General features: G+C 42.7%; 9 protein-coding genes across 13 annotated transcripts in view; 2 read left to right on the forward strand and 7 right to left on the reverse strand.

Moving 5' to 3' along the window:
* slc6a7 (solute carrier family 6 member 7) overlaps positions 1 to 12761 on the reverse strand; it is a 13568-nt gene extending 807 nt beyond the window's left edge. Inside the window, exons 1-14 of the mRNA XM_080779366.1 lie at positions 12513 to 12761; positions 9179 to 9407; positions 8737 to 8868; positions 7105 to 7315; positions 5304 to 5442; positions 5044 to 5178; positions 4825 to 4928; positions 4612 to 4736; positions 4352 to 4464; positions 3455 to 3592; positions 3248 to 3347; positions 2934 to 3052; positions 1895 to 2068; positions 1 to 908 (exon numbers count right to left, since the gene is read on the reverse strand). The exon at positions 1 to 908 is cut by the window's left edge and continues 807 nt beyond it. Coding sequence (XP_080635492.1) covers positions 738 to 908; positions 1895 to 2068; positions 2934 to 3052; positions 3248 to 3347; positions 3455 to 3592; positions 4352 to 4464; positions 4612 to 4736; positions 4825 to 4928; positions 5044 to 5178; positions 5304 to 5442; positions 7105 to 7315; positions 8737 to 8868; positions 9179 to 9407; positions 12513 to 12575 — 1953 coding nt within the window. The 5' untranslated portion in view covers positions 12576 to 12761 and the 3' untranslated portion in view covers positions 1 to 737. The remainder of the gene's footprint in view (positions 909 to 1894; positions 2069 to 2933; positions 3053 to 3247; positions 3348 to 3454; positions 3593 to 4351; positions 4465 to 4611; positions 4737 to 4824; positions 4929 to 5043; positions 5179 to 5303; positions 5443 to 7104; positions 7316 to 8736; positions 8869 to 9178; positions 9408 to 12512) is intronic.
* A 3026-nt stretch (positions 12762 to 15787) lies between these two features.
* Positions 15788 to 16603, forward strand: LOC308327489 (uncharacterized protein; the record flags this gene model as incomplete). The annotated part of the gene is made up of 1 exon (XM_080781010.1): positions 15788 to 16603. The coding sequence occupies one exon, from the start codon at positions 15788 to 15790 to the stop codon at positions 16601 to 16603; it is 816 nt and encodes a 271-aa protein (XP_080637136.1).
* Positions 16604 to 20858: 4255 nt separating this feature from the next.
* Positions 20859 to 64504, reverse strand: taf1 (TAF1 RNA polymerase II, TATA box binding protein (TBP)-associated factor). 3 transcript variants are annotated; one of them, XM_080780844.1, is made up of 40 exons: positions 64238 to 64504; positions 63389 to 63506; positions 62294 to 62417; positions 61769 to 61882; positions 61020 to 61151; positions 60666 to 60904; positions 59660 to 59899; positions 58907 to 59155; positions 56527 to 56740; positions 56017 to 56124; positions 55419 to 55586; positions 54587 to 54714; positions 53102 to 53209; positions 52182 to 52355; positions 51420 to 51593; positions 50767 to 50871; positions 50458 to 50658; positions 50175 to 50316; positions 48479 to 48609; positions 48276 to 48356; positions 47799 to 47948; positions 46890 to 47009; positions 45567 to 45742; positions 44415 to 44644; positions 43270 to 43477; positions 40517 to 40688; positions 38804 to 39018; positions 37717 to 37825; positions 36708 to 36806; positions 35470 to 35647; positions 34700 to 34767; positions 34397 to 34519; positions 33904 to 33996; positions 32024 to 32108; positions 31187 to 31254; positions 29929 to 30045; positions 25567 to 25668; positions 24373 to 24601; positions 22334 to 22520; positions 20859 to 21734 (listed from the first exon to the last, which is right to left on the reverse strand). In XM_080780844.1, exons 2-40 carry the CDS (start codon positions 63503 to 63505, stop codon positions 21518 to 21520), a joined length of 5895 nt encoding a protein of 1964 aa, XP_080636970.1. In that variant the 5' UTR covers position 63506; positions 64238 to 64504; the 3' UTR covers positions 20859 to 21517. The 3 variants fall into 3 exon arrangements, with proteins under 3 accessions (XP_080636970.1, XP_080636969.1, XP_080636971.1); XM_080780843.1 differs by having other exon boundaries at positions 60666 to 60907; XM_080780845.1 differs by lacking the exon at positions 25567 to 25668 and having other exon boundaries at positions 20860 to 21734; positions 60666 to 60907.
* Positions 64505 to 66134: 1630 nt separating this feature from the next.
* On the reverse strand, positions 66135 to 73513 carry fam76b (family with sequence similarity 76 member B). Of its 3 annotated transcripts, none has more exons than XM_080780348.1 (10): positions 72978 to 73513; positions 71627 to 71691; positions 71433 to 71487; positions 70670 to 70825; positions 70354 to 70556; positions 70174 to 70224; positions 69699 to 69776; positions 69307 to 69439; positions 68434 to 68535; positions 66135 to 67280 (listed from the first exon to the last, which is right to left on the reverse strand). In XM_080780348.1, exons 1-10 carry the CDS (start codon positions 73062 to 73064, stop codon positions 67191 to 67193), a joined length of 1020 nt encoding a protein of 339 aa, XP_080636474.1. In that variant the 5' UTR covers positions 73065 to 73513; the 3' UTR covers positions 66135 to 67190. The 3 variants fall into 3 exon arrangements, with proteins under 3 accessions (XP_080636474.1, XP_080636473.1, XP_080636472.1); XM_080780347.1 differs by having other exon boundaries at positions 69307 to 69442; XM_080780346.1 differs by having other exon boundaries at positions 69307 to 69472.
* A 2975-nt stretch (positions 73514 to 76488) lies between these two features.
* LOC308327490 (cullin-2-like) lies at positions 76489 to 78699 on the reverse strand (the record flags this gene model as incomplete). Its single annotated transcript, XM_080781011.1, has 1 exon — positions 76489 to 78699. The coding sequence occupies one exon, from the start codon at positions 78697 to 78699 to the stop codon at positions 76489 to 76491; it is 2211 nt and encodes a 736-aa protein (XP_080637137.1).
* A 3473-nt stretch (positions 78700 to 82172) lies between these two features.
* On the reverse strand, positions 82173 to 93278 carry mtmr2 (myotubularin related protein 2). Its single transcript, XM_080779775.1, has 16 exons — positions 93068 to 93278; positions 90297 to 90396; positions 90159 to 90182; positions 89968 to 90031; positions 89708 to 89802; positions 89515 to 89619; positions 89061 to 89165; positions 88884 to 88967; positions 88628 to 88777; positions 88112 to 88300; positions 87336 to 87521; positions 86715 to 86921; positions 86104 to 86196; positions 85909 to 86022; positions 85504 to 85680; positions 82173 to 84625 (listed from the first exon to the last, which is right to left on the reverse strand). The coding sequence occupies exons 1-16, from the start codon at positions 93145 to 93147 to the stop codon at positions 84461 to 84463; spliced, it is 1938 nt and encodes a 645-aa protein (XP_080635901.1). The 5' UTR covers positions 93148 to 93278; the 3' UTR covers positions 82173 to 84460.
* A 697-nt stretch (positions 93279 to 93975) lies between these two features.
* On the reverse strand, positions 93976 to 97799 carry cwc15 (CWC15 spliceosome associated protein homolog). The gene is made up of 7 exons (XM_080779404.1): positions 97780 to 97799; positions 97084 to 97225; positions 95982 to 96094; positions 95577 to 95674; positions 95109 to 95219; positions 94881 to 95017; positions 93976 to 94775 (listed from the first exon to the last, which is right to left on the reverse strand). The coding sequence occupies exons 2-7, from the start codon at positions 97212 to 97214 to the stop codon at positions 94646 to 94648; spliced, it is 720 nt and encodes a 239-aa protein (XP_080635530.1). The 5' UTR covers positions 97215 to 97225; positions 97780 to 97799; the 3' UTR covers positions 93976 to 94645.
* A 1372-nt stretch (positions 97800 to 99171) lies between these two features.
* LOC308326955 (ribonucleoside-diphosphate reductase large subunit) lies at positions 99172 to 106536 on the reverse strand. The gene is made up of 19 exons (XM_080780050.1): positions 106383 to 106536; positions 105359 to 105447; positions 105090 to 105267; positions 104608 to 104708; positions 104446 to 104505; positions 104319 to 104358; positions 103983 to 104145; positions 103753 to 103894; positions 102991 to 103074; positions 102668 to 102829; positions 101910 to 101989; positions 101608 to 101809; positions 101318 to 101467; positions 100994 to 101215; positions 100798 to 100874; positions 100565 to 100700; positions 100370 to 100465; positions 100061 to 100249; positions 99172 to 99732 (listed from the first exon to the last, which is right to left on the reverse strand). The coding sequence occupies exons 1-19, from the start codon at positions 106399 to 106401 to the stop codon at positions 99544 to 99546; spliced, it is 2379 nt and encodes a 792-aa protein (XP_080636176.1). The 5' UTR covers positions 106402 to 106536; the 3' UTR covers positions 99172 to 99543.
* An 875-nt stretch (positions 106537 to 107411) lies between these two features.
* rnf121 (ring finger protein 121) lies at positions 107412 to 117200 on the forward strand. Its single transcript, XM_080779549.1, has 9 exons — positions 107412 to 107614; positions 108482 to 108519; positions 110708 to 110849; positions 111115 to 111269; positions 111877 to 111984; positions 112594 to 112714; positions 113241 to 113374; positions 115504 to 115605; positions 116572 to 117200. The coding sequence occupies exons 1-9, from the start codon at positions 107534 to 107536 to the stop codon at positions 116690 to 116692; spliced, it is 1002 nt and encodes a 333-aa protein (XP_080635675.1). The 5' UTR covers positions 107412 to 107533; the 3' UTR covers positions 116693 to 117200.
* Positions 117201 to 124126: the final 6926 nt, after the last annotated feature.

A 124126-nucleotide genomic window follows, 5' to 3' on the forward strand; every position in this document is an offset into this window, starting at 1 on the left:
ATATGAACTTGATGGACTCTTCTCAACAGAAGGACACCCTGCTTACTTACAGGGCCTGGCAGAAAGTTTAACACAAAGGCTCCATTGTGATATATGTTGCCTCGACTACATTAGAGTGGGAGCATTTAGCATTATAGACTATAGTTTTGTGTTGAAACAAACCCCTCCCCTCCCATATAGATGTGTTTTACCATAATACCTTTTGTTAATGAAAACTCCAAAATATAAAAATCATGGGGTTACCCACGTTTAAAAGTTTCTACAGGACAGATTTTCAGCAAACGACACTGTCGTGCGACTATTAAGTATTCTTTTGATTTACTCTTGCATATTTATGAATAGCCTTGAAGGTAAAAGGTGTCTTTTAAGATAAACCATGGTTAGACTTTTGCAGCCATAAAGTGTAACTGACAAAACAGTATAAGTGGAGGACTGGTCAATATTGTAGGCCAACACGGTCAGAACAATAATGGAGTCTGCTCACTTTAAAAGCCACTTTTTGCTACCTATTGCTACCAAGCCCTACTACATTCACACCGTATCTAATGATTCTGCACTAAGTTCTTCTTTTCTTACATGACAAACAAACAATTAGTTAGTATAAATAAAAATAAAAAATAATATCCTGCAGGACATACAGTCTCTGTTTGATACAAGGACACCAGATCCTAGCTGGGCCTCCCAAAAAGTAAAAGAGTTGAGTCTCTTGAAAACACAGTTCTCTTAGAGCGGTCAGGTCATGTATCAATTCCTGACTCCCATGCCATAGCGGTAAAATCCATGTCTGTGAGTGTGACTGTGAAGGGAGCCTCCACTCTCTCTTGTTCAACCCGCTGCCCCTGCTGTGCTGTGCTGTTCACGTTGTTTACCCTCCAGGAGTTTAGAGGTCGAATCGCTTTATGAAAACGCTGCAAAACAGAGAAAATCGATTAGCCGTGGGTCTATATTACAAATAGTCCTCAGAGTCTCTTTTACTGTAGGCAGTGGTGTAATGGTGGTTATTATTTTTCCGGTAATCGGTATCACGGCATTTTAATGACATCACGTGCACACACGCACATGCACTCGCGCGCACCTACATGTGTGCATGTGCACAGAACAGCTGATATCCTAAGCCTATATTGTTTATGGATTATAGTGTATGAGAGTTTTAGACACACAAACACAAAAGCAGACTTAAAATAACCGGACAAACTTCTTCACTGCACTGCCGCTGCAGTAGCGAAACTAAAAGGTTTGCTTTGGACGAATCTCTTCTTTTAATGGTGGAGGAGGCATTCTTGTTGCGTGCAGAACACCACAGAAGCAGTAAAGCCAGAGCCATGATACTGCTGTGTTGCTTACCGTGTCTGAGAATATGCGTTCAGGTAAACAGTTTAAACCTGTTGTTGTTAAAGTTATAGTTGTTAAAGTTATAGTTGTTATCCATTTGATTTGGACACGGTATTGACACGGCGTGAAAATAGGGGGCCGCGCCCACCGCCAGTAAAAATAGACCACTGGGTACTTGGTGCGTCTTAGAAAGTCTCGTGACCCGAGGTTAGGTGCGTCTTCTCTTGAATCTTGGCCCGGGGACGTGTTCTAGCGTGCACGCACGTGCACCGGCCGTCCATTCCGTACCCGCGCGTGCACGTCACAATTACTTGGTACCACGGTGTGGTACTGCCTTCTACAAGCAAGACACCACTGACTGTAGGACACTGTGTGTATACATAATAAACCATGTATAATCTATCTATCCGTTTACACACATATGTTCATATCAATACATCCATCTATCCATCCATGCACATCAACATTCAACAACACAATAGTCAAGTATGAATACGTCTACACTGAACTGAGTGCGACATGGCCCTCTGCTGATAGGGTTACACCGAGGTGATATACTGACGTCCTTCAGTGTTCCAGATTCCTTGCTGATGGCCACAGCGGCCCAGATGGGGATCTGTAGGCAGCAGGTGGCGCCCATGCACACGCCTAGTGCCTTTCCCCAGCGTGGAAACACATAAGAGCCGTAGTGGAGCGGAGTGTTGTACATCTCAATGAAGATATAGGTCAGGATGAACTGGAGTCACACGGGAAGGATTACACGGTGGAAAAGGGTTATCTCAACAGAAAAGGGTTATTCCATAACAGGTTATCTTGACGAAATAAAACAAGGTTGACAGAAGAAGACATTTAGAGGGAAGCTTGGAGGAAATTATGTCAGATTCTCCTTTTAATTATCACAGAGACTGAAATTAAATTTAAAAAGTAACATTCTGTAGTTGCTAATACATTTAAGCAGTTATTTCACAACAGAATGTAAGTGATTCTGTGGAATAATATTAGATTCCATTTTTGCTGTACAGTGGGTGCTTGTTTAAAGCTAATTGCACAACAGATAATTGATTAAACGTAGATAACATCACAAAGAGATTAACCTGCCTATAGCCCAGATTAATCACATGTAACTCAATTAAACATTTTACTGTAAATGTAAAGACTAATACTAAACTATAGACCAGATCACAATGGTTGAAACGGGTATTTTCAGGCAGAATTGGATGTTTTCACAATATAACATAAAGTGTCCAGAAAGAACATTAGTTACATATCTAGTTTTTGTCAACCTGTGGATATTTAGAAAGAACTAAATAATATATTTATAATAGTCAATAACAATATAATAAGTGCCCTGTTCTTCCAGAAACACGATTATATAATAAAGTGTTTGCTAAGGTGACGATGTCGTGATGATTCGGTCTGTTGAGGCTTTGGGAATGACATCAGAGTGAACCCGGCCACTCAGGTTTTCAATTGTCTTGCTTTTTACAAAAAGAGCCAATCAAGTTAAACACGTAAACACTTTTGCTATACACGTTCATATCTACAGTGCATGGCTTTTGTCACCCAAAGCTAAGCTAAGCTTGTGTATCTGCTCTGCTTACCAGTAGAAGGAAAGGGGTAAAGAATACCCAGCATGCTTTGAAGTAAAGAAGCACTTTGGTGCACCAGGGAGGACAGTGGCAGATCATGTCAATGATATCTTGACAGAACTGGTTGACTCCTGAATGCAAAAGAGCACAAAATCTCAAAACGTCATCATCAACAGAACAAAGATGACTGTTGAGCATTGATTACTGGCGAACAACAAAAGTTGGAAATGGGCAAAGGTGATGTCTGCAAAGAAAAAAAGAAAAGAAAAGTGTATATACTTTATCGTGCAACACGGTCGTACGACACAATATGAATGAGTAATTACCGTAAAAGAATGAGATGCCGATGCACATGAATAGGGTGATAATGATGAGGCCAAAGCTTGTTGCGAAGGAGTCAATGAGAGTGAACCAGTAAATCCCTCCCTATGAAGAGACGGGCATTGTTTAGCCAACTGTATGAGAACAACACACACTGCAGTCGTTCCCAAGCCTTCTCAGGTCGAGACGCTCGACAACACACTCAAACTTACGTCAGTGATTAGAAGGAGACCCATCAGATAGAAGCCGAAACACAGCAGACCCAGGAACAATGACTTGTGCTTCATGTTCGCCCTAAGTTGTGGGAACTCATCCAGGAACGCTGTAGTGATGCCCTCCATGTTACCAAACTGTCAGGTGGCAAAGCATAAAAAAAAACATATGTTTTCTATTAATCAAACGACACAAAATAATCTTGTTAGTCACAGAGAGAATAAAGCTCATTTATTTCTGCCAGGCCAAGGGGGGCTATTTATGGTTTTGCCCTCGTCTGTCCAGGGCTAATCTTGCAAAGTGCTGGACTGATCAGTACCAAATGTCTTGCATACTGTATGCTGCCAGCGGTCAAGTCAATAATTAGGTTTTACATACAGTATTTATTTTATATTTAACTTTCGTTTATAATAAACTTTGTTTAATAATGAAAGTCAGTGGGGGTCTGATCGGGCTAAAACCATTTGATTTTCAAGCTAACAATGCATTGATTGATTGATTGAAATATTTATTAACAGTTTGCAGAATTACAGTACATTTCAAGCACAAACTCAATACAAAGACTGTTAACTGTGAGTGGACGAACCAATTAAGCATTACACTTGTTTACAAGAGGGTCCACCATGTTCAATTCATCAAAACATTTAGAGACGCACAAATACTGAAGCACTGAGAAAACTGTTGCGCCTTTCTTCGTCCTTTTTTTTTCAAACTTGACTACGGTAGCGGTGGTCTCAAAAACATAAGACTGATGAAGGTCTGAGGACCGAAACGTTTGCTTTTTAATTGCACCATGAGCACAGAGCACCATAAGAGCATGATAAAATAAAAGGACAAATGTTTTTCTAAGTCTCAGTCTAAGGAGTTTTACTTCTTTTTCTAAATGGGGGCCTTACCAGAGTGTCAATGCCCAGCATGAACAGCATGAGGAAGAAGAGGATGGACCAGAACACAGAGCCTGGCAACAGAGCAAGGGCCTCTGGGTACGCCACAAAGGCCAACCCAGGACCTGGAGCGAGATTAAAAACATCATTAACAAATAAGAGTCAATAATATTATTATTATATACTATTATACTGTCAGCATTTATCAACAAGGATATTTCTTGAATTAACAAATTTCAACTTTATCGCTGATTGATGACCAAAGTAGCTACCTGTGTCTGCCACCTTCCCGACAGGAACACCCTTCCTCCATGCCATGTGACCTAGGATTGAGAAGATGGCAAATCCTGCGAAGAAACTGGTGCTGCAGTTCCCTATGGTGATAATCAGAGTGTCCCTGAAATAAACGGCACCAACACGATTAGGTTCTTGTCGCGACTGTTGCGCCAAATGAGAAGCCAAAGAGAGAGCACATTATTACAAACCTGATGACGTTGTTGTCAAACTTATTATAGGAAGCCATTGACAGCAGCCCTCCCACTCCAATACCCAACGAATAGAAGATCTGCGAGGCTGCGTCATTCCAAACCTGTGACGCATCATTTGTTAACCAAGTGATTAACAACAACAAAAGAACAACGTGCGCCGCACAGTCGCATACGCATAGCTTTCTCAATCTCCAACGCCACCACCGTGACAAATACCTGTGCACTAGCCAACCGTTTCCAGTCCGGCGTGAGGTAAAATGCAACACCTTGAAGAGAGCCTTCCAGCGTTGCACCTCTGATCACCAGAACGATGAGCACGAGGTACGGGAACGTGGCGGTGACATAAACCACCTGAAAAAAAGACAAGCTGTTTGACGTGTCACAAAGACACTTGTGGCTGTGCACATTTAGCTGGTATTTAGTGACTTGTGAGGACGAGGGGGATTTAGAATAGCATAATTGCGTCGCTGACTCACCTTGCCAGAGCTGCGGATGCCTTTGAGCATACACAGGAAGATGATGATCCAGGCAGCGAGGAGGCAGAGGGCTAGAGGCCACCGCACAGGGCCTGGGTCATCGAGGCCCTTGCTATGTACTACACCCAGCACACGCTCACTGGAACGAGAACACACACACACACACACACATTTGAAATGTTTATTTATGTCCACATAATGAGAAGTACAGGAATACCTTGTACAAAGGACATAAACACTGCCAGTGAAGTTTGACAGTGGGAGAGCAGCCAGTTACAACGTGCATGGACGGCAAAGCATCAAGTGTCAATGTTGCGCAGCCTAACACACACGGTCTCACACATAGTCTCACACACACACACACACACACACACACACACGCTAGGTCAAGTGTTTACAGAGGCTTGTCTCAGTGCCACACCTACCACGTATATAAGAAATAAAGCCAGAAAGCAACCATGCTAAACCCACTCAGCTAAGCTGCATTTATATTGGATCACAACTTCATTCTTCACGGTCCGTTTGTCTTGGCGTGAGGTAAAAAGGAGTGACTTTTTCTTCCAAGTCCTTGGGTGAATTGTCATAGTTCAATATGAAGACAAGCCCAATAGACCTTATAGGCACACATGTCACCATTGGCAAGGGGGGAGGGTAATCACTGGCATATGTATATGAGAGAGGACTTGTCTTTTATGTTTGAGAGACACTAGCCTCTCCTATGCCCAGCTTTCCGGGTTTGTCAGTCACATTGGCTTGTGACTGGCTGAGAAAGTACATATTGAAGATAAAAAGTGAGGGCAGAAAAGTGAAGACGGCAAAAGTCATTGGCCGGAATGACTTTGGTGATTTGGCCGAGCACGGAATGTGATTATGTATGATGATAAGTGCGCCCCTCACTTCACACGCCTATGTCACATGCCAACTCACAATGGTCATGTAATCACACACTGCTGTCGTTCTGGCTCAGAGAACATTGCCAATGGCAAAGTAATACATGTTTAGGCATTAAAAGCACTCATGGATGGAGAAATATGGTTGTGCTTATGTTTATGTCTTGAAAAGATAGTTTTCAAAACAACTCTGATCTCTGACTGATGAATAATATTACCAGCAAGCCAAATGATGTCATGATGACGTCCTCCGGTGACGTTCAGGGCGTTCGGGACTATAGGCCAGATCATCCCATATGGGGATGATCTTTATGTCACCCGCCCCCAGATCTAACTAGTTATGATATGACTTAAGTTGATCTGGCCTCGCTCGAACTCTCTCTATTCTATAGGGACGTCCGTCTTAAGTGGGCAGAATTTATTTTGGTTGAAATCAGGTGATATTCTGGGTCAGATCTGACTAGTCTTGGTTTGACTTGATTTGGCCCCCAATCGAGGCGTCACCAATTCGTCCAGGTCCCGACCGTGCTTGCTGGGATGGTGGTGGGAAGCAAAGCAAAGCAAAGTTCTTTGTTTACCCAGGGAAGTGGACTAAGCCAAGGACTTGTTTACAGCCACACCCTGCTCATAGAACATTTCATGGTAGGGGTTCAATGCCTTGCTCAAGGGCACTTCAGCGGTGGGCATTTTAACATGCAGGTCCGGGGATGCGAACTGGCGACCTTCCGGTATCAAGACCGCTCCGCTAACCGTTCGGCCACCTGCTGCCCTCTGGGAGTCTGGGAGATTGATGATCAAGAGTACAAATCCCCCTTTTACATTACAGCGCATATTCCCATGGGTCTGGCAGCTATGCCCATTTGCTCAAGCCAAGGTCATTAACATAACATGAGTGACAAGCCTTCACTTACTTCCAGAAGACCTCTGTGGGGCTGAGGCTTCTGCCAGAGGAGCTGTTGTGAGAGGTGTTGTTTCCACAGAGAGCGGCATTGGACAGAGCTTCACATGTCCACGGCAATGGGCTCTGAAACGAGCTGCCCAGGTAGTAGAACGTCCAGGCTATAATGATATTGTAGTAGAGGCACACCAGCGTGGACACACAGAGCATCCCAATGCCAATACCTGCAGCCCAAGAATCAGCCAAGAGATTAACGCCACATGGGATGCAAAGTAATACAACTTGTACAACAACAACAAAAAAAGTAACGTAAAGCATCATAGTGAATATAAAGAGGCCCGATTCAACGTATGTGAAGCATCATGCTGTACGAGAAGAGGCCTGATTCGAGTGTGGTCGTGTCCACAGGATGAAATAAAATCATCGAATGGATAGTTCAATGTGAAAGTGTGCTATTCTGATCCTAAAAGCAATCTCTACAAAGAGTAGGCCTTCATGCAGTTGAACGAGATCAGAGAAGATCATCACTTCAGAAAGGATGTTTATTAACCCATTTTGGGCGGGAACCCCATTTGGTGTTTTAAACATTATGTCATAATTTAGCTATTGAAAAAAATCAGATCTACAAGCTTGTAGGTCTGCTATTTTTTTTTATCGTGAAAATGTGCCTCAAATCTTTGAATATATATTATTAAAAAAAAGAATATTTCGACGTCAGGCCTAAATCATACAGAGAATATAATTGCAGAGGTCACACACATATGGCCGGAAAATATGAATTGTAGCCAGATGCAGTTTAAGAGTGAAGGATTCTTAATATGACTGTGAATATGAATATGATTTTTTTTTATCCAAAGTAAAACAATCCACCTTGATGCAAGAGTGAAAGGATCAAGTTAACATGGTATTGTGAAATGTGGAATGAACAATGTTATTTTCCTGGATATTGTGGATGATGTTTTTGTCTGAGATTTGATGTTCGACTGCTAGGGGCTGTGAGGACAACTTGAAAATTCATTTATGCAATTGTTTAAAGTCTACAAGCATGCCTTACATTGAAATAGCATTGCATGAACCTTCTGTGAGAACCAATTTCACTAGGGTGAGTTTTTTCATATTTGGCATTTATGGAAACCCTCGTGTACCATACCATTCACCAGATATTGAATACATCATCCAAAATATCTTATCTGACACACAATTACACACTCTGCCTCTATGGAGCGTCGCAGTCCCTCCCCCTTTCAGAACGACGAGTGGCCCAGGAAATGATTCTCCATTCATTTTCTCCATAGGCTTTTCAAAAAGTATTTATTTAAAGACGGTTACGCCGCGGACAAAGCCAACTCGGATCGTGACAAATCATGACAATGACTAGTGGCCGTTACGTTAGCTCAGAGCCTTAGATGGCTCTGCGTCAGCTGTAAAAATCCATAGATAAGCCGCACCGTTGTATAAGCCGCAGGGTTCAAATCATGGGTAAAAAGGTGCGGCTTATAGTCCGGAAATTAAGGTAAATACTTTTTGAAAAAGCCTATGGAGAAAATGAATGGAGAACCATTTCCTGGGCCACTCGTCGTTCTGAAAGGGGGCGGGACTGCGACGCTCTATACTATAATAACAACAACAACAACAGCAGCATTACCTTTGAGCAGAGGGCAGCATTTCCACACAGTGATGGGACCAGCTGCTCCATACTGGCCCAGACTGAGCTCCATAAGGAACAGTGGGACACCGGTGAAGAAGAGCATAATGAAATAGGGGATGAGAAACACGCCTGTGAACATAATATAAATAGGTCAGGCTGGAGAAAGAGATTCATGTTCAGTACATTATAAATACTAACAGTAACAGTGCCGATGGGTTCCCAGATTGATGACAGTGTCGGTGTCAAATGGGGATTTCATTCACCGTGTGACGTCGCCTCACCTGGCGTGACCAGGTGATTCAGTTCATGAAATAATTGACTTGATTGCATGCCCCGAGGCTGGGCGGAGCTTAAAGCTCGTTCTGTATGGGTGTAACGTGTCCGGCATATGAATGCTTTTGTAACTTTGGGTAATGAACCTGCTTTAAGGATTACTCACCTCCGCCATTGCGGTAACAAAGGTAGGGGAACCGCCACACGTTCCCGAGGCCCACACAGTATCCCATGCAGGACAACAGGAACTCATACTTCCCGCCCCATTGCTCCCGTTCAACCTGTGGGTTCTGGGGAGGAGGAGGGGCCGGAATCTGCGGATGATGTGATTCGACCTCTGGCGTGGGGTTGGCTGCGTTATTCGTTGGAGAATGTCCATTGAAATGTACAGAATTCTGCAAAGAAAGACAGTTTGCATTAACATTACACACAGTAAAATCAAATACTCACTGTTAATTTAACATTGAGAGAGTAAATGAATAATGAGGATTTGGCCTCGTAGCGAACACAAGACACCGTGATTCAACAGAATGGGTCCCCGGGGACCCAGGGGTGATCCTTTAGATGGGTCCCAGGGACATTTTATGAGTCCTTCTTCAACGACGTTAGAGTACAGTTAAGTACAGTATTGCATCCCAGGACCCCCGGAGGGTGACATCATGACTGCATCCTTTCTCAATTTAGTGAGTCTAAGGATGCAGCATGCAGGCTAGCCTATTTGCATCACTGAAAACATCAGCCAGGGATTACGACAGACCTTTTTTTGCCTAGGGGGAGCGTCTCTATAGACTAAAATTCTTTAGCGCCCAGCCAAAAATGAAAGGACGCATTAAACCAGCCTTATGAACAAATACAGTACTTATAATGCGGGACATTCCCGCACAACATCAACGTGTATCTGCTCGTGGGATTAATCCCCTTCTCTCCAGAGAGTGTCTGTCGCCTCTCTCCGTCTGCATGCAGCGAGCAGCGTGATTCATGTGATCGTGGAGCTCAAGCGCATGGCTTTGAAGGGTAGGCAGATCTACAAGCTCTCAACATGCCATGCTGCAATGCGTTGTAGATCAGCTTGTAGGCTTGTAGATCCGTTTCTTTAATAAAAATGAAAAAAAATGAAAGAAACAAATGTTTTCATGTTCGAATTCCGTGCCATCAAATGACATTTCGAATATTCACATCTTTTGGGTCAGCCCTAGCGTAATATTCACATCTTTTGGGTCAGCCCTAGCGTAATATTCACATCTTTTGGGTCAGCCCTAGCGTAATATTCACATCTTTTGGGTCAGCCCTAGCGTAATATTCACATCTTTTGGGTCAGCACTAGTGTAATATTCACATCTTTTGGGTCAGCCCTAGCGTAATATTCACATCTTTTGGGTCAGCACTAGTGTAATATTCACATCTTTTGGGTCAGCCCTAGCATAATATTCACATCTTTTGGGTCAGCACTAGTGTAATATTCACATCTTTTGGGTCAGCCCTAGTGTAATATTCACATATTTTGGGTCAGCACTAGTGTAATATTCACATCTTTTGGGTCAGCCCTAGCATAATATTCACATCTTTTGGGTCAGCCCTAGCGTAAATATAATTTTGAGGACCGCTAGCCCCTCCTATACCCAGCTTTCCAGGTTGTGTAAACACCAACATTGGCTTGTGAAGTTGTGATTGGCTGATCACCCCATAGCGATGATTTGATTGAAGATAAAAGTGAGGGCAGAAAGTTTAAAACGCCAAAAGTGATTGGCCGGAATGATGATTTGGCTGAGCACGGAATGTGATGTATGATGATGATAGGAGCGCCTCTCACTTCACACGAGTGTGATTTTTGAGGGGCCCTAGCTCCTCCTAACCTATATAGAGCTTTTCGTCCTGAACTCGTGTCACATAAATTTGCCATTGCAGGAGAATTTATGTCTGAACAAATTGGCTTTTTGTGGCAACAAAAACTTTAAATGTCATTGACAATGAATGGAGAATTCACGTCATATGTGGACGAGCAAATCGGCTTTACTAAACCGTTTTAATTCAGCTCGGGGCTTATATATAAATTCAGTTGTCATCTTACATGGTCATGGTGAAAAGATGTTTTTTTTAAAAACATTGTATCTAAGGGTTGCAGCGGGGGTAGTGTCTTGAGTGTACAGGGTTTGATGAATTTCCGGGCCTGTTGAGAACTCTAGTTTTCGCCAGCTGCCAGGCCCGGATGCACTAATACAATTTGGGGCGGGCCCTACTAAACTTTGAATGGACAGGCATCAGTCAAAAGACATCAGTCAAGAGACATCAAAGAGGAAGAACGGGTGGGGGAGGATCAACATATCGAATGTCAGAACAGGTCAGCTCCATATTGAGTTCTAAGGGTTTGAGGTCAGATGTAGAGTTGCTGGCCGGCTCCATATATGCAGATCTGGGTGATGATCCAGTCTTCTCCATGAATGGCTATCCAGGGTTTGATGAGGTCAGTGTCGTGATCTTTATATATGGAGACGGCCATATATGGTGGTGTGACGTGTCATGAGGCGCGAGGGACTGTCGGCCATATATGGTGGCGTGACGGAGCGACGGTTTTCATAGTAATATGGAACCTACGGTCACAACCAGTGAAGTAGTGCTAGTTAGTTCCTGCCTGCAGGGAATGCTTTTATTTAGGAACAAAAAGGGGAACCAGTTTCACAGTAGATGTAAAGTTGAATGAAGTTGAAGTTCACACTGAGGAAGTACTTGTAAAGAGGAATAAACTATATTTCATATCTGATTCCAATGGCCTATCATTGGTTTATCAACACTGTGAACATGAACATTATCTGAGATAATATAGAATTTTCAATAGGCCTACTTTAACTTCAGATATTGGCTCAGTGAACACAAATAGGTAGAAAAGAAAGCCTATTAAGACCCCAATATACTGTAATTGTGATATAGTGTGTAGCCTATATCCCCAAAATGTCCCAAATGACCAAGATCATTAATATAGACCTCGAATAGATGCTAGTAGATCTTCTCCATATGGACTGTTTGCAAACAATTTCATTATATTTTATAGGCCTGATTTTAATGGCAATGAATGATGTGCTCAGACTCAACACATCAAAGTTGACTTGTAACTAAACGTCACTTGCATTATGAATGATATCACTTGTTATTCAACTGCAGACTGACATATCCCTTCACATCCCGAGTTGCAGTTGTACTGTGTATTTTGTGTGTAAACGATATTAATATGAAATTGTGTAAATGAAACCCAGCCATGAAACAGGTAAGACTGGTTAGGCAACTCCACCGCGTTAGCCAAAATAGGCCGATGGACAATAGCCCATAGGCTATACCTTCATAGATTAATCGATTTAAAAGTTACCTACACTCAACAACTCATCTACCGTCATACGCAGCAGGAGTGGAGGCTGTGACGTTTGTAAAGTTATCCGTTGTTACTTGTTGTTGAATAGACAGCAGCAGGGAAGCTAGACAGTAGCTACAGTATAGGGATATATTCTTACCTGTTGTGTTCCATTCACTGAAATGCTTTTCCCAGGAACCGTTTTCGGATCTTCGTTCTTCATTTCCCCGTATTGATTCACTATTATTATTTGTTCCGTTAATCAGAATTCAGAAGCCTACATTTTCACGGCAAGAATACTACTGGAAATACATGTTTTAGAGTAAAAAAGTAAACAGATGTTGGCTGTCCGGTGTGTGGATCCGCTTATGATGATAAGGAAATGGACTAATGTCCTGGGAGTCTGTGGGACAGGAGCCAGCGCGCAGGTGCAAGGGCGCCTCATGACAGAGAAGATGACACTACACTACTGTACAGGGAGGGAGACGCCTCGCCTACTGTCTGCAAGAGCAATGCAATGGTACAACCACAACAACCCTCAGGCTCAGTCTCACAGATAGCGTTACTTAAAACTGTGATCCGTCATCCGGATCAAATTCTCATGAACTACTCGGGAATTTGAACCCGGGTCTCGTCTCCCGACTCCCGAGACTAGTCCCGCCGCGCGCAAGTGGAAGGCCAACCTTCTGCTGACGAAATCCCCACTTGGCCAGCCCACAACTCTGGGCGAGCCCAGAGCCATCCCAGCCAGGGATCCCAGCCCCTTGAGTAATAGTCTGGGAGCCGTGGGGGGTGAACGTGGTTTCGTCAGTAAAAGTTTTTTTCTCAACTGATTCTTGTAGCTTGGGGTCACGCGTAGGCTACACGTCTCTAGGTTTTAGTCACGACACACCTCTTCAAGAGGGTGCCCAGGAAATTGTGGGATAAAAAATATATTTTAAATACAATAGGGCCCACCATTTTCAATTCATCAAAACATTTAGAGACTTACAAATACTACATATAGTAAAAAAGAAATCATCATAGGAGGTAAAAAGGGAAAAGAAACATATACAGTGAGGGGAAACAGGGGTGGGTGGGTGGGGGGATTCAGATTTTACAGGGGCCAGTTTCTAATTGCAGCCGTCCGTAGGTGCCCTTTGAGAGCAGTTTTGAAGGAGTCAAGGATTTGCATGTCTTAATGACTGTTGGTAGGGCGTTCCACATTTTGGTGGCATAGGAGCGAAATTAATTTAATCCCTTGTTTGTGCCGAATCTGGGTTGTACATGGTTTGTTGAACTCCCTCTGGTGTTGTGGGTGTGGACTTCGTTGACATTAAGGAAGTATTTAGACAGGTACATGGGTATCTTGGTGGTGTAGCGAATCTTGTGGACCAGACCCATTGCAAGGTGCTGTACTCTGTCGTCAGCTAATCTGACATATGTGGATGACGTAACCAACTGTAACCCATTGTAGTGGTGAGAGATAAATTAATCTGGTTAAACTAATCTAATCTGGTTGCTAAATCGCTCAAGAAAGACCCATGCGGATTGCAGAATATGTCAGCACCACTGCAGTGTACAAATGGATGAATTAGCACAGGTTATCTTTTGCACCCAATGTGCCTAACGAACCTATTGATTTATGCCAGGCATAAATCAATATATCAATAGATTACATTTAATCTATTATTTTATTCTTACCCCATCATAAATAAATGAAAGACTCAATTCACAACAAATATCCTACCAAACCTATATATTACACGCCCACATTTAAATACAAGTTTAACTTAATTTATTTAGCTTCTCATCATTATCTTTGTATTATGAGTGGGAGAAATTATTGAGCGTCATATGTTCATAATAATCATTTCTCTATCAATAGCCTATCCATAAGGGACCAGAATCACGCACCTCCTCTGGTATAATTCCAAGCAGACGTAACTCAGGACCAAAAGGAATATTCAACCCTAAACATTTTTCGATTTCCTTATTAACATTTTTCCAACACATCACAAAGTCACATTTGTTCATCTGTACTGATCATACAAAATACAGAGAATACAGTACAGAAAACCATGCTGAACCTCTTTTGCCTTACATTGAGGTATGATGAGTTTCCATTTTATGCCCATGTACGGAGATCATAGTACTGCTGACGTCATAGACTAGCCTCCGAGTACAATGAAAATGGGTACTAAGGACTCTGACAACAGAAGGCGTGTGCGGGGTATGCCGAGCCCACTGTTTGCTTCTTACTATGTTTAGGCTTACTTGGGGTCAGTGAAATATAATTCATATTCCTGTCCTACACACAAAGCCACGCGCTGGAGTGGCTATAGCACTGCTCAAGAATGTCTTCAACCAGCGAATGACGAGTCGTGCCCGGAGAAAACAGCCGGTAGATCCTATATCGATCGATTCACCAATCTGTGCGCCCGGCGCCCGTCCGCCCACGCCCTCTCCTCCTCCCCTCCCTGATAGAAGGGTGCGTAGCATTAGTCCGACGTCCCAATAGTCAGACCATAGAGCCCCATACTAACCCTATGCCCTAACCCTATAACCAAACGCTTGCGGTCCCTGAGGCTACTCCATCATTTTTATATTCACTTTGTTTTTATATTTATTGTCTTATACTGGTGTATTGTATTGTGTTGTTTTCTCTGACCTGTGAAGCACTATGGTACAATGAGAATTGTTTTTAAATGCTATGCAAAATAAACTAGAAGTGCACTCTGTCGAGCTGCCAACTTGCGCTTCGCACACAAGTTGGCCATGAATGGCCTACTTGTGCGCAAGCAGAGCGCACAACGTATCTCTCACCACTACAACGGGTTCAATGGGTTACAATTGGTTATGTCATCCACATATGTCGGTGTTGTCCCCCGGAACCACATTTCTTTTACATAAACATACATAGTTACGAGCGACGCCACCAACATACGGACCCAATCCAATCGGTCGAGGGGCCACCGACCAAGCTGCCAGCCTGTGCTCTGATTGGCCGAGCAAGGCCACCCAAAAAATTGGCCGAGCGACGCCACCAAAGACAATACACAGTCCCTGATTGGCCGAGTATATGTCACTGAAAATTCACAATCCCCGATTGGCCGAAGTAGTCACGGACATACTGTGCGCTCTGCTCACGCAAGTAATAAATACCTTTGATTTGATTGGTAAACCAGCTGTACCAATTATGGAGCTATAGCGTTATGACGTTACTCTAACATCACAACGCGGTGTGAATTAATTGTATATAAACACAGCAGGCGCATAACAGAAGTTAAGATAATAAAGACCAAATAAGAAGTAAGGTAGTTGAAAAGATCATTATTGTGAAATACTTTCAACAAGAGCTACTGTCAAAAGGTGGTAAGTAATCCAACTATTACTAACTAATCACTTACTAACCAACCCAAAGTTATTTTCCCAATGGAAAACCAATCTTACAGTATGTTCCCTCAGAGCGTCATAGCTCCCCTTGACCCTTTTGGCGATTCAACCAGGGATGGCTGCCTCCCAACTGAGACACAGGACAACATTCACAGAATCCAGCAGCAGAATGGCACAAACACCCCTCAGCTGTTACACCCGCAGGTAACAGGGGGCGCCACCACTACCGCACTGGCTGGGAACTCCCCCCTCTGCACCAACCCCATGACCCTCATCACACCAGCCATACCAGCGACAGAAGGATCTGGGATACTGCCAACGTTACAAAACATAGTATCCACAGTGAATCTGGGCTGCAAGCTGGATCTGAAGACCATCGTGCAGAAAGCCAGGAACGCCGAGTACAACCCCAAGCGCTTCGCTGCCATCATCATGAGAATACGAGAGCCCAGGACCACTGCCCTCACGTTCAGCTCTGGAAAGATGGTGTGCACCGGAGCCAAGAGTGAAGAACAGTCCAAGTTAGCTGCGAGGAAGTTTGCCCGTGTCGTGCAAAAGCTGGGCTTCCCCGCCAAGTTCTTGGAATTTAAGATTCAGAACATGGTGGGCAGCTGCGACGTGAGGTTCCGCATAAGTCTGGAGAAGCTGTTTCTCACGCACAGACAGTTCAGCACCTATGAGCCAGAGATCTTCCCGGGGCTAATCTATAGAATGATAGATCCCAGGATTGTCCTGCTCATCTTTGTGTCTGGAAAGGTTGTGTTGACGGGTGCCAAGGAGAGAACGGAGATCTACAATGCCTTCGAGAACATCTACCCCATCCTTAAAGGTTTCCGGAAGACAGTAGATACCGGCTCTCCGCTACCCTCTCCATGAATGTCTCCTGCCTCTTTCGTTTTCCTTTTTTAACCCACACAGTGACCTCTATACATCGGACTGTCAGAAGCTGCTGTACAGGTATGTGGTTTTATTTCATTTGTCGATACCATGATGATAATGCAGTTGTCATGGCAGCGTTGCAGTGTGAAATTCGGTGACAGATACAGATATGGGTAGAGAGAGACACAGGTAACTGACTCATTGCGGCACAGCAATGAGTCCGGGCCAGGCAAATAGAAGTGGAGAAAGGAGAAAGATGGGAAAGTAGCAAGAGAAACAACAAACGAACTGTTACCCAGAGTAGTCTGGCATATAGGACCGGAACAATGCCAGTTTTGTTGATGCTACTCATAGTTGGAAGTTGCCAAGTATTGAAGCTCAATTAACCTTGTGACTCATAGGGCAGTGCTTCGAGTTGATGTACCGAATATCCAATAAATGTGGCCAATTTAGGGAGTGACAATGTGTCGTCACTCTATGTAAATGATGTCACTTATGTCTACCCTTTTTTGCTGGGCTCTTTATATTCCTCTGTACAAGCACTTTGACCCCATAGGTCAGGAGCCGTTTCTTGTCTGTAGTGGTCCTAGTAATATTTACAACAAAGTGGCACGCATGCACGTGTGCGCACACCTTTTTTTCCCCCCTCTAACCTTTTTTTCTCCAACCTTTTCAACCTAACCTCACGTGTCTCAGTCGCAAATGTTTCACCATTTTTCTCTTTTGTGATGAACCCCTTTTTGAGTGGTGCCCTTACTGAGCTATGTGTGTCCGTGGGTGGCTGGCTGTGTCCATCCCTGGCTGGGTCTGTCTGAGTACGAAAATTGCATTCGGTTGGTTTTCGCAACCAACTGCCAAGTGTCAATGTGCAGCCTAACACACACACACACACACACACACACACACGGTTTGCCCGAACCGGGCCGATGTGATTTTTTTTTACTTGGGGGTAATCTGTCTGTAATCTGTATCAGCTAACACACATGATCACCGCAGGGTTAAGCTATACTGTATACAGTTACATTAGGTCAATACTCTCTTTAGGTTTGTACTGCTTAACGTCAATAAATGCTAAAATGCTTAATCATCAATACAGATATTCTCTATACTGACACCATTCTTAGCCTATGTTCCCATATCCCTTTCTTCCCTCAAACACCAACCCTAACCCGAGGCTTAACCCAAACCAAACCTCTTCCAGACTAACCCTACAACGAGGGAACATAGGGCTGAGGGAACATACACTGACTCCTGCTCATATACCCCCTGCCTGAGAACAGCACAATCGCAGAGAGAACATTGACCAGCTGCGCTTACACATGCAGCAGCTGGTAAAAAAATCCACCATAGACATCCATGTTATGAGCTACTTTCTGTCAAGAAACTCCTTGCAGGTGATTATAAGTGTTGGATGTTGGAGGCGTTCGTTGGTACCACCTGCTTTGAATTTGCACACATACTGTAATGCTTACTGAAAGCGCGAGCGCTTCCAAACTTAGGAAACAGTTGGAAAAATAATCACCTGCAAGGAACTTCCTGACAGAAAGTAGCTCATAACAAGTCTACAGCAGATTGTTATGAAACAAACACTTTGCAGAGAGGATAATTCAAGCTTTTTGTACAGCTGCAATCCTGATTTGAGGCTTTTTTTAATTTAATTTTTGCGATAACAGTGCATCATTGTACCGATGACCTCTGATATTCAGGATGGAGCTGAGGAGCTCTGTAACGGTCATCAATACTTCAGATTAGCAGGGGAAGAGCTATGAACATGAAACAGAAAGTATGTTTCCATCATAAACTGGTCATCCAAAACCCATCCATAATATTAAAAAGACAGCAATACCAGTCAACCAGTTTCCAATGAGTCCATGAATATCTTAATATTGAGTCGAGCCACATAAACACGGTCAGTGGTGCACACAGACATTAAATTTACCAGTGTGAGATTACCCTTTCACTGAGTTTAAAACGGGGCTTTACAAAAAAAATTACTCAAACTAAAATCATAGAGAAAATTCCCATCTTTGTCAATGGCCAATGTTTCTTCAAAAATAGATAAAATAGCTGATCTACAAGCTACAAATCCCCTGAAAAGAAAAATACTAAATACTAAATTCAATAATACAAAAATAGAACAAATGAAGTTAAAAAACGAATGTAAAATAAAGAAAATCAGACCAGTCTGAATCGAGTGGTGCAACAGCACCCCCTATTGGTACAAATTAAGCTGTCCCTTGGAGTGGTTGCACCACTCAAAAACAACCACCTTGCTGCATAGAGCCCCTCCACTGCAGAGATCCTCACCATGGCAAGGGATTCTCTGCAGCATCAACATACATTACCTTCATCACAGATGTGTTCACCATCAGAGTGGTTGACAGACATACATACCGTACATTCATTTGGGCTTTGGGGCAGGAACGTGCAACCTAAACGTCAGCAGTGAAATATGATTCATGCAAGCTGCTCTGACCTGTGAATCACATAAGTGAGTGTGTTAAGGTTATTTCAGTCCTGGGAACGAAAATACATCGCTTGGATGCAACCTGCAGCGTATCCTCAGTGATGTGTATCCCAAGGTCATCTGGGTTTTCGGGTCTCGCGAACGTCAGAATGGGTCACCCCTCACTCGGGTGACCCAGCCGGGGTGATCAAGTCCTGACTTACGTCCCAGTAGCTATACCCTCGATCAGACCCACTAGGGGAAAGACCAGGGCCACACAATCCGTTGGATCCACTCCGGAACTACTCTGCCGGGACTGGGAGGTACAATTCTGGCATGTGGAGGGACTAGGGCTAGGCTCTGTGGGTTGACTCTTGTCCGGGCCTCACCCATAGTGACAGTCTCACCAGGAAAATGTAGTCAAAGCTACCTTGTGAAATAGGCTGTTTTCAATAGGCAGCACCCATCAGTTGGCAAAGGAAAGAAAGATGTATGCAATTTGATATCATGCTTAACAGGAATGATTTTTATGTACTGTAGTCTATAGGCTACTGTTAAACATCATTGAGTTACATTGACTACATTTATGTGGCAACATTTTCCAGTTTGTGTGCGGATGAGAGGCGGACGTTTCAACTGTAGACGAAACTCTCAAAGAACTCTTAATATGACAGATTTATTACCCGCGACACTTTCTTCAGTCGGAGGAGCCCTCAACAGAAAATGAGATCCACAAGTAATTTTTCAGGAAACTAAGTTTCCTTATTATAAAGGATAAGATGTGAATATATGTTGTCTTGTGTGTAACCCGAATGATCAGATGTAAGACTAAAGAATGTATGCTTTCGTGGGCAGGTTAGTCCCCCTCATTCAGGGACGGATTAACCCCCACGAGGGCCCCTGGGCCGGTAATGTTTTGGGGGACCGCATAGCGTGCATGAGTGCAGAATTTTCAGGGTTTTTACATTTTTTATCATCTTTTTTTTTTACCTACCGTAAATGTAACACAATCTACAGCCAATGAAGGGCCTCAAACCCAGTACCACACGGTCCAGTTTCTCCCAAGGGCCCACGACCCCACTGGATAATCTCTCCCTGCTCTCATTGCTGTAGTACAAACTTCACAGCTTATTTTTGGCATCGGCCACAGTGGTCTAGCCTCGGACGTCAGAACAGAGAATCCTTTCCAACACGAAGCATAACATCAGCAGTCAAACTAAAGGAAAAGTATCCAAAGTGATCATACAGAACATGTCATGTCATATTGGCTTTAGTATTCAACTAATTTATATACACTAGCCCTTACCCGTTGTGAGATATATCTTGTGGCCACGCATTGCCCATGGGATCGTGTGGTGATGTAAAAACAATATTTGTACTGTAAATATGACAGTTGCGTCGGTAAAATGTAGCCTAGCTGGATTCTGGGAGCGTGCAGATTTTTTTTGGCATGGAGAGATGTGTGCTAATAGTGTGGCTCGGTCGGAGATAGACCACGGATAAACGGCTGTTTTTATTCACTAATAAATTCATTAATAATCATTAATGTGTCAAATCGAAAAAAAGGGCCCCGTTAAGACCTCCATATTCATATGGTCAATGCCTGTGTGGGAGTGATTGGTGCAGCCAATGATGAGATAGCGCTCTGTCAGTGACATTCAGACAGACATTCAGAGATTCGCTGAATTATAGTATGATGATTACAGACACAACAGAGGGCTTGAGATCTTTACACTTCATCAAGTTACACGAGTTACTTTTACCTTGCAGAAATCAAAATCTCAAATATAAATCCCCTTGTGTAGTGACCACAAACATAGCTCTCGTCACAATGTCTACAAAAGCAGAACACTTTATTTAAGCTTTTTATTTAAAGCAAAGGGATAAAAAAAAGCTACACGGTTCACAGTGTAATATAATACAAATACGTCTAAGAAGAGCACACACTCTTACAGACTCATTTGAATCACTGCATCTTTAGTGATTTTCCAAATATGTACATTTTTTGACAAGTTTTGTGTGAAACAGAAATTAAAGTGATGTTTTGTATGAAATAGAAAAGAAAGTGATACTCTACACTTTTCAGCAACGTTGAGGTTAAATTCAATTTAAACAATGTTGCCTTAGTTGTAACTAAAAAGAACAACAGGGCAGAAACACCTCAATTTAAATTATATTCCATATAGTAAACTCAGCATGGAAACTCAAAATGCTGAAAAGAAATGTGACCAAACAAACAGAGCTATGATGGCCCCATGCACAACCTTTTGACGGCAATTACAGGCAAACATAGCTATACAACTGTTATTTATTCATAGTTATATCAAACCCCTGTACAACGGTCATTGTCACATTGAGTGCAATCATTTAGCTAACGAGTCTCACTGTCCACAGTTCAATGTCAGGCTGTACAATGTCTTTTGGGCTGGAGATTATTTTGACAAACTGTTCTTCAGACACTCGGGCTAATTGGAGTCCATGTCACTGTCGCCACCGATGGACCTGAATTCTTCACTCTCCTCGTCCTCGCTGAGCTGGACCTGCGACAGGACGGCCGGACCCCTCCTTGTGGCCTCCTCCTCCTCCTCTTCCTCCTCCTCCTCCTCACTGATGCCATATCCCTCTCCGTTGTCGGTCGGCTGCATCTGACTCTGACTCTCCGTCTCTTCGTAGCTCCCGTAGCTGGGAGCGGAGAAGAAAATAGAATGGTGGTGAACGGTGGCGGTCTCTGAACTATCGCCCCTTGCGACTGGCGGGGGTTGAGTTTATGACAGCCGGGTTGTCGTAGTACCTGACGTTTCTGTCTTCCATGTGCTGCTCGTGGTGGGGCCTGTCGTCTCCATCGTATGACATCATGTTGTAGTACTAACCTGACATCGTCTCCATCGTATGACATCATGTTGTAGTACTAACCTGACGTCGTCTCCATCATACGACATCATGTTGTAGTGCTAACCGGACGTCGTCTCCATCGTATGACATCATGTTGTAGTACTAACCTGACGTTGCTGTCCTCCATGTGCTGCTCGTGATGGGGCCTGTCGTCTCCATCGTATGACATCATGTTGTAGTACTAACCTGACATCGTCTCCATCGTATGACATCATGTTGTAGTACTAACCTGACGTTGCTGTCCTCCATGTGCTGCTCGTGGTGGGGCCTGTCGTCTCCATCGTTATGACATCATGTTGTAGTACTAACCTGACGTTGCTGTCCTCCATGTGCTGCTCGTGGTGGGGCCTGTCGTCTCCATCGTTATGACATCATGTTGTAGTACTAACCTGACGTTGCTGTCCTCCATGTGCTGCTCGTGGTGGGGCCTGTCGTCTCCATCGTAGGACATCATGCTCTCCTCCTGCTCCGCCTCCAGGCCCATGCAGCTCAGCTCCTGGTGAGCCCTGTGTGGAGGAGGAGGACGCACGTCCACGTCTCGGTCCGAGTCGCTGCCGCTCTCCGACAGGTGAATGGCTGCGGGGGGGGGGGGGGGGGGGGGGGGTTCAGGACGACGTTAGGAAATGAACTCACAGCATGTGTGCAACTTGGTTGTCACCAATGTGCTTTGTTCTAACCCATTCTGACCTGAAATCAGATTTTTATAAATGTCTTCTACATCCTGACAGTTTTCTGAAAAAGCTATGTTTCTATGTCAGTGGTTCTTCGGTTTTTCAAAAATAACAGACCTACAAGCTCGTAGATATGCTATTTTTCAATAGCTAAAGCATATCATGATGCCAACACCAAAAGGGGTTTCCGCCCAAAATGGGTTAAATTAAATATTCATCAGAATTAACAGTTGAACGGACCACTGACTGAAGTCTGACGTCACTTGCCGCTAGAGGGCGCTGTTCCCCTGGTTCATACCATCGACAAGGTTGATAAATGTGCTGTTCCCCTGGTTCATACCATCAACACAGAGCAATTCCATTTTCATCCATAGGGGCGCCACAAATGCGACAAATCCCCCCGAATTACTTACACACGATCACAGGGGTGACGTGACATTGTAATTGGCTAGCAAAAATAGTGGGAGGTATCTTAGATCAGAACCTGGGGGCCGTGACACGCCTGGGGGTCGCCAAATTATTTTGGGGGGGGGGGGGGTCCCCAGATTATTAAAAATAAATGAGACATGGCCCAAGCATTTCCGTGGGGTCCCCAGCCAAAAACGTTGAGAACCCCAGTCTTAAATCACCTTATATAAGAACAATGTTCCAAAAAATGAACAAATCATCAGGGCTTTTCTGCATCGTTTATGATGTTGATTCATATTTGATACAGCCCGTTTGGGGGAGAAAATGCAATTCATTCTGACGTAAAAAATCTTACAAATACACTTCCGGGGTCTGAAATCAATGTCGCTTTGTAAAACATTCCGTCACGACAACACGTTGATGGGCTTTGTTGTGTGCGACGGTCGCAGCCCAGAAATGTAGTCTTTGGATTGTTTGAACTGTTTCGAGCGTTTTAGTGTGTTACTCTTTGGGTATATTTGTACATTTCCACCTTCAGTCGATGATCCATACATTTGTTTATTACACAGCAATTCATACTGAAGTGTGGCGTGAGAATCAGTGTTTTTTATATTTGTTCAGATCCAAAAATCCAACCCCTCACCCCCACCCAAGTGTCCGTGCCTACACAATGCAACTGTAATGTGATGTGATGTAAAGAGAAGTTTGTGGCGGCGCGACTCATGTTGCTGCGGCTCGTGCACTCAGCACATCGAAATTTCGTTTTTCTGCTGTTCACAGTTGTAAAAATGACAAATAAACCTATCTATCTATCTATCTATGAGGCAATCTAAAGATCGCCCTATGGGGATTACACTATACTAAAAATCACACATGTGTGAAGTGAGGGGGTACATCATCATCATCATCATACATCATCTCATTCTGGCCAATCACAATTTGCGTGATGCCAGTGGTGTGCGCGCACCTCATGCCGTTTCCACATCAATCCCGATAGGACTAATGATTGAAACAGATTTGGTTGCGTCAGCGTCAACAGCCAATAAGGGACCACCGTTCTTGGTGATGTACCGTAACTACGGTACGTTTCAAGGAGACAAGGAGAGAGGATTTACAGAGGATTTAGACACTACCGGACACTGTACTTCAAAGTAGCTTATATAGGTACTCTATCCCATTTAGGCCCTGAAGTCGAAGTTTACAAAAATGTCTTCTGAATTGTTTTCTGAAATACCTCATGTTTCTATATCAGTGGTGCTCAATATTTCATGTCAAGGACCCCCAGAAATGATATGTAATTGGCCGCCGGGTAAGGAATAAGGACAGGGTAAGCATGCTGCTGGACTCACAGGAGAAAGGGTTGTCGCCCTCCTCTTCGCTGCCGTCGTCCTCCCCGTCAGACATGAGCAGGTCTTCGTACAGGACACTGGCCTGGGGCGGCCGGTTGGAGCCTTCGTCCTCTCCCTCCCCCTCCTCCTCCTCCTCCTCTTCCTCCTGGCCAAGCAGCCGCCGGCGGGGGGGCAGCAGCATCTCCTCCTCGTCCTCCTCGTCCTCCAGGTCTCCGTCTCCGTCCTCCGCCTGATAGGGCCAATCAGAATGGAACAAGAGACGTGACGCTTAACGACCCGAGAGGCTTTTTTTTTTTTTAAAGATGAATCGGTGGAAAAAAAGGTCAATCAATGGTTGGATTCTTTTGAGATGCACCGATATTTTTTTTGCTCAAGGAAAAAGCAGAAATGTGCAATTCTGTCCCCCATGAAATTGAGGGGAGAATAAATGCTTACATCCTATCCTATATTAAAATTGGTTTAAAAAGGGAGGACACGCCAGGACAGGCCAGAGCCATCTAATAGAAGAGTTGCGATATTGAGGGGGGGTGCAGAAAACAGCCCCCGGGTCACGTTGGTTCATGTACTCGCCCCATAGACTCCAATGCATTCCGTAAACTTCCGGTTGTCGACCCCATGCTCAATAGAAAGAAGTCTATGTAGAAGAGCCCCCGCCATTGGACTGAAGGAAGCCCCATGAAGTGAACGGAGTTTGCGTAACTCTGTCTTACTCTATGGCTCTGGGACAGGCATAGCCGGGGCAAACGGGCGGGCGTGCGGACGGACCTCTGACGTCACACTGATGTCACAACGTCATCATGCTCATGTCACCGTCACTCAGCCACAACCAATACAGCTGGTCAGATCCATCCCATAATATGGGAACCAAAGGGGGCATGCCCATATATGGGCATTAAAGGGACTGACAGATACAGAGATCTCCATATTTGGGCGTATCAGTCGAATCGGCAGTTGCGACGTTGGTGTGAGGGCCCCGCGTATAGAGGCCCGAACCTCTAGTCTAGTCAAAGAAAAACTTTGACTACTGTGCTTTTTAGCCTTTGTCCATTTTCCCCTCACGAATCTAGACTAGATCGTCCCGTGACTCGACGCGTTGCTCCGTTGGAAGATATTATATTGTTGCGTTGTGCGGTATGTTATCCGACTACAGCCAACAAAAACAAAATGTCTCTGATTATAATCTGTCCATCTTACAGGAGCTGGAGTCTTGGGCTTTCCGTCATCGTCCGTCTCCTCAAAGCCTTCGATATCTACGTCAGACTCTTCTTCACCAAGAAGCCTCCTGCCATGGCGACCCTGTAGGTCACACACACACAGATATGGCGTGTGTGTGAAAAGACTCTCCTGCCTCTTTTCCTGTATATACACGTCAGTTTAAAGGAGCATTCAGTGATTTGGGTGGTCGGTCCGCCCCCCCCCCGGTAACAAGATGTGCACATGCACGCACTACAGTGGGGGGGGGGGGGGGGACAACGACGACACACGTAACAGGCCGACAGCACGCACACCAAGGCCCGCCCCCGCTCGATCATGATTGGCGGAACTCCTTATATGGTCAGCACACTCTATAGCAGGGAGGATTTATCACGAAAAAAAAAAAAAAAAAAAGTGATATTTGAACAAAGTGAAATCACTGAATATACCTTTAAAGACTTAACTTAACTACATCCGTGCCATGTTTTATAGTGCTACTCTTGTTCCGTTATCCGTGAGGCCCTGATTTGGACAACGCGCATTCTCATATTAGTGCGTTGAAAAACAAAAGCAATGCACCAAATGAACCCCCCCCCCCCCCTCCCCAATACTATCTTAATTCACAGGTTCAAGCAATGTTCTGATGGAATGGCATATAACGCTAGGGAAAGTGAGTAATGGGAGGGGCTGAGCAAAGGAGGGGTTGTTTTTTTAAGGAGAGGTGACATCCAGGAAAGGAAAAGCCTTATTTCTCTCTCCGTACCTGCCCCCCTCCTCCTCTCTTCTCTGGAGCAACCACTAGGGGTCCTTCTAGAGAGAACAAGCCTCCGGTGTCTGTGGGCAGACTCCCTGGAGCCCCACTGTCAAACAGATCAGCAGGCTGTCCAGCACCAAGCACACAGCAACACACGCAACACACGCACACACACACACACACACACACACACACACACACACACACACACACACACACACACACACAGGACAACAGGAAGGCGGGGGGGGGGGGGGGAACACAGGTTGGGAAAGAGAAGAGAGACTACAGTGAAGAAACTACAGTTAACAGAGGAAGGTAAAGAAAGGACAAAGGTTTAGAAACGGGGATACTATACAGTCAGAGGTTCTAAAAGGGGGGGAAATCAACACTAAAGGGCTGATGTTAGCATACGATATTGATTACAGCTGGTAACCCAATTCCTCCTTTCCTTGTCGATGGCAAATATGAGACGTGTGGTGGTGGGGCTGGGGGACAAGATGACGTAGATTTTCCCTTTATGGTCAATGGCATCTAATGTTTGTGTTTTGCGGGACATTTAGTGGGGACAAAAGCTGTATATAGGAGGGGCTAGCGTAGCGCCCCTCAAAAAGTAGCACGGAGGCTTCACGCCCTCCCGGTGGGGGCTCCGTCCTCACTGGCAGGTGAGTCAGTAGGATACAACAGCAAAATGTGTGTGGGGAGGAGTCTAACCCTAAATTGGGGAGAAGGAATTGGTAAGAAAAAAAAAGGAGAAGAAAAGCACAAAAAGAAAGAAAGCTGGATACCAGCTGGACCCAACCTACTTGCTCACTTAATTGAAATTGAAAACTAAGTTTCTTCAGGGCCCATTTCAAGGTACACACAAGGCGCCATCTTGGATGTACAGCTGAAGTAGCTAGAGGTAACAACAAACACCCCTGAGGCAATCGACAACAACGGCAAGTATGATCACTTCTAAAGCGACGGGACCGCGATGGGCCGTCAAAAACATCATCTTTGGTTAGAATTGGACGGATTGATTTAGATCAAGAGTTAACCCATTCTGACCTGAGATCAGATTCATACGAGGTTTCCACGGGACACACACTGGTCTGATTAACCCATTCTGACCTGAGATCAGATTCTAAAAATGTCAGTCGTTCTTCGAATTTTTCAAAAATAGCAGACCTACAAGCTCGTATCGCGCCACTCGGTGGCGCGATATGAGCTTGTAGATCTGCTATTTTTCAATAGCTAAAGCATAACATGATGCTAACACCAAAATGGGTGCCAGGTCAGAATGGGTTAATTCACGTGTGAAGATTTTTCTTCTCATCCACTAAAATGGAGGGGGGGGGGGGGGGGGACCACTTTAGATGACGTCCCAAACCGGAAATGACATTGAATGTTGCTCAACAGGCGCTTCCCCCAGCCCGTGGAGCGGTGTGCGCTCCGTTATGATATCGTTAATGTTCCGTCCTGAGATTGATCTCCGTCCTGGGATCATTTGATAGGACGGAGACCTCCATTTAGACCAGCCGATCGGAGTGTTAGCACTGACTGGTGGCATGCATACTATGCACAGACATTACCAGCACACGTGGCGAGGGCTAGGCTGGGCGTCGACTCATTTTGGGTTTTGGACTTTTCGCTTAAAATCACAAATACGAGAAAATATTATTCCCCTAGCTCAGCTGTGTCCAAAGTGCTCTCTCTCTCTCTCTCATCACGCAAATGGTGATACACAGCATGGAGAGATCGGCACACATAAGAAGTGTGTAACTGTTAAGAAGCGTAGATAAAAAACAATGTAAAATGCTTCAGTTGTCCTGCCACAAATCAACAACAATGCAGACGCAGAAACAGCTGTCCATTTTAGCCTACTAGCATCACTGCGAGGTTGCGTCATGACTCATGTGCAGGTAAAAACCACTGCGATAATCACAAAAAAGATGGTCGTGGAATACACAGTCCCGTCTAGGGGTGGAAAACAAAATCGATCCATGGATTAATATTGACTGCCATGGACGTAGATGTCCGCCATCTCAAATCCCCAACGCTTGACTGCAATGGACACAGATCTCCGCCATCTGGAGATTTCAGTGATTACGCTAGAGCAGTGGGTTTCTCAACCTTTTTTTTTTCAAAAAGTACCACCTCAGAAAATATTTGGCTCTCCGGGTTACCACCATTATGACGTTAAAATACGTCAAACAAATACAGTAGCGTACAGTGCGTACAGTACACCTAACCTATCCCATCCTATTCACACAGGAGGGAGATTTGAACGGCACTAAGTTGCGCTGGGACCTCAACAACGCCGGCCTGGATGTCAACTAATTTCCGACTCCGAGACCGTCCACACCCACTGCAGTTTTTTTTACGTGCAGCTGCTGCCCTGCTGGTCAAAAATATTCTCCTTTAACACTTTTATAGTTCCATTTTAAGCCACCTTTGTCACGTTCAGGAAGATGTCTGGTACCACCATAGGAGGTCCTTGGTACCACTAGTGGTGCTAGTACCACAGGTTGAGAACCACTGCGCTTAAGAGTGCTCTTCGCCAACCTATGAATGATCTACGACGTCCAGAAAGGAAGAGCAAATTTTACGTTTTCCAGGAATGCCGATTCAACCTTTCTAAAATAATACTTCAGGTCAACGAGAACTTCCTTTTATGTCACTAGTAGTACCCACGACTGCAGGTAGAAGAAGAGGCCAGACTGGGAAAAATGAGGAAGGTTGACGAACAGCTTTAAGTGGGTTAAGTGGGGCGCCGCTGGCCCGATGGCCTAGCTTTAACCCATTCAGACCCGCACGACCGCACGTGTGGGAACGTCATAGCTAATCCAACCGACGGGTTGCTATAGGACGTGTACACACGCATTTTCATTGATATCAAACGAGTGATTCTTTTTTTAAATAATTTAGTTGGCCTCCAAGGCCACCATACTCCTCCATTGCTCTTCGCACTTGCGCGGTCCCGTTCACTTCCCCGTGTACCGCTGCGGAAAGAATCCCTCGTTATCTCCTAATCTAGGGAGCTCTCCGTGGTTTTGTGACCAGATGGATATACTACTAAGCTCTTCATTTCTGACCCGGCCTCTCGTTCAATGATATGAACGCGAGGGATTATCGGGCGACTTTATGGTGACGATAGTCGAGGTAAGCAAGCCCATAGGGGGAGGGCTTTACAGAGTAAAAGCGGGGCCATGTCTTCCCCGGCACACCCCCGAGCTTCTATTTTGAAAGAAATCCCGGCGCCGATTGTGTTTTAATGAAGCCTCGACTGCGAGTCGACGGTTCGAATCCAGAGCCTGGCCGACCCATGGCTTTGTGTCACTGCCCGTCTCTCTCTCTCTCTCTCTCAACTGTGTACTATCAATAACGGCAGAAAAGCTCCAAGAATATCTTATATAAGTGGCTTAAGGTGGGAATACCGGTATTAAAGCTATTAGGGTATAAGGTTGTGAAATAGACCAACGTAAGTCACGGTGTACTGTACGACGTCACACATTCCAGTGTGACAAAGCACTTTTTGTAAACTGAATTACAAATGGGTTCCTTTGACAGAAAAACGACGTTCCTCGTGGAGCTCAGAGCTGTGGGACTCGGACGGAGCGGGTTACCTGGGGCGTGTACGGTCCCGGGGTCATCGGGTCCAGACACTCCAGATCGGCGGCGTCCAGGGCGGCCTCTTTGGCCGTGGAGATGTCCTTCTCCAGCTGTGTCAGGTGCTCGTCGTACTGGGAAAAGGCAAGAAACGGGACATTTAAAAAACCCATTCTGACCTGAGATCAGATTCTGTGTCAGGTGCTCGTCGTACTGGGAAAGGGCAAGAAACGGGACATTATAAAACCCATTCTGACCTGAGATCAGATTCTAAAAAAAATTCTTCTTACATCCTTGTCAGTCGTTCTTCGATTTTATCCAAAAAATAGCTATTTTTCAATAGCTAAAGCATAACGTCATGCCAACACCAAAATGCCCAAAATGGGTTAAAGTACTATCAATGAAAGACGAATGGTGACTCGTGGACCCATTCTGGGCGGGAACCCCTTTTGGTGTTTTAAAAGCATTATGTTATACTTTAGCTATTGAAAAATAGCAGATCTACAAGCTCATAGCGTGCCACCGTTTTTAATGTTTTTTAACTCAAATCTTTGCTTCGGGGGGGGGGGGGTCCCTAGAACAACATATTTTCAGATGGAGTCGGCGGACAATTACATATAATTCTGGGGCTCCTTGACATGAAATAGTTTGAGAACAATTGATATAGAAACATACGTTTTTCTGAAAACTATCACGATTTAGAAGACATTTGTAGAATCTGGTCGAAATGGGTTAAAAGCTAAATAAAATCTCACGACTGAACCGTTGGGTTATAGGCAAAGTCCTAATCTGCGATACGTAAAGCAGCGTGAAAGGAACACACTAGAGCTGTGTTCCATAAAAATATGTAAAATAATTATTTTGGTAGCCATACAGCCAGCCAGTTGAATACATTGCAGATTGAGGCTTTTTAACATGTATTCATGAAATTATGAGAGGGTTTCCTGGGAGATTAAACATGTATTCTATCTCTAAGTCTGACCACTTATACAAACACTATTCCATCTTAACCCATTCTGGACGGGAACCCCCCTGTTGGTGTTTTAAGCATTATGATCTACTTTAGCTATGTAGCTTGTAGATCTGCTTTTTTTTTTAAACCCGTGAAAACGCTTTGTGAGCTTGTAGTTTGTAGATAGTGTGGCAGTATAGCCATGCAGCCTTCTGTGGCGACTGAGACCGTCAATCTATGGGTGACTCCAGTTTCTTCCTTTCGGCCTGACTCCGTTGGAAGATCATTTAAAATGCAACACAAGTTCGGCACGCCACACTCACCTCTTCCAAGGTGTGTTTGCACACATTGACGATATCCAGGGCTGTCTTAGTGTAAGGACTCTCTGGGCCTGAGAAGGACATCAAAGAAAGAAAGAATAAGCGGTTTATTTGATATATCATCGATCGAACCACTGAACTGTACAATTAGGCTGTGTGTAGTACACCGAAGCATTTTTTTCCGCCCAGCTGAAAACGCAAGGGAGTCTTCTGAAACACTCATTTGGGTAGTGCTTGAGGGCAGAGCGATTGTGAAGTGATGATGAGAGCAGCGTTCTACACAAGGTTTGACTTTTTATTTTGAGCGGTGCCTGTCCCCGCTCCATTACGCAGCTATGTGTGTCCCCCTCCTACCTACCCTATATGTATGCGTGTCCCTGTGTGTGTCCGAGTGCGGAACACGATAAAGGTGGTTGCACACTGGACGCGTTTTTCGAAGAAAAAAAACGACGGAAAAACACAGCAAAAAAAAGGGAAGGCTCGCGGGAACAGGGCCTCCCCCCCTGGGCATGTTCCTGGGGGTCTGGATGTTCCATAGTTGCACCGCTCAGTTCACACAAGTGTGATTTTTTTAAACTCTCAGCGACCAGATAAAAGCACCAAAAGTGCATTGAGAACAATTCCAAACATACAATGTACATGTGCTAAAGGAAAACTTCCCTGGTGGACACAGAACCCTAGGGCTTCCGCTTGGCTTTAGAGAGCAAATAAGGAGGTTGTCTTACAATAGATAAGATTACTACTTGTTCATGCTGTGCCAATAACCTGTGTCACGGATAATCACATAACACTCACTGGAAGTAGTAAGCATGGGAACAACATTAACTTAACACTACTGACCGTTGTACTTGATACTGTTGGCGTGGATGTAACCGACGTCCGTCAAGAAGACGTCGCGGTTCTGGTACTTGTGTTTGGAGATGTTCTGTTGTATCACAGCAACCACAGGGAGAGACAGACAGACAGACAGACAGACACGTATACGATTCACAGATTATTATTCAATATTTATAACTATACATCTGTACTTTTATCACATGCCCAGCCTTTATTTTCCCTGTGTGAGGGCCGAGAGAGAGAGATAAATAGGACAGATCAACTATATCAGTCTTAGGGATATTAAACTGTTATTCGGACTGGGTAGGGTAACAAAAAAAAAAACTCCCATATCTGCTGGGCGAAGTACAACAACGTGCAAACACAGCAGCAAGATCTGTGAGTTGCGGTGATAGGAGAAGGATATCAAATGGAACACAACCGCCCTAAAAGACTAATCATTGTGTATATTCCTGCAACTATACCTGCATCGAGTTATCTTGGTACATAGAAATTGATCTATTGAAGATTCTGACCTTCAAATGTACATCATTTTTGTTTTGATTGTATTGCTGTATTGTTGTATTGTTTCTTTCTGCTTGGGCAATGTAAACGTAGGTTTTCTCATGCCAATAAAGCCCTTTGAATTGAATTGAATTTAATTGATTTGAATAATGGGAAAGATCTGACCAAACACCACAAGCTAAAATGCACTGTACAAACCAAAAAAAGCACAGTTGCTGCGGACGGTGTAGTAGAACAAGACTACACCGACTGAAGAGCCACCGGAGCTAATCTGGGCACAAAGGAACCAAGACAGTGGAAAACCCACAGATAGCAACCATCGACTGCATACCAAACAGCTGCATGGCTACCTCCCTCCCTCCCCCACACTGTCGGGGACATTCCAGCAGGAACAACCATTGTGCTCCTCATCGACAGGAATGTCATGAATGTATATATTATTATTATTATTATTATTATTATTAATGTTTTTAATTTTTATCCCACGATTTTGTAACCCATTTTTCCACCCCTGTGTCAATTATCTAATGTGATCCTGGGCTCTATACACACCCTCCGCCAACCTAGTATATGGGGGACAAGGGGAGAGCAACGGACTTGAACTCATGCTTCCTTCATGCCTGAGTGTGTCTATGTGTGTCCATTAATGTATATATTAAAGTGCAGATGAAAATAATATTTTCCCCGTTGTCTTGAAATAAGGCTATGGGGTATGGGGTAAAAAATAAAAAATAAAACTGCATTGTAGAAACAATCCATCCTTGTTTCGAGGCTGGTTGTTTACATTGACATGATTGGTTTCCAAAGCAGTTTGGCTGTAGCTTTGTTGTCAGTTGTTCTCACGGGGGATCTAGTGTCCAGACACATCAGTAGGAAGCTTAGAGTATATATATATGAATAGAGAAGGCACCCAGAGGAAACCATGAGGTGAAATGGACATAGTGGTCCGGATTTGTCATTGCAGCTCGAGCCAGTGCTGGTCCGTTGACTATCATTGCGCACGTTCATGCGTTTGAGGCCATGCCACGTGAACGAATGTTTCATACGTGAACGCGCACAAACGGCACAATGATAGTCAACGGCAGCGCGTTCATGTGTTGTGGGGCAAATCCATCCCAGAATGCACTCTGTTCATACCAGGAAGGAGGAGTGAAATCGCCTCATGCGCTTTTGAGCAACTTAATGTAGGATGGGAGGAGAACTCGGGTGTCTTCCCTATTCATATATACTCTAAGGTAGGAAGATATCTCCAAACATCTGGCAACCTGATACCATCTGTTGAATAACCTCGCGTAACAACAAATGCCCAAGTGATGATCTTTAGTATATTTATATACCATGTTCTATAGGATAGGAACCACTGTGACTCTCTCTCTCACCTTGCGGAGGTTCTCCAGGTCCATGGGGTTGACGATCACCTTGTAATAATCTGGCACAAACTTCTTGTTGACCGGGTGGTGGAATGGCCATGACTAGAGAAAAGATGAGGAATGAGGGGTAACTATAACATTGTACTAAGTAAACCCATTTTGGAAGTGAACCCCTTTTGGTGTTAGCGTTATGTTATGCTTTAGCTATTGAAAAATAGCAGATCTACAAGCTCATAGCGCGCCACGAGCTTGTAGGTCTGCTATTTTTGAAAAATCGAAGAACCGCTGACATATAGAAACATAGCTTTTTCCGAAAACTGTCAGGATGTAGAAGACATTTTTAGAATCTGATCTCAGGTCAAAATCGGTTAAAGACATTTTTTCTTTATATATATACACAGACTGCAAACTAAAACAAACACGGGGTGTGAGGTTATAGGCAACTGTGACAAAACATCTAGAGACGAAGCAAAGGGAGAGAGGCTGGTTGTGTTAAACTCACATCAGGAACCACCATCATTTTCTGCGTCACAATATTGTCCAGGATGAAGGAAAAGGCCACCTGGTCGTCGTCGTCCAGCAGGGGGTTGATGGCTTTCTCCAACCTCACCAGCCTGTCTTCCTTCTGCACACAGACAGACAGACAGACAGACAGACAGACAGACAGACAGACAGACAGACAGACAGACAGACAGACAGACAGACAACATCCAGGGGGTCATATATACCGTCATAGGGGTCAACAACAACAACAGGAGAACACGGGTAATGGAGGCTGGGAGTCGTACAACAGATTCACACTCACCTCTTTTAGTTTAGCGTCACACAGGTCCAACATGGTCTGAGCCACCTGGGTTATTGGATGCTTTGCACCTGCAATGTCCCCAACAGAGAGAGAGAAACAGTTTAATATCTACTACTGACTTACTGTGCTGAGTAATAAAAACTTTCTAAAAAAAATTCTAAAATTCTAAAACGGGTAGTCCCAATACTTCATTCTGATTGGCTGGTTACCGCCACGTCACGTGACCGGTGTAAATTTCACCGATAACCCACACTCCCTTCAATCACTTTGTATCACCCTGCAGCCTTGTAGCTGAACTGGGGAAGGGCGGGGAGCGCTTGATTGCTTTACAAACACATGCTGTGCGGGGCGTCTAAGCACCGCCCCGGCTCATTATGACTGTGAATGTGTGGCTCCAGGCAGCCCCGTAAATACATCAAGCGCTATTCTCCCGTCACATAAGCTATACTTGCCGAGCAAAACAAGGAAGTGTTGTGGCTCTGGCTCGCTCGCTCTGGTGGCGCAAAAGCGTAGCTACTTTTGTGAATTTAATAGTTTTATTAGGTTAATATTGCTATATGTTTGTAACCGTTTTCCGCTGCGCGTCGGGTCTGCCTACGCCACCCAGGCAGTGTAAAATACCCAGTAACCTGAGACCTCTTCGTGGCTTACTGCTTAAGTTGATAATAGCTGTTAAAAGTAATAATCGATATGGACAGAATGTCACGTTACATTATACAATTAGAATATTCCCATTCCAAATTCCAAAAATTCAAGACAGCTCGCCTCACCGTTGTACGTGGCACTGTTTTTAACGATGAGCTCCACGTTCTCGCGGAACTCCTCCCGAGACGGGTACAGTCTCTTCCGCACGTTCTCCCTGAGCGTCTGCAGGTCCATGGGCCGAGTGATGATCTTGTAGTAGTCCTTCACGACCTTGGCATTGACTGGCGTGTGGAACGGATATGTCTGTGTGCCGGGGGGCGAGACGGAGAAGATAAGTCATGCAGAGCCTGTGTTACCCCGGGGGGGGGAGCTGTAGCACTGTGTGAAATGTGATATTTGGCAACCCTTTTTGGGGCGGAAACCCCTGTTGGTGTTTTAAGCATGATGTTGTGCTTTAGCTATTGAAACATGCACACATGGCATCAACGCATGGTGTTGTGTGCAGGCGCCCTACACTCTGTCTTTCGTTTTCTTTTCTTTTATCCCCCTGTTCCCCTCACTGTATATATACTTTTTTTCCCTTTTCGCTTCCTATATGATGAATTCCTGTTCTGTTCTTTAACTACATAGAAGTGTCTATTTGTTTGTCTCTAAATGTTTTGATGAATTGAACAATGTGGACCCTGTTGTAAACAAGTGTAAGGCTTAATTGGGTCGTCCACTCACAGTTAACAGTCTTTGTATTGAGTTTGTGCTTGAAATGTACTGTAATTCTGCAAACTGTTAATAAAGATTTCAATCAATCAAAAAAGCAGATCTACAAGCTCATATGAACTTGTAGGTCTGCTATTTTTGAAAAATCGTGAAAATGTGCGTTTAGTCTTTGAATATATAATATTCTTTCAGAGTTTCAGTTTATAACTCAAATCTTTGCTTCTGGGGGGGGGGGGGGGGGGGACAACATATTTTCAGATGAGGGCATATTACATATCATTTTTGGGGTCCTTGACATGAAATATTGAGAACCACTGATATAGAAACATGAGTTTTTTTCAGGAAAAAAAAGACATTTTAAAAATACATTTTTCACAGTCTGTGTTCAAATTTTAACCCATTCTGACCGGGAACCCATTTTGGTGTTAGCATCATGTTATGCTTTTAGCTATTGAAAAATAGCAGATCTACAAGGTCAGAGCTTGTAGGTCTGCTATTTTTTGAAAAATCGAAGAACAACTGACATTCTTTCAGAATCTGATCTCAGGTCAGAATGGGTTAATCAGACCAAGTGTGTGTCCAGTGGAAACCTCGTATGAATCTGATCTCAGGTCAGAACGGGTTAATAGTTAGCGAGTAGTAGTCTCACATTAGGGTGGTCCCGCATGTCGTTGATGATGCTCTCCAGCACCGAAGACAAGGTCACCATGGGGTCCGTGCGCCTGCGGTGGATGGACTTGTGTGGTCTCTGAACAAGAGGAACAGGAATAATGAACAAGAGTCAAACCGACCGTTTATACAAAGAAACACGGACGATGAAAGGAAACGGTCGTCCTCGATGAGGACAACAACGTGGTTAGAAGAAAAGCGTCAGAAAAGAGCTCACGTTAAACTAAGGTACAACCGTAGTGGTTCTAAAGATAGATACATTATGACTTGGACCCCTTTCATAGAGTTTGAAGAAAGTATACCTTTCACTTAAACCCATATTCCCCAGTATAATCCGATACCTCACACCAAACCTGACATTGGTGCGACCTCTGGTTCGAGGCCCTCAGTAAGTAGACAGTTGGATATAGAGCAATTTACTATCTAAACTGAATGATGGATACAATGTATGTAACCTAGATACCCATACCCTGACGGAAAATGCTGTTTATTTTATTTTATTATTCTTTTTTTTTTCTCTTCTTACTATGTTCATTAGTACTTTCAAAACTAGTTTACTAATTACTTGTACTGTCTTGTACTGTCTGTCTTTGTTTTATTTCTCTTGTTCTGACCTTGATTGGGGGGGGGGGGATATTTACGTGTCAAAAAATGTACACATATGTTTTTTTTTTCATTTATTCATCAATAAAAATCTAAATAAAGTGTTTAACCCATTCTGACCGGGAACCCATTTTGGTGTTAGCATCATGTTATGCCTTAGCTATTGAAAATAGCAGATCTACAAGCTCATAGCGCGCCACCGAGTGGCGCGCTACGAGCTTGTAGGTCTGCTATTTTTTGAAAAATCGAAGAACGACTGACATTTTTAGAATCTGATCTCAGGTCAGAATGGGTTCATCAGAACAGCGTGTGTCCCAGTGGAAACCTCGTATGAATCTGATCTCAGGTCAGAATGGGTTAAAAAATAATAAAAAGAGAGCTCTCACGTTGAGGTAGTCGCAGTGCACGGCGCTTCCGACGCGCCTCTTCTTCTTAGGCGGGAGCTGTTGTTTGGGGAACTTGAGCACTAAGGACTTCCTCCGCACCTCATCGGCACTATGGGGGGGGAGGGGATGGATTAAATGGTTAAATGGTGCATTTATATATAGCGCCTTTTATCCAAGGCACTTTACATAGATTGTTGCATTACATTCACCCATCATTCACACACACACACACACACGTTCATAATATACACCGACGGCGGCGGAAACCAATGCGAGGCACCGACCTGCACACCTGGGAGCAATTAGGGGGTTCAGAGTCTTTGCTCAAGGACACTTCGACACTAACTCTCTGGGGGGGGGGGGAGCCCAGAGGGTTCGAACTGGCAACCTTGCGGTTACCATCCGGTCTCTCTACCCCTGAGCCACCGCCGCAGCCCACTAGATTATTGCGAACGCAGTGAACACTAACTATGAGACCTAGCAGAACATTGTCTGTCTGTCGGTCTGTGTGTGTGTGTGTGTGTGTGTCACGCTGTAACACCACCTGCCCGCCACCAGAGGGAGCAGCTGTATCACACACAAACAACACACACAAAAACATAACTAAAAAAAAACTTGACTTAAAAAATGTAATTTAAAAAAAAACTTAAAAAAACACACCCATGCACACGCTAAAACATTAACTTAAAAAATTTGTAACTTAAAAATTAAATCTTAAAAAAAAAAACACTAAATTTACGAGCTGCGTTCGCTTCCCGCGTCCGCGCGTCTTACTCGTAGTCTATGTGTTCAAATTTAACTAATTCTGAACGGGAACCCATTTTGGTGTTAGCATCATGTTATGCTTTAGCTATTTAAAAATAGCAGATCTACAAGCTCATAGCGCGCTACGAGCTTGTAGGTCGGCTATTTTTGAAAAATCGAAGAACGACTGACATTTTTAGAATCTGATCTCAGGTCAGAATGGGTTAATCAGACCAGTGTGTCTCCAGTGGAAACCTCGTATCAATCTGATCTCAGGTCAGAATGGGTTTAAGCAGCTCGGCTTCGACAGAACAACCACATGGAGAGAGATCCACAACAATACCTCTCAATGAGCTGCTTGCCCAAGACGATCTTGGTGCCCTCCACCTTGATCAGCTCCTCGTTGTCATTGTGGATGATGGTGGTCTTCTCCAGCTCCTCCTCCTGCTCCTCCGTCATGGCCACGGGGTTGGAGGGAGGCGCGTTGGTCTGGTAGTACAGCGGGCAGAACTTGTTGGTCCTCATGTGTCCGATGGCGCCGCACGCGCCGCACTTTAGCTAAGGGGAGAGAGAGAGAGAGAACGGGACATGTGCTGCTCGTCATATTGGTTAACCCATTCTGACCTGAGATCAGATTCATACGAGGTTTCCACTGGACACACACTCGTCTGATTATAACCCATTCTGACCTGAGATCAGATTCTAAAAATGTCAGTCGTTCAATTTTTCAAAAATAGCAGACCTACCTAGATCTGCTATTTTTCAATAGCTAAAGCATAACATGATGCTAACACCAAAATGGGTGCCCGGTCAGAATGGGTTAATATCAATGCATTGGAAGAAGATTAGTGGCAGTGAATTCTCACACTCCCAGGTTAAAAAAAGAAGCCCCCCCCAAATGTGCAGATAACCAGCAAGCTGGTAAGAAATAAGATGTAAATGATGTAAATGATGTAAGTGATGTAAATAGGTTTTCAATGTAATGAGTCCTAGGATGCAGGGGTTGGTCTTTTAGAGATGAGTCCCAGGGACATTTTATGAGTCCCACTTCAACCACGTTGACGTTGTCATGAATATTTTGCCATTTTTTACAAATCGCAGAATTTAACTCCCATTTCATTCTATATGGTTTTACTTTTAACGTGGTTATATTCATGTAGAAAACAGAAGAAGAAGAAATTATTATTATAGCTAAAGCTATAGCATAATAAACTAGAATAAAAAAAAACAGTACAGTACTGCATCCCATTCCACACCCACATCAACACCACCATCCGATCCGCCTACTTCCACCTCAGAAACATCAACCGCCTGGCCTCCGCCCCTCCCTATCTCCCCACAGTGCCGCAATCCTGGTTCACTCTCTTGTCACTTCCCGCCTGGACTACTTCTCTTTGGTCTCACCCCACAAACTCCTCCATTAACTCAGTCACATCACCCCCTGTTTTACACCAACTCCACTGGCTCCCCATCAAATACCGTATCGACTTCAATCAAAATCCTTCTCCACACATTCAAGGCCATTCATAACCTCACCCCCCCCCCATACCTGTCTGACCGTGTCCACGTCAACATCCCCACCCGGTCTCTCAGGTCTGCCTCCTCCCTCACCCTGAAAGTCTCTCCCAGCCCGTCTCTCCACCATGTGGGCTCAAGAGCCTTCAGCCGCTCTGCCCCTCACCTCTGGAACTCCCTCCCTCCCCCCTGACATCAGAAACATGGACTCTATCACCAAATTTCAAACCCACCTGTTTAGGCAGTCCTATGACTCTGTGTGACCTCTGTGTCTTCTGCTGCAAGCTGTGCCCTAGTTTATTTTTCTTTCTTTTTCCTGCTTTTAACTGTGTTCTTGTACTGTTTTTAACCTGTACAGCGACCCTGAGTGCCCTGAAAGGCCACTTATAAATCAAATGTATTATTATTATTATTATTATCCCGTGGATGCAGAGGTCGTTGTTTTATTGCGTCCCTTAACTATGAACACCCTATTTTAATCTCCGAGGAAGCGATAAGCGAGAAGGTTAAAAGTTTAAAGTAACACATCCGTGGAGCTTACTTTGACCTTGAGGTCTGGCCTCTCCTTGACCTTCTTGGGCTTCTTCTCCGGCGGGCCCTTGAACTTGTCCTTCTCCTGGTTGCGTTTCAGCCTCCTCAGCTGCTCCTGGATGCGCCGTCGCTCCTTCCTCATCTCCTCGCGGTGCTGCTCGTCGAACAGGGCGAACTTGCGTCTGCGAAGAGAGGAAGGAAAGACGTGAAAATGTCTTCTACGTCCTGACAGTTTTCTGAAAAAGCTATGTTTCTATGTGTCAGTCGTTCTTCGATTTTTTTCAAAAATAGCAGACCTACAAGACCTACAAGCTCGTAGCGCGCCACTCGGTGGCGCGCTACGAGCTCGTAGCGAGCTCGTAGCGCGTACAAGCTCGTAGCGCGCCACTCGGTGGCGCGCTGCGAGCTTGTAGGTCTGCTATTTTTCAATAGCTAAAGCATGACATAATGCTAACACCAAAAGAGGTTCCCGCCCACAATGGGTTAAAAGTTTTTACAGAAGCATTCAAATCAGGAGATTGAATAATAATGACAGTACTATACTGACAGCTTCATCTAATAAACCCACAAGTAAAAAGTAGAATTTTAGAACCTAGTGAGTTAATCTAACCTATAGATTCTATTGTTACAAATATCTGTATGCTGTATAAACCTTAACTTAAATACCGCAGACATCTCTCTGTCTCTCTCTCTAAACTGTGGCTGTTGCTGAAAATCTTCGTAGAGATCACAGTCAAATAAATAGTTTTATAAATAATTGATTGTATAGCACGACGGCTTTGGCCGAATGGAAATAGCAATATCTTCATAATTAGTTCACCTATAAATACAAAAGTGCTTCACGAGAAACAACATGTAGCCAAGAGATAAAAAACCATAGTGCATTTCTAACCTATAGATTGTATATACCCTATTTAGACCTGAGGCCGATTCTAAAAACAATGGCTTCAAAATCTTAACAGTTTTTTTTTTTTTTAAAGCAGATCTAGAAGCTCGTAGCTGAAAAAGCTATGTTTCTATGTCAGTCGTTCTTTGATTTTTCAAAAATAGCAGACCTACAAGCTCGTAGCGCGCCACCGAGCTTGTAGATCTGCTATTTTTCAACAGCTCTGCTAAAGCATAACATAATGCTTAACCCATTTTGGGGCAAGAACCCCTTTAGGTGTTAGCATCATGTCATGCTTTAGCTATTGTAAAAATAGCAGATCTACAAGCTCGTAGCGCGCCACCGAGTGGCGCGCTACGAGCTTGTATAGGTCTGCTATTTTTGAAAAACCGAAGAACGACTGACATAGAAAAACATATATTTTTCAGAAAACCGTCAGGATGTAGAAGACATGTTTCAGAATCTGATCTCAGGTCAGAATGGGTTTTAATTAAAACACCAAGATGTTCCCGGCCCCCTGTGTCTGTCTCTCGTCTCCCCAACGGGTGCAGTACTTAGTTTTTGGTTTAGACTAGTCATTTGGTTAGACCAGTCATTAGTCCTATACAACTACAACTCTATCTCAAACCCTCACCCTAAACCTATAACCTCCCACGGGGCAGCAGCACACCTAAACCTAACCTTAACCCATGTCTAACCAATGACTAGTCTAAACCTAACCTCCCACGGGGAGGCAGCACACCTAAACCTAACCTTAACCCATGTCTAACCAATGACTAGTCTAAACCTAACCTCCTACGGGGAGGCAGCACACCTAAACCTAACCTTAACCCATGTCTAACCAATGACTAGTCTAAACCTAACCTCCCACGGGGGGGGCAGCACACCTAAACCTATAACCTTAACCCATGTCTAACCAATGACTAGTCTAAACCTAACCTCCCACGGGGAGGCAGCACACCTAAACCTAACCTTAACCCATGTCTAACCAATGACTAGTCTAAACCTAACCTCCCACGGGGGGGCAGCACACCTAAACCTAACCTTAACCCATGTCTAACCAATGACTAGTCTAAACCTAACCTCCCACGGGGGGGCAGCACACCTAAACCTAACCTTAACCCATGTCTAACCAATGACTAGTCTAAACCTAACCTCCCACGGGGAGGCAGCACACCTAAACCTAACCTTAACCCATGTCTAACCAATGACTAGTCTAAACCTAACCTCCCACGGGGAGGCAGCACACCTAAACCTATAACCTTAACCCATGTCTAACCAATGACTAGTCTAAACCTAACCTCCCACGGGGAGGCAGCACACCTAAACCTAACCTTAACCCATGTCTAACCAATGACTAGTCTAAACCTAACCTCCCACGGGGGGGCAGCGCACCTAAACCTATAACCTTAACCCATGTCTAACCAATGACTAGTCTAAACCTAACCTCCCACGGGGGGGCAGCACACCTAAACCTATAACCTTAACCCATGTCTAACCAATGACTAGTCTAAACCTAACCTCCCACGGGGAGGCAGCACACCTAAACCTAACCGTAACCCATGTCTAACCAATGACTAGTCTAAACCTAACCTCCCACGGGGGGGCAGCACACCTAAACCTATAACCTTAACCCATGTCTAACCAATGACTAGTCTAAAACTTACCTCCCACGGGGAGGCAGCACACCTAAACCTATAACCTTAACCCATGTCTAACCAATGACTAGTCTAAACCTAACCTCCTACGGGGGGGCAGCACACCTAAACCTATAACCTTAACCCATGTCTAACCAATGACTATAGTCTAAACTAAGTATGCACCGCCCTCCCCAACATCTCCAGGAACAACAACGTGAGGAACGTTGGGGGACTCACATGAAGTCGTCGTCCTTGGTGGTCCTGATGCGGAGGTAGGCGTCGATGACGGACGCCTTGCGCACCGTCTCACAGCGCACGTACTCCTTGCCGTCCTCGTCGCGGAAGGTGCGGTAGATCTTCAGCCGCCGCCCCGTGGCCGCCGAGTTCAGGCTGGTGACGGAGGAGGCGTCGTCATCCTTGTGGGAGCCCGTGGACAAGGCGCTGGCTGTAGTGTTAGTGTGTGTGTGTGTGTGTGTGGCGGATCAGAGAGAGGGGGAGAAAAAGGATAAACGGTTATATAACCCCATTCTGACCTGAGATCAGATTCATATGATGGTTTCCACTGGGACACATACTGTGTCTGATGAACCCATTCTGACCTGAGATCAGATTCTAAAAAAATGTCAGTCGAAAAAATAGCAGACCTACGAGCTCGTAGCGCGCCACTCGGTGGCGCGCTACGAGCTTGTAGGTTTCAAAATTTTCAAAAATAGCAGACCTACAAGCTCGTAGCGCGCCACTCGGTGGCGCGCTACGAGCTTGTAGGTTTGCTATTTTTGAAAAATCGTGAAAATGTAGTGCAAATCTTTGAATATATATCTTTCAACGCGAATGTTTTCAACTCGTATCTTTTGTAGAATCGTTCCCGGTCAAAATGGGTTAAAGTACTAAAAGTACTCATTGTGCAAAATGTCTACAAAATCTATTGAAAATAGCAGATCTACAAGCTCACAATGCGTCGCGTTGCGATCTTGTAGTTCGGCTATGTTTCAAATGGCCGAAATGTATAGGGGTGAATTGGTTAATGTATGTTTTGATTAATTCGATTAGTTATTAACGGTTAAGTTTAACCGACTGAACTATTAACGTCCCTAGTTGTTTGTTTCATTAACCCTTTTGGTGTTAGCATTATGTCATGCTTTAGCTATTGAAAAATAGCAGATCTACAAGCTCATAGTACGCCACCGAGTGGCGCGCTACGAGCTTGCAGGTCTGCTACTTTTGAAAAATCTAAGAACGACTGACATGGAAACATAGCTTTTTCAGAAAACTGTCAGGATGTAGAAGACATTTTTTTTAGAATCTGATCTCAGGTCAGAATGGGTTTTAATGTGGATATAAACACAGCCACAGCACTCAAAAAAACAACAACACAAACTCACAGAACCCTTTGCGCGCCTTGCGCCCCTTGTGGTCGCGGTCGCTCTCCTCGCCCATCAGCATCCTCTGCAGCTCCTTCCTCTCCTGCTCCTCGCGGTCGCGGGACATCTGGGAGATGGTCTTCTTGTTCTGCAGCATGTTCTCGATGTTCTTCCCCAGCTCCTCCAGGTCGCTGTCCTCGGCGGAGGAGCTGTCCGTGTCCGTGGAGAGCACCTCTGTGGACTCCAACACCCTGGGGGGGAAAAGGAGCGAGGTCTGTTAAGACGTGTGGAGAGCACCTCTGTGGACTCCAACACCCTGGGGGGGAAAAGGAGCGAGGTCTGTTAAGACGTGTGGAGAGCACCTCTGTGGACTCCAACACCCTGGGGGGGAAAAGGAGCGAGGTCTGTTAAGACGTGTGGAGGCGACTAACGACTAACGTTTTGACCTAGAAGGTCTTCATCAGACCTCTCCTCCTTCTAAAACAAACTACACCATAAGGATATCTCCGTCACTGGTTGGTTTCCACATTCGTATGTACCTTTATATCCAAAACCACGTTACAATGAGCGTTGCGTTCACCCACTCACACAGGGTTCAATGTTGAACCCCCCATTTAATGGCATTTCCATCTCTGGGACCCCAAATTTGTATTGTAAAATCAATGTTAACGAATCCATTTGGTTCCATTTGTACACTCTCAGAGTTACAGACCCATAAGGGTCCATTTGGCTCCAAAGTATCATTTAGCTGGGGACCCCCTGGAACTGCCTCAAGGACCCCCTGGGGGTCCCCGGTCCCCACTTTGGGAACCACTGAATTAGACGTGTTGCAGTAAGCTGTGGTAATACAGCGAGGGGGTAAAACGCTAACGAACAGAAAGGTGAATCGAATAATAATTGGAAAAGAGGGAAAACAGCTCAATTACAGTGTATTATTGCACCTATTAGCGTACATTTCTATCCATTCTCTTGCATCACAAATGTAGGCCTGTCTTGTAAGGCAGTCTGTCTTGGCAGTGCCAGTAACATTTCTTAAATTAGCCCCATGTTCTGGCCGGCCATCAAAATGCCATAGAAAGAAATTGGCCCCAAAAATTGTCCCGAGGCCAAACCTGACGAATTTGCTCTATAGCGACAAAAGAGGAAGAGAGGGGGGGTTTTTTTGGGTCTCACTTGTTCTGCAGGTCAAAGATCCTCTGGCACTCCTCCTTGTAGCGCTCCTGGTGTTCGGCCACGGAGAAGCGGGATCCTCTGGCGAACTTGCTCATGGGTCCCTCGCCCGTGCGCGCTTGCTCCGTCGACATGGTCCGCACGACGTCGATGACCTCCCAGCGGGAGAGCTTCTTAATCTGAGACGTGGCAGAGACATAGTCTTTTCAATAGCTATACCTTTTCATTAGTAATTATTTCTCTCACATATTCGTACCCCCCCCCCCCCCCCAGCTCATAGACTGTAAAAAATATGGACAAAGCGTTCCCCCGGGTCTAACATGAACGTAAAATGAAGCCTGTCAGCCCTTGAATTGTAAGTCGCCATCTTTCTAGATCCGTTTGGGCCCCAGCTGGCCCATTGGCTGGCCCAGACAACGAGGCGGGACTTCCCCCCCTTCTTCTTAGTTGGTTTTTATTTTGACTCGAGTGGGTGGGGGAAATCCCGATCATAGACTGTAACGGTAGCCACGACCCTCAGAACATATGCGACTTTATGGTCATTTTTTAAATAAATGGGACCATAATTTTCCAAAAAGAATATTATGACATTAGAAATGAGACTTTAAACTAGTGACTAGAAGCAGAAAGTATTCATGACCATGTTTATTAAGGTAATACAGTCTAGGTGAAGTTGGGCCCAAATACATGGACTTCGGTTTTTTTGGGCCCAATGACAGCGCCACAACAATATCTGTCTGACTGCCCCCCTTGCCCCAGCTATGGGACGTTATCAGCCATGTACGAACACGTTCGTACCCCCTCGTATACTCCATGATTCATAACGCAACGCAACACAACTTAAGAACGGAACATTTAGCTGAAGGTACTGAACATTTGTACCTTATGATGGCATCGCTCCACAGGCTGGGTTGCGCAACATTCGATATTATTTCCCGGTGGGACGTCATTGGAAATGTTCCCCACTATTTTAGCCGATGAGACCAAAAATCTTAAAATCATTCCGTCCAATTCTAAGCAAAGATTATGTGGTTAAGACGGCCCATCGCAGTGCAGTCACTAGTCGCGTTAGAATTAAATCATACCTCCCGTTGTGGCGATCGCCTCGGGAGTGTTTTGGCTACATTAAGCTACATCCGGGATAGCGCCTGGTCTGTCGCAAAAATGTCGCTGCTATAAATCGCTGGCCGCTATGATTTCATGGATTAAATGGCGTGTTAAAGTGGACGCAGCCACAGTGGCACAGGTTAACTACACTTATTAATTAAGTGCTTATGGTATATACTTCTACAGGGTAGCTAAATGCGATTTCTGCACACATTTCACCTCTTCTTCTGGAACGCCAAATTTGCGCAGCAGTTGCTTAGCATTTTTAAGTGACAGTCTCCTCAGGTCAGCGTCTGTCCCCGTCACCGTCTTCTTGGCTGGCTGAGGCTCTCTGTCATCCTGGGGGTAAAAAAAAACACACACAGAATGTAAAAGAATGATCAAACAGCTGCCTGTATAGAGTAGACAATACGTTAGAGCAGGGGTGGGCAGCTGTGACGATGGAGAGAGCCACTATATTTCCACACTCATATTACTGTCGTAGCAATATAATTTTATATATAATAATATAATTTTTGCTATATTTGAATTGAAATTTTAATTAGAATCCTGAAAAGTAACCTTTTCATTGATTTTCAAATGGATTTAGTTTTAGTCACGATAACTTTATGAACTAAATACAAATTGTACACAAAAACACAACACTACTAATACCAGTCGTTAAGTACTAGTCATTTAATACTAGTCATTAAGTATAATTAAAAGCAGGTCATGTTTGCATGTTTGGAATTGCAACAGCTGAGATCAATATTATATCAGTATTCTGATATATTAACCTGCGGGCGGGAACCCCTTTTGGTGTTAGCATTACGTTATGCTTTAGCTATTTAAAAATAGCAGATCTACAAGCTCGTAGCGCGCCCCCCAGAGCGGCGCGCTACGAGCTTGTAGGTCTGCTATTTATTTTTTTTTAATCGAAGAACGACTGACATAGAAACATAGCTTTTTGCAGAAAACGGTCATTTTCAAACAGACATTTTTTTAGAATCTGATCTCAGGTCAGAATTGGTTAAGTGAAGGTGGGAGCCGCATGTGGCCCAGTGGCCCGCCCCTGCGTTAAGAGGGTGGTGGGGGGGTCAAAGGGGACTAGGCTGAGAATGGAGCAGAGGTCAAGGCCTCTTCATATACCTTCTGCTGAGTGGGCTTGTTGGGCACTTTGACGTAGGAGAAGCCCTCTCCGCAGCCGGTGGGGTCGGCCACGCCGGTGACCTCCAACAGACACTTCCCCTTCATGGCGGCGATGAAGGCTCTCGTGGTGTTCCACGGCGCAGTTCGGACCTAATGGGGGGGTCAAAGGGGGCAGTGATAAAAAATCTGAGCTTTTGCGCACACATCCCCCCAAAAAACACCTCAACGTCGATTATGACAGAAACACATGCTTGGGACATACGGACAAAGAAAACTTGTGATGTATTTTATTTTTATGTTATTGCCTATTTATTTTTTTTGTTTTCATCAAATACTTGGTGTAACTTCTGTGTGGGAAGTGAACGTGATATTGTTTATTTATGTCGTTGGGGTGTCTTATAATCCGTAAAGGGATGGGTCTTAACGACAAGACACGAAGAAAAGAAAAAAATCATTCATTCATAGATCTACACACACCTCATCGTCGATCTTCATCTGGAAGTCTTCTTCGTTCTCCTCCTCTGGAGCAAAGAAGGACTTCTCACCGTATCCGGCATCCTGAGAGGGAGGAACGTAACTTAGAAATGCTGCGGCAGACACTGACACACTGAAAGACTTTCTATCATCACATACTGTATGTAAGCAGGCAAGCAGGCATGCAGACAGACTGAATAGTTCACCTTGAGCCTTTGTTCGGCCACCAGCATACTGTAGTAAGCGCAGCACTGCTCGGGAGACACCACGGCTCTGATCTCCTCTTCCGTAGGCAGCCTGAACTCAGGCTTCAGCACCCACCAGTTAGAGTCCATCCCTGGAACGGGAGCCATATTAGCATGTGCCTATATATTGATCGCTTATTACAATAGAGCGCCGAAGTCCGACGTCAATATCGGTAGAGGGCGCAAGTCATGTCATTTTTATTTGCATTGTATAATCCCCAAAGGGGGGATTTTAGATCGCCTCATATAAGAACTGTGTTTGAAAAATAAACATGTCGTCCCGGCCGTTTCACTCATATGGATATGAAGAATCAACTGACTGAGAGAAAACGGTGAATGTTACTGCTGCTGAATTAGTTACGTACATTTTCGCTAGAAACAGACGCTATCAAATATGAGTGACCGACTGTCGTAAACGACACAGAGCCACCTCCCCGACAAATTCGCAGGGACACTTTGTTTATTTTTGGACCACAATGCTTTTATACGAGATGATTTTAAGATGAGCCCATGTTATTCTCCATAGAGAAATGACCTCCGTGAACCAGGGGATGAGAGAGTGACGTCAGGACTTCGGCACTCTAGTCTTAATACCATAAGAGGTGCGACCAATATCTTGTCATCATCATTGCAGTTATTGTTAGAACAGAGAGCCTGTGTTAATGATTTCACATTTTCACTGGATTGCCTTCCCGGTAGCCATGTCAAATGGATTATGATTCATAACAGCGACAACAAGTTATGATTCATAACGCAACACAACGTAGGAATGGAACATTTAGCTGAGGGTACTGAACATTGGTACCGTTTGAACTGAAGGTACTGAACATTTGTACCTTTTGAACTGAACATTTGTACTTTTTGAACCGAAGGTACTGAACATTTGTACCTTCTGAACCATACACAATCCTTAACTTTGGTCCACACTCCTTCTGACGTCCGAACCTTTCTTTGGGAAGTGACATGATTGCGAACTTCCGATGGGCGGTCCCCAGAACTTGGAACCCTGTGCGTTGCGCCGCCAGATGTCCTGACTCTATATACCAACTATAGTTTTGGAAAGCTTAAGTGCAAAACTGGAAGGTTTTCTGACATCAGAAGGAGTATATGCACCTTTAGACTAGCTCTTACCTCCGGAGTTACATCCATAGTCTCTCTCACTGTCCTCATCTGCCAAAGTATAAGGCACACTATTGCTGAACTCAAACGGTTGTTAACAGACAGTATTGCTGCTCTGAAGACACAGCCTGATTCATTGTGACGCTGCACATGCAGTCAAATGGTGAAAAGAAGAGTCAATGCCAAGCTATGAGTTAAGCATGTTTTAAGCATTATGATCTGCTATTTTTGAAAAAAGTCGTGAAAATGTGGTGCAAATCTTTGAATATTTGAAACGTTTTTAACTCAAATCTTTGCTTCTGGGGGGGGGGGGGGGCCTGGAACAACGTATTTCCAGATGGGGGGGTCGGCGGGCCAATTACATTTTTAGGAGTCCTTGACATGAAATAGTTTGAGAATCACCGACATAGAAACATAGGGTTTTTCAGAAAACTGTCATGATTCAGAAGACATTTTGTAGAATCTGGCCTCAGGTCTAAATGGGTCATGCAGTCATAGACGTGCGAGGAGAGGGACATTCTCAGAGTCGACGCCATACCTGTGCGCTTGAAGTCGGCACATAGCTTTAAGCGTTTCCGGATGCTGCTCTCTGAATGCGAGGGAAAGGCTTTCTTTATGTCCTCCATGCGAATCCTCCGCGGCCGATCTTTGCTCTTCCAGAACAGACGGTAGATGAACACCTACAGAATAAGGACACGGCACACAGGGGGGAATGTTGGAAGGGTTAGAGTTAGCCGTGTTACCGTTTACATGAAGATGAAACCTTCTATATAATTACTGCAAACTTCATTTCTTTGACACAGTTGAGCGTGCACACGTGCCTGTAGGAAGTCTCTGATGTGGGTGTTTGCTCGTTTGGAGTTGGGCCCCGGAACCTCGAACAGAGGACATTCTTGACCGACCACAAAGATGTCCACGAGCTCTCGTATGTAGTAGCCCTGACGCGTTCGCAGGACCAGGAAGTCCGTTTCCGGCATCTTGTGCAGGTAAACGGGGGCGCGGAAAAGGTTGTTCTCAAACGCCTGGAAGAAGGCGGGTAACATTTTGTGTTATTGATATGATAATATAATCAGTGATGATTTCCATGAGGTTCACTAGTGAGTCATTGGCTTTGACTAATCAACACTGACTTGCATCAGCTGTCCAGGGTGCAGGGAGCCCAGGAAGGGAGAGGTGTGGCAGTACACCGTCTCTCCATATTTGCAGTCTGGTGCGCCAGGATCCTTCCCAGGTTTCTGAGGAAACAAACGGGTTCAGGTTCAGGTTCATTTATTTGTTTGTCCCCGTGGGGCGATTTGGTTTACAGCAAGGCATAACACAGGCAGGTAACTTGAAACACAAAAACACAGTAAAAAGGCACATAGTACACATAGAACAATAAAACAGGATGGCAGTTCAGGTATCAGTGTAACATTATAATTCATAACATTTTCAGAACAGTTCAAATAATTCATACAAGCGAGTCAGGTGACAAGTTACCTCCTCGTCCTATCGGCATTTAGAGCCTGGATAGCTACAGGCAGAAAGGAGAACTGATACCTATTGCTTTTGGCCCCTGGAACTTTTAGGCGAAGGCCAGAAGGAAGCCGCTTGAACTCAGAGCTGAGGGGATGGGAGTTGTCCGTACAACAAACAACCAATGTTTCAGAATCATAAACAACTTTATTTACAGGTAAATGTGGTGAGTTAATGTACGGGGGGGAATTTGACTTGGTGGACAGTGTAAACAGCTCTTCTTAACAAAGCTGTATCTACAAAAACGGTAAACAACTGAAAGGCTCACCCTCTTGTAGTAGTTCTTTATCTTGGTGGCCATGCCAACTTGCATGATGAGCGGGGGATACTCCTCGCTGTACTCGGCCAGGATCAGGTCTCCGTCTTTGCCAGTCAAGTCCGGAGCGGTTCGCATAAAGAACATGTCTCCTCCACCTGCCGCCTGGCGCTCCTGCTCTCTCATCTATGACAAAACACACAGGAATATACACCAACAAACATTAGTTATACTGAAGTGTGGGGGGGGGGGTAGGGCCTTCTACGTTTCGGCCCCCAACCTCTGGAATGAACTCCCCAACCATCTCAGAGTTGCTCCCTCTCTCCTCTCATTCAAAACCTCACTCAAAACCCACCTCTTCAGGATAGCTTTCAACCAGCTGAGGTCTGGTTAGGATGTCCCCCCCTTCCCTCGTTTATCCTTTTATCTTTTTAACCTTGTACTGTTTTGCTTAGTTTTTTCCTAATAAAGTCTGTTCCTAGTGTTCTTATGTAAAAGCGCTATATAAATCTGAGCTATTATTATTAATATATGACTCAAAGACGTTGTCTGTACAGTAAGGCCTGGTACTTAACCCATTTTGGGCAGGAACCCCTTTTGGTGTTAGCATTATGTCATGCTTTAGCTACTGAAAAATAGCAGTAGCGCGCCACTCTACGAGCTTGTAGGTCTGCTATAAAATATTTATTTCAGAAAACTGGAGGACTTAGAAGATTTTTTTATTTTTATTTTTTTTTTGAGGTCTGGCCTAAATGGGTTAAATAAGGCTCCAACCTTGGCCTTCTTCTTGATGTGTTTGAGCAGAGGCTGGGCAGGGTGCGGGCCGGGCTGAGCCAACGCTCCGAACGAATACTTCTTCAGGGAGGGCCGGTGGAAGAGCCGCAGCTTCATGGGGCCCATGTGGGTGGGGAAGAATGGCTGCCGGAGCTCCACGGCCGGGATGGAGTGCTGGTGGTGGTGAAGAAGGAGGAGGAGCAAAATGTGCAGTGAATCAGTCGTATATATTTCGTCGACTAAAACTGACGACATTTTTTTCACTGACGAAAGCTAAATGGAAACTAAATAAAAACTAGGCTATGACGACTAAAACTAAGGCTCGATATACTGACAATTTCGTCAACAAATAAAAACTAGACTAAAATGTTAGGAAGGGACTATAGTGGACAAGAGATCCAGTATAAGTCATTTTACAATTAGTTGCATGCTGAAAATAGCCGATCTCTTTTCAGCAAGTTTAAAAACAGTCATTACGACGGCATCAAGGCCCGCCAAAATACATTTTAGTCGACTAAATAAACTGTAGATTTAGTCGACTAAAATCTTAGTTTTTATTCAAAAGTTCTCTTTTTTTTTTTACACCAAATAATGAATAAATGAATACAAATCAAACATATGAATCCATGAAAACAAAAACAAACAGAAAAACAGCTTGACATAACTCCAACAGTACGGCCTTTTTCAAGTTATCTTATGATATTTAGTCGACTAAAACTAGACTAACACTAAGACCATTCCAGGTGACTAGAATGTGACTGAAACTAAATGAAAACTATTGAAGAGACTTTGACTAAAAACTAGACCAAAATTTGCTGCCAAAAACAACACTGGCAGTGAATGAGCGATTATTAAAGTCTTGACTTGATCGGGCGGATCCGACTGACCACATCCATGTTCTCTGTGGTTCGAAGGCTCACCTGGATGATGTTGCCGCCAAAGCTCCCTCTCAGGCCCTGTTGTTTGGGGTAATAGAACTCATCGTTGGACAGGTTCCACGGGTCCTTCACTTCAGGCTGAGACATGTTCTGGGAGTGCGAGGGGAAGAAAATCAATTTAAGTGATTTAGTCCAAATTAAATCGAAGTCTATTAGTCCATCACATGCTTATACTCAACAATCCCGAGCTATTTTCACATTTACTTCTGTCAAGAAAGAAAAGAATTAGAAGCGAAACTGTATTAAGTAACTTAAAGTAAATCAACTGTATTCGTGAACATGTATCCTTACATGAATGCATGATTTAACCCATTCTGAACGGGAACCCATTTTGGTATTAGCATCATGTCATGCTTTAGCGATTGAAAAATAGCAGATCTACAAGCTCATAGCGCGCCACCGAGTGGCGCGCTACGAGCTTGTAGGTCTGCTATTTTTTGAAAAATCGAAGAACGACTGAAATTTTTAGAATCTGATCTCAGGTCAGAATGGGTTAATCAGACCAGTGTGTGTCCAGTGGAAACCTCGTATGAATCTGATCTCAGGTCAGAATGGGTTAATAAACTGTCATGAAACTTAATCCCTGGTTTCATATAGCAGCGGTAGTAGCATTGCCCATTCCTATGCATTTTGAAGAGACATAACCAAATTCGTTTTTTCACTGAAACAATTTGTTTTGCCTCCATTAGATTTTTACAATTTACGATTTTGATTTGCATGTACAATTCAATATATACCAATATTATAGAATCATCCAAAAATTACGCCGTTAGCCACTTTGTTTATTACACGCCATTAAAGGACCACTTCACCACTTTTCAACCTATCTTCATATAATAGGTCCTCACTAATAATCATGGAAAAAATGGTTTCTAAACTGCCCACAGCCGTCCTATGAGACACAGACAGAGTAGAAAAGAATCGTGCCGTTTTGTCATGGTTATTAGTGAGGACCTATTATATGAAGATAGGTTGAAAAGTGGTCCTTTAAGCCTTTGACAACAGTTGGTACATAAACACCCCCTCACACACAAACACACACACACACACACACACACACACGCACACGCATGCATGCATGCACGAACAACACACTATTTAAGACATATTTCAGTGACCAAGTCAAACAATCCAATATGTAAGCCAAGGGATAATATCTGGCTAGGTGGTCATCGTCGAGAGAGGGAGTTTAACCACCGAGGCGAAGCCGTTTTCGGGTATTTTTGAGCGCAATGTTTAGCTGTAAATTACATTGTTGTGTCAGTGTGTGTGTTTAGTTGTTTACATGGCTGTCATGTTGGAAACGGCACTAAATCAGCAGGGGGGGGGGGGGCAGCGGGGTTTGATTAGGCAGCATGGTCTGTTATCAAGAAATAACGCACCGCTGAATTCAGCGATTGCCGCCAATCGGAATCAAGCATTCAACCCGAGCCATGATGTAATACCGTTGAGATAACCGTGTTATACCTGCTGCGGTTCATCCTTTATAACCCCGGTCTTCCCCAGCAGGATGCGGCTCTTCTTCAGCGCAGACTCCTTTTTGTTCTCCTTGGACGGGGAGTTGGACGTCCTCTCCTCCTTCTCGTCGGGGATTTCTACACGATGACAAGTCAGACATGTGTTCATTTCGTTGGCTACCTGTTTTTTGACAAACTAAACAAAAATGTTAGGGAGGGACTACTGGAGAATAGATCCAGCAGAAGTCATTTTATGCTTGGCTGTGTGTGAAATTAGCCTATCTAATAAGCGCACAACGCATTCTGGGCATTTCCTTGTATTTTGGTTATTTTCGGCATGCGGCCAAGTGTAAATCAGGCATGGCCCACATGGCCGCGCCAAAATACTTTTTTGTAAGACTAAACCAACTGTAGATTAAATTGACAAAAATTATATATATGTTAAAATGTGACTAAAACTAAAACATTTCAGATGACTAAAATATGACAAAATATAAATAGATTTTTTGACTAAGAATTATCGGACAAACTGTCAATTGCACCACGGTGGTTCAGGCCGGTGTAGGTTCAAAATCCAGACGTTAAACATAGTCTGGATTTTCGGTGGTGAGGTGACCACCGAACTACAACATGACGTCACTGAGCCGCGGTGAAGAGCAAACCACCGCCACCGCTCCAGCCCTTCTCTCTGTTTTTACTCACCACCGCTCAACGTTATTTCAGCTCCGGTGGTCAGCTCACCACCGGAGCGGTGGTCACCTCACCACCGAAAATCCAGACTATGAATAGGCCAATAGTCTCAATCTAATGAAGCACAACAAGGCATCCGTATCCGTCCGTACCCAGAATGATGTTCTCGTCGTTGGGGTCCAGAGTGAGGACGGGCGGCATGAGAAAACGATCCATCGCCTGGTCGTCCCAGATGATGTTGTCCTCCCAGCGCCCGTACACCAGCTCCTCGCTGTCGATGGGGAAGATGGAGAACCAGGGGCAGTCGTCCTCGTGCATGGCTGTGTGCAGGACGGCAACGCAATCAATCAATCAATCAATCAATCAGTGAATTAATACAGGATTAGTAGTAAGTATAGCCTTGCCGAGCCATGAGGCCCCATAGGGCAGGAGCCTATCTCCTGTTTCTGTAGCGTGAGGCAGCTTGATGTACAAGTACACCCCCTGGACATGACGCTAGTATGTCGCAGGGACTAACCCCCAATCCAACCCTTGATGCCTTGAGTGTCAAGCAGGGAGGCACTGGGTCCCATTTTTACAGTCTTTGGTATGACCCGGCCGGGGATCGAACCCCCGACCTCCCAGTCTCAGGGCGGACACTCTAACCACAAGGCCACTGAGCTGGTATACACAACTACTACACAGGATTAGTAGTACATGGAGGATTAAGAACAGACAAAGAGACAACTAAATACTACACGGTGCCATTACCTTGATGGTCATGGTTGATTTTGTCCCGCTTCGAGCCAGAGATGGAAGAGGTTTTGGGCATGGGCGGGGGTGTGGGGGGCACCAACTGAGAGTTACTTCTAGAGAGACCTGTTGGGTACAGACATGTGTCTAAAAAAAAGGTGCTCTCAGTAGAGTGCAACTCTCCGCCAGGAGGCATGCCCTACTTCCCTCCGGTCCATCCGTCTGTGTGCGACGGTGCGTCACAAAGAACCCCTTTCGGTGTTAGCATCATGTTATGCTTTAGCTATTGAAAAATAGCAGATCTACAAGCTCATAGCGCGCCACCGAGTGGCGCGCTACAAGCTTGTATAGGTCTGCTATTTTTTTGAAAAATCGAAGAACGACTGACATAGAAACATTTTCAGAAAACCGTCAGGATGTATAGAAGACATTCTTTTTTAGAACCTGATCTCAGGTCAAAATGGGATGATTCAGAATGATTTTGAATGACATGCATATATGATATAATGTGAAGACTCTCTTTCTCACCCTGCTGTACGTTGTAAGCGTTGGCGTTGCGGGTCATGCTGGAGGGTAACCACCCCGCTAGGCTGGCCCGTGCCGTCTTGGTTCCCTTGTGCTTCACCTCCTCCCCGTTCCAGATGATGTCGTCCTCCCACTGGAGCTGGGTCACCATGAGGAACAGCTCGTTCTCAAGGACCTGTTTGTCCTCCTTCTCCTCGTCGCCGCTATCCCCCTCGTCCTGAAAAGTCGATTGAAATCAATAAAAAAATGTAGGGGGGGGGGGGCTAGTGTGATGTGAAATGTGAGCTTTTAGTCATATTCCATCATATTCAAGTGCTTTTGGAGAGAAATGATCAGTCACTTTCAGTAGTAGAGCAGGGGAGCTTTGTGTGTCTGTGACTGTGCCCAGGTGATGATGGTCGTTGCTCATCAAGGAAGGCAATTATGTTTCTGCACTGTCAAAAGTAATGCTACTTCTTTTGCAATGTAGTTAAATAAAAAAATCTTAGGGGGGGATGAATTATATAAAATTAAAAAAAAATTCTTTAAAATATATATATTCTTTAATATCGTGAAAAATTGTATCGTGAACCTCATATCGTGATACGAATCGTATCGTGAGTCGAGTGAATCGTCACATGCCTATTTGTTACACACAACACCTGTATAGTAGGCATGTGGAAAATAATCGATACGTATCGATACATCGATTATGACGTGTGCGATGCGAGTGAATCGGTTCATTCACTGTGTGTCGGTAGAATTGACGGGTGAAATCTCGATGGATCGTTCGCGGAGTGCTTGTATCGGTAAAATCCGTGGTTGCACTGTTTTTTCATGGTAAATTTCACCCTATCCTGTGTTTCCGAGGCGCATTCAACGTACCATCAGAAAGGAAGAAAAAAAAAAGGTCTCTCGCGAGTCGCAGCGCAGACACAGGGCGCGTTCGGAAATAGCGCACTGAGCCCACTGTGCAATGCAAACTAATAGGAGAGTGTGCTCCGGTGTGGTATTTCCGAACGCGCCCACAGTCAGTGAACAGAAGCTACCGTACGACGGTGCAGAGGGTGCTTCCCGCAGAGGAGACACGTTGAGAACAGACAGACTCAGACTATAATAGCACCCGCGACTAACAGAAGTGAGCCCCACGCATTAAACAAGAAGCACCACCTTTACTCTTTAGCTTTATAAAATAGCTGTCCGAGTAGCTTTGTCCGTCGATCAGTTGACTTTTCACTGTAGCGCTGCGTGCTGGACTGCTGGTAATGAGCCACACTCCACAGCTGTGCTTGCTGATTATCCGACGCAAATCTGCGTCGCGATCATTATCAATTTGTAATTAAAGAAAGCTTCTGCAGTCTGCACACACGTGTACAACAACAACAACGCCACAGCAACTTTCCACTGTCCAGCTTTCCCCTGCTGTTCTCTGGGATAGAAGCCTTATTTATATTCTGCAGCAAGACGGTGTCGCACGCCTAAAATTGCAGATCCACAAGCTCACAGCGGGGCGTGGATGAGACGCGTTGTGAGCTTGTACATCTGCTATGTATTATTTATAACGTTAATAATACATGCAGGCCAGGGTCTTCAATGTTTTTCAGGTCAAGCCAAGGACCACTTAGCTGAGAGTGAGAGATCAAGTAGGGACCCCCATATAGGCAATTATATTATAAAACTGTTGCAGATTAAACTAGACATAGACTTGTTTGACAGCACTACAAGTGTGACCTGTAATTTTTGTTTTGTTTATTTGTTTCTTTTCTATTTATATGTTGGTAACATTAATTGATGAACGATAGGCTATTACATTTTAATCTCTTGAAACCTCTATACTCAAAACCTCAAATTGACCTTTGAGATATAATAATTATACTATAGCCTATGATTATTAGTAATCTAACAATTCCACAATAACCAGCAGAGAGCAGACCCTTTGTTTACTTACAGAATTCTATAAGTTGGGTTGTTTGAGATGCAGAGCTATAATACTAACCTACAGTAAAACAATAAATTGCTTTGAATTTAAATGTAATGCATTTTTACATGTTTTGGGAAATTAATAGAGCTTTAATATAAATCCTTTCTATTGTGATGAATCGCCATCAAATCGTATCGGTAGAGGGGTGAATCGCATCGTATCGCATTGATTTGAACTAAATGGTTATCGCATCGCATCGCATCGGGAAGAGGGAGAATCGTATCGCATCGTATCGCCAGGGGATTCCATGTATCTCTAATGTATCGTATCGCTGGCAGTGCATCGAGATGCGTATCGAATCGTGAGATGAGACGAGATTCACATGCCTACTGTATAGACATTATTGAAACCGATGTGTTTGTTTGTTCTAGTACTATAATCACCACTCGAGTCCAAGTCTCTCTCTCTTTGGTCCACACAAACCTCTTGAGAAGGCTTGGGCTTAGGTTGGGGGATCTCTCTCTTCTTCTCGGGGGGCTCCTCGCTCTGCTCCTCTTTCATCTTGAAGCCGTAGTTGAAGTTGACGCCGTCCTCGGGGACGCCCAGCATGTCGTACCACAGCTGGGCGGGACCGTACCGCCACTCCGCCACTTTGGGCCGAGACTCCGTCTCCTTGTCGCCGTCACCGCATGTTTGGGAGAACTTGGATTCTACCGGTGCCATCATGGTTATCTTGTGTGGGGGGAGAGAGATTGAAAAATATGTACATTCTTCCTGTTATACTGATATAGGGGTGGTTGAGTTCTGGGCACAACTGGATGAACTGGTCTGATGAAAGGCCAACTGTGTGGACCGAAATGTTGTACCATTTTCTCCCGGCGTTTTTTAACTAAACTAAACACTTTGCAATGCTGGTGTGCAGACTTTTACTCATTGTGTATCCGGCAACCAGCAACAAACTGGATGTGCAGTGCAGAACCCACTGTTCTGAACTAACAACTTCCCCCTACTTGCCACGCGACGAACTGAAAAAAGGAGGACTCAAGCGATAACAATGTTATGTTTTTGTGTGCATAAACCGTCACATAATGCCAATGAAGGTGAAAAGGAGTCGGTTTGTTCTAGTTAAGGTAATAGGAACTTTTCTCAGTGGTTATGACATTACTTTACCAGTCGGTGTTATGATGAGAACTTCTAGCGGGTGGCAGAATCTTCTAGACTTTTTTTTTTTTTTACCTCATCATCAGAGAGACACTGCTCTGGCGGCGGCGGGGGTCCGTACTCGTGTGTCCAACCGGACCTCCTTTCGGGGGGTTGTTGTTGCTGCTGCTGCTCCGTGGCGGCGGGCTCACTACTCTCCGGAGGCGGCGTTCCAGGCTGGTGCTCGCGGTGCTTCCTCTTCTTCTTCCGGCGGGCACTTCTCCACACCGACGGCATGTTCTTCCCCGGACCAAACAGTCGTAGGAATCTCAGCACCTGGTGAAATGGTTTAAAACGCAAAGTATTGATATCATGAAAGAACGAGAGCCCACGTGGAAATTCACTAAATGGGGTTCATAAAAGGGCTTCTTTTTTTCTCTCTCTCTCGATAATTATAAAAATCACACTTGTGTGAAGTGAGGGGCGCTCTTATCATCATACATCATCACATTCCGTGGTCAGCCAATCAAATCATCACAAATGGTCAAAAAGTCTTTTGACTTTTCTGCCCTCACTATTTTTTAATCGTTTATTATATTTGGGAAAAGCAGCACAAGCCAGTATAAATTACACATTTATTAAAGAGAAAAGTCTTTAGTGCATACTGCATTTACAAAGTTTATTCCCCCCCCCCCCCCTCTCTTCCCTCCCATTTCTCCACGTGACTCCATCTCCAATGTCTAGCTCTCACTTTCTTCAGATGCATTTGATGACGGTGTTCAGACGACACATAACAGGGCCATGCTCACTGATATCAGTACTTCAGAAGGAACACTTCAATATGTACTTTGCTCAGCCAATCAAATCATCGCTGTAGGGTGATCAGCCAATCAAATCATCGTGTTTGAGTTCACACAAACAGTCAAAGCTGGGAATAGGAAGTGCTAGCGCCCCTCAAAGAAGAACGTAAACTATATCATCTGTGGGCCAAGTAATGTAATCAGCCGGGCCTGCCCCCTGTACACTAAACACCGGACAGCACTGTCTAGGCGCCATGCGGCTGTGTTGACTTATGCACACAGTACGATTGAAGCCAGCTCACCCTTCCAGGCCTGAACTCCGGGAAGAGCTCAGTAACACCTGGCAACGCTTTGGCGGCGTCCTTCTGCATGATTCCAGCCAGTGGAAGGGTGAGGCACCTCGGTGAGGAACCTTCACCATCGCCCTGACCCGGACGATCAGTCTCCGACTCGGAGTCTGAGGAACTGCTGAAGTCCACCTTATCTCCCACCGAGGACGGAGCAATGATGGAAGGCAAGATGATGCCATCGCCCTCTTCCCCTGCTGTGAGGTGACAAAGACCCACACCGATGATGAAGTCGAACGAGAGCTCATTTATAAATATGAAATACATACAGAACGCTTTTTTCGTCTTGGAATTAAAGCAGCGCCTTACCACTTGCAGTGTGAGGAGGAGAGGATTCCTCTTTCTTTCCAGGTGTAGAAGAAACAATTGGAGGTGGAGGAGGTGGCATGAGTTTAGAATCAATATCCTCACAGTCTGCATCATAATCGTCGTCATCGTCATCTTGGGTAGAAAAAGAAGTTAACACAATCAATTTAATGTAGCATTACTGGGTGATTTCAGCTAGAAGAATAAGAATGGGGTTGTATGATTTAATGTTCTAACACTGAGTCATATACTAAGACACGGGAATTGAAAGAAGAAAGTGCCAGCACTCAATGAATGTCATTTTCACATGTTTTATTACCTCTGATGAGCCAATGCGTTTCGGCCAGGTTGGCCTTCCTCAGTGTTGTGACCACACAAACGCTGAGGAATGCCATCCTGGCCGAACATGCGTCCGTTGGCTCATCAGAGGTAATAAAACATGTGAAAAGGACATTCATTGAGTGCTGGCACTTCCTTCCTTCAATTCCTATAATGCTTTCACCTCTACATCAAATCACTTTGCCAAAAATAGACAACGTACAATGCATCGCAACACGATGTGTTAACTTCTGAGCTCATATATCCGAGCTTGTAGATCTGCTGTTTTCACCAAATGTTCGACTCAGAATAGGCACGCTAGGGTTCAAGTGGTTACGGTTTGTCTATTCTCTGTGCTGACTATAAGGAAGTACGCTAACAATAAATAATAGTGGATACAATTACAGACAGTCAGACACAATTTCGTTCATTACCGGTTTTCCTTGCAGGCTGCAGACTTCCCATGGCCTGGCGATACCTTGAATCATCTTCAGCGACTTCAGTGATGTCAGAATAGTCGACTGCATCTTCAGTGCTTTTCACCCAACCTGGAACATTTTAATAATATAATGAACCTCCAAAAGGCCTTTCTACTTCACTGAATGGGATCCCCCAGGGTTCTATATCTTGTCTGCACCTTTTTTGAGGGGTGCTAGTCTCTTCAATGCATGGCTTTCCGAAATTACATTTGGCCAGCCAAGTCTATGGCTGCGCCCCTCACTTCACATGTGTGATTTTTCTTTAGAGGTCCCTCCTATATTCAGCTATTAGTGTAAATTTTCGTTTTACACAAACATTAAATTGAAATGCGCCACATTTTCACGGTTTTCTAAGCTAATGGCAGACCTACAAGCTATGAGCTTGTAGATCTGCTATTTTTCAATAGCTACAGTATAACAATGCTTAAAACACCAAAAGGGGTTCCCGTTCTGAATGGGTTAAAAATGTTAATCCCTCACCATCTGTATCCGTGCCACCAGTGTCTTCGTCCTCTTCTTGCTCGTCCTCCTCAGTGGCAGTGATCTCTGTAATGAGTGAGCCCAGACCTAGGGAACCTAAACCAGCCAGGTGCTTCTTGGACTCCTGGGGTGAGTAGAGAAATCAGTCAGACTGGATGGAAAAAAAGTGACATAAACCACGACGACGCAGGAGAGGTTACAATTCTGGTCCTCCCGAGGACCAGAAGTGAATTCCCTGTTCATTTTCCTCGTAGACTTTTCAAAAAGTATTCATATAAAGACGTTTACGCCGCGGACAAAGCCAACTCGAGTTGTGACACATCATGACAGTAAACACGTTTTGGGCCGATCAAATAATTTGTAAGAAGAAAAACATGGCAGGATACAACACTTTTTGTTTTGTTTTTCTTTGCTTGTATTAAACGACGCTAAACTCACCAACATTGCAGCTCTGGGCCAAGCTTGAATTATCCTCTTTCAATCTGCCGAGCTTGTGTGTCATAAAAATCTACAGTAGAGATGTTATGAGATACTTTCTATCAATAAATGATGTCCAGGTGATTATTTTTCTAAGTGTTGGAGTTTGGAAGCGCTCGTCGTAAGTGACTGAACGGCCCTGCGTGCCATCCGAGGCAGCAGCGCGACCCCTTAATAAAAACGAGTGCTTCCAAACTCCACACAACCGGCAGAGGATTTCTTGACAGAAAGTAGCTCATAACATGTCTACGGTGGATTTAAAACAAATCTAGAGTTGCAAATTGGGGCTAGACGATGCCAGGCGTGTATACCCATGAGGTTTCTACACTAGTCTGATGTCAGCGCTGGAGTCGCTGATATCGGTTGTCTCCATTATCCATATATGGAGCTCTAGGTGAAAGCCTTCGTTACAACCATATTTACTTTTTTTAAGTGGGGTCACAAAGGGGTCTGTACTTGGCCCTATTCCCCTCTACACACAAATCAATGCCTTTGCCAAAAGTAGCCAATCTAAAAGCTAACAAGCTTACATATTCTAATTGTACAGTATCTATATGTTCACCTATTATGACATGCTCAGAACAAGGATGCTAGAGTTGATGTGATTACTATGCTTACATTGTCTAAAATGCAGTCATCCTCATCAAGCTGGCCATCTTCGTTGATGTTTCCAAAGAGGAAACCAGTTAGAGAGAATGGGCGGTCTTGGTCCTCATCGCTGTCTGAGTCGGACATGCTTTATTAACAATGTATTGGAAGATAAGAAGACAACAACAGTTATACATCTCATCTGTTGATAGCTTGTAAAATGTAGAGCATGTCATTATGGAAGGCAAAGCACATTACAAAGAATAATGTATTGTCCATTCAATGTAATATTAGGCTACAATATGCATAATCTCCTTCCCCTTCGTTGCAACTGGCTGTCTGACAGTCGATTGATATTTTGCAAATACACCAGATCAATCAATACAACATAGTATGTGCATTATTTCTATTAAATTGTCAATTAAATGAGGTACAGCCAGTGTCGAGCTTAAAGTGTTTGGAGTTTCCAAAATGATAACATGAAATGTGATTGTATTTACTTCTTGCAACAACCTTTATCTGATTTAGACATCTGTAAAGTTGTTGCAAGGGAAATCACTTTATTCATGTTTTTCTAGTCAGAAGACTGATAGATTAGTTGGTGGGCATTCACGGCTGTCTCTCTGAATTTAAGATAACTTTGATTCGGTATGCAGACATGTATTCAATTCAATTCAATTTTATTATAGTGTCAAATCACAACAAGTTGTCTCAAGACACTTTACAACCAACAAAGATCCACCCAGAGCAAGCAATATTGCGACATGTATTACGCGGTTGGAAAGCAGACTGGCTCTAATTTACGAGGTTGCAATGGTGCTAACATATTTCTGTCTACTGATACGATTTAATGTTAGTTTAGCTTCAATACAAACTTACCTTGTTCAGATTATGTTGACTTGCTCTTCAGCCAGCTTGTTTTGCTAAATGCTAACTAACGTTAGCTGGAAGTTCAAAAGCTAACATCTAAACGCATCGGATTGAGCCAGTCAGAATAGATAGCTTTCTAGCTATTCATTTCTACAATCAAATGCATATAAAATGATAAATCTTCAGTACGACTTGGAAACTAGTCGTTTTTTATTTATTGATTTTGTTTTCGTGTAAAATGCGCTTGTGTATCAAAAGGAAAACAGTGGGAAACACCAGCAGCAGCACTGCACAGCAGCACTACTACCAGCTAGCAGCAAGCTAGCGCTACGCACAGTGAGTGCAGTGTTGCCAGGTTTTGCGAGAGAAACAAGCAACCAGATATATGAAAACCAGAGTAATCTAGTAATCTCTTGGAAACAAACCGAAATTACGTGATGTGAGTTTAATGTAGATTTTTTTTAATCTCGAAGAAAATTTTACAATTGTGGAATATATATATATTTTAACCTAAACCCAAATAAGGAACGGGACTTTACAGGAAATCACACTGAGTAGAGCTATTAGTCTGGAATTTCGGCGTAAAGATTTATTTTCAATGGGCAGTTACATACAACTCTGGGGTGAGCGAAACGAGGAGTGCCAGACAGACCAATCTCTCTAACCAGGGATTTCTTTCTTTCTCCTGTGGCAGATTCATCTGGTTTCCAGGCTAGGGGAAACAAGTAAAAAGTCGCTTATAATAATCGGACATGGCAACAACTGCTAACAGTGCCGTCGTTGAAAGTACCCGGATGTCTTCACCGCATTAATGCCTATTGCCTGCGCGCCACTAGAGGGCAGCGCTCTGTGGATTCCTGTAATATCGGTACATATTCATTTGTCTTCTACAATCTACAGCAGTGGTTCCCAAACATTTTTTCATGTCAAGGACCCCAAAATTGACACTAATTAGCCTGCGTAGAAAGTAGAAATCCTTTTAAGCGGTCGTCCACTCAGAGTTAACAGTCTTGTATTGAGTTGTGCTTGAAATGTACTGTAATTCTGCAAAGTGTTAATACATATTTCAATCAATAAATCAAAAAGCGTACCCCCATTTGAAAAGGTCTCACTATATAAGTGATTTTATTTTCAATATGCATTAGGCTAAGGCTACGGACCTCCATTTAATGGCATTTCTATCTCTGAGACCCCAATTTATATTGTAAAATCAATGTTAATTTAACCATTGAGTGTACAAATGGAACCAAATACAGGTCCATTTGTACACTCTCAGAGTCACAGACACATAAGGGTCCATTTGGTTACAAACTATCATTTAGCTGGGGAGCCCCTGGAACTCCCTCAAGAACCCCACTTTGGGAACCACTGTTCGACAGTTACAACAATCACACTTTCAAAATACGCCCACCAACAATACCTGAACAGGCACAGATTTTTCCTTTTGAATTTGAAGGGTCTAATAAACGCGAACAGTTTATGATTTTTTCTTGCTAAATAGCATGGTAAATTGGTAATGTGCAGCAAGTGCAACCTAAAATGACATTAAAGTGCATTCGGTTCTCATTTTCACACAAGCTTCAGTGTTGCATCTTCAATCTTGCAAGACATTTTATAGATTTGTCTAGAATAGCCTGTTATAGCACAAGTTAGTCATTATCATTTATCACACCACAATTCAAAAGGTGTTTATGACATTTAAGACCTTGTTTTTTTCCTCAACAGCAACTAGTCTTGACTATGAGTGGATAAAGCTACCATCGGCACATTTTGAAGAGATGTGCAGGCGAGGCACCATGATTATTCCATTCTATAATTGTTTTTCCCAGCCCAAAAACTGTAAAGCGAAAATAATACAAGAAAATGTAGAGCCACCGACTGTATAGTGTGTAAAATAAACAAACACTTTGCTTAGCCAGTTTAATAATCTTAAAACATTGGGTTTGGAAAAAGTACAAAAGTGATCCTGTATGCCACAGTATGAAACCAGCTCATTAATGCAAGGTGAAAGGTGTTCCTTTAAAAAGCATTTTCTACAGATGTGTTAATTTCAACTGGCCTTACCATACACACTCACTAAAACAGATACAAGCAATAGTTTAAATACAATAGCTGACCCCAGCAATACCTTTACAAGTGATTTCTTAAAAAACTAATTAAAGGGACAGGGGAGTGGGGTCTAAAAGTATATTACAGTACATGAGACCACAATGCCAACCGGTATATGGCAGTAAATCATGCAGTATTACAATCGTTCCACTAAAGAGAAACAGCGAAGCACTACAGCTGTCACACAGTGAGAAAGAGGGCAGCCAAAGAAGTGTCTCTCTTATGGAACAGCCATACAAAAATGTCCATTGGTTGTTTTTGAATTTCACAGAGAGAACTGTACTGCGGGCCAGCAAGTCTGCAGTCACCCATCCCCACATTTGCATACGTACATGGAGCAGGGTCTCCATTAAGGAGAGCTCGTCACCGATAGCCGCGCTAGAAAAATATAAACAATTGCTATTGGAGAAAATCCTGAAACATGTAAGATTCTCTGAGTATGTTTGTGAGTAAAAAAAAAAAAGTAAGAAAGACAATTGAATAAATAAATTGCATGAGATCCATAGAAATCGAGTGGAAACATGGAGTGGGCAGAATTCTATCCACGTAACGGAAACAATGCTTTTTTGGCCCGGCAGTGTTCAAACGAGGGCTTCATCCTGCACTTCTTCTGCAGTCACATCCCATCCAGTGGCAAAGTAATAATAATAACAAAACATTTAAAAAGGGATGGTTTCTCATTGTTGGATCAATAGGTAATTTCCATGGACAGCATCGTCTCTGGATTTACCACAGACTGAGAGTTAAAAACAAATGAGAGTATTGGTGGCAATGATTGAGAAAATACAGGAGGGAGACTTTCACAGTGTTACAACAATGAAGCCACTCTGTGTTGTTACTGGCTGGCCTAGTGTTAGGGCATCAGCAGCGAACTCCCTGAGCGGTCAAACTTCTTGCCCTTTGAGAGGGCGGCCACTTGTTTCATCAACTCTCTGTTCTTAGTCTGCAGACAAAAGAGGTTAACACAAGTTAGAAATTATATCACTGTTTATGGAGACAATAAAAAGGACAGTAGATATCTCTGCTGTCGGGAGGAAACCTCATAACTACAAAATGTTCAATTTTCAGGAAATTAAAAATATATTTTTTTCAGGAAATTAAGAAAGCCTTATATTTTTTAAAACAAAGCAATACAGCCTCATCAAAGTTGGTGTTGTAACTTTATATGTTGTCAATTACTTCCATGAGAGGGGGAGAGGTGGTGGAGTTAGTTGCTTTAGCAGACATTTTGAGGGTCCAATGGAGTCCAAAGAACTTTTTACTACTTTCCATTGGTTCAATATTTTCGAAACACACAGACGTAAAGGGTGTTCAATAGCTCCGATTCATGCAAAAAAAATAATCTAAAACCTCAAAAATGGACAGCAACAATATGTATTTTGTCATGTTCTCATAAATACAATAAATGGGCTGCTACTGTTATTATAATGCATTAATTAATTTTAAATTATACAGTATATTTGCTCTTTTGGGATCTAAAGGTCCATCCTGTGGGTTGTGCAAACAAACGCAGACAATAAGTCTCGTGAAACAATTATAGGTTAAGAATTAAATGGTATAATACGGAACCTGCCATGTGTAACCTGTCTAAGATTTCGGGTTTACTGAACACCTATAATTTACAGTGGACAGAAAGAGAACACTGCAGCCAACCCGTAGTTAGAGAGTTACTTTATAATGAGGACAATAAAAATGACTTTGAAGAGAGTATCTGTAGTAGTTTTGTGACGCTCTCATTTTAAAGTATGCCAGTTTAGTCTGCAACGCATTTTGGATGCTTCAAACTGCAGGTTTAGTATTTTGATGGGACATTGTTTCCAGCTATGGTAGCAAAAACAAATCGTCATGCCACACACATTTGCCTCCCTATGAATTCTGGATGGACCCCGGTAGTTATTTTTAGACTCAAGTCACGACAATCGCTGTTGGTAGGGGTTTTGGTGACCTTAAAAAGCCTAGATGTTTAGCAAACACCTCGAAATCAAGATCACTCATAAGGATCCAGGTACTGGGTATACTCGCCTTGAGATGGGTATGGCTGTTGTATGTACAATGAGTGTGATCTAAATAACTGTTAAAGTTGATGCTTTGCTCACCTGAAACAGCTCCATGGACTCTTTGTGTGCTTTCTCCATATTGTTCATCTTTACTCTCATATTCGATTCTTGGTATTGAAAGTCTGCTTTGACATCCGTCATCTGTGAGAGAAGCACATAACCCATCATTCAATGTCACCCAGAAATGCACACGGCTTCAAATCATTTAAGATCCCTTAATCGGGTGGGTTTTTACTTTACAACAAACAGCTTACGGATCAGACCCTTCCTCACCCAGGGTCTGCTCAGCTACTTATCCAGGCCTCACTTATCTCCAGACTTGACTATTGAAACTCCCTCATTATATACACGTCTAGGACTATAGGTTGCGCTACCCCATACATTATTTGCTTTTTTTTTTACCATTTTGAAAGACATTTTAAAATAGTTCAAATAGCCGATCTGCAAGCTCACAACCTGCCGATGTAGATAACCATTTTTAAAACTAAAAATGGCCATTGGCAAATACGTAGGGAAGGATAAGGCGTGGCGCAAGATAGGGCCCCTAGTGGTCAACCGCCCACAATGTGCACGCTCTCTTATGGGTTCTCTAAATTGGCTTACAGTTGCTTCCCGCACCCAGTGCAAAACAGTGGCCTATATTGGCAACCTTAGTTATGTGACCATTTATGGTACCGTTTGTTGACCAGGGTTCATGCTTAAGCTGCGTTCAGACTTGGGTGGTTGGAGAGGCGCGATTACATACAAGTAAGTCAATGCAAAGACGATGAACGGCGCGACCTGGCGCAACAGAAACGGGACGAACCGATGCGAATATACATATTCATGTCTGAACGCACCTTTAGACTAAAGAGCGTCTGCTAAATGCCTCAACTTTAACGGAGACACATTAGGCTGAGGTTAATACTGCACCTTGCGGTCCCTTTCTAGAATGGTCAGGTCCTTTGCTTGCAGAAGTCTCTTTAGGGACATTACTTCCTCTTTCAGCTGGCTGATGAGAATGAAGTTGTCCGTTCCGCCAGAATCCATAGACTGGGTGATGGAACTACTGGTGGGTAAAAAGAAAGAAGAGTATCGCCTGATCGCCATGATCCAAACAACAAGGTAAAGCCAGGTTACTGCAGGTTTAGGCAAGTCAGATTTAACCCAATTTGTGCCCAAAACGTCTCCAGACGTCCTTAGAATTATCCCATGGTGTGCCCAAGACGTCTGTACACGTCAAAAACAAAAAACACCCTTTTTTATTTTTTTCAAAAATAATACAAGGGCACACAATGTGTGCCCTAAATTAAACCATCTCATACCTGTCCCCATTGGATGGCTTCATCTCCAGTTTTGGTTTTTTCTTTGGAGTCTCCTTCTGGATTGAAGACGATTTATGGCTGAAAATAAATTCATAGACCAAATCAATTAGCAATGTACAAAAGACAAGTACTTTACCCCTGTGCCACCTGAGCGCACTACATTTTATGTACAACATTTGACACTATGGGCTGTATTTTGCGTGTCTTAAGTACCAGGTTTTATTCCCTAACTTGAGTAAACTAAAGACCTAGAGGCGTGATCAATGCCATTTGGCTATTCTGAGTGACCAAAGAGCATTGATCACGCCTCCAGGTCTTTAGTTTACTCAAGTTAGGGAATAAGACCTGGTACTTAAGACACGCAAAATACAGCCCTATAGCTCCAGTGTTGAACCATCAAAACATGTACATTTTACAGGTTACAAAAAGGATATGAAAGGTGTGATATCGAGATACTTGGGCAAGATAGTCTCACCTCTGCTTCCACAGTCCCTGTTCCTGCTCTGGACTGAGGCTCCCACTGAGTCTGCAACAGTTGAATAAATACAAATATATTATAGAAAATCCTTCCCACTTTCTCCTCAAACTCAGTCTAATGCCTCTCTGATCCTTCAGAAGAGGGTTGTGGCTATGGTGACACAGCATGAATACATACTTGTGGTGAGCGCTACTGTGTCTTTGCTGCTGCTGGTGGTGATGATGGTGGTGCTGCTGCTGCTGCTGCTGTCTGGAGTGGTGGTCCTTCTCGTTGAGGGAGGAGGAGTTTGAGGAACCGAAACCCTTTCTTTGCTCCTTTGTCTTCTGCAGGACGCGGCGATAGGAAAGAGTGCACAGCCAGCACAGCAGCTTCCCGTCCACCTGATACGTAGTGTTCTTGTTAGTGGCTGGTAAATATAACTACCAATCTAATGGTAAGCTGCGCTTGGAGAGTTTTTCACTTTTCACCGTGTGGTGAAAACATGCAGTTTTACCTTTCTTCTGCCCTCCTCCTTGCGATCAAAGGCGCACTGCTGTTTACACTGCTCACAGGTCTGTGGAGGTCCATACTTCTTTTCTGAGTTTGTACACCGCTGACACTTTGTCCCAATAAAAGCTGCAATGATGTTACAGTACTGGCAAGGTTTGGGCTAGAAGGGAAAGACAAAAAAATATATATAAATATATTTTATAAAAGAGCAAATAAACAAGAATAGAAACAAATAGTTATTCAAAACATACAAATGCAATTTGATGCTGCAATCCATAACTTTCATGTCCTAGCCAGGTTGTGAACCATGCATTTCTATGTGATTTTTTTTCTGCGTTGAAAATAGTTCAACACTTGGAGGAGCACCACTCATTAACCTAAGGTTGAATGGTCACCACAACCATGAGAAATCCATGTTTACCGTTGTTACGCTACGCTATTTGTGCCAATAATGCAGATGACGTGACATTCAAGCACAGCAACAGTTTATCCATTTTAACGTTGCAGCCATGAATCATGCTACGAGCGAGCGCTATAGATATGATATTCAGAAGTGCTCCTCTGCTCATTAAATACGTTCTGAGGACACAGCCTCCTTTTTTTTTCAATGTTGCCCCTCAGCTCACAAATTCCACCACACTTGTGTTAGTAATATTGGAGTAATATACTCAACCATTACAGACATCACTAAAAAAAGTTATGGATTGCAGCTTAAGTCATCTTAAAAGAGCTGAAATTAATCAAAACAAGACAAGCAAATCACTCACTGTCCCAAATTGTTTGACATTCTGAGCACATTTCTTGCAGATTGTATTTGTTTTACTGCAAAGGAAAAAAATGACCAGTTACCATACGACTTTGAATAAGATACCACTGAAAAACCTTTCATTGTATCAGCAGTGAAGCATGCTGTTTATTCACCACTTGTATGACATGCGAAGAGCTTTGAGGCCTCTCTCACCTTTCTTGCTGAAACTCAGATCTGCAAAATGTGCACTTCACTATGGGATGTGCGATGCGACATTCCTGTAATACAAAAGGTAAAAGGGGTATGACATCTAATAGGAATAGCATAAAAGTACACAAGCTCTTGCATTTCATGCAACCTTTAAGATAAACTTTCCTACAACACGAATTCAAAACAATCAGGTGCCTGTAATATGTTGCCATATAATACTTTTTTTGTCAGATGTTTAAATAGATCAAGTACATAAAGAAAGTGGCATGTTGTTTTTGACATCATTCAATGTATGCTTTTCTTTGTAGGCAATCTACTGCACACATTTGATAACTGAGCAATGTCCTGATTTTTCTCAGGCCACTCTGATTTGAACTAATAACATTTGAGCCTTATGAATAGGATGAGGAATAGGAATATACTGTTCAAAACTCTTTAACTGGAATTTTACATTTAAATAAAGAGACAGTTTCAAGTTTGCCGACATTGCATTAATTATTGTTGTCACCGACTGTACCTAATCACTTTCTCATGGCAGATACCGGTTATCTAAGTAGCAGGTCATGTTACTACTACTCAGACAACGGGTAAACCAACAAAGACATTAAGATACTGTAACTCCACCATATTACAGACTGGTGGTTAAAATTATGTTTTGGTGGTGGTTTTTACGATAACAATGGGCTTGACACAAATGTACTAGTATGTATACATTAACAGTTGTAGAGGCATTGTCCATTTTTAAAGGGCAGGCATATACATACTTAATTACCACGAATCTATCCATATAACTGACTAATGATGTTAATTTTATAATATGTAGTCTTCAATTATAATAAAATAGATATACGCCGTACAACACTGGCATAATCTGTCGATAGGAAATCGACCCGCTAGACGAGCAACAAGCTCACGTTTTCTATGAAGCAAAAAAAAAGCCAAACCTTGTATTCAAAGGAATGACAAGATTTTAAACAGGACACCTTAGGGTCGCACAGTCAGATTCTGTGATTTTAGCTGGACAACAAGAGTTTTTTACGTGGTGTCGTTACACCTTTAACAAACGAACGGCCGGCCTTACAGCATTATCTAAACAAGGCTACTATTATAGCATTAGCGTTTCCAGGTTGGGAAAGAGATAAACCCTGTTATATAATCTGAAGCTCGCACGCACACACAACACAGCCTGGCGAAACACCGTCGCATCCATATACTAGTGAACAGTCTAGTTAGTACGTTAAAATAACACGGGCCACTACAATTGTGGGGGGAAAATACTATTTCATTGAGAGCTGCATCTGACAGAGGAGCTCCCCTTCCTACACACACAACCCCCAACCAAAGCAAACCAAACCTTGCACAGCTGCTGTCCCTGCGACAGTTCTTCAAAAGGGTACCGCTGGTTACACTTCGTACACGCGTACAGGGCTGATGTTGCCATTCTTCTCGTGCGCTGAACGAAACAAAAAAAAACCTCACTGAGCTAAAACACTAGTCGTCGTCGCGCTCCTCAGTTACTACAATAACTCTGGCCTAGAGAGAAGCTCAGCTCACTGCTGTTACAACAACAGCACACACTGGTGGTGGCTAAAGTTAGCTACTTAGCTAGCGCACTAGCTTTGGTTAGCTTTAGAAGCTAGCCTGGTGGAAATAGCCCAATGGAAATAATAGCGCACTGGGGTTTAGCTAGCGATGAACAATAAAAAAAACTCACAACATGTACTCTGTTGTTTCTACGCGTATATGTTGACTAACCGGGCCTGCTTGAGAGGTGATCACTCGCTGACTGTGCTCGAATAGCAGTAACTAGAGGATATTTTGATTAAAGTTCCAACTCTCTCTCTTCGTCTTCTTCCCAAGAAAGCTATTTTCCTGTTTTCCTTTTCTCTTTTTTTTGTATCGTCGACGACTTCGTCACTCTAACCGGAAGTGACCGAGTGTAGAATAAAGGGGCCATAATCAGCCTATCCCGTGAGCAGGACTACTTATTTTGAAACGCGCAGCCAATCACAGACACATTTAATTGTGGGTTTTTTTTGTTATTTCAAGATGCGGTGTGACTGACTTCTTTCCAGTAAATGTAGCAGTCCAGATGTCTGTCAAATTGGCAATGTAAGTATGGTTTTATGGATACATAAACCCATTGATAAACCTCAACGTCTTTAGTTCCAATGCAATTAAAATGACCCTTAATTCTTCTGACATTGCAACAGCAATTATGACAAGACAAGAAATTAACTTTTTAACTTTGCTATTAAAGAAGACAAACTCAAGATGCAAAATATATGAACCATCCACATTTAGATCATCTATACCTGCAATGGCCATTCAAAACGGAATACATATTTCATGGCATTTTTGGTAAATTACGTGTGTGATCCCTTGGATTCACTAAAACATGAATGCAGAACTTTGTTCTCACATTTTTCTTTGAACATGTGAGGATAAACATGATGAGATAGTGAGATACCTCTGTAGGCAGTAGGTTCAAAGCCTCAACCCATACCCACCCCCCAGCCAAGGTCTACCACTTTACATACCCCCCCCCCCCCCCCCACACACACACACACACACACATAGGCAGATGGGAAAGATGAGTGTGCCAATATTAAAGGGCCACTTCACCCCTTTTGCAACCATATTTGAATGATGTTTGGGAGAGAAGAAACACTTTCCTGGGGGTTTTTATGTGGGCAATATGTGTTTTTAGATATTTTAGTATTTCAAAGTGTCCATGGGCTCCATGATGTCATGGACACTGGGCTATAAGTTACTTCCTGGACTACATGTTGTCTCAGTATGGGTCTGGGCTCACCTAAGATTCCATGCGCGGACAGAAGAAGCTGTCTTTTGCGTCATTTCTGGGTTTTTAAACAGCTGGTATGGATGGAAAAGAAGCTCCACCCACGTGGCAGGTTGCCTCGTCGGCCAGATCCCCGGAAAAGCTTGCCCCAGCGTGGGTGGAGCTTCATTTCCATCCACCAGCTGTCTAAAAACCCGGAAATGACCCAAAAGACAGCTTCCTTTGGCCTACAATGTTATTACGAATATCAGAACGCTCGCCTCAGGCGTAAATCCGGCGGAACGGTTTCTGCCTGGTTTTCCTAAACGTAACCTCAGTAAACTATGCCTAAACGGTTAAACATAACCTTATTCCTAACCTTCACTTCACCTCAGTAAAACTATGCCTAACCCTAAACTTATTATTACTTAATTACCGTATCAGTAAAACAAATACAAGAATACAAGAACCGCCCCACCAAGCAGTCGGCGGAAAAAAACGGAGGGTTTTAAGGCGAGCTTTCCGGTTACCGTTATTACTAGTTCATTAATATTTGTTCTGTGTCTTAAGGTAACATGGATCACTATTAACATGATTTCCATCCTCTTGAGTCTTGACCTCATTCCCAGAGGAAATGCTTTGAGAAGCTAATTTCTTCTAAACCCCACTGTGATGTAGCAGCTGGTGTGTCCTGTCTGTACTGAACTGGCTGTCTACACAACCTCCCCAGAAGAACAGTAGGTGTTGGGCAGTGACAGCTAGGGACTATCCCTGAATTGACTACATGGGGGAAATTGGCATAATAATGACCAATAATGACCATTGGGGAGAGAAAAAAAGAATAGAAAAATAGCAGAGGGAGAGGCTAGACGACTAAGGGTAAGATGGTAGATGGTAAGTGTGAGAAAGGTGGTCAAGGTGTGACGGTGATTTTTTATTCCTTTATTTATTTTTAACAGCTACTGTGTTCTGACACCATTGAGGCGTAGACTCTAGACTCTTGACGTTTTTGTCCCTTTGTGTATGTTTCTCTGTCTGTCCAGGGCTAATATCACAAACTACTGTACTAACCTAGTACAAATCTTACAATATCTTGTGCGAGATGCTAGAAGGCAGTAGGAAGTACAATGCATTTCTTGTTCACATAGTGCAAATAGTTTAATTATTGGGCTGAAAACCTATATGGTTTCATATAACGCCATAGATATATACGAGTGACATCATACTGTATACTGGCCACATTAAGTCTGAAATCCATAGGAGCCACAGTGTTATTACTTATTAGACGCTGTCTTGTTCATTGATCTGCAGGTGGTTCGATCAGGTTAACGGGGGTGGATGTTATGTTGTAGTGTGTGTGACTGTGTGTGTTACGCCACACACTACATGGAGAAAGTAAATGGAATCCTCATTGACAATGAATGGAGAACTTAAATCGTGTGTCTGAGCAAATTGGTATTTTTGTCCTACACAAATATTAAATTCCTATCAACAATTAATGAAAAATGTACGTCATGTGTCCTAGCCCCTCCTATATTCAGCTATAGTGTAGATTTTTGTCCTAACACAAACATTAAATGCCATTGACAATGAATGGAGAATTTGTAGACGAGCAAATCGGCCAATTTGATTAATGGACATGGACTTCATGTTCGTTAAAAAGTGATTTCATGACAACCAGTGTAATTCATAATGCGTCTCTAAATGTTCTGATGAATTGAAAAAGGTGGACCCTGTTGTAAACAAGTGTAATGCTTTATCAGTGTGTCGTCCACAGTAACAGTCTTTGTATTGAGTTGTGCTTTCATGTGAAATGTACCCATTCTGCAAACTGTTAATAAATACTTCAATCAATCAATCAATTATGTTGTGCATGTGTATATTTCTCATATCGTTGCTGTCGGGAGGAAACCTCCTAACTCCATTTTAGACTTTTTTGTAATGCTATTGAACATCCCTTTGAAGTGAGGGCCGCTCTTATCAGTGAGTTGAGTTGCACGCATGCTTTGTTGAGATATGCGCTCATTAGCATACCTTTACTGCACCCGGACGGTCAGTATATGGACACTACTGGCTCTTGTTTTTACGCCACATAGCTGTACTCGTTTGCAGAGTTCTGGCTGCGCTCAATGTACTCGTTGTTGATGAGTCCCTCGATGCATGTTTTGATCAAGCCGATGCTTGGGTTGAAACTGGCGTTGGTCTGGTTGATGACCTCTTGGATGAGGGTGTTGTGTTGCAGAACCTTGCGGGCCTTCATGATTCTCACTATAGCGGCATCTAAATAATATTTCCGCTCCTTGTCCACAGAGCTCCTCGTCTGCTCTGTCTCTTGTGGCGTGTCTTTCTGCATCGGCATTGTTATCTTGAACTTTGTCCTTTTACTGGTGAAGTCCATGTTTAATGAAAACATGGACTCTTCCTTTATGTCCTCCTCCTGCGAGTCGTGGTTGAGTACCTTAGCGTCCAAGAGGGAACTGATGGTCTTCTGCAGCTCCTTCTCGTTCATCTGGGTGCTGCCCTGCAGTTCCTTGTAGGCCAGCGTTTGGTCGCTGTTGAAGGCCATCAGCACAACCATTTGGTGTGCGGTCACCACAGCCACGTAGGGCGTGGACAGGTGGTTCATTCTGACCTCACCTGTGCAGAGATAGTGCAACCAGGTCAACTTTCTACCTCTCGTGTGCTGACTATTATAGAACAATTCAAACATCTGTACAGTCCTCTCTAGTTCTAGAGGGATGGTGAAGGTGGAGGTGATGCGTGTTACTGGCCAGGCTCCTGCCTGTAGCACATAGATTTGGAAGCTGATGCCCAGGTCTACCGCAGTCTCTTGAGCTTTGATAAAGTTGTTGAACTTGTCGTTGAGGCCGGTGCTCATGCTCATGTCCATGTACATTATGTAGAGTTTATTTGTGAACCCATGGCCGCAGGCTTGCTTTAGTTTATTGATCATGGCTTCTTCTGAGTCCATTGACAATGACAGGCCATATATTAACCGCTTTGCTAGCATTCTGGAGTAAAACTGCTGAAACACATCCTTGTCGTCCATGTACCTGAACACTGTGAATACGCTGGTCAGTTTGTCGTCCAACTCGCTCTCCATCTTTCCCTTTGCAGACTTCTTCAGGAGATTGTCACAGTACTTGGCCAGGAGTTCAGGGGCTTTGCAGCAGATAGACTTGGGTTCCCTGTAGTTTACCACAGATGTGAAAGCTTTTTCAAGTGCCCTCATGAAATGAAGATTGCCGCCCAGAGCAGTGTTAATAAGTCGAACAAATTTACTGTGAACCTCCAGCAGAGACTCGACAAACGGTGTCGACGTGTCTTCCTGAGAGAGATTGCTAGTGGCTCGGAGGCCTGTGTCATGGATATGGACCTTCAACTCCTGGATCATATAACATACGCCACCGGACACATGCTGCAGTAGGATGTATAGGTTGGCAATGTCATTTGTCTTATCTTGTCGGATGATGTTCTGACACCCCGCAAGGAGGAACTGCTGGTGGTCAACCACCGTCCTCTGCAGGCATTCACGTTTGACTTTAGCATGGGAGCTAGGATGCAGATAGTTCTGACATAGTAACCCCTCCTCTTTCAACCATGCTAAGACCTTTTCCATATACTGTGAACAGTTGGACTCTTGCAGTAGATTGGAAGATTCCTGTCTGTAATACTCCCCTGTTTTAGCCAGGAATGCCCCCTCGAAGATTTCCTGATATAATTTCAGTGGGAACCACTTCTTATACTGTTCAACGTGAACAAAGGAGTTGATGACCCCATTTATACCCCACATTACTTTCTGGTCATTTCTTAATTCATTGAGCAACATTGGGATGAGCACAGCTTTGAGGGGCTCGATCATCCACTTCCTCCACATGTCTAACGACAGCTCTCCGATCTGTGGACACGACAAATGCAAGTCTGCGCCCCAGGTCTGTCCCATGTCGGCATGTGTTAGTTTGTGCTTGTTGAGATAGCTGTATAAACGGTCCAGGTAGTCAGCAGCCCTGCTGTAGTCTTCCCAGTATCTGTGGTACATCACTAAAACGTTCTCGTCCGATTCCAGAATGTTCTTGTGCAATTGCTTGACATGATTTTCCAGAAGCACCTTTGTCTCCGTGTATAATTCCTTGTGCTGTGGCTCTGGGTATGCAACGCACAAGTTATAAATGTCGGAGAAGACGTTGTTCCATGTAGCTCTGTCCACACAGTCGAGCATCAAAACATCCTTGATTGTCTTCTGTAGCCTGTTCCACGACTCGTCGAAATCCACCACCCGGCGGGGCTTCTTCATCGTGGTTTCTGTTTTAGACTGTACTATATTATGTTGACTTGCTCTGAAAGCTTTCTCCAGCATCACTTAGATGCACTTCAAGTATGCTAGATTTTCACAGCACACATGCTATACATGGTCTACCTCGGTGACGTCACTGAAATGTCATGTCCTGTTGTGGAGAAAATATTGGAATAAACAATCCTATGCTATATTGACATTTGCTAATTGGTGGTGATATATGGGCATATAGTATACTGATGACACCAGGGATCTCCATATATGGCATAAAAGGGACAGAAGTAGACTAGACCGACACACAGATTTACTCAAGTTAGGGAATAAGACCTGGTACTTAAGACACGCAAAATACAGCCCTAAGACATATCGGTCGGAATGGCGGTGCGTCATAGGTGCATCATAGGTGTCACAAATATGCCCAAAATGTGTTGTGAATTGCACAGGCAACATTTAGTATCTTGCATTATATATTTAGACGTTCCAGGAATCGGTGTCTCTGTGACCCGGTCTGCCTATATCCATGGTTGTGGCAGTTCACCCTGCCACTGAGACTGAAGATAACCAACAGAGTTTGAATTTGCAGAAAATGAGTTTAGTTTGACATTATTTATTGTGCATTTGTTGATTGATAATTGATTGTTGACTTCATTGAAGGGAGCAACTACTGTGGGGTATGGGAACATGCCAACAGTGGGAGGGTTTGTTTAGAGAACTCTTTAATCATATTATGTAGATAATTTATAATATTATGTGACACTAAAATATGTTATGAATTGTGATGTCTCTGGACATTGGGAATGCACTGGTATACTGGTATGATTGTGGAATCAATTGCACTGGTATGATTGTGGAATCAATCCAGGGTTGGTTTGGTCCATGGGAGGGGCCTAGCCTTTATAAGGAGCACCTGCCACTGCCCGGGCAATCGATGTAGGATTGTACAGGGTGCAGAGCAGACCTAGATAGAGCCCACCTGGCCAGTGGGCTGTATATACTTCTTTACTCACAAGACAGCAGCGACTTCAGTTCACCGTGTATTGAATTAGTCCTGGAACCTCCGTTGGTTTGGTTCCCCTCTCTCAAATTCAACCCCTTCAAAAAGAACAAATAGTTTGCCAACTTCATAGAACAAAAAGGAAGGAAACGTTTGAACAAAGCCCATGGAAGACTATACAAAAAAACATTCACCACTGAAAGGCAAACCAACAGCATTGTCCGCTAAAAAAGAATATTCACTTTCGCATCAGAGAATGACGCCCGGCAGCAGCGCCGGCACCAGGAGGTCCCATGTAGGAGAGGTGGGGAGAGGGCCCAGGGAGTCCTGCAGGTGACCTTGGCATGAGGGTTGCCCGCCTCATCGTCTCCATTGGGGCTCCTCGTCCGAGATTGTAAAATCCAGGCTAGGCCGCTCCAGAGGGTATAGCTGCACTTCATGTGAGGCAGCTGCTTCTTGTTCCTCGCCTGCAGCTCGGCGATCCTCCTCCAGTCCCCCGACGCACCATCAGGCTCGTTCTCCACCCCGTCGTACAGAGAACCCCCGTGGTGGGACGGGACGGCAGCGCTTCTCCTGCGGTAACCGGGCAGGCGGTCTTCATCACCGCTGGAGGTTCTGGCAGGTGTGGCAAATAGCTCTGTTTCCACGGGCCGTGAGGCACCATGATCATCAGATGAGGTGAGGTGAGGTTGGGATGGGAGTGGGCCTCAACTGGCAAACCCAGGGCGCTTCCCGCTCATGGTGATCCGGCGCCGTTTCACCGACGAGGATGGGCTCCTTCTGGCCGTGTGATAAGTCGGCCTGCTCTCCAGCTTGCTGGTTCTATTGGATTTTCTGGTAGTCATGGGGGTGAAGTATAGAGAGTCTCCAGTGACGCTGCTCCCTTGTCCTTGGCCATGGTCTCATCCTTCAGGACGACCTGCTGCTGTTCTTTTAGGACCCTATAACCTGCTCTTTTAGGACCCTAACCTGCCATGCAATGCCACATAGAGATAAGATGACTGATGGCCTCTGTTATGAATTGGCCTTTATCTGCTTGACCCAGTACATACATGTGTTGAACTACTATCATCTGTGTAAGCATATCCTCGATACCATGATGACCATCAACCACTTTATCAGACAGACCGACTGACCGTCTGTGCACAATGATACGAGATGTGTGTGTTTTGCATGCATGTTCTGTTCTTTTCCCATATATGTCTCATATCTTCTGGTCATCTCATGTGTCCATTTTGCCCAATGCTGTATGAATATTCTTTGTGTGTAATAAACTTCATGACTTGCCGTATGATACCGTCTGTTCTGCATGTCGTCTTGATTCTGGCTGGTGTCGTCTTGTTCTGCGCACACATGACTCAACTGAAATATCAGTCACCACCAATTGAGTTGAACTCAAAATGTTTGGTTTGTGGCATTATAAAATGCCAAAGAATTATACACACAAAATTACAAAAAAATGAAAACTGCTGCAAGGTGACAATTTCTTTAGGCAGGATGGCTAGTGTTTTCTCATTTCCAGAACAAATATGTTTATATTTAAGACCTTCTTCATGCAAGTATTATTTTCACAGAAACATACATTACATTTGCATTGTCAAAGAACTCCTCACTTTCACAAACGTCTCTATAGGGTATAACATTTTATTAATTTGCCTTTCTAATTACATTTTTGCAGTTATCTCACATTACAGTAGTAGGAAATGCTGTTGTGCATGGAATGGAAATAAGTTTCAAAGTGGCTAAAATAAATTCTGTACCGTCCGCTAATGCCTGAGATCTTGCAAAAATGATATGTAATAAAAAACAGTAATGGAATTGCAAATGTTTGCTACAAATATTTTTTTTGTATGGGAGATGACAACTTCATTGATGACATGGGTGATGCATTTTTACTAAATGTTAATTAAATCTGAAATGTGGTTAAGAGAGCAAAGTAGTGGGTGTTTCACATTCTTAAAGTTGCCTCTATGTTAAAAGGTGGAATGTTTTTAAATGTGGAAGCCAATCAAAGTAATTAAAAGTCCATAATTTCTCTCCAGCTGTCAAATGTTTTTTAATCCAAAAATAAAAGATTTGTGGAACACACTTGACAGTTTTCCACCAAAATAAAATGCAACCGTTTTGATGTAGTCGTCTCCTTGCCTGCCCTAAACAGTACATGCTTTTAGCCAATTATTACTTATTTTATTAGAAACTGAAGTCCGTTCTAGACCTCCCGTTATTGAAACAAGTTAGTGCCTGCTGATGCAGGATCGATAAAGCAGTGGTTCCCAAACTTTTTCATGTCAAGGACCCTCAAAATGACACCAATTAGCTCCGCAGATCCCCATTTGAAAGAGATATGCCGGGGACCCCCCCCCCCCCATAAGACAATATCTTTACGGTTCTAGCAGTGAGTCTCAACCAGTTTAATTTCCAGGACCCGCAGTTTGACATACATTAGTCTACAGACCCCCCCCCCCCGTTTAATGGCATTTCTATCTCTGGAACCCCCGATTTATATTGTAAAATCAATGTTAATGTAACTCTCTGAGTTACAGACCCATAAGGGTTCCAAACTATCATTTAGCTGGGGACCCCCTGGAACTCCCTCAGATACCCCTGGGGGTCCCCGGAACCCAGTTTGGGAACCACTGCTATAAAGGGTGTATAGAACGATAACCCTGCATCCAATGTGGCTATATTGAAATGATTTATATCAACATTTTGATAGATATCCAATAATTATAGATATCCACTGAATGAGACAAATCAACAAATACACGTTCAGTGCAGTTCAGAAATGCAAAACACCTTCACACCTTTATGGCTACAAAGAGATAGAGATTGATAACACATTATTATAAATAATAAAGGTCTAGAATTGAGGAATATAAATAAACTTTAAAGCAAAATCACACTTGGATAGGTGTTTGGGTTGTTACTATAGTTACCTTAACTATTCTTCTGCCTATAGGCCATGTCCTAGTATGAGCGAATAGGGGAAGGGAATCAACGTCACGTGATTCCTTGTTTGACCCGGCAAAAACCTGGAAGTGTGTTTCGAAGAATACGATTATTGGCAGAATCATGGAAAGTTTCGAATATTTTGCGGTGCAGTTTTCATTTTTCAGAAGATCGCTGCTGGTTGGAATTACCTGCACTACCTGCACTACTTACAATAATGCAATTCCCAATGATGAAAGCGGTGTCGTTTTACCCCATGAAGGAATGGCCGATTCGGCCATGCCCTGAAATACCCGTATGTCTCTCAAAGACTACTAACGTATTTAATTATATACAGTATATTAATTGACTTACCATATATTGCATGGTGAAACTCAAAATCATACAGTAAAAGAAGAAGACCCAGACTGGATCTGTGGATCCTTATTTGGATCTTCAAAGCGTATATCTTTTCTATGTCCGAGCATATGAGCATGGCCATGATCTTTATCTTTTTTTTAGTATAATAGTATTAGTTTCATTAGATTAATACACGATAATCAACACTTAACACTTTCATTTAGAACACAGCCAAATCAAATCATAGTACATACGTACGTGTTCAATCAATTATTCGATCCAAAGGAAACGGCACAAACAATATTAGTTTGCCTCTTCTGAAAAAATGTAAGTTACAAGTTACTGGCGTGCGTGGCATGCCAAGCTGAGCGAGTAACCTCGCGTCACAGAGGACAGTCTGGTGAGACCCTGGGCGCAAGACAGGCAGTGTCTGTAGGCCAATCAGAGGCAGGCGGGGCGTTACCATGTCTATGCTCGGACGTAGAGTAGATACACGCATCTTCAAATAGTAAAATCAACAGGATGTTGAAATTATTAATAATAAAGGCTGTGGTGAGTTTTGTAATGTTATACATTGGTTTGTTTACATTCCTTTATGTGTTAAAAATGGTGATTTGAGACCTGTGCAATATAAATCAAAGGGGGATGTCTAATCAATTGAGCAACTATTGAAGACATCTCACCAATATCTGGAGATGTCATGGCACGTTAACTACACAACCCGAACCTCTACCAAAGCGTAATTTAGCTTTTTCTTTCTGCTCTGCTACCGTAGATCAGAAAAAAAAGGAATCTTATAAAGGAATGTGTTAATACACAATCATACTTCATATTTGGTCAAAGCATCCTGCAATGACTTAAGAAAACAATCTTTATCCCAAATACCCCCAATATCCCCCAACTCTTTTCTAATATTAGAAGCTAAGTCAACATTCCAGCCCTTTAGTTATATTCTCATAAGGAGATATTTAGTAGTTTCTATTAATAGTGTTCCAACAACAAAATATATTCACAACTGCTTCAATGCATTGCCTTTCAGACAATCATCGCCACCTGTCCCTTGCAAAGCGGAGGAATGGACAGAATGTTCCTAAAAAAAGTAAGGCATACTTAGTTTTACTCTATTAATATTTTAGTGAAATAACTTAAAAATAAAAAAAACACTACAAACACTGATTGTAGGTAAGCTACTATGCCCCAATCATACTTTCTTTATCAGGCTATGTTCGCTTAACCTTGGAAGAGTGTAGAGTATGGCTGTAGTAAAATGGTCACAGAGCGGTTTCCTTTCCTGCCGTATGACACTACAGAATCTCATCAGCAACGCAATGTTAAGTGATGGTACAAGGCCAATAATCTGTTTCTGCAGACTTGTAGTAGTTGCTTACTAAGGCAGCATGTCACTCCGACCCTCTCTGTGGCACAGATGTCTCAAACGAGAGGATTCTGTTCGTGTGACGATTCTAGGAGTCAGTCGTGTCAAACAAAGGTCTGCACTGGAGTGATGGAGCGTGTGGGAGATCCTGCCCTCTCGGAGGAAGAGGAGGCTGAACGGTTGGTCACCTCTCGCTGAAGTTCCTCCACTCTCTTCTGTAGCTCTGCTCGCTTGGCCAACAGCTCCTTGTAACGCTGGTGCACAGGCTCCTGGAAAAACAAATCGCAAGAAGATCAAGGAGGATTCGTATATACATGGGGAAGTATGTGCGCTCATATTTCATGGCTGGGGGTGAATTCGTTAATGTGGTATCTCTATTTTTCGATTGATTATTATAATGTTTTTCATTATTTTGTAATACAAGTGTCCTTTTTCTTTTGCTGAATATTTGATGCTTAGCTATTGCCATGTTATTCCTCTGGCTGTCATACACACGCGTGGCCGTCAGGGGTTGATCGAGTGCTTAATGGCATGTCTATGTAATTACTGATGTATTAACCGATTGGCACTCACGTGCCTCTGACACTTCTCATTGCAAAGCTGTGTTTTCTTGCTGCTATATAATGAGTGTGTTTGATGATGTTGCTTCATTCTTGCCCAGATGAAGACCAGTGAGGTCGAAACATGTTGGCAGTCGCCTTTTTAATTTAATTAATAAAGGCTTCCCTCCTCTTTTTAACTTTGAGTGGCCGGATCGTCTCTTTTAAAATAATCTATGCCTTCATCCCGTTTTGATCTGTGTGAGCACCTTCTCCAGCACTTCTGCAGGACTAACTAGGTGCTCCGTTGAGCACCTGGTTAGTTCCTCTTTTTCTCTTTTCTCCCTGGAAATAAAAACGTCTGGGTTTCCGAGAGGCTACTTTTTCTGTGATGAATTCGTTTTGAAGATGAACATTCTTCAAAGATTATTGTACCCCATTGCAGAATGACGCTGCCAAAATTCAATTCCCAATGCCATTGTTTTACAATTTGCATTTTGAATAGAAGGAAAAAAAGAAAAAACACGGCTTGCAATCTACGACGTTAGAAATGAGGCGAGGAATTATGAGTGCAAACAAAACGACACACAGTACATGCTTCTACATACCTGTGGCCTCATGCGAGGGTTCCAGCGGATGTAATAGCCCACCCAGAGCTCTAGGTGACGCAAACTGACAACGGGGAACAGTACATGGTTGTAGTAGTTCACATACAGAGGGTTGGTGAACTCCTCCAACTGGCTGTTGATGTAGGACCACAATGACACAGACCTCTTGGGAATCTCCTGTCAAATACAAAAAATGTGCTTTATTGTAACACGCTTCAAAAAAATCCCCCAGTCAGTGTATATTTAATATTTTAGGATTATAAATAGAGCTTAATTTTTGTGTCCAACTAGGCACTACTAGGCACTAGCTCTTAAAACATAAAAATGCAAAAATGCATACATTTCACATACATTTCTAGATACAAAATGCTCAAAATGCTTAGGAAAAAATAGGTTAATTCATACTTCTTTCACCCTCTGTTGTTCACTGTTACACAAGAACGTCCCAAACAGGCAGCTGTACAGGTGGTCCAGGATAGTCACCAGGAAGTATTCGTTGAACTCAAAAGCTGCTGGAAACTTCAGTCAAAAAGACGTTATCATTATCATCACGTTAAACTGAAGATTTTGTTCACTTCAGTAACAGATCTTATCCTTTACCTGGCGGGTCATCTGCCAAACGCAGTCGATGAACTGAACGAAGACGGGTGAGCGATCCGCATCCGTGTGGTTCTTATCTCCATGACCAATCCTCTGAAAGAAAAGAGGTGCAAAGGAAATTAAAGTTATGCAACTGGAACAGTTCGACGAAGAGTGGAGCACTAGCCAATGCCACATATGGCATTGGCTTCTTTAATTTCCACCAGAGATGTTCTATGGCATAGCCATAGAACATATCTGGTGGAAATGAAAGAAGGCAGTTGCAAAATGCAAACCCAAGAATACTAGTGAACTGGAAGTCATTGCACAAATGCGGAATGGGGTTAAGATTCATCAAGAATGCTGCCAGAAGCTGGTGCCTGGTGTCTGGCTATGCATCACCTTTGCAGCAGGTCGAACTGTGGCTTTTTTGTTGAGCCATCTAAATTGTTTTTGTCCGACAACAAAAAGTTGATAGTTCATACATTTTGTCAATATCCCTAATTTGCAGTGGGGGTTGTATAATTTACGGTAGTTGTTTTTGTTTGTTACGTAAGTAAGTGTTTACAGTACGCAGACAAGCAGGCAATGAAATGATAATTGCAATAATTTAGAAGAGAGCCTATATTTACCATCTGGAAACGGTGGCCAAAGCTGAGCCACTCTTTCTCCAGGAGCACCTGGAAGCCTTGAATGGTGCGGTAATAACCATCCAGCATTAGCATGGCCAGCGAGGTGAGCTGGGCCGTGCGGTCCCAACCGTCGCTACAATGCACCACCACCGACGTCTTCCCAGACTCCACCTTGTCTGCAATCCTCAGTGCACCAGCCAGGATCAGCTGTGTGTAAAATACATGAAATAACTTGGTCAAAATGGTCCAGACCTCATTTCTCCTCATTTAAACCTTGGTTTCTACCAAATGTTTGAGGGGCACAGGTTTAACGTCTGCATTAAAAAAGCCATTGACATGCACAGAGTTTAATGTTTGTTTTGTCCATGGTTTGTTTTGTCTGATAATTACGTCATAAAATATGTATACATAGCGCCCCTCACTTCACACGGGTGTGGTTTTTCATTCATCTAGAGCTCGGTAATATGAAGAAAGTTCAACCATGTTATATATCGTGATTCATTGAAATTGAACTTCCAAATAACAGGCAACAGGGAGAATATTTGCACTACCTCAACACTGAATTTTTCACATCGTTCATTGATTCAATTCAGGTGGTGAATGACTGTGACTCAAACTGACCTTTATGTGCTCAAGCCAATGAGTGGACTCGAGGTTGGAGAGCCAATGGGATTCCTCAATGTTTGGGTACACCACCTCCTTCACCTTGCGAAGTGACTCCCTCATCACATGGATATTGTGTATATCCAAAAACACCAGTTCCGCATTCTGATATGCATCCTCACTTTCATATCCACCTCCTTTCATCTAGAGAAAAAAAGTGGAAAAAGAGGACATTTTCCATTGGTGTATGACTTTATGCTCAATACGAATGCAGCAGATCTACAAGCTCATAGCGTGCCACCGAGTGGCGCGCTATGAGCTTGTAGGTCTGCTATTTTAGAAATCTTTCAGAGTGTACGTTTTAACTCAAATATTTGCTTCTGGGGGGGGGGGGGGTCCCTGGAACAACATATTTTCAGATGGGGGTCGGCAGCCAATTACATATATTTTTGGGGGTCCTTGACATGAAAATGTTTGAGAACGACCGACATAGAAATATGGGTTTTTTCAGAAAACTGTGGTGATTTAGAAGACATTTTGCAGAATCGAGCTCAGGTCAAATGGGTTAATAAATACATGATGTGGGGGCGGGACACACACACTCACGCAGAGATTCTGTGCATTAAGTTACAGTAGATGCATCTATTATTGATTTGGCCACCGCCACACATGTGGTACTCAGTTTACACAAACATTTACACTCAAACACACAAGATTTGTTCCGTTTTCTTTATCCCTTTCGACAGATATGAACGTTCACGTGTCAAACGTCAATTCACCATCCGTGGACAAACCTTATTGGCAGCCGCATTGACGCTGGGCCTGGCATCAAAAATGAAAAGCTTATGGGATTGAGCGTTGGCGTCCATAATGGCCTGCAGGTATTTCTCGTCCTCTTTGCTGCGCTTCCCGTTCACTCCCACCATGGGTTGACTGCACCGGGTCACCGTGGCCTGGCTCTCCGGATGGATCCAGGACAACACCTATACACGACACCAGGAAACATCATTACCACAGCCAAGTATTCTTTATTTCATTTCATTTAACCAGTAAAAAATAAAACACATTGAGACTGAAGTCTCTTTTACAAGTGTGAACTGGCCAAGAGAAGAGGCAAAAATAAGTGACACAGCTCTGCCAGTAACAATATATACAAGACAACAACAGGACAAACATGCAACCCTCGTAAATAAATACAGTACCCACTACCGAAGAAGCTCAAAGGGAGAACAGGAACGTCAAAATGGCAACAGCCGGCATATGTAACAATTCATAATATGCACAATCTTGGCGAAGCGTAGATCACTTACAGGTATCCTGCCCTTGGCCCGGAAAGCAGCGACTCTCTTCACTTCTTCATCTGGTATGTTGACGGGCACCACCAGCGTAGATGGATATGTGTCACACAGTTCGTAGTGATCATTTACTTTTGTTATCCTCCAGCTTTCATTCGGTATGCCCTACAACGACAACAAACACACATAACCGGCTATAATATCTCTAGTCTCCATGCCCAAACATTTTAAATAAGAACCCCAGAGCATGTGAGTAGATGATTTTAAGTACCAGTCTTTTGTATTCCGCCTGGGCGTCATACACTTTCCATCCGTTTTCAGGAAAGACCTGCCCGTATTCAAAGGCAAAGATTTGCTGGGGAATGAAGAAAGGAACATGTCAGCTTGGTCTCTCCATGCAGGATTTAAACAGACATGGTGTGTCAAAGACAAGTGACTCACTACTCACCAGCCCATTGGAAACAGGAAACGCACATTTCATCAGGACTTCAAAAATTGACTTCCTGAGTGAGTCCTCCATCTGCTTGTGTGCAAACCGTAAATTCCTCATATCCTGGAAAGAGCGAGAGAAAATGCAAAATAACACACTAAATAACTTGTCATGTGTGGGCTTTTTTTTTTCCAAGGGCAAGTCCTGCTTCAGCTTCACCCAGCTGCTTAGATTGTCATGGTGAGTTAAGTGTCTTGCTCAGGGACTTTGACACGCATGACTGGGCCGGACTCGGGAGGCGAACCAGTGACCATATGATTATCAGCCCACTAAGCTGCGACCAGCCCCAAAATAGATAAGAGAAGATCTGAGTAGGCGTTATGGTCTCCATCTGTGTGCTGCTCATTCAATCGTTTTTGTGCATTTTCCCCACATCTTGCTCAAACCATTAGCTTTTTCAGACCATGCTCACCTTGCAAACTAGTCCATAGGAAACATCACCACGACTTGATGCACCTCCAATCTTTTCCACACGACTCACCACCCCAAGGGGCAAGTCTAACACAAACGCTGGCTCCTAGAAGCGAAAGATGAGTTATAGTGACATAAGAAACTACAATTCATTTTTTATTGTTACTTACCATTATCCAACTGTTCTAACATACCCTGTCTGTGCATTTGAAGAAAAGCCTGTAGTTGGTGATAGTGAGTGTTCCCCTGAGTGCTCCAATAAAAGGACAAATATAGGTGACATCTTTGGCTGTAAAACAAAGCAAGTAAAATACTTGGCTTTAACCACCGGCTATATACAGATATATCAAGAAAACCACACGTGCATTTTAAATAGTAGTACTAGTAGTTAACACGTATAGTTACCACGTCTCAATTAACTGTCAATACATTCAGACAAAGAAACAGCTCTTACTCATATCTTGCACAGTTTCATTTGGAAGTAACTGTGGTTCCTCTTTGTCTGACTCTCTAAGAACCTGAGACAAAAACAAAAGCCCTAGCTGTCAGTCTTGAGCTTGCCGGACTTATCCATTTGGGCCCTATTGGCAGCCCTTGTAGATCTTCTATTTTCGAAACATTGCTGAAATGTCAGGGACAACATACCTTGATGGGAGCTTTGGGCCTGACCTGAAGGGGGAAAATGAGTCAAACATCGAGACTGTGTTAGAGATACTTGAGTTAATGAAGCATAAAGTTGTCATTTGTCACAGTAACTAAAGCCAACATAACTATAGTACGAACCCTCAGCTCAGGGGAGAGCTCTGTTGGAGACACAGAGTCTGAAGACATTGCAGAGGGTGGTTTAGCTTGGCCAGACCGGTCAGAGCGAGATGTGGAAGTGCTGAAGAAAATAATTATTATAACAACAACAACAACAACAACAACAACGGTAGTAGACAAAAGATTCATCCTAGTACTTTCATATCAGCAGGATTAGGTTTTCAGTGTACTAACTACTGCACCGCTGTTAACACATCAGACATTGACAAACTAAGACGAGACCAACACATAATACACTGTTGCACGACCAAGCTCACAATGTGTTGCAGATCATGCAATGCATTGTGAGCTTGCTAATGTACAATCTATTACCGGCGCTAAATATTACCATACATTATATAGCCCAGGGGTTCAGGACCCCTTGGAGAATCCCCATATGATTTTGAGGGTCCCCAGATAACAGTGGAGACATTTTTGAGGCCCTCCTATGCCCGGCCTTTCCGTAAACACAAACATTGGCTTGTGATTGGCTGATCACCCCATAGCGACGATTTGATTGGTTGGAATTACTTTTGTGATGATTTGATTGGCTGAGCACGGAACGTGATGTATAAGAGCGCGCCTCACTTCACACGGGTGTGAGTCTTTTTAATATAAAAAAAATACATAAAAAGTAATCAACCAACTATACTATAAAAATCACACCCGTGTGAACCGAGTGGTGCAACTCTGTGTGGGGGTCCCGACTCCCCGGTGGGTCCCCGGAACTTCCAGACTCACAGGAAGCTGGCCCAGGGTGCCAGCCCGGTTCCGGGCTCGGGCGAGCCGCCCCACGTCCGAAATGACAGAGTTACTGTGTGGGGGAATTAGCATTTAGCAGACACCTCTCCCCCTCTCCCTCCCTCCCTCTCTCTCTAATTAGCAGGCAACCGTGCAACACTATCTCTCTCTCTCTCTCTCTCTCTCTGTTTCTAGCACAACACCGCCACTTTTGCCCCTACTGGTACTCTAAACATAGTGACATAGGTTGGGACACAGAGACATTGCTGTTCCTTGGAAACTGGTCAAACAATGGCCAAATTGTCAAAACATATGAGAAAGAGGCAACAATTGTGAAAAGCAGCTCGAAACAAGCAAAGAAACATTGTTACTGCCATGACCAAATTATGCAAAAACAAACTTTATCAATGATAAAGCTGAGGAAAACCAAAACAATCCTAGGGAGCTCTGGAAGCGCTACTCAACAACCAACTAGGCTGCGGTTAGAAACTGAAATCCAGGTTTACAAACGTCAAATCGAACGACACTCTCATCACTGAAGACTAAAGAGCTTGATGTGGCCAACTGCTTAAACATTTTCTTAACAAACTGCCCTCCCACTCTGGGCGTTTTGGTGTAGAGCACATTAAAACCTTCTGCAGAAACCTAGGTGTTTGTAAAGACGATTTTAAACTGGTAATGGTAACAACTGATGTGCCCTCTGGGTGCCCTCCAACCCAACAAGGCCACTGGCCATGACAATATTCCCTCCAAATATCTCAGAGACTCACTCAGCTATCTCTATAGATCTAATCATCACCCACATAATAAACCTCTCCATCAAACAGGGACAGGTCGCCCAAGATTTCAAACTTGCCAAAGTAACCCCAATTCAAAACTGGCCCCTTGTATGATGATTTCCTGTGTATATTTGTACGTCTCTAAATGTTCTGATGAATTGAAAATGGTGGACCACAAGTATAATGCTTTGTGGCGTCGTCCACAGTTAACAGTTTGTGTATGGAGTTGTGCTTGAAATGTACCTATTCTGCATACTGTTAATAGATCTTTCTTTCTTTCAATCAATCGATCACAACGCCTTCTCATCGCGAGCAGTTGTGAGCTTATAGATCAGCTATTTAAACAATATTTTTCTGTGGACAAACCACATGTGATGCCTCAACTCCTACTATAAAGTGCTTGTCACGTCAGGATGAGAGTGTGAATATGATAATTGTGGGGGGGGTCCCCAGTTCAAACATGATTATTTTGGGGGGGGGGGGGGGGGGGTCACTCACAGCCTAAAAAGATGAGAACAACTGTCCTACAGGGTGAGTGACTGGGCCCCTAAAGTGAGTAGAGTAGTTGTAGTTTTATTAAGTATATTGATTGATTGAATACTTAATTAACAGTTTGCGAAAAGAAAGAGCTCAGGAAAGTAGTAAGTACAGTTCAATACAAGGTCTGATAAGAGGTTTTTCCCCCCGTTATTTACCCCTCTATGATGATTTCCTGTTTTTGACTATATAGAAATGTATATTTGTACGTCTCTAAATGTTATGATGAATTGAACAAGGTGGACCCTCTTGTAAACAAGTGTAATGCTTTATTGGGTCGTCCACTCACAGTTGACAGTTATTGTATTGAGTTGTGCTTGAAATGTACTGTATTTCTGCAAACTGTTAATAAATACTTCAATCAAAAAAAAAAGGATATAAGCCTCGTTTCCATTGGGGTCCTTCATACTCAATTAATCGAAAATGTGCATAGTTATGGCATCTGCCGGTTCTGAATAATATGTAGTGTACTGTACACAAAGAGTAGTGCCAGTTACAGTAGTACAGAGTATTTCAATCAGTGCCAGTGCGGTCTCCAGAACGAAAGTTCTGTCATATTGTAAAAATAGACTGGTCTGGTCTACAATAATCTATAGTAGGGCTAGATTTATTGTGTATAATAACAAAACAAAACAAAATGTCTCCCACATCTCTCAGTCGAACTAACGTTAGATTGCTAATGTGTATTTATTTTACCTGGACAATGAATCAACACTTGGCTGTCTGGACGAGGATCGCTTCGAGCCAAGACTGTCAATGCTGCCACTCTTCTCCATGCCGACCTCATACAAGTTTTTTAAACTAAAGGAACTACTGGTGGTGTTTAATGCAAACTAATATGTAACGAGGATATCATCCACTGGATAATGTTTTAATTCCGCCTCTGGAGTAAAGTAAATACCAGCGATTCCCAGGAAGCTGCCATTTTTTTCCCAGCCTCCTTTAGGTCACAATGGTCACAAGTTCCAGACAGTTACCGATGACGCTGGCGCCCCCTGTCGCTTTCTCATAACACAGCCGTAATCTTACCTGGGCCAACTAACAGGTAAAAAGTTGATAGGATGGATAGGTTAGGTTAAATAAAAGCTGTACTTAAGACATTATGACATTTAAACCATGAACTTCAGCTACATGTTAGCCCCTTTCAGGACCCTTGTTTACCATGGTAACATCTCCCTACATACATATACATATCCATAAAAACGATCCAGTGTTTTTCCCCCATCTGAGGTGACAGACTGACAGTAAATCCATGCAGACTGTAGAGCAGGATCAGAAGTCCAAGGATTCTCAGGTTTATTTGTGAGATGTTAGTAATATCAAATGGTCAGCAACTAAGACATGGTCCCATTCAGTTCAATATATTTGGGCATTCAGATAAGCGTGCACAGCCCATTATTATCAACGCAATCCTTTTTGTTTGGGGAATTTCAACCAGTGAAACACAAGCCCCCAAAAACTCACCCTGTTGGTAAATTCATGTTTTAACCCATTCATTTCTTATAGATCACATAGGATAGATAGACATAGATAAAGATAGTCACACCAGGTTATAGGACAGAATGTAAAAAAATATTTTTCACAAAAAAGCTAAACTCACAAGAGGCTTTTTTCTTCAGATTTATTGACATCACTTAAAAAAACAAAACTACGTACACTTGCATGGAAAGCAACTTCAAAACAAATTGATCCATTTCCAAGTTCAGTTTAAAGGGGGTGTAAGTGATAGATTACCGTAGTTAAAATAAGTGTTAAATAGCTCTATATCAGAGACACTAGAGTATTTGTTCAGTAACAGGGGTCTCCCATCTCTCCAGCGCTTTAGAAACAGGATATACATTGCCAGGTCAGTAATAGTATATCAATTTCACCCAATGAAGAGAGAGAACTCATACAAGATAAACAAGTGAAATTGGAAGTGATGGAGAAAATAAACCTGTTAAAGTTGGAATTGGAATACTATAAAATTGAAGCTGATAAATGGCCTCTCCTGATTGGATGAACCTGAAATCTTTATTTCTTGTTCACTAAAAAGCTGGAGCCATTACTGAACAAACACTAACAAAAAATGTTTTATCCAAACAATTTCACTTACACTACCTTTAATAGGGTATAACTAACTCATTTATTTATATACAACATTTTCAATTTTGGGGAGACTGTCGGTTAATGTTCCATTTTTGGGTTTGACGAGTATCCCATGATGGATGGAAATGTCCTTTTCAACTGGAGGCCAACGCCAGGAAGAGAAATATACGCCAATGTCCAAGTCTTTTACTTCACATATTTCTCCATGAATTTCTTGTGGAACTCTGAGCGCAGGGTGTCATTGATGAAGCGTTTCTCCTTACGCGCATCGTCCACTCCCTTGGCACAGTTCTTGAACACAACATCATCATCCCACCTAGAGGAGGATAGAAGAATATCAAGAACATCACCAATCTACTCGCTGCATGTCAGAGTGGTCATTGGTAAAAAGGTGATAAGTGTGTACGTGCTGCATACATACCTCCTTTTGACGCTGAAGGTATTCTGTGTCTGGCTTGCTGCTTGCTGCTGCTGCTGGCCAGCCAAATTTATCAGCGGGTTGCCACTCAGGATGTTCTCCATGCGGATCCTCTCTTCCTCTGCCTTCTGCTCACGCTCCTTGGACAGGGACAATGAAGAACATTGAAATACTACACAACACAAAAAGTTAATAACAACCAGACAGATGGGTCTCAGGGTGATGCCTTACTTTGCGTTCTTGCTCCTCAGCCCGCTCCTTCTTGATCTTCTCCAGTTCTGCCAGCAGAGCTGCGGTGTCGTCGTCATCACTCTCATCCTCTGAGTCCTCGTCCTCTTCATCCTACAGGAGCCACACAAACATAATGAATTGCATTTTTATAGCGCTTTTTCCAAGTGCTCAAAGCGCTTTACAATGGTTCATTCATAAATATACATTGGGAGGTGAAGCCGCGAACAGTCGATGCCAGTGTCCTCACATCCCACATTCACACTCTTTTCTCCATACATTGGAGGCAATGTAGGGTTCAGTGTCTTGCCCAAGGACACTTTGACATCTGGACAGGAGGAGCCGGGATTCAAACCGCCGACCCAGGGATCATTGGACGACCTGCTCTACCTCCTGAGCCACAGCCGCCCGTATGATTAATGATGGCACCTGTTCCACGTCACAGTCTTGAGTGCAAACTTAAGCACTTACATCAGTTAAAGGGTCATCAGCATCCAGATTGGCTGCTGGGATCTGATCAAGCCTAGGCCTCTTGGAGGATGATGAAGATGAGGATGATGTAGTATGCTCTGTTAAAAGGGGCGACACACATTTCAAATGAACATCTACCCGCCACAAAAAAGAAGCATCTACAAATGGAAAATGATTCAAAACAAAGAATCATGACAGTCAAGATAATTTAATTGCCACTACTCATACAGGTACAAGCAGCAAAATACATGTGGCACGGTACTTAAAACTGCTAACATAAATGATCAATATAAAGTCCCCATTTTAGGAAAAACGAAATAAAACATTTTAACAAAAACAAAAGAATACATCCACCGGTTAAAATATAACCGAATGTAATGTCTGCAAATAATACCCAGTACCCACCTCTTGGTCCCCTTTCCCTGGTCTTCTCACGCACTACCACACGTTCCCTCTCCTCCAGCTCCCTGCGGAAGTCACGGGCACGGACCTCCTCTGGGTTATCCTGGGTGGGCTGCCTGCAAAGAGAACAATATATAGGCTTAACGACTTTTAACTCGACATCTCTATTTTAGGCAAAACAGTATAAGGGAACATATTTCCCCAATATTTAACCCATTTAGACCAGAGACCAGATTCAACTAAATGTCAGTGGTTCTCAAACTATTTCATGTCAAGGACCCCCAGAATTATATGTACTTGGCTGCGGACCCCCATCTGAAAATATGTTATTCCAGGGACCACCCAGAAGCAAAGGTTTGAGTTTAAAATGTTTGCTCTGAAAGAATATATATTCAAAGATTTGCAATACATTTTCACAAATTAAAAAAAAACCCAGCAGATCAAGCTCATCAAGCCATAGACTCCCATTGTACGAGCCTCCGTTTCATTTCCACGTTAGCAGGGTGGTGTTGTGATGATTCATCATGAGCATTAGCGCACACCCTTTACCACTCGCCAGAAACAGTTATATGTCGGGAGCAATGCGAGACAAAGTCACAAATTACATCCGAATCGGATGCGCGGCGGATTACCATGGACAGATCGAAGCTTTAGAGATACGGGGCTTTGAAAATCCTGCTTTAATGGAGTCTAAATGGAGCTGGATGTAAAAAACCCATAGCTGGTGGGGACGGAGGCGTTGCATAGCAACCGGATCAACTTAAAAGGTCATTTGACAGGCCTGGGCGGTGGCTCAGCGGTCCAGGCACCTTGGCTGGTAGTCCGAGTCTGGCAGTGTGCTGTGGGTACGATTATGTTCAGAGATGGCAGAAAAATAATTAAGCATTCTGTACAGTGTACACAATATTTGTCATGGGACTGGTGCAGTGGTCTTGTACCACGAGTTTGTGTACTGTTTTTGCAGTTGGCTTTGTCCCAGCTGTCTCCCAGGAGAGCTAATGTTTTGTCCTAATTACGATTATTTTAATATTGCTTGTTCGACAGGGCACTTCTGGAAGACACTGACCTGTCGCTGTATTGCATGGTTTTGGTTTCACTCACTTACCTGTATTTGAGCTTTGTGTGACCGGGTAGATCACGACTTGAGTATTGCTTAGACAATGCACTTAGATCCCCTTCTCCTTTACCCCTCCCTCCTCTTGCCGGCTCAAACGTGGGTCTTGCAGCTGTAGTCATCTTGAATGGCTCTGTACATAATAGAATAAAAGGAGTACTGACATTTAATTACTACTAGCTTGTAAGCAGCTACATTTAAATTAAATCCATCAACTGGCAACAACGTTATGAGTATGACTAAATCAAACTTTCACTTTCAAAAACATACACTACTGCAACTATATCCAAATCAACAATGGAAGCTGTTGTGACGATTAAATAAAACCATGGATTGGAACATACACCTAAAACAATGGCACATAAGGCAGTCCCAGACAAGTCACTGAACTAACTTTTACGTCACTGTTCGGTACGTTTGAAATCCAACCAATAACTTCCATTAAAGTTGAGTTTTTTTCATATATTTTCTTGATTTAGATTGCAAAGCTAAAGTTAGCCATATTAGCTAACAAGTATGAGCCTTGCCGAAGGAGGACATTAGAAGCGCTATCCTAACAGAAAACGCGCGGTCCAGGAACAGCAGTGAGCATTATATTATTACATAACGCTATATTGATTCAGATTACCGTAAAAAGGTTACGTTGTTAATTAATTCCACAATTTTTACAGTAACATCAATACAAACCTGCCCACACTTGCTTCTGCAGGAAGTTATGGCAGGAAGACGCTGACGGTGACGCAAGCCTCTTCGACTCTCCTTGTTGTTTACGGGGCCACAATAGGAGTATTATCGCCACCTACTGCTCTGGAGTGTATACCAGAAATTTTCCACTTACATTCGACTTGTATTCTTGAATCAAAGTGCACACTGAATTATTTTTCTTTCAGTTTCATATTTCTTAGGCCCTAGCCCTACTGAACTATTATAGCAAGTAGAAAGACTCAAATCAGCATGACACTATGGTATAAACCAGGGGTAGGCAACCTTAGGCACCAGTGCCAACATTGGCACTAAGGAGGGTGATCACTGGCACACTGGCATAAGTGTGAGAGAGAGGACTTTTGGTTTAAAATAAACTATTTAAACTTAGTCAAATAAGTCCCTCACATTTGTATGTACAGTAAATTACATCCTGCACATAATTATACATTCATTAAAACTCTGAACTCTGACTGGGGAGGGAGTCTGGGAGATACGTGGGTCATTGCTCTGAGACTAATGATCATTATAACAATGTGAAAGAAAATATAAAAAATAAGGATATTTCCGGTGGACAATCAAAATGTGTTGGAAATGTTGATGTGGTGTCATTCAAATTAATGCTGACATGGCACACTGACTATCCAGAAAATAAAAACATGGCATTTAATTCCAAAAAGGTTGCAGACCCCTGGTATAAACCATAAAACTTGGTAGTAACTTTATAGTGTCATGCCTTCTGAATAGAGTCTTCCGGACTATAATGAACCTCGCATCACTCCGTTATGCGCTTTCCACCACAAAGAAGATACTATAGTATGGTGTTTTGTTAAGGAAACCTGACAAATATAGTATACCGTACAGGCGTACACTCACTGTATGTTAGTTACATCAAAATGTGTACACACGTCTGACGTCTATGACCTGCTACACCACTCGTTACCTAGAATGGAAATAGAATTCAGCACTGACCATGTTCTTCAGCATGGTTTGGTATTGAGCCTTAAACAAATAGTGCCAAAACAAAGAGAGAATACGGGACTGCAGTTGTTTCACATGCATTTGAACAAAGAATATCCAGATCACACCCACAGAAATGATCACCAACAGGAAATCACAAAATAAACACACATTACTGGCATTGGTGTTGTAGGCTGTTGTGCTCACTCATTGGCTTGGTCTCTCCTCCCCGTTGTGTTCCTGTAACTTCCCTAATACTACAAGGACTACACCACTACAACTACTGGCTACAGTCTTGGGAACAGATCCGTTTCATGTTGTCAACCAGCTGAATACTTCGTGAACTTATCAGTTTTACATGACACAAAACAAAATAAATCACAGTGAAATGACAAGATATCCTATTTTTTTGCAGTTTTATTTCACCTAGTTTTCCCTTGTAAAATATAAGGTGACATACAGATTTACATAAAAAAAGGTTGATAAGTAATAGCATCAATTCTATACAATACAGTGCACGAAATATTAATTAAGAATTGTGATGTGAAGATAAGAGCAGGTACTGGGCACTAAATGAGTACATGGATCTCACAAGCTCCCTTTAAGTGCTTGTGGACAAACCCCCTTTTTTTTAGTTAAATTAAGCCAAAGAGTTATCGGAGAAAGGACCATTAAGCCAAATTGATACTTAAAACAGATCTACTAGACGCTTGTGTGTCGCGAATGTGACACGTGAGCGACACATGAGCGTGTAGATCTGCTTCTCACCATGGGGGACACCATCAGGCTTTAAGAACCACACATCAGACAATCGTCTCGGTTCTCCAGGGAACAGACCAGGGCAGCAATGTTCTGTTCTTTGATCTCCTCTTTGGTCTTGGTTGGCTCGGCGTCCATTAACTTCTCCTTGTTCAGAGTGAACTGGATGGGGTTGGCTGCAGGCTTGGTCCGCAGGTAGTACATGCCAGTCTTCAGACCCTGGGAGAAGATGGCGACATGGATTGTTTATTTATTGTTCCCATTTTAATATTACAGCTTTTTGTCTCGGGTCAAGCACCCACAAATTAATGTATATGGCTGTGGAGCCCCATCTGAAAAGATTTTAAGCCAGGGAGGGTATGATTCTATACTTTTCACAATTTAAGCCTGCAACGCATTGTGAGCTTGTAGAACAGCCATTTTCAAATATCCGAAGAATAAAATAGGGCTAAAGTAGTGTTAGATTAAATTCGATGCCATATATTATTAACACATTTTGCGGGGGGACCCCACTTTGAGAACCTGCTGTACAGTGGGCCCAACTTACCAGTTTCCAGCCATAGAAGTGCATGCTGCTCAGTTTTCCATAGTTTGGTTCTGCAATATGGATGTTGAGGGACTGGCTTTGGTCGATGAAAGCGCCACGATCTGCTGCCATCTCAAGGACAGTCTTCTGGGAGATTTCCCATACGGTTTTATACAGCTGTTTCACATCGTCTGGGATCGCCTCAATACCCTGCGGGTAGGATGTACAAAGGATGTATAAAAATGCTATACCAAAGAATTTGAAACATTGTTGATGTTTTAGTGCCTTACTGTATATACACTAGAATGACCATGAATAAATAATAATTACCTGGATAGACCCATTCTGAGCAATCAACTGATTCTTCATGTCCTCATTCCACAATCCTCTTTCTGTCAGATCTTTCAAGAGGTGAGGATTCACAATCTAAGAGAATACGAAATAGCATTTTGCAACTCAGCAAGCGTGTCTACAGACAACTTTGAAGAGTACAAGGAGGAACGACGCCGGTCAGACATTACTGACCTGGAACTCTCCAGAGAGAACCCTGCGCGTGTAGATATTGCTAGTGTAAGCCTCAACCGACTCGTTGTTACCCAGGATCTGGGCGGTGGAAGCGGTGGGCATAGGGGCCAGCAGCAGGCTGTTCCTCACTCCATGCCTGAATAGAGTCGGTGGTAAATTAATATACACAGACACAAGCCAGACCTGGTGAGATGGGCCCTATAAGGGCAACAGTGAAGAGGTCACAGTCTTACTTTGCAATCTTTTCCTTCAGTGCTTTCCAATCCCACAGGTCTGTTGGGGTTTTCTCCCACATGTCGTGCTGAAGAATCTGACAAACAAAAGAAGGTCTCAATCAGGATTGCATATAGGGCTGAACTTTAAAGCCACGAATAATGTATTTGTCCTCACACACCGTAAGAGATAACTTTGACAATAATATATACTCACTCCCTTGCTGACAGGAGAGCCAGGGTAAGTTTCATATGGTCCTTGTTCTGCTGCCAGGTCACAGCTGGACTCCAGGGAAGCATAGTAGATGGTCTCAAATATCTGAATGTTCAGCTTCCGAGCTTCAGGGCTTTCAAAGGGATAACGCATCAGGATGAAAGCATCAGCCAAACCCTGGACACCAATTCCGATTGGCCTGTGACGCTTGTTAGACTTCTCAGCCTGAAAAAGACAGTAGGAAGGGTCATTTCTTAGTCTTAGTCGCCATGGGTAATCCTAGATCCATAAATAAGTTGGAAACCATTACTAGACAAGACAACATACCTCAGGCACTGGGTAGAAATTGACTTCAATGATCTTGTTCAGGTTCTTGACAATGACTTTGGTGACATCTGCCAGCTTTTTAAAATCAAAGGTCTTTTCTGGGGTAACGTACATGTTGAGAGCAATGGAAGCCAGGTTACACACAGCGACCTGAGGTGGGGAGAGAAGGGACAGAGTTTCAAAGACATCATTAAACAAGACGTAAGGTTAGGCAGCTGGCAACACCAGGGTAAATAAAATATGCATGTCCAACAACCAATAAAAATGATCCAATGTTGTGCTTCCCGTACCTCATCTGCACTGGTGTACTCCACAATCTCTGTGCACAAGTTGCTGCATTTGATGGTGCCCAGATTCTGCTGGTTGCTCTTCCGATTGCAGGCGTCCTTGTAGAGCATGTATGGTGTCCCCGTTTCGGTCTGGGACTCAATGATGGCGTGCCACACCTGCTGCGCTTTCACCACTCGCTTGGCCTTGCCCTGCTTTTCATAGCTGTGGACGCACACATGACCCATGACTCAAACTAGCCTAGAGAAAACAGGATCTACACAGTATGAGGAGAACGGAATCTGGCATCTGCTGTTGTCCTTACCTAGTGTAGAGCTTCTCAAACTCCTCCCCCCAGCACTCATCCAACCCAGGACAGTCACTTGGGCACATCAAAGACCAATCCTGTAAGTAAATATGCGCAATTAGGGGTGGACAGTAGAAAAAGTACGGTATGGATGTTGACCATACTGTGGTACTGTGCTTACAGATAGAGCTATTGTTTTTCCCCCACCACTTGGTTTGTTTTGTTTAAGTCTTTTGAGAAAAAAAGGCAGCAGTGGACCAACTTACGACATGCTATCAGCCTATCACAGTGTACTCGAGTAAAAACATTGAGTGATTGAAAGGGCTTTAAAGACATGACCAAAGCACTGGATGCAAGATATGTGGTACCTGCCCACAAATACTTTTGTTTTGCCCCATTGAAATGCCAGAACTAAATATTTCTTCTTCTTTTTTTCGTATTTTGTTTTCACACAATAAACATTCTTAAATACCCCTGTACTATGTTTGTGAAATATATTACATTCTAATCTGGACTAGTAATGCATTTAAGAGTAGAGCTGCAGTTGCCATACACCCCTTCAGAAGCATTTATATTGGAACTTTTAAGAAAAGGATAATATGTATATAATTACAGTGGCTCAGTGATTCAAATGATACTTTTTATTCCATACTTTGAGCAATTAAAATGAGTTAAGAATGTTTAGATTCTGTTTCGCATGCCTTGCATATAGTTCCACTAATTGTCCAAGACGATAGGAATAACTTTTAGGGTGGCTCGCTTATTTCAAAGCCCACCTGGTTGCTCTCCACTCTCTTCATGAAGAGGTCTGGAATCCACATGGCATAGAAAAGGTCTCTGGCTCTTTGCTCCTCTTTCCCGGTGTTCTTCTTCAGGTCCAAGAAGTCAAACACATCAGCATGCCATGGCTCCAAGTACATGGCAAAGGCTCCAGGTCTCTGAGAGAAGAGAATGTGCATTACATTCACCTATTCACACACCGATGCAAGGCACCAATCTGCACACAGGGAGCAATTAGGGGTTCAGAGTCTTGCTCAAGGACACTTCGACACCAACGCTGGGGGGAAAAGCCATATGGGAAAACTCAAGTCCTACTAACCTTGTTGCCACCTTGATCAACATAGCGTGCAGTGTTGTTGTATACCCGAAGCATAGGAACCAGGCCATTGGAATTGCCATTAGTCTGAAAAGCAGGAAACAAAAAAGTATTAAGACAAAAAACACAGATGAGCCACAGAAATTTAGTTTAGCCAGTTTGTTTTATCCCTTTTTGTCCCAAGTATGTCGTTAGATCAACAAACCCTCCCCATGATGACTCACCTGCCAGTGAGGAGCACCCACTGGGAGGATGTAACCTTGTGTCATAACTCATCAGGCTTTTCACCGAAAAAACGATAAATGGTATTGATCCCAGGCTAGGGAGGCTGTATCGCCTTCCCTGCCCAGAACATGCGCAATTACGTTTGTGTTAGATAAGACGCTTTGGCCAAGCTGGATGCACTGCGATGGATTTGAAAGTCAAACCCTGAACTCTGCTGTGGTGGTGGACAGGTACTTTACCCCTGTGCTACCCAAGTATAACTGAGTTATGGAAATCTACCATAATATATTTTTTGTTTTAAAAAAAACCATTTCCCATTATCGACTACTTTGTAATAAATTGAAATTAGTCTCCTACTCTCCTTTCAGTCTGTGCCCCTTATCGATTATGAACATCATTGCCTAATCTCGGTACGATGGAGGAGCTGGAGTTTTAATGTTTAACTGAGGGAGAAGCATTCTGCCTCACTTTGACGTTTACTTGCATAATGCTTTTACTCTAACGTGTGGCAAAGACTGGACTGGCATATTTATCACTTACCCCTGCAATGTAGCTGCCCGTTGCTCTGATACAGCTAACTGCCACACCAATTCCTCCAGCTGATTTGGAGATGAGGGCGCATTGCTTTAGTGTGTCATAAATGCCTTCAATGCTGTCGTCCTTCATGGCCAGCAAAAAACAGCTGCAAATAGTCAAGGACAGGTCAATTACAAAATGCCATTTCAAGCATGGACCATTTGATACTGTCCAATGTCCAACATAATTTTTACCTTGACAGCTGTGGCCGGTTGGTGCCAGCATTGAACAATGTTGGAGATGCATGTGTGAACCACTTCTCTGACAGCAGGTTATAGGTTTCGATGACTTCATCAATTTCTCTTTTGTGGATTCCAACAGCCACTCGCATGAGCATGTGCTGGGGTCTCTCAGCAACTACAGAAAACAGATTTTTTTATTATCAATTCATTGATACAGAGTAGACCAGTCTATCAAAAATACCAACATCATCATTATGAGTCTGAGCTGCTGCCTGACCAAAACATTACCAGTCAGTAAACAGCCTCACCAGTCACCATGAACTATAAATTAGTCAAATAAATTCTCACCTTTGCCATTAATCTTCAGCAAGTATGAGCGCTCAAGTGTCTAAAACCAGAAAGACAATTTTAAGTTTATGCTCCAAGAAAAAGAAAAAAAACACAAATACAAATGCTATTTAGTCATAAAAAGTACCTTAAAACCAAAGAAATTATAGGAGAAGTCTCTGTCGAAAATGATGGCCGAGTTGAGGCGCTAAAAAGAAAAAAGGCAGAATATGTTAGATGGAAGTGATGTGTGCTCAAATGCAAGTAACAAACATACATAGTTGACCATAACCAAACACAGCATACTTACATCCTTGTTTTCAAGGACAATGTTGAGCGTATCCTTGCAGATCATGGGAGAGTGACGGTTATTTAGGGGGTTGACATAGTTGTACAGATCCTCCATCACATCTGCAGTGGCAGAGAGAAAAAGCACCTACGTATAAACTAAGTGAAGAACGTACAGTTACACAATCCTTGTGAGTCAGAGTAATCTAGTAGGAGTGGCGACACTAGCGTTGACTCCCATTGTAACAATGGAATGCGGAAGTGCTCATTCTATCTCAATGGGATAGTTCCAATGTTTGGAACTATCGCCCATAGGCTTTGCGGCGAGATCAAAGTGTGTCGCTATACTCTCCTACTCTACACTCTGATGTGTGAGTAACAATGCATATCATTGTTGTACAGTGTAAACAGCCATTTATTACAGTATGATGTAGACCGTTAAGAAGACCATACGAATTACACAATCTCCAAGAATACACAGCTCTTAAAGTTATATACACTCACCGCTGAACACTTTCTTTGTCTCTTTATGCAGGTTTGAGACAGCAATGCGTGCTGCCAGAATGGCATAATCAGGATGCTTTGTTGTGAGGGTGGCAGCTATTTCTGCTGCCAGGGTGTCAAGCTCTATAGTGGTGACTCCACTGTATAGACCCTGGATCACCTTCATTGTTATCTGGGTCTGAACAAAAATAATGAAAATGTTACTGTATAATTTACACAGAGGATATTTATTCACAGAGAACAACAGCGGTCTGTCTGTACACACTTACCGGATCCACAAAGTCAGAGTTGAGTCCATAACAAAGCTTCTGTATGCGAGATGTTATTTTATCAAACATGACACGCTCCTGGCGTCCGTCTGAAATTGAAGAATATGCATTGATTAACATCAAGTATAGTGTGCTAAAACGACCAAGAAATATATACCCACTTTCAAAATTATATTATATTATATTTACATTTTATAAATGGGGCCAACAATATATAATCATTGTTAATTACATGTAACACCTACTATTTCTACAATTACTACAAAGCTTGTGGCTAACGAGACATGTTGGGCACAAACAAGAAGTGTGAGGTTACACTGACATTTTCCCAGTCTACATACTGTGAAATTAAGATTTAAATTAATCAAATCATCGAGCACAGAGCATTTTCATAGGATTTCTCATAGACCTAGAATGCCTGTGATCATTCTAGGTCTAAGCCGTTCAGTGACATACGACGAGTGCTTCCAAACTCCAACACTTGCACAGAATTTTATGAAACCAACTCTTGGCAGATTGAAAGAGGATAAATCAAGCTTGGCCTAGAGCTGCAATGTTGGTGAGTTTAACGTCGTTGAATACAAGCAGATCGCAAAAGCAAATTGAACGAATGGGGAGTCAATGGAGGTTTGCAACTCTAGATTCATGCCATTATTTAAATCGATAGTTGCAAATTGCGGCCAGGTGCCTAGTAGACCCCGTATTTATACCTGAATGTGATACCTATACATTTATAAATTCCCAATTTGTATAGTCATCAATTTGTTCATTGTAGTTTGCTTGGCGCCAATTACGACAAAGAGCATACCGTTCCGTTTATGTCAAAGATAGATTACATGTACATTTTATAACGCGTGTGCAACAAACGCCGTGCAATACACTCTATAGAATGTCAGATTTTAGTTTAACAATTGTATTGTTGTTGACAGATTAACGTTCGCAAACATTTTGCTGACGCAACATTACACTGGAGATCCATCTTTGTTTTGACTCTATTCAAATAAAAAACCAAACCCAAACCTACCTCGCTTTATTACGTGCATATCAGCAAATAGTCCCTCGGCAGTCCCCGAGAGAGAAGGAGCGATAGTTAGAGTAGAGTTTTGCAATAAATTGCTGTGCCAAAACCGAGTGATCTACTTCAACAAAGTGTATGATGTTCACAACAGAAGAACCTCTCAAACTGAAGAGACTTGAGAGAGCGCCAGCCTAGTCCAAAAAACCCGCGACAATTGTGCTTGTGTCAACAACACAGCCAATCCAGTGTGGGAAAGCCTGGTGACGCGATGTCACAGCCAATCCGCGAGTAGTTGCACGGGCTTTTGGCCCAATCACGACCATTTATGGGACGTACTTCCCTACTTTTGTTCATATCCGGAGCTAAATTTGGCGGGTTGCATTTTGTCATGATTATCAAATGATGACCAAGTGAATGTGGTTTATTATTAATTACACAATATGTAATTAATAAACATTAATTATTGCTATTTGCTGATCACAATATCGATCAGTCAATCTGCATTTACTGTGATCAATTGAGTAGTGTTGATCAGCATTTAGTCAGATTGAAACAGTACAATACAACACACACACACACACACACACACACACACACAGTGTTGTTGACACTCTGAGCCCAGCCCACTTGCTATTTACAGATATAACTGGTGTGTGTGTGTGTGTGTGTGTGTGTGTGTGTGTGTGTGTGTGTGTGTGACTGTGTGTGTGTGTGTGTGTGTGTGTGTGTGTGTGTGTGTGAGTGTGAGAGAGAGACAGAGAGAGAGAGAGAGAGAGAGAGAGAGAGAGAGAGAAATTATCTGGATGTCTGAAATGTCAGAAAGATCTCAGCTGTTCAGTTCCACACATGTTGGATAACAACTGGCACACACCCCACTGTTATGTGGGACACAGCGGGTGTCAATTCCAGGGGCCCCATGTTCTCTAGTTTCAGAGTCATCCTTCTTCCACACAAGCATGTATATTTTTTACTTGCTGAATTCAATGATTGAGCTTTATTTTGAAAAGAAACAAGACAGGATATTACGTTGTCTCACCACCGTGAAGCGTGAATGAGGGGCCGGGTGTGAACCTGATCCTACACGGAACATTTAATTCAACCATCAAAGCAGCAAGCAGTTAAACCACCAGCAACAGCACACCCGTCCCAACCCCAAGATGGCAGGGGTGTTCGAGGTGGAGGTGGATGGTATTGAGCACCACGATCATGGAGTGGAGCATCACGAGGAACCACATCAGGTTAGAGACAGTCCGACAGGTTTACATGAATGTAGATGGTGCTGAAAATGAACCCAGCCATGATGCGGCCAACACGGAACTGTAGTACTGTAGACATCTTTGCCAGCGGTGTTCTGGGTTAGCCTGAGCTACATAACGTTTAGAAGCTAATATAATTAATGGCTGTTTTGCCATCTGACATGGCGATATCATGAGTGATCATTTGATCCAGTTATCTTGTGTGAAATGTCTCGAGCGATCAATATACTCCGTAATGTTCAGCTGTTAGCGTTAGTTAGCTGGCTAACAGTCATAATGTTGAACCTTAGCACCAGTTGCAGTAGCCGAGTGCTAGCTGTCAACAGTCATTTGCTTAATTAACATACGCACCGCTTCTTCAGCCTTGTATCAGAGCCAAATATATGTGTTATCGATGGAAGTTACTACGCCTGTGTTTTTACAAAATGCCAATGAGCTGCTGGTGTACGTGGCCCGGTTGATGGAGTCAAAGGTCATACATAATACAGTTACAGTACTATATGTCTATATAGCTCCCAATGAAAATGTTACAGAAATATGTTAACACCATATATAGGAAAGTTAGAAGAAGAGTAATGTATGACTGTCACTGTCCAAGCCAAGGATGGTGCACGAAAATGATTACACAAACATTTCTGTTTGCATCTGTAACATTTTGATTACACATGCATTTCTATTTTCTACCAGTAGTTATAACACTAACACACACACACACACACACACACACACACACACACACACATATGCATTACGTTTTATAGCAATATAACAAGTATTAGTTATTAGTGTTGACACTGACGGTTACTAAATTAGCCATTGATTGATTGATTTCTGTTTTCCCTGTTATAGGTGGATCTGTCCAAGCTCTCACCAGAGGAGAGGTGGAGGTCAGTCTCTTAAGTATATGCATCTGTTATGAGAAGTATAGAACTAAACCACTTCAACCAGTGATTTGTGTTGATGCATTATAGTAACCACGTCTATCGCCCTGTCTCAAAAGTTCTTAGTACTACTCCGTAAATTCGTAAATACCATTCAATCATCAATCAGCTGACAGACCTATCTGCACAACAATAGAGCTGGGCAATATTGTCACTTATATATTGACATTGTATTTCTGATATGATACTATATATTGTTTTAAGTACAGTGGTCCCCAAAGTGCGGTCCAGGGACCCCCAGGGGTCCATGAGAGAGTTCCAGGGGGTCCCCAGCTAAATTATAGTTTGGAACCAAATGGACCCTTATGGCTCTGTAACTCTGAGAGTGTACACTCCCAGAGTTAAATTAACATTGATTTCACAATATAAATTGGGGGTCCCAGAGATATAAATGTCATTAAATGGGGGTCCGTAGACTAATGCATGTCAAACTGGTGGTCCTTGAAATTAAAATGGTTGAGAATCACTGCTAGAGCCATCAAAATCTTCTCTTATGAGGGACCCCCATCATATATTTTCTAATGGGTCAATTTGGGGGTCCTTTACATGAAAAAGTTTGGGAACCACTGGTTTAGTAACCTCACCTCACCAGGCTTTCCACCACCTCGGAGGAAAGCCTGGTCTCTGATTTTTTTAAATCCTTTATTTACCCAGGGTAGTAGCTGAGCACAAGTGCTCATTTTCAGCAACGCCCTGCACACAGACAGACACACACAGACATTAAAACCTGGGAGCTGACCAGTACAACCACAGTCTTATACTGTTGGCCACTAAGCAGCTCCACTGGAGCAGTTGGGGGTTCAGTGCCTTGCTGCCTTGCTCAAGGGCACTTCAGCGGTGTTGGGTGAGTGATGACAATCACTTCCCGACCAGATTTTTCCTGCCCGTCCGGGAAATAGAACCGGCAACCTTTCGGCAACAAGGGCGCTAACCCTTAGGCCAAAGTACAGTGATGTAATCGTCTGAATGTACCGGACTTTTCTAAACTGACCTTTACCCACGTAGTTATTAGATATTATATTATGAATGATTATTTATCAAATATCATTGAGTAAATATATTGTTAAAGCACCAATAGTCTTCCCCCACAATATTGTCACAATATCAACATTGATGTATTTGGTAAAAATAAAATATTACTGTCTTTTCCACCACTTGTTTCCCACCTTGTTTACTATTCCTTTTACTTAAAGGGATAGTTCAGATTTTTTTTTCTTAAGTTGTATGAAATAATTGCCATTAATATAGTGGTTGCAACTGTATTAATTGATTGCCCGAGTTCTGTGGTGGGAGTTCTGCTCTGGTTTTAGTGAATATTAATTAGTTCTGGTCATTTTATGGGGGGCACTGGGGCCACGCAGTAAAAGTAAATTAATTCACAAAACGAACGTAATTTGTATTGTTGGCCTATTTCTAAAATATTAGCGCGACTTTCGTTCAATTTCGACCCCTCCATCACGTGGAACTATTTTTTGGGCGTAGTGATATGGACACAAAAAACATGGTTCTGTGTGATAGAGGGGTAAAAAAAGAACGAAAGTTGCACTAATATTTTAGAAATAGGTCAACAATACAAATGACGTTAATTTTGTGGATTCATTTACCTTTACTGTGTGGCCCCCAGTGCCCCCCACAAAATGACCGGAACTACTTGATATTTCACCAAAACCAGAGCAGAACTCCCACCACGGGACTCTGGCAATCAATTAATACAGTTGCAACCACTATATTAATGGCATTTCATACAACTTAAGTTCAAAAAATCTATCTCTTTAATAGAAGAGATTGTTTAAGATGTAATCCTTATTCCTTATGTCCTTTACATGTGCTGCAGACTAGATAAGGATTTAAAAAATGTTTCTGCAATTGGAAATTTAGGATTAAGTCAAGGAAACAACCTTAATGTCCATAATAAGCATGTCAAAAAACATTTGATTCTGGAGAATGTCTTTTTGCTTATTTACCTGTTATGTTGTGTTACCTGGTATGTATACACAGTAAAATCCTGTGTACACATACACAATTTAACAAGTGTAATAATTTGTACTCTCAAAGTATTGAGTACTTACCGCCTTGAAATTAACAGAGGCGTGCTTGCTAATTGCCTAAGTATCCACTGTGTCCTTTCCTTTAGGGTCGAGCATTCAAGAATGCATGCCAAACACAAGGGCCACGAGGCCATGCACGCTGAGATGGTGCTGATCCTAATCGTCACCCTGGTTGTCGCCCAGTTGGTCCTCGTTCAGTGGAAACAGCGGCATCCTAAGTCGTACAATGTAAGCCTCTGCAAAGGACTCGCCAGCAAAACATTTTAAAGCTAAGACATGGACAGATATGTATGCATGTAACCGAGGTACACATTGTTGTTTATCACCTGAAACGGGTCCTCTTTAAGAAGCTTCTTTCTGCTACAGAAAACCCTATGCGCTGTCCCTATTCTTAAATGTACAGTCTGTGGAATGTCGGATGTTAACTATTGAGCACCTGCGTGTTCATTGAGGTATTTGTACACTAATCTGTATTCTCTGCTGTGTTTTTTAGCTGGTGACTCTGTTCCAGATGTGGGTAGTTCCTCTCTACTTCACTACCAAGCTTCATTGGTGGAGGTTCCTGACCACATGGTTTATCTTCTCTGTCGTCACAGCATTTGTCTCCTTCCGTGCCACTCGCAAGCCACTGAACTGTACCACTCCAAGGTACAACAAATCCCATGCACAACAAATCCCATGCACTTTTCTATAGGCTCTTTATGACTACGAAGGGTAAAGCGCAATAAATAACATACCGGTAACCCTTCCTTTCTTCGGAAAGGGAGGTGATATAACTACAAATTGACATCATATGGAGCTTCGCAAGGGGCGGTCCCAGAACTATAGATTTGAAATACTTTCCGAACTGGGACAATTTCCGACGTCAGGAGTATGTATTGCGCTTACCCGAGTTTGTTTCCAGAACCAGGGATGTACTTAATTAAAAAAACGCAATACAAAGCGAAACTAGCTCACATCAGCTTGTAGATCAGCAATTTTATCTTTTTTTTTTTTTTATCTAACATTTGAAAGTACAAGTTTGTTAGTACCACCTCCTGAACTGGGCCCAAATGAGGTTCTGTGAACTTTACCAACCGAGTCATAGCACATGGAAAGAAAGGACCAGTAAAATATGTTGGATTGCACAGTTCACTAAATCTTGTTGTCGAAAAGAGCCATTAATGCCAGAGTTTTTGTGTGACCTGTTTCTTATCAAACTGTTGTTTATTGATGATGCTTCATTGAGATTAATTCCACCTTTCCTTTCGGTTAGGTTGGTCTACAAATGGTTCCTGCTCCTTTACAAGATCAGTTATGCCACAGGAATAGTTGGCTACACCGTTGTAATGTTTACGCTTTTCGGTCTAAACTTGATATTTAGGTAAGTATTATCATGTGTGTACATCATTCTAATACTTAGTGGCTCCAAACTTCTTTCTTGCTTTCTGTTTGAGAAATTCCTGCCTGGAAATTATGCCTGTGTCCTGTCCACTAGATGTTGCTGTCGGACAGTTTTTGCACTGCTTTTTGCCACAGGGCTCTTGTGTGTGGATCAGTTGTGAGGGTAGACCGGAAGTGCTGATGCATGGGTGAAATAATGACATATGCTGTTTTCTGTACTGTATGCAAGATGGACATGTTTAAGCTCTTCAGATAAAGGAATTCCTAGTTTGGGCTTGATGGCACATGTAATGCATGCATACCCATGTTTTGTTTAAGACAAATGTAAACGGATATCCTAAGCCACCTTCCATTACAATGCATTTTCAGATATTCAAAATAATTGACTTAGAACATAGAACATTCTATCAGTTTATACAATTGGGATAATATTTAATTGGGAACTTTTACAATTTTGCCATTTCTCTGCCATGTACTCAACCATGATGAATTCTACAGACTATTTAAAATCTTGTGATGTTGTGCTACTGATATCACCAACTGCATGTCATGTAACCGCTAAGCTAAGCAATGCCTTTTTTTGGTCCAGAATAAAACCGGAGGACTCAATGGACTTTGGTGTTTCTCTGCTTTTCTATGGTTTGTACTATGGAGTCCTGGGTAGGGACTTTGCAGAAATGTGTGCAGACTTCATGGCTTCAACAGTGGGGGTAAGTGGACAGGTTGTACATATGGTACTAGGGGTAAAATAGTTAATTGAATTAATCGATTATTTAAAAAAAAATATATATATATATATTTCTTTATTTGGGGGAACGTTTTTAAATTCCCCTTTTTTGTTTTCCAAATCTTTAAAAAACAATTGTGAAAATAGAAGGTCTACAAGCACGTCAGTGTGAACTTGTAGATCTTGGTGAACATTGTGAACTTGTAGATCTGCTACTTTCACAAGATACTTGTACTCAGTGGCAAGTATTAAATAGGGCTTAAGTGGTTAGTCAGACTAATCAATCTAGTCAGTTATAATAATATTGTTATGTTAATATATACAAAATAAAACTATCAAATAATGTTCTTCTCGAAAAAGAAATTGATAGAATAATCAATGAGAAAATAGTTGGAAGTTGCAGCCCTATTTAATACTTCAACATTTTACAGTGAATTAATGTAATGCATGTAAGATACTATCTTAGATTTAACTTCTCTCTCTCTCTCTTTTTGTCTTATTTGTTTTAGTATTACAGTGCGTCCGGTATGCCAACCAAGCACCTCTCAGATAATATCTGTGCTGTGTGTGGTCAGCAAATCCTTGTCGATGTCAGTGAAGAGGGAATCATTGAGAACACGTACAGGTTATCCTGCAACCATGTGTATCCTTCCTTTTGAAATGTACGCAGAGAACTTTACATAGATGTAGGGGTTGTCACGAGACCATGCCATTTCAGTTGCAGATTATTTAATCGTTCATTGTTATCCGTATGACCATTAGAGGGAATGCGCGTGACGTCATCATACCCGGAAGTTATGCGGGAACGCCTACTGTGATGCCAAAAAACTACTTTTCTGGCCTTGATAGCCCACACATCCAAACGTAAAAGTCCTATCTGATTGCATTAAATGACGTTAAACGACATTAAAGTCACTTTGCCACGTCACTTTGCCCCTCGATTTCCCATTCACTTTATGCATGTGCATACCCGCTATTGTGGTTTGGACATTGAACATCGGAACATTTACATTTCTGCATTCAAAAATCTTCAAAATACAGTGACTGACTGAGCGGTACCAATACTACAGTATTGAATACCGTATTAAAAAATAATGACTAAAACGAAACATGCAATAATTGTATTTACACTTTACGTGGAAATGGCACATCTACAAGCTCACAACGTGCCGCATTGTAGATCGTCTATTTCTTCTATTTTTGAAAATGTTTGAAAATGCATGCAACAGCTGAATTTATACAGATGAATGGAAATTAATTAATAATGTGAGTGGCGACACGGTTGCATGACACGGTTGTTTGTTCATGCTAAATTATTACCACCTACTTCATAGGAAACTCACTGTACTCCAATACAAGAAGAGGAATTAACGTGACCTTTATCTGACTACAGTTCTCATGGAGGCACGTTGTAACCTACAATACTTCCCATTTCCCCTTCCAATGGAAAGGCCCTATTATATCGGTATCTAAACTTCAACTGTATTGTTGCATCACAAATGTACACTAGTTTAAATAGATTATTTTGAATTGCAGTTACAATAGTAAATATAAAGAATAAAAACAAATGTGTAAAGTATGTATAATAAGAGGCCCAATGATCATACTGTGATATCAGAATCACACGTGTGAAGTGAGGGGCCCTCTTATCGTCATACATCACATTCCGTGCTCGGCCAATGAAATCATCGCTATGGGGTGATCAGCCAGTCATCAGTCAATGTTTGTGTTCACACAAACACACAAAGCTGGGCCAAGTTAAATATACAGTGTTCTGTCTATTTAGCAAAATATGTCAATATACTCACAATTAGTGACAGTGAGGATACGTGATATACGTATCCTCACTGACTACACAGTCAGATATACAGTGACATTCTGCAATCTATTGTGCAACATGTACAATATCAAATGCCAAATAAACAATGTAAGAGGATGTATCTACAGTCAGATTAGTCACATGTTCATACATCAAATAAAAATGCAGAACGTAAAGGTATATGGCTGGAAGTGTACCGACAATGTGCAAACGGGGCTCAAATGAATGCCAGTTCAGCAGCCTGACATTTGATACTGCCGTATGCCCTGCCTGACGGCAGCAGCATGAACAGATTGTGGCCTCCGGTGGTCTTCTGATGCTTGTTGCTTTGGCTACACATTCTAATGGGTAACAAGACAACTCACCCCGTTTCTGTTTTCCTCCCAGAATGTCCTGGGTGGGAGAGGCTGGACAGCAGACGGCTGGACTTTGAATTTCTCTAACTATAAACTTTCATGACAGCAGACAGCCCAAGTATAAATATAATTTATGAAAAGCTACTACAGTGAAGTCTGTTCACAGAAGTTGTTGTAGGATATGTGGGGATTATCTGACGAGGTACCTTTGAGTGGGCAAAACCTTACATATACTAATAATACTAAATTGTTTATAGGGTCAATATAAGTAAAATAATATAGCCTTTCCACAGGAGTATCTTTTTATATTTTTCCAAAAAGAATACAAACAGCCAATAGCATATTACAAAGTTATCCCCCTCACTGGTGAAAATTCCGGGAGGAAAAACAGGCAAGCACCGGGGTGAGTTGTCCAGTATTCGTCTAATATGACGAAACGCCTCATTTGAACTAAGACATTGGACTGACTAACACAGGACAATAACTACATCATTGATGTCCTGCGGTTATGTTGGACTATTGGTTGACACCATTTTGTTTTTCTATAATATTATTGAGCCCAATTACTGCCACACGAAACCTTAATTCCTCACCCAGATTCCATGAGTTCTGCATAAGGGGATGGTGCATTGTGGGAAAGAAGCAAACGTGCCCATACTGCAAGGAGAAGGTGGACCTGAAGAGGATGTTTAGCAACCCGTATCCTTTTAACTACAGTACTTAACTCTCATATATTGTCTTATTATTATTCCTTTTTTTTGTATTCATATTCTTAATGCATTGTTTCTCCCACACTCACCAGTTCATTTGTGCCAAACCCTGCTACTCATTGGGAGAATCAAATCAAACTCACGTGTGTGGTAGAAGCTTTTATTCCAAGCTAGTTAAACTAGATGCATACATTTTTATTACAGTATAATACATTGGCATACTGTTCCAATTGCTGCATACATGCTAGGGGTGTAACGATACATTTTAACAGCGATATGATACATACACATTTATCGACAGACAAAGCGTAGCTATATGGAATGGAAACGTATTGTTTTCTTCTTGAAATTGCTAAATACATTGCAAAATACTTATATTAAATACTTGGTATTATATATATTAGTATAGTATAGTGATAAAATGTATTATTTCCATTTCAAAATGACACAATCGATATTTGCTGTTTACATAATCCATTTACTTTGTTTTTTTTAATTAAACTCGATATTTCGATAGCTACTCATCGTCACACCCCAAATACATATAGTGCTAATACAGTGATGGAACCAAAATCCCTGTTCCACAGACAAATTAAAGGACGTGTCAGTGCTTAGTCATAGCTAAAGTATAATAAAGATATTAATTCCATTGTATCAAGCCAACCTTAGTTTGCGGTCTACGTGACTATCTGGCATGCTATGTGAATGAGAACATGAGGTTATATAATATATAGTGTAGTTGAAGGTCATAGAACTACTAGGTTCCTGTTCCTTTTTTCGCGTTGCAATCGAATGACATTTTGAGCTACTATTAACTAAAATGACACCACGCTGACATTAAACAACTGATACTTTCATATTGCATTTGTATCTTTTTAGAATGTATTATTGTGTTTATTTTTTTTATTGTGTGTAATTCATAGTAAGCATGCTGTCTCCTTAACCCACTCTAAAGCTGGGAGAGACCACATGTCATGTATGGACAACTTTTGGATTGGCTTCGGTACCTTGTTGCCTGGCAACCTGTGATTATAGGACTAGTGCAAGGCATCAACTACATCCTGGGCCTGGAGTGACATGCAGCTGTGGGGGAGGATGGACATGCTACATACTGGCTCAAAGGACCGAGAGCCTCACAGTGGACTAAAAACATCCATTTACAATGTGTCTATATATGTACCTTTTGTATATATTTACAGGCACAATGTATGTGTATTTACGATTTGTTGGAATTTACTAGTAATCTGTATTTTGATGTCTGTTGCCGTTTTCCAGCTCTATGTTTCACACAACATGAGACTTAATTTTGGGGGTATTGGATGGCCGAGTAAACTGTTTTTATAGTTACATTTCCCAGTAATGTTTTAATGTTTCATTCACGGTATTGGCATCCACAGTAATGATTAACGAAAGGGTCTCTTCTAGAGTAAATTATTTCCTTCATCTAATGCCTATAGCAGTCCTTTCTACCTCTCTTAAGTTCTGCCCCCCGTTGGTTTGTAAGATTTCAGGTTGTGCAATGAAATTAAACCTGTTGCTCCCTTTGACTCCGACATGCGCATAAAATACTCCATAGACTCGGGACTCCTTTGTCCTTGTGGATTTGTTTTTGTTCTTAAGTCAAGTACTCTTCAGGTACAGTCCTTAAACTGTTAACATGTTGCCAAAACGGATCTACAAGCTCACAATCTGATGCTTTGTGAGTTTGTGTGTGGGGTGGGGGATTAGGCAATAGTCTGCTAATAAAGTTCATGTTCTGACTCTTCAGACATTTGAGTGTAATCTGACCAATACACAAGAAATATTGCTGACGTGCCTCCCAGTACAATTATATCATTATCCTTAATGAAATACCTGAGCTTGTTGGATCAGTGAATATCCCAAAAATATCAATAAATCTGAAAATGTGGAGTACCCTGATATAGTACTGATGTTGAAGACTAGCCTAGACTCCATATTTAGTTATGCCTTACACAAAACTCCAATATGGGCATAAAAGGTACAATAAAAATCTCCCATTTAATGGCAGAACACAGACTGGTACAACGGGCATACCGTGTGGAGTATGCATTCACAACTTTGATCGTTTGACATGCATCGTTCTATATTGGTTTGTTAAACCTATATTGTCTCATTAGCAGGTTTCCTGTTAAAAGGATATAGTTCACACTTTTAGTTGCTTAAGTTGTATGAAATACTTGCCCCCCACAAAATGACCGGAACTACTTAATATTTCATTAAAACCAGAGCAGAACTCTGGCAATCAATTAATACAGTTGCAACCACTATAATGGCAAGTATTTCATACAGCTTAAAGGACAACTTTAGTTTTTTTCAACCAAGGTTCATGTTTTCGGTTATGAGAGAAACTAAAAGATGAGTGTTGTTTTTTTTTTCATTTGCTGCTTTCTTTCGTTTTAGGGATTTTAGCTGTTTTTGACAGGGTGGGGGCATTTGAGCATGGGGCTAAATATGTAAAAAAAATGTACTATAGTCCTAATAAACCCCAGGAAATTTTATCTGGCCACAAAACATCACGATATCTACTGAATGTGTCAAACTGACATTGAGCCTATGACACACAGTGTGGCTTCCCCCCAGTAGGCTACCTTCACATTCAGTAGATCCTGTGATTTATTTGTGGCCAGATGTAATTTCCTGGGGTTTATTAGGACTATAATAATAAATTTAATAAATAAATCTCCATAATATTTTGTAAAATAATACATATTTTAGCACCAAGCTCGAATGCCCCCACCCCCCTGTACAAAACTGCAGCTAAAATCCCTAAAACGAAAGAAAGCAGCAAATGAAAAAATAAATAACACTCATCTTTTACTTTCTCTAATAACATCCTAAAGTTCTGAACTATCCCTTTAGTTTAAAGGTAGTGTTCATGGTTTTCTGGAAGTACTTGTCAGTGTATGCCACATGCTGAACTCTGAATTTCACCTCCGACAGCACCATGGACGACTAGGCATGGAGGGGGAAAGCATTTAATCACTTCATGTGTTGTCCCTTAATAAATGTCATGATTTATAATTATATGGCGTGTACATACGTTATACACCAGTGAATAATAGGATCCCATGACTTGTTTGGAAGGTCAGCATTCACAAAATCCTCTTGTTCATTTACCGCATCCAATTTCATTTATGACCCAACCAGGAGTTGAATTAACACAGGCTTTTGTGTATGACTTACCATCATAATGTATATGACAAATTCAATGAAAGCAATGTGTGATCAGGTACCCTGTGGAAGTTCCCCGTGTGCCTGCTGTTGGGTGCAGTCTGCAGTGCGTGTAGGGAAGTAAGAGTTGTGTATATATAGTCATTAGGTCAACATAACAAGGTATTGCTAGAACCAACACGGCGAAGATGCAGATGACACATGCTCTCACGGGTAATAACTTTTAAAAACTGTTTAATTTGTATTTGCTTATGAATGCATGATGACATTGTCTAAAACATTTCTATTTTCACACCCAGCTGTTGGATGTCTTTTTGTCCTGCTTTCCAAAGCTGCAACAGGTACAGTTTGTATTGAGGGCAACATTATATATTTAAAACATTTGTAATTAATGAATCACTATCACTCAAATTGGTTTATTTTTCTCTAGAGGAATCTCCTGAAATAATTGGGCCAGACCATATCGAAATGAAAGCCTGCCCAGGTACTATATTTGAATTTGCACAAATGACACCACTGAACACTGCCCTCGTATCTATAGCAAAAATACCTCATTGTTAGATGACAGTCACGCTTCAAACTTTCAACTGACTTATGTTTTACATTCGATGGATGAAGTTTACCATGTATTAAGAGCAGCGGAAATGCAAGTCATTTTAAAGGTTTAAACCTTTTGAGTTTCAAACTGTTCTGGATGGTATTATACATTTTCTGACCTCAACAGGAAAGCAGCTGTTTCTTCACTGTAAGGCATATCCCAATTGTCAAGATGACTTGACTCTTATCTACTGGCTGGTCAATGACTCATTCCCTGAAACAGCCTTCACCAATGGCAGAGGAGTTGAAACCGAAGAGTAAGTTTGAGGAGTTGAAACATTTACATAATACTAAAATAAATCTGAACAGTAGGCCTATAAGTTCACCATATCACGTTGTCAGCCACATCTCTGCTGATTCTAATGAAGTTCTGTTATTAGGACAGACTGCTGGGAGAATTGTGAAATTAATGAATTAGGACCCATTCTCAAGTACACTTGAGACCTGCATGAATAGAACATTAATGAATGCAGTATTATCATCATATATCATATATTCTTTTCCAGATCAGTGTCTGAAGGCGGTAGGATTATCCAGAGGAGTTTGGTGTTGAAGAATGTCAAATCAGAAGACTTCACTTCTACTTTTGTGTGTGTGGTGATAAACTCTGTTGGGTTTGCAGAAAAGCACATCACACTGACTCTGAGTACAAAGTGTCCCAAGAGAACTTTGTTCAAGTTGAGAAAAGTTATATCCAAATGTATGGAATGATATGGAAACAAATGTAGTAGGAAGAATGCCAAAGAATAGTTACATTACATTCAGGATTTATTTTGCCTGATGTGTAATCAAATTATTAAATTACATACCGCTACGCATCATATCATATACTTTCAATTGTTATTCTGTTATATCTTTTAACATGTTTAAGTCCTCCATACAGAGCTGGCGGAATAACAGCTTTTAAGCCATTATTGTGGTTGTCTAATTATACACTGGAAATTGTATGTTATTTGAGTTTAGTTTTCTGTAATGCTCTCTGTTACCCTCTTGTTTCCTTCCTCACTCACACGCTCGCTCTCGTGCATGAGGCACAAAAGATAAGCTCACACACAAAATAAAAAGAGAACAGTTAAAATAAGGTCTTGACCTTTTTATTTATTTATTTTGGCATACAAATATGTTTATGCATATGCAATTTGTCAAAGATGTCAATCAATCAAAACAGTTTTTGTCTATGACATGTTTTCTCAAATGTGGTTTGAAACCATGTCCATAAACATTCAGGGTGCTAAAGACAAAATACATTACATTAATTGGTAAATAGAGATGAATCCTAAGGTTTAATCATTCCAGAAGTCTGCTAAAAAATACACCACCTTTTGCCACTACAGAGCTTTAAGTGAACCTATAATGTCAACTGAAATTAAATTAACAATGATTTATGAAAATGTATAGTTCAGTCTCAAAGTTATGTAGCAGGATGATAGTTTCTGTGTCGTTAGTTTCTATAAACAGGATCGTGGAACAAACGGTGTTCCTTCAAAAGAGCAATCAAAGGGATGTTTCCTGCCTGGTTCCTACACCCAGCTCTTCCAAACAGTGATGCAAGTTGGCCATCCTGTCAGGGTGCAGGTCTCCGTTGAGCTTCTTCTTGATGAATGTGGCCATGTCCTCCACGACAGATTTCTCCGAAGAGGTGATTACGTTCTTCAGCAGTTCTTGGTTGGTGCTCACTGCCATCCCCATCAGGAATCGCAAGAAGATGTCGTCTCTTCCATCTTCGCAAAGCAGACTTCGCTCCACAGCACACTTGTACAGGTCCAACGAACTGTGCGTCTCAAGCGGTGTGAGAACATTCTTCCCATGATTTCTGAAGGAGAGAAATACATAGAGAGCAGCCATGTACTCCTGCATGGTGGAGTGAATAAAGGTCTGGCCCCTTTCCATAATGAAGATATATCTTGAATTATCAAACTCTGTGCAGAGGCCACTGTTTTGTATTGCCTCTTGGAGGGTTATCCCACTTTCAGACCAGAGGTTCCTATCCATGTTCCATTTGCCACTTTCAAGCATGGAGAAGGCCATCTTTCCCATTTTTATGAGGAAATCTTGTTCCTCTTCTGGGGTGCGGGGTTCGGCTCGGGTGCTGCGACTGTTTAAATTCCACAGTACGAGCTGTGTGTACACCTTGGTAATGGTTCTGGGCAGCTCTGCGTGTAGGCCATGTTTTTTAAACTCGCTTTGGAACTCTGTACGCAACAGTGAGCAAAACACAGGCAGGTGACACATGATGTACATGGTCTTGCAGGATTTCACATGGTCAATGACTTTTTCTGCTTGAGCCGGGTCTTCAAACACTTTCCTGAAGTACAGATCCTTCAGGTCATCATTGAATCCACGTACTTCTGTTACTTTTGTCCGCACTGATTGCAATGGAATTCTGCAACTCTTCAGCGGCCGTGTAGTGACCCACAGGAGATTGTCGTGGTACATCGTTCCCCTGAGAAGGTTCACTACCACTTTACCCATGGGAGCAGGAGTTTCGGGCTCGACCATTAAGGTTGTTTGGGTGAAGTCAAGCTCCACTGGGTACTCATCATAACCATCAAAGATAAACATGAAGTTTCCCTCTCCAGCCATACACTTCAATGACTTCAACTTCCGGGCTTCTGGGAAGAACCTGTACAACAACTCCAGGAAGCTCATCTCGGGGTCCTGCATTTTGTATATATCTTTGAATGGCAGGGGAAACAGGAGGAAGATGTGCTCGTGGCTCCGCTCTTCAGCCCAATCAAGGATGAACTTCTGCACAGACATAGACTTCCCTGACCCTGGTAATCCAACACTCACAAGCATGGTGATCTGATCTTTCTCAATCATATCCATAGCAAAGATCATATCTCGTGTCATTGGTTTTTCTGGGTGACGATTGCGCTCTAGCTTCTCTATGTTTCTTATCTCATGTTCATAATTTGGCCCATGGTTATTTGTTAAGGTCAAGTGGAGAGGACTGTAAACACTGTAGAAGGGCTCCTCTTGTCCCAAACTGTCCTTTACACTGCCATACCTCTGCTTTAGGGTGTTCCTTAGTGCAAAGCGTACTGTATCTGCACAAACAAACAAAACATTTAAATAAATAAAAAATGCTAATATATAAATATATTTTACCAGGGTAAGTAAAACATTCTAGCTTGTGCAGGCCATCTGCAGATTTTGGGAGGAGATAAAAACAATCTGCCCAAAATAGAGACACCGGGGACGAGGTTAAAGGACAACTTCAGGTTGTTTTCTTTCAACCACGGTTCATGTTTTAGGTTGTTATTAGAGAAAGTAAAAGATTAGTGTTATTTTTATTTTATTTGCTTTCTTTCGTTTTAGCGATTTTAGCTATTTTTGACAGGGGCCGGGGGCATTCGAACATGGGGCTAAATATATATTTCTTTACCAACAATTATGGTGATTTCTAAAAATGAATACACATCTTTTACTTTCTCTAATAACAACCTAAAACACGAAGCGTGGTTGAACAAAACTAAAGTTGTCTTTTGGTTAGCGTCTCCCCTGCAAAATTGTATTGTTGGGCAATGGTCTGCTAATCAAGGTCATGTTTTGACTTTTCAGTGAGTGTAGTCTGACAAATTCACTAAGATATTGCCGAGCCTGACTACACTACTGGGTCAGAAAAATATGAGCACATTTTCTAAATTATGTACATTCTTCGGTACACGTAACAGGAGCATACTAAAGAATATATCCGCAATGTCATCACTATGATACTACAGTACTGACATCATATAGACCAACCTGAACTCCAATGAAATTGCCTTACACAAAATGAAATTAATTTAACCCATTCTGAATGGGAACCCCTTTTGGTGTTTTAAGCATTACCGGTATGTTATACTTTATGAGCTTAATAGATCTGCTATTTTTCAGTAAGTAGAGTGCCTCGCTACGAGCTTGTAGATCTGCTATTTTCGAAGAATCGTGAAATTGTGTCACAAATCTTTGGGTATGCCTTACACAAAATCCATCCTATATTAAAATTGGCTCGGCCGGCCGGTGGCCATAAGGCACGGATCCATATCTGGGCACAAAAGGGGCATGCCCATATGGCATATACTGATGACATTAGGGATCTGGTGACTGACATACAGAGATCTCAATATATGGGCAGATTAAACTTGTAGTACAGTATGAGCATGAAAGGTACAGTACACAAAAGTTTCCAACAGAAAAACAGACAGACCGGTACAACGGGTATAACCTGGTGGGTCATTAATTCCCAACTTACATTGTTTTCTATTGGTGGTTATAGTATGGTGTCATTAGCAGGTGTCTTGTTAAAGGTCATAGTATTCATAGTCTTCTGTAAGTACCTTTCTCAGTGTAACTTTCTTTTAAATGAATTTCACCACACTGACAATGTGTCATTGTCAATGCTTTTATTTCATGTCCCTTAAATTAATTTCACCACTATGGGAGACTATAGGCATGGCAGGGGAAAACAGTTCATGTGTCATTGTCAATGCTTTTATTTCATGTCCCTTAAAAATGTCATGTGTGTGGCTATGAGGATCACATGACTGGTTTGGAAGGTCTGCATTCACACAGTAAGTAAAATGAAGATAAAAAAAAAGTCTTGGGGAATAGTTTCCATTATGGTCCCATGTATTCAATTCATCAACATGGCATGGAATATTAATACACGCCATCAACTACAACTATATGTAGAGAGGAGAAAAAAGAAAAGCGGAGGCAGTGAATGACACCTGAGA

Source organism: Protomyctophum bolini (genome assembly GCF_963924005.1).
Source record: "Protomyctophum bolini genome assembly, chromosome: 13".
NCBI lineage: Eukaryota > Metazoa > Chordata > Actinopteri > Myctophiformes > Myctophidae > Protomyctophum > Protomyctophum bolini.

Bases quoted from the DNA above. Each gene is read 5' to 3' on its own strand.
- fam76b (XM_080780346.1), bottom strand. From the start codon at position 73,064: ATGGCAACATCAGCCCTGTACGCGTGTACGAAGTGTAACCAGCGGTAC. The intron at 69,777-70,173 runs GTGAGACTATCT...ATTTATTTTCAG, and splicing joins CAGGGACTGTGGAAGCAGAG to CCATAAATCGTCTTCAATCC. The intron at 69,473-69,698 runs GTATGAGATGGT...CATGGCGATCAG, and splicing joins AAGCCATCCAATGGGGACAG to GCGATACTCTTCTTTCTTTT.
- rnf121 (XM_080779549.1), top strand. From the start codon at position 107,534: ATGGCAGGGGTGTTCGAGGTGGAGGTGGATGGTATTGAGCACCACGAT. The intron at 108,520-110,707 runs GTCAGTCTCTTA...CCTTTCCTTTAG, and splicing joins TCACCAGAGGAGAGGTGGAG to GGTCGAGCATTCAAGAATGC. The intron at 111,985-112,593 runs GTAAGTATTATC...TTTTTGGTCCAG, and splicing joins GGTCTAAACTTGATATTTAG to AATAAAACCGGAGGACTCAA.
- mtmr2 (XM_080779775.1), bottom strand. From the start codon at position 93,147: ATGGAGAAGAGTGGCAGCATTGACAGTCTTGGCTCGAAGCGATCCTCG. The intron at 90,183-90,296 runs GTTCGTACTATA...TTCCCCCTTCAG, and splicing joins AGCTCTCCCCTGAGCTGAGG to GTCAGGCCCAAAGCTCCCAT. The intron at 84,626-85,503 runs GTATGTAGAAGC...TTGTTTTTCCAG, and splicing joins ACCCTCGCATGAGGCCACAG to GAGCCTGTGCACCAGCGTTA.
- LOC308326955 (XM_080780050.1), bottom strand. The intron at 104,359-104,445 runs GTACTTTTTATG...TTCTGGTTTTAG, and splicing joins ATAATTTCTTTGGTTTTAAG to ACACTTGAGCGCTCATACTT. The intron at 103,895-103,982 runs GTAAAAATTATG...GACTATTTGCAG, and splicing joins AACCGGCCACAGCTGTCAAG to CTGTTTTTTGCTGGCCATGA.
- cwc15 (XM_080779404.1), bottom strand. From the start codon at position 97,214: ATGACTACAGCTGCAAGACCCACGTTTGAGCCGGCAAGAGGAGGGAGG. The intron at 96,095-97,083 runs GTAAGTGAGTGA...TTCTCTTTGCAG, and splicing joins CACACAAAGCTCAAATACAG to GCAGCCCACCCAGGATAACC. The intron at 94,776-94,880 runs GTATGTATGCAG...ATCCTCCTCTAG, and splicing joins ACCTTCAGCGTCAAAAGGAG to GTGGGATGATGATGTTGTGT.
- taf1 (XM_080780843.1), bottom strand. From the start codon at position 63,505: ATGTCCGACTCAGACAGCGATGAGGACCAAGACCGCCCATTCTCTCTA. The intron at 52,356-53,101 runs GTGAGCCTTCGA...CACCACCACCAG, and splicing joins TTGGCGGCAACATCATCCAG to CACTCCATCCCGGCCGTGGA. The intron at 35,648-36,707 runs GTGAGACTACTA...CCCGGCACACAG, and splicing joins ACATGCGGGACCACCCTAAT to ACATATCCGTTCCACACGCC.